Raw genomic sequence first — 103,629 nt, 5'->3', positions numbered from 1 at the left:
AAGAAACAAGAAGAATGTTAAAATAGTTTTAAGTCAAAGAGTACTAGGATAGTTTATCCAGGTCAAAGTGTTTTGGTGAGAGATTACAGGTCCAACAACAAATGGCTACAGGATACTGTACACAAGCAAATCAGTCCTGTTATTTATGAAATAGAGTTAGTTAAGTTCAGGCATTGTTACTAACGTCACATAGATCAGCTGATTGGTTTAAATAACAGTCCGCTGCACAGAGATACGCCGGATTTTGCTGAAAATATTGTACATAGAAACGTGGCAACCCCTACATCCGCTAGCTCAGACCCAGAGTTGGCAACGCCGCAATACCAGAGGCATTGTACTTCTTCCCCTGCCAAGGACGCACAATTTTTATTTCAGCTGCAGTTATTTTAATAAGAACAAAATGAGAGCATTCTATTGGCTGAGGGAACACCATTAGCGCAATGAAACGGTTTGAAGCCATCGGCCTTGGTGGTCTAGAAATAAAAATCGTGCGCCAAGGACGTAGTCAGCAAGCCGGTTGGCATGGCAACCACCCCAGCAAATGGTAGGAGGTCACTCCCCGCTTCACAAGCGCGGCGATCTACACCACCAGCCAGGAAGTCACTCCCCCCCTTCCTCCGGCCATAGTACTACGCCCGTATCCGCGTGCGTAAAATCAGCTGTGCGTAGTAGTGATAGTAGTAATAACACCTGTCAAAGTCCACCACGACGCAATCCTGAACGCGTTAGGAAACCTGTTTTACCAATTTGTATTTGTGTGTGTGTTTGCTGTTTACCATGAGTCTTGATGTTAAATACTATGTTATACCCAATGATTATTATACATTTTCTGATTGTTGATTAGGTTAAGCGTCAAGAAATATCACTCTACCACCAATGGACTATATATTCAAAGTTCACAGTTTTTTCTAGTGGGGCCTTGATCTGTCCAAGGTTATCGTTGTCCGCGTGTGTCGCTGTCCAACTTCGGCGCGGTTCCGTCCCGGATAAACTAAACACACTGTTCTCGCTGTCTGCCAACTTTTTTATTTACACTGTCAATAATCCAGCATACAACTTTCAATGGGTACCTAAAAAAATATGTTGATTACATTATTCACTGATAACTATAATTTGTAAGCATACACGAGTTGAAGTATGGGGTTATACTATTAACTTATTTGCATGTATGAGATCGTGAGACTATATTCATAATTAATTATGAATAAATAGTAGTACCCATGTATTTTTCTTCCATAATGAGAAGTACCATGTACAGTAGTTCTTAGCTTTTATTAGGAAAGTGATTGTGGATCACTTCAAAGCTTATATAATCAATGGGCATACACATGTAAGTAATAATCAATGGATACCTTTTGCCTCTTTGTGGTTATAGTCTGCTTGCTGCTCCACTGCCAGCAGTAGAAACGAAACAGCCCGTAGCTGATTTGAGCTGCACTAATGCCATCTATATAACAAAATATGCAATAATAATGCAATTGCATTGCAGTGCAAGTAAAGTAATGGCAGGCAATGTTTTGTATAGATTTGGTCTGGTTATACTTGTCAAGTTGGTCAACGCAGATTAAAACCGATCTTCTATTGTGTGATTGTTTATGATTGGATTCACATTATCAATTTTGAAGATAATTTTCTAAGTTTGTGTTTGAATTTTAAGTGATGTTTAGTTTTGATTGAAGAAAAGGCTTTAATACAATGTTAGGCTAGCTTAACTTAAATGGCTTTTCGAGTTTTTATGTGAATAAGTTAAATGCCGGTATCTTAATCACTATTAAGATAACGTCATGTGTGATATATGTGCTGATTTTTCTGAGCTCCTGAATAACTGTAAGTAAAAAAATTCATTTTATAAAAGTAGGGTAGCCTAAGTTAATATAACTTACTTAAGCTAGGGCCTGGCTATTTGTACAGTCCTACTTGAGTTACATTAATCTGTTTAAAGGCCTACACTATTTTTTTTATTCACTATCCCATTATATTCACATAAATTAGGCTTTATTGAGCAAGCTAGGTTCCCTTAAAATTTATTTAAGCTATCAAAACTAAGTTAAATAGGCCTAGATAAAGGTAATTAAGTAGGCCTAAGTTAGCCTAGTTTTAGCCTAAATGGTAGGCCCTACTGCCTGGCTATGCTATGGGTACAGTTTCTGAACTGGGCTATGCTAATATCGATTGAAACTAATATCGATTCGATTAGTAAACCTTCATGCGATTTTTTCACCATCAGCAAGTTTGGTTGGTTAGGTTAGGTTATGATAGTTTTATTTTATAATAAAAATATTTCAAAATATTGATTATTAATCAATATTTTCAATTCGATAGTTTCAATCAATATTAGCATAGCCCAGTTAAGAAACTGTACCCGCCCAAGAAGCTAACTTAGTAGGAAAGTGAAATTAGGCCTAGCCTAAGAGGGTTTAGGCTTTCCTTGTAAAGTTGGTAGGCTGACAAGGTGTATAAAAGAAGGTGTGTGCATAGCAAGGCGTAAATTTGTCCAGTTCGCGCATCTACGTCACATAAATAGTTATCACGGACGAGCTGAAATGTGTTTTATTTTACCAAATCATATGTTTTCTTGTAATTCCCTCAAGACTCGCATGAAATTTGTTACAAATTAGCATTGAATGGTAACACTGTTAGTGTTAACTTAAGTTATCTTACTAATATTATAAATGTGAAAGTTTGTCTGTTTGTTTGTTTGAAGTTCAATCACGCATTAACTACTGGACGGATTGGGCTGAAATTTGGCATAATGATAGCTTACATTCCCGATTAACATATAAGCATATATTCTTATCTCAAAAATCATTTCGAGCTCCACCCCAGTGGCTCTGTAGTTCCCCATGTTAACGTTACATGAGTATTCATATTTATAGAGAATAAAAGAATTTAGTCCACCAGGATTATTGAATTGTTCGGATTACAGAACATATTGTTGTTTTTACATAACAATTGCTAGGGAAAAGTGAAAAATGCTTTATAAAGTAAAACACAGTGTTTATTTAATACAGTAGTAAACATAGGGAATAAACTGTACGGTACATTACAGTAGAAACAATTACGGTGTCTATACCAATAAATACAATGAAGAACTACTGTTCTGTCTATAGAGTACATCAATGAGGGGTTCGGATTAGTGGACGTTCGGATTACGGGGGTTCGGATTAAAGAGGTTCTACTGTACTTATATATCCAATATAACTTAACTTAGTGTTGTGATTCAGTATTGAATATAGTCTTATACAATGGCTAGGCTACATTAGGCTAAAAGGCAGTAGTCTAGGACATTTTGATAAGTAGTAAGTACCTTTTAAGTTAACCAAAAAACAGTAGGTAAAGCAGTAAATACTGCAACTATGGCTGCCTAACAGGCAATACTCTAAGCTATGTATCATTATGTAAGCTACGAATCTCATGTATCATTGACTGTAAAAATGGTGTTTACCGTATAAATAAATAAATAAATAAATAAGCTATATTTTTTTAGGTAGGTACCGTAACCATATTCAAGTAGTTTTAATAGGCCTACCTTTTTGCAGCTCTTGGAAGAAAATAAATAGATACAAATAAATTGACAAGATTGTATAGGTGCCTACAACATGAAATGTATTTAACAAAACCAGCGCAAAACATCACTGACTACTAATTATGACTTAGTAGAGATTTTATAACACTTTAATGACATATGTACACTAAACCCAAGCACTAAACCAACATATAGAATGGCACGTGTGGCAGTGTCCAAATGTAGGGTGTGTCCAAAACACGTCTACCTACATGTATTTATTAAACGCCATATATATATCAGTCGTTGCGTCCATAATATCAGTCTGTGAATAGATACTTTTTCTGGGAGAAATCAATACAAAAGATCACATAACAACCTAAAACAATCCATTCTGTTCGTTGAATAGTGAGGTGCACGTTTAACCTTACAGGACACTTTGAGATACAAACTTCAAGTTATATTGTGTAATAAGTTAGCAGAGTAGGTACTCGTTCTTCGTACGGGGTTGGGGTATAAAATGTGTATTGCAGTTATATACTCGCGTTTTGTATTGCAATGGGGGAGGACACGGTTTGAGAAAATTTGGTTCTTTTAATATACAGTACCTATGCTATAGTACAACGCATAACTACCATAGTCATAATAATGTTCTACCACTGCATCTAAACAACAGAAAAAAGTAAATGACCAAATATTCGCACAATACCTAAGTTATTACAAATTATTTATAGATAAAAAACATAAGACTAACTGTAAACAATCCTATTTTGTCAGTTCCCATTGTGTACCACAGCTTTTTGTTGCTGCTTGGTTCACATTAGCTGTTGTCATATAAATAAAAAAAATAATAGGGTGCTGCACCCTATTGGTAAACCCTATAGTCTAACTTTTTAATGCTATCGAATATCATAGAACCAACTTGTGTATTTGAAACAGCTGGTAAAATTCTTTAATTCATTTTAAATATGAATACCGTACTCCTGATTAGGTTAACATGGGAATCTCCAGAGCCACTGGGGCAGAGCCTGAAAGGATCTTTGAGATAAGAGTACCGGTATGTCTATATGTTAATCGGAAACTTAAGCTATCATCTTACCAAATTTCAGCTCAATCCGGCCAGTGCGTGATTAAACTTCAAACAAATAAACAAACATACCAACTTTCATATTTATAATATTAGTAAGATTTAAGAAGCAGATTCTTGAGCTGCCTCAACAAATGTTAAGCCTACTGTGCGTTGTGTTTGCATGGTTTTACTTCCCTTTCTTAGCAGTTAATATGTTATTATTTTTTAAAGAGGTTAGGCCTAATAATTTTATAATTTAGGCCTAACTTCCTTTAAAGAATGAAGTATTTTACTAACTGAAAACGTAAAATTAAGAACTAACTTCTAGATGTCATTTAACAATGGGATTCTTCTGTTATAGCTTAAACACCACATATTTTCTGTTATATACACCACACCACACAGTGTAACATAAATAATAATGGTAGCCTACCTATATTAGGTCTAGTTATTAAAAAAGATTATGTCTGGCTTTTCGGAGATCACCAATACTTATAGAATTAATTTTATTCGATACTATGACAGACTTTTTTAATATGGCTTAGCTATGAACGTTTTTCAATGGATGTCACATGGTGAGTGGTGGAAAGGCCCTCCTTATATACTCCCACCACTGGATTATTTGTGAGGAATCGTCGGTGGACAAGAGTTTCCTGCGTAAACATATCTCTCAGCTGTAGCGCCTCGCACATTACGTCACAGTTTGGCTGATTGGAGGGGGAGGGGATGCACATGCACACACCTTCTTTTATAAGCCTTGGGCCTATGTTACTTGTAGACGAAGATAGCTTACTTTCATAGCTCAAAACCCACCCTAACTTATTTGATGTTTTCATTGTTGGAGTAGCTAGCCTAAATTAATGTGGGCCTAAGTCATGTGGAAATTATGAAATACCCCCGCCGCAGCAAACCCTGCCGACTAAGCGAATTTCCATTTGTCTGAATTGATTTTCAGTTAAATATATTTTAATAACATTAGGTGTAACGAGTACCTAGGTTTGCTGCTACAAGGAAACAAATAAAGTTTGTTTTTGAGTAAGATATTGATAGCTTAGTACAAAATAAATAAATTTGCCAAGTTTGTTACAACATTTGACAATATTCTCCATAAGAATAACATGGGAATTTTAAATTTAAATTTTTTTTAATTTTCTTCGTTACTAATAATCAAACAAAAATACTTTTATATACTAAATTATTTGTTTTTTAAGCTCTTTAAAAAGGTCTAAAGAGAAATTGGGAAATTTTGTGTTTTGAGGGTCAAAAGTGAGAAAAACCAATTTTTACCCCATAAAACCCCCCCTAAAGCCCCGTTCCCATGGTCCGATCGTGCTGGTTCGCGAACTCATTCAAGTTTATCCCGCTTTACACCTTTAAACCAAATTTCATCAAAATCGGACAAAAATTAATCAAGTTTTTATATGTCACGGACGTATATATATATATATATATATATATATATATATATATATATATATATATATATATATATATATTCATATATAAAAATTTGAACGAATGGCGTTTTTGGACTCTGGGGACATCAAAATGAAAAAGTAAATTGGTCCCGGGTCTAGGTCTTACCGTGCCACCTACGGTAATAGCTACTTCCCTATAGGGAAATTCGCTAAAACAATTAGGTAGGTACTTTCCTGTTAAAGGGAAAATTCATTATTATCGATGAATTTTTCTCTCGATATATCGATATTAACGAATTGAAACATATCAGCTGACAACTGTAACGATGAATAAATAATGTTCAGTAGGTACGATTAACAAACAATAATTTTAAAAAATATTGAAAAACTGTTCTAAACTAACCTAACATAACTAATCAAACTTGCTGTAACATTTAAAAATTCCGTTTAACTTCCCTTTTCTGTTATCAAACGGAATTTTTAAATGGCAGGCCCACAGCAAGTTTGGTTGGTTATGTTAGGTTAGCTTAGTATAGAACAGTTTCATTTCTTAATCCATGTAATAGACTATATTTGAGCCTAAACAAGATCAGTTGTCAATTCCTAATGGATCGCAAAGGAAAACAAAAATATCGATGTATAAAAAAAAAATTATCGATAATATTAAATGTTCCCTTTAACAGGAAAGTACCTCCGCAGTACTATCCTGATAATTAGCTAAAAGAATTAAAGAATTAGATAATTGGTAGAAGTAAAATACCAAAGCGATGGTTTCACTGATAAAAAATTTGGTGTTTGGGTCCAATTCTTTACATTTTTTGTCACGCTGAATCTTAGGAATGCAATCACTTTTTAATGGAAAAAGTTGTAACTTAGTGCCCGAGTAACAAAATCAAAGACTATTAATTTAAGGTTTTTGAGTGGTTTCCAATGTACCTAATGGTGGTTTTGGGCGAGTGAAAGTTCTACTTGCTAGGAAGGCAGCCTATACAGGGCTAGGCAAAAGTCTGGAACCCCCCAGTTAACTTTGCCATTGGCGAGTGCCTGTTTAAAGGTTTTCAGCAGCGAACGTGTTAAGAGCTGCACTTTCCAGCAACAACATTTTCATCGGGTCCTTCCATATTGAACTATAACCAACCAAGGGAGTAAGCGCATAGCATATTTTTGTGCCCCCTCATTCCAGCCAGTTACTCATCTAGTATTCAAGTAAGCTAGCCTACCATCCCAGTTATCTGCGCACAACTCTGCAGTGTTCATACTTTTAAATAGCTCTGCTACAAATCCAAATTGTAGAACAGAGTTAAAAAAAAAAAATAGCCTAGTGTAAATTTCATTAGGCCTACTGTAGCACTAGCCTACCCAGTTTCGAAGTGTATTAAGTTTTAAATTTAAATGACTGTATTTAGTCCAGGATCTGAAGGGGGTTTAGTATGCATGGAAAGCCTGACACAATTTTATTTCTGATTGTTGTTATAGACACTATAGTGATCATGAAAACGCATGTTGTCGCCCCCCAGCGTGGTGGACATCCCCAGGGGGTGGGGGAATATGGCGGGAGTTGCCGTTTACTAAAACTGATATCACTCGAGAACCATTTTAGATAGAAGATTGAAATAAATGCTTCAATAACCTTCAAAAAAGGTTATTATATTAAAATCTGTGGTAGGCCTACCATTATTTGGTTATTTATTTAGTAATAATATATTATTTTATACCTAATCTAGAATCTTCAATACACAGTTAAAAAAGCCCCAGAACGGCTTAATATTTTTTTTTAACCAACATAGATACGGTGGTACAATTGTGTAGCCTATCTAGATATTTATAATAAAAACCGGCCTTTTTAAACAATTTTTAATTTTCCTCTCCTCCAAGGGGACAGCCCACAAGAAGAAAATCTTTTACGTAAATTTGAACTCAAACGATCAACCGAGTCAAAAATGGCAGCCCTTATAGACTAAGTATATTTTGAATCTTCCATTTTGAATCTTTGAATGGGGGCTGCTATTTTTTACTCAGTTGTTATTTTGAGCTCAAATTTGTGGCATTCTATACTACTAATTAAGACCTTTAATTATGATTTTCTTCCGACTTCTAGCGGGCGCCTCCCTGAGGAGCTAGCTTATAGCGATGTGGTTTCAATGAATTTAGAATAGCTGTCATTTTTGGCTTGGTTGTCCGTTTGTGTTCAAATTTGCGGCATTGTATTTGACTAGTAAAGACGTTTAATGTGATTGGCATATCAATTTATGCTTACATTAAAGATTTTATTCTTACTCCTTGTGGACTGTCCCCCTGGAGGATAAGAAAATCGACAATTGCTTAAAAAAGTTGGTTTTAATTATACGTATCTAGATACAAAAATATGCTAACCTATCTATATTGGTTAAAAAAATATTAAGCCGTTCCGGGACTTTTAAAACACACGTTAATTTAAGATATTAGCTTCAGTATTATTTGAGTACCGTATAATATGTTAAAGTATTACAAAAAAACCAACCTAGATATAGATTTAAACATAGGCTAATAACCTTTTTTTAAGGTCATAATTTTATGAGTAAATCTGACATTTATTTCATAATCTAAAATGGTTCTTGAGTTATAAGCGTTATAGTGAACGGCGCCATATTCCTCCCCTCCCCTCGGGGATGTCGACCACGCTGGGTGACGACAACATGCATTTTCATGATCACCATAGTGCCTTTAACAACAATCAGAAATAAAATTGTGTCATGCATACTCAACCCGCTTCAGATCCTGGACTAATTGAGCTAAATCATAATATGCAAGTTATTGATTTTTTTAAAGGTTTTAAAACTGTATGTCTTAAATCATAGTTTCAGATGGGGACAAAGTCCATAAACTCGATGGGAGTGACCTACCTCTTCTTAAAAAACGGGAAATTGAACAAGTTTTTACATTCATACAAACATGGATTCAGAGGTAAGGAAATTGCACAGGCTTACTTAGTCAGAGAATGTTTTTTTTATCATTGTACATACTAGAACATAATTTTGTTTGAGTTGACAGAATAGTAATTTGTATAACTAGTGTGCGAAGTGGCACTTTGCTGCACAAGCCGCAGGCAAGTGTGGGAAGTTTCTCGAGTGCAGAAAAGGCACTTTGCACTCTTGTTACACATCTTTCAAACACTAAACAACACTTTTTAGGTTAGGTTAAATAAGGTAAGGTTGAGTGAAATGGGAAACACTGCACCATCTGATCGCAGTCGTAGTATCTTAAAGTGTCGCCAACTTATTTTCAAGCGTGCATGTATTACTTTACTCGATTTTGATTGGACACTCCAATTACAATCACCACTTACTTTTTTTTTTAAATTGATAAAATTGATTAAATTTAATAACACGTAAAATGCTGATCAAGAAGATACTGAAATATTCAATTTCTCTAAAATCCGTGATAGGTTTGTTGTTCAACTATTGGTTTTATTAAAACTTATTGAATTTTACTGTGATGTTTTCAGGCAATGTTTTTGCTGCTTCAGAGATCCTAAAAATTATGAGAAATTCCACTTAATAACACAAAGCATAATACTATTAGTTGTTAAGCAATTGAAAGCTTATAGAGGCAAGGATGTGATTGAATGCATTTCTCCACCAAATGATGACTCGCACAAAACTAACAAAGAGAACAAGAATGAAGTAAAGATCATTGATGTTACTGAAGAAAAAGAGCCTACAACAGGAATTGATAAAGAAGAAAGTAAAGATAACAACCCTCTGGAAACAGGAGCTGTTCATGAAGGTACAAAGTTATTAATATTTCAGCAAATTTAAGACAGTCCAGAGTCTATGTGGCTTACAACTTCAGCTTACACTTCCTTGCAGTAAATCTGAACTGTGTTTTCTATGATCACTAAATGTGCAGCATTAACACTGGGGGGAGGGGGGTATTGTCCAAGCATGCCATGTTGGCCCGGCTTTGGAGGAGCTATATAAACCTCCAGTGGTTAATGCGGCCGAGCAACTAGTGATAGAAGGTCAGGATTTATTCACACTTAAAGGTTATTGTTCTAATGAGCGGCATGGTTTGTTCCACGGTCAAAGAAGGGGTTTCCTTGGTGCCGTATACGGCTGATTTTTTTGACACCAGCTCTTCATACAAACTTGGGTCAGATACATCTGTTATCCTAGCTGCCTAATTTGGCAGAGGCTAATACAAAAATGTTTTTTCATTTCTTTGTACATTGGACCCTATTACATCCAAACAGTATTATATAATCCATGTCTGAATGTTATTATATGTTATAAACAACGGGTTTCGCTCTTTACGATAGCTACAAGATCATAGGACACCTAATTCAAACGCGGTTTTCCGCAACATTGAAATTTCACGTTTTTCAAGACAAAATGCGATATATCTTGAGAGCCACTAAAGGTATATTGTTGAAATTTTTAGTACTTATTCTAGACAATATTAGGAAAATATTTATGTAGAATTAGGTATCTAAGTTGATTAGGGAGTAAAAAATAATTATTTTTTTTAATCAATTATTTTTTTTAAGAACAATTTTATTTAATGTGTCACAGCAAAAAAAGTATCTGAGATATTATTAAGAATCTACCTAAATATTAAGTTTATATAACTGTCTTTAAAAAAACACAAAATTTATCAAAATCCATCAAGAACTCTCTTCAGAATATCGATTTTTAAAAACCCTTACAAATTGACTGAAAACCCTCTATTTTATTTTTTTACCACCTATAATTTATATTTAGAAGTAAACCAAAATTTTTCTATTTTTTGTTAAACTATACCCTACTAGAAAAAAAATAGATTGACGACTTTCCTCATTAAATAAAAAAATCACCCTTTTCAGTGGCGAATCCCCTTAACTTCTTGTAAAACTACATCCAAAAACACTAGATCATAGTGCATAATATTATACCTACTGTGACTTTTGTTTCAGTTAAAACATAATTTAAAAGTGTTCTTTTATTCATTGATTCAGCACATTGGTCATTTCTTCTTCTGGCTGCAGCCAAGGATAACACAACTACAGCAAATCAGTATTCAAACAAAATTTTTGTGTTTCAGCCTAGTACCTACTGATGTTATATTTTGTCATAATTGATCTTAACGATATCTCTAAAGAGATCAGAACACAATTTTAAGTTACAGATATACTATTTTCATTTAAAACTATTAATTATTATATTTCATCGTTGTAAAATGCTTTGTCTGTCCAACAGGAGAGAAGGATGTCTGGACGATCCAAGACATGGAAAAGCTGTTACATTTTCTCTCAAAAGTGTTTCTTCTCAACTTTCCACTATATGCAGCTTACAAACAAAGCTTACAGACCAAAATGGAAGAACTGACTCAACAAGAAGCTACAGTGCTGAGCAACTTTTGTGACGTTCATGATTTGGAAATACCAATACATCTCTTACGGAATGTTTGCTTATTTTGCAGGTAAAATTGTTGTTATGTAAACCACCTCCTACTTATTTCAATATATGCATTTCATCTATATTAATTTAGTGGTTTTTACTTGGTAAAATGACATATTACCGACACCACCTGATTTTTATCGGGTTATTCGGTAATAATTAGGGTTATGTTTTTAAAACTACCTACTTGTTTTTAGGCGAGGTATTATTCATTTGTGAAAATTTTGTGGCCTACACTCACCTTATTGACTTGTGGTACCCAGGACTGGTCATAAAAATTCAATTAATACACAAATTTTCACACATATACACGAATCACACACAATCGTCCTGGAAATCAAGTCCAGTTAGAGTTAGGTATTGAGTGCTAGTTTATCAGGTTATTAGGCAAGAGTTAGACTAAAAGCTAGCTTTGTAAAGGGGTACTTTTTCCTCTTTTTTAAATCAATCAAACAATTTATTTAACACAATAATTGCCAGTATATACATTCTATTCTTACAAACAAACATACCACAAAATGGTTTGTCTACACTCAAATATATTGTTATTTAGATAAATATACAGTTTTACCAATTTGAATTTAAAATCTTCCAGACTGCCATTAACTTCAAATTTAATGTGCTTTTGCTAAACCTACAGATTACAATTAATTGTTTTGTTTTAGGAGTGGTGGTGTACAAGCCATGACTTCATGTTTTGAGTACCAAACCTTCCCGTTGCCTGTTGCCCACGCAATAATATCTGTTGTCTGTAATTTAAAACTTTGGCTGAACTTCAGATCTATAATGCAATTATTTATTCCTCTACGCTCCAAAGTACTAAGATATATGTGCAACATGAATGACAAGGATCTGCGATCTCAAGGCATCAAAGCCATGGCAGGTAAGTTGATCAAATGATTGGTGCATTAGGGAATAATTATAAACAATCTTAAGATTTCAGAATAAATGATAATCTAACAATTTGTTCATGGCTCTAAAACCATGAAGGGAAATACACTCTGACTGATTGTGGCGGCCTTGTAGCCTACATTTTTCTCTATTTTTCACTAGATACTTCTTCTAAACCAAAAAGATTAATCGTTTGCCCTAAAAATCTACATCCGGGAAAAGTATGTATTCATGATAATTATAGATAATTTAAACTAAAAGATACTATTTCTATGCCCTTTGATTTTTTAGCTTATATCCTTACCATTTTCGAAGCATGTCATTAAGTAAATTTAAAAAATTAATTAAATAGCCTAAAAGTGTTTCTCAGGCCTGAAAAATGTCATAACATTGTTACAGTGTCTTTTTTCCATTTTTGTTTTGATCAATTGTCAATGGTTAAAATATGATTCCAGATTTCATGTGGAGTGCAGTGAAGGATCCAATGGACTCTCCAGTGCAGTTTGATCGTGACGGGCTGAATCTGGCTTTCAAGTATTTCACATCGTCAACACTGACGATGCGGCTCGCGGGCATCTCACAGATCAACTCTCACATCAACATGTTCAATGAGATGTGCAACAGTGAGAACATCATGGAGGTGGAGAGTGTGGGGCAGAATCTAGCTGCATGGCTCATAGACAACAACATCATATCTCATATCTTCGGCCCTAATCTGCATGTTGAGGTAGGTAACAGGTCATCACTGTGGCTTGTCCAGGTTTAATTTGAGGTCAATAATTATATTTAATATTTATTGATAGATGCTTTAAGTTTTGTTAGGTAGAATATCCAACTATTAATTCAGTTCACTGAATTAATTCAACCTGTTATTTCAGCCACCGTATAGAGTGTGGAGAAACTATGTATAGTATGATAATGATTAGGATATTTCATTCAAGAAGCAATATAACTAAGTAAATTAGGTTATCTAGAGAATATTGCAGACATTATTTTTATTACAATTAGTAAACCAATTTTTTCATGACCTTATGGGATCTGCAATCCTATTTGGTGTTTTACTTTGTTTAGTATTGTTTATTTTATCTGTGATGATTACTTAGAAACTGAAGAAAAAATGCTTCATTTTTAGGTGTTGTCTTCCGAATTACTTTTTAACAATATTATTCAAAAGGTTAAATACCTCTAGAATATAAATAAGCCTACCTTAGGCGGTTTCTAAGGAAAACCCTAAAGCTTTGATTACGTTTGGCAAAAAACGAAATGCATTAAATTTTAATGATTTTTAACATACAGTTGTTAAAACTATTTAGATCTTATATGAGTCCCTATGGTTGACTGTTTGTTTTACAGGTGATCAAACAGAGCCACATAATTCTGAGTTTCCTGGCGATGGAGTGCAAGATCACTAACGAGCACATAGACATCATCTGGCAGGCGGCACAGCTGAAGCACTGCAGCAAGCAGGTGCATGACTTGCTGCCACCTCTCATCAAGAACCTAGAGGCTGGGCCTGTGCTGCACCTGTACCACCTATTGTGTCGCCTGGAGCCCCGAGACCACACGGAACAGGTCAAGTCAAATTAATAGCTATTTACCTTACAAGTGTAGTAAGAGCGTTTTTACATCACGCAGGTGAATGTTGTGCAACAAGCGGAAGCGAGTTGCATAATTCACCTAAGTGATGTAAACATGCTCTTGCGTAACGTGTAACGTACAAGATTTTACCTGACCCGACAATATACAGGGGGTTACGTACAATATTTTTCATTATCCATGTCACTCATCTACTAACAGTAACATTCTTTTACAAACAAAAGCTAGGTTAGGACAATTCTTTAAAGCATAACAATAAAATTCAAGTGCACAGCTGATTTCTAGCGTTGAACGTCATTGGCTCCATAGAGGTATATTTTTTTAAGTTGAGCACTCAATGTTATTTAAATGGGTTCCATTACTTCACCGAGTGAGTAAAGAAGTTGTTTACATGACGCTTGGGATAGGGAAGTTTAACATGGCGGGTTGGGTAAATAATCTTAACACTGTTTCCTAACTTAATGACTTGTTTAAACACATAGTAACTCATACAAAGACCTATGAAGATTAACAATCTTGTGTAATTTTGTTTGCAGAGTTTGTACCTGGCCTCGGCCATTATCAAGTTCTTGTGGTCAAGCAATGGATCATACAGTGGGCTGGGAGAGCCTCCAGGCAGCTTCATGTGTCTCACTGGCTACCCGAAGACTTCTCAGAGGCAGATGAGCAGCTCGGAGAATAGCAACTCTGAGGTTAGAATATCAAATAATATATGTTTTACCTTGTTTAGTCAATAGTAAATGCTTATTTTACTTGCTCTGATATATTTGTTTGTATTTGAGTAGGTATGTGGTGACATGATGCTTAAATTGCTTATTTAAAACTTTAATGTATATCTATTTATTAAAAAATTGTAATGAATTTTAAACATCTACAATAAACCAAAAGTCCCTGTGGGCTGAAGCATAATTTTAATGAATCTGAGTAATCCTTATTTGAGACCAGACATTTTGCCTGAACTTGGCAAAGTACGAGGCAAATCAAATCAAACTATTTCCATGATTATAAATAAACCATTAAAAATCAAATCTTTACTCATCTTCTTGATTATTTTTTTACAACTTTCTTGGTTGAATAGATTATTGGGCTACTTAGGGCCTAAACTAGTGGTTACAGTGATCACTTAGAAACCAAAAGGTTGCTGGATCAATCATGAGAATATTCAGTAGCTTTTTGATGGTTCTAAACTGGACCCAGCTGTTACTGATCATTGGGCTTTCAATTAATTATCCTAACTAAAAATACAGCTGACCATAGTCAGTAACAAAGCTACACAGTACACAGATCAACACACCCCATTCTACACTCATCCTTCACTCATATTTGGGTTAAAATACACACCTAGGTGGCGTCCCCATCTCAATGATTGATATATCAGTTTTAAGTTGTTTCATGGTTGCTAGTTGAGTTTCCAACCCCTAATATCTCCCCTTCATTACAGGGAGATACATCTGAAGGCCACAAGAGTGACAGTGATGGTAGTGATGGACCGACACCTCGCAAGAGACAGAAGCAAAGGAAGCCAGCTGTAGAGGAGGACGACAGCAGTGATGGTAACTTAGCTGAAAATTAAACAGATATTTATGAAGTATCATTGACTGTTGGATACTGAATTACATGCCATCTATATAGATTAGCTGTAGACTATTTTTTATTTGTAAACATGATTCAATGAACCACTCACAGAGAGTGTTAAATTCTAAAATTATGTTATCCCAAAATTGTTTGCTACTAAGATAGTTTGTCTGACAAAAGATGCTATAGCTTTCTATAAGATGTCCTATCAGTTTGACCCAGTTAAAGTTGGTACATTCTATAAAAATCAGTAATTTGCATCAGCACACTTTGCAAGTCTGGCTAAGTCCATGTTGATTCTAAAACTGGTGGCATTGTTAACGTTGGGATAGGATACCTACCAAAAGTCAAAGTTTACCAAAAGTTTTATATATATCTATCAAAAGTCAAAGTGCTCAATACTGACTTGAGAAATTTAAAAGTTATGTTTTCTGTACTTGACAAAGATTTGTTGTTACAGTAGAGTCTCGGTTATCCGACCTTCCAAATTATTCTACCATCCTGGGTAGTCATAGGCCACGAAGTCATCTTGAACATCTCCCGCGATCCACAGCACCGTCGTCAATACCAACACGTCCAACGCTCGCGGCCCGATCGTCAACATATTCCGCAGTCACAGCACGGTCGTCAACTCATCCTGCAGTCATAGCGCCACCGTGAACATCTCCCGCGGTCACTGAAAAATCGTCAACATGTCCAACGTTTGCGGCACGATCGTCAACACATCCCGCAGTCACAGCACCAGGACGAACATTTCCCGCCATAACGGAACCATCGCCAACATGTCCAACACTTGTGGTGCGACCATCAATGCATCCCGCCGCCACAGCGCCAGCGCGAACATCTCCCGCGATCACGGAACTTTCGTCAACATCTTCAACGGTCACGGCGTGATCGTCAATTCATCCTGCGGTCACAGCTCCAGCACAAACGACACTTTTGTCATTTTCCGTGGTATCCGACCTTGCCGCAGCCGGTTTAGGTCGGATAATCGAGATTCTACTGTATTTATATTGTATTGGTTTCTCATCTAGCATTACCGTAAATCATCCTTGATTATCCATTTTTTTGTGAATAATACACTTTTGAGACCTCTTCTATTTGCATCTACCCACAGCATAATGTTTTACCATAAATGATAAGTATTTTTCTTTACTGTTCAGCCGATAGTGCAAAAATTGAAGATATAGAGGAAGAAGAAGCCACATGTGCCAAGGAAGGTGAAGTCAAAGCCTCTACTCCGGCCAACAGACGAGTCAACAAACGCAAACAGTTGCCTTTCTCACAGTAAGGAAACTTCATTCTAAAGAGGGTTGTGCAAGGGTAGTTGACTAACTTGTGTTTTGATTTGGTTTTTCCAAATCAAGAGGTTGTTTCTCTGACATGATGTACTGCTGTATCATTTACTTGAAGTTGACCGCTTAAAATGAGAATTAATTTTTGCTGCTTTGTTTAAATGAAGAGACTGTACTTTATTTTGCCTAGTTCTTTCAGTTTAGTAGGTTATTGAACATTTGAAATTGAATTTGGTTGGGTTTTAGCTGCCCTCGAAGCATTGCTACATATTGTAAAAGATGCATGTTTTATAATGTAGATTTTGTCTGATTATATGTTTAACACTAATACCGAAACCCTATCTAGGCTGACGTTAACCGAAACCCCCGATCTGTGAGACCCCATTTGAAAAATAATGGACTCCGCTTAGAAACATACAAACCGAAACCCTCGGCCTGTGAGACCGCGCTTTAAAATACACTAACGCTGGGTTTCTGAGACGGGCATGTTATGAACAGACAACCTGCCAAGGTCACGGCACCCATGCAAAATGAACAAACAATATATCAATTGGTAGGGGAGGAAAAGGGGGGAAGGTATTAGGGGAAAGGAATCTCCCAAGTGAACAGTGTTGAAAACATGCGTTTGTGAAAATTCCCGTGGGCCTGTCAGACCGGGGTTTCGGTATTAGTGTTAATTTAAGTTGATAAGTGTACAGATTGATACAATACCTTTTAGGAATATAACAGTAACATTTTCATCAAGAGAGTAAGCATGTTCAGATTGTGTTCATTATGTTTTAATGTTACGTATGTTATCAACTAGATAGATTTAACTTGTTATCTTTTCCCTACTAGGCCACCAAATTCAAACTCAAAATTGGCAAGACATAATCTGAGGCTGAACAAAGCTGACGTTGGACCTTCTAGTTCTGAACAAGAAAGACTTAAACTGCACAGAGAGCAAAAGGCAATGCGAGGTAGGGATCATTGTTTGTATGACAAAAATTCTCATGTTGATTTCTTTGTAGCTTACTTATTACAACATAAACTTATATTTAAAACCTGTATTATAAATTATAATAGTCAAAGATTCAAGCACATTGCATGAACGTGGTAAGAGCCGTCTCTATCTTTGTTTAGTTGAATTTGATATTTATTAAGGATTTTTTTGTGAGGATAGCAGTCTTACCTGAATGGGAAAAAGAGTCCAATCTGGCACAGGATACACAAAACCTTACACTGTATATACAAAATAAAATATTAAATTTAGAATATTTCACTGTCACTGACAGCATTTTCAGTGAGTTGTTGGGGCAGTGTTGCAGTGGTATGGATAAAAACCACGGTTTCACTTGATCTTATATACACTCTAAAGCCTATGAATAGTATGTATGTACTATGTAAGCCTGCTTGTTGGGTTGCTTATTGAAGGGGGTTGGATGAAAGGCCATATCCACATCCACAGGATAGGTAAAGATAGGACATCCACCCTAGAGGAGGTAAAGGTACAAGATGGCATTGTGTACAAGATGAAATAAAGGTAAATTAACCACTTATTTACACCATATTGGACCTAAAGAAAACTCTCTCTTCTTTATATGAAAATGCTGCCAGTGACAGTGAAATATTCTAAAATTTTTTGTATATAGTAGTATAAAGTGCTGTCTGTCTTGTACAAGTTTGGACTCTTTACGATTCAGGTAAGCCTGCTATCCTCACAAAAAATCCATAAAACCTAGGTCCTTGTGCCCTATGTTACATCCTTAACTCAATATTTACTAAGATAGATTTATGTAATAAATGTGTATAGAAATTGCATATTAAAGTTATAAGTTGTATATTTACGTGTATAATTGTATAAAAAAGACCTTGTTGATTTCACATTTCCTTGATAGTCAGAAATAATTTGAATATGAACCAGGGTGGTCACATTGCGAGAATCATATGTGAATTTTTAAATTTTACGAGGAAAACCTGATTTTAGTGCCATTTGCTTGTAGTATGGATTTTTAAGGGTCACGGCAAACTTGTGAATGTCTTTTGCGGTCATAGCAAAATCAAGATCATCTTCTGTGGTCACACCAATATTGTGAATACCTTCCATAGACACGGAAAAATCGAGAACATCTTCCTGAGTCACCGCGAAATCATCAACTCCCACGATTGCGGCAAAACCGTGAACGTAACCTGTGATTGCGTTGAAATCAGCAAGTTTTATTGTATCCTCACAAATGCTTTCAGCGAGTGCGAAAATAGCCGCTCGGCTTGCCTTTACTCAAGCTAAGCTCGATAGTCATTATTGACCCAAACTGACCCATCAGGCCAACTGTTGGTCTGACCCAACCTGAAAATATTGGGGACCTGCAGACCCATAGTAAAAGGTACACTTACTAACCAAGGTGCAAGATTTTGCAGCCTTGCTAATTTTCTTTTAAGAAATATCTATTACAGTATAGATGAGTTCTTAACTAATCAAGATGTGTAAAAACAAATTTGTTTTTAGCTAAATTTTTACTGTATAATTTCAGTTTATTTTAGTCTTTTGTAGCTCCTTAGTCTTTAAGGTATTTGTATTTTGACAATGTCACCTGTTTTATAGCATTGCCATATTATGTCAACGTTAAGTGGCAATAAAGATGTATTTATTTATTTAATTAAACCTTCATCACTATGATGAATCTTGAAAAAAATAGTAAGATAAATAAGTAAAGTTTAACAAATAATAAAAATTCCCTTTATGGAATAAACTTGTTTTCATGTTTTAGAGAAACTGAAAGCCAGTGAGCAGCAGAAAGATGAAAACAGCAATTCTGTGAAAATGGAAGAATGTTCTGACGAAGAGGAGGAAGAAGACGAGGATGAAGAGGAGGAGGAGAGTGAGAGTGAGGAGGAGGGAGTGATGCTGGCCGGACGTATCTCACTGGACCCGGACACTGTGATGGACCAGGAGGTGCCCAACTTAATGCTCAGGTATGTTGGTAGATCTTGGGTATGAAGTCATCCTAACCCAACTTCCGGACAAAGGTGGGTGAAGGAAAATGACAAGACAGGACAATTTAATTGCAATCACAGAAGATGTCATATGCGATACTTAATATGTGTTTCGATGTACATTCATAAAAATTTTTTTTACAAATACAGTACAGACGTTTCTACTAAAAAAAGTACCTACAATCCAAAGAAAGTTAGGAGACAAAATCATTCACCGTCTCAAAGTCAAAATTGTTGTCCTGCATATTTTTAAAATATATTACTTGTAGAATGGTTTACAAGTAGAAATGTGAATGTTGACAGGCAAGGTTCAGACTACATACAGCTTGTGAGCAGAGCGCTCCTCGCTGTCGACCTTTCATCACCTCCTCCTTCCAGCTTAACCCGCAATGAGTCGTAATCATTCTATGTTGACAGGCAAGGTTCAGACTACATACAGCTTGTGAGCAGAACCTCCCCTGACTGTGGACAGACAGCTGTGATGACAGAGCTGGCAAGTCTAGTACAGAACGCTCCTCACTGCCGACCTTTCATCACCTCCACCTTCCAGCTTAACCCGCAATGAGTCGTAATCATTCTATGTTGACAGGCAAGGTTCAGACTACATACAGCTTGTGAGCAGAACCTCCCCTGACTGTGGACAGACAGCTGTGATGACAGAGCTGGCAAGTCTAGTACAGAACGCTCCTCACTGCCGACCTTTCATCACCTCCACCTTCCAGCTTAACCCGCAATGAGTCGTAATCATTCTATGTTGACAGGCAAGGTTCAGACTACATACAGCTTGTGAGCAGAACCTCCCCTGACTGTGGACAGACAGCTGTGATGACAGAGCTGGCAAGTCTAGTACAGAACGCTCCTCACTGCCGACCTTTCATCACCTCTACCTTCCAGCCTAACCCTCAGTGAGTCCTGAGTCGTAATCTTTTAACTAATATTGTCAATTAACTTTCTCCTACTATGTTGCATATTCTCAGAAAATCAAATTCAAACTTAGACATTTAAAAATAAAAATTTGGAATACTATATATTTGCCTAACATTTGTTTTATTTTACAGTCATTAGTTTCACTGAAAAAATAACTTCTCTCTAATCAAAGTTCTGAACAACATTGATTTTTTTTCATTTTCCTTGTTTATTAGGAAAGTAAAACACAACTATTCTTGATTTATTTGTTAATACTTCAAAATCGTTGCAGTGAAATGATGGAAGAAATACTAAGTGTTGAAGATGGAGAAGGTGATGGAAGCTTATCTTCCAGAATGAGCAACAAATCAGAGAAGAACATGGCCGACTTTGATGGGGAAGAATCTGGCTGTGATGAGGAATTGGCTCAATTTGCTGCCAGAGCTCAGGTATAATTACTGTCTGTTGTATAACATCTGTTTATGTGTTAACAAATTTTAATTTATTTAATTCAAAATAAGCTACATTTTTTTGTGACTTAATTAGTGTTAGTAATAATGTAACCAATATGCTAAAGTGCATATCTAGTTGTGTTTGAGCTCAAGACTAAGTCTAAACTGAGGTAAACGAAGACCATCAATAAGCCAATCAGATGTAGGTATCAGTTTTGGAAGTGAGAATTGTCTACGGTAATCTTAAGAGGTCCAGGATGGCTGACTCCCTTTTAGATTAACTAGCCCAAGAAATCGGCTCGTATACGCTTCTGATCAGTGACTAGAACCGTGACAGGGACCACATTTACATTTCCCAAACTCTCTAGGTACTGCTGCTTGTTGGGTGCTAAACAGCATACAAACACCAGTGTGGTATCAGGGACGTTGCTGTGGCTTCGATTGAGACTAGCTGCTGCTCCTGATGGTCTTCTGTCCTCCAGATGGTATTCTCAATCAAACCTTACCCCTGTTGGGAAAGGGTTTCTCCACCCCCATGAGCAAACATTTTTTAACATTTTTTTCCCATTACTGTATGTGTTTGTGACAGTTGCAGGCTCATCTGACACCACAACAGCTGGGACAGATGGCGAGGCTACATGCCAACAAGGTCGCTCTGCACCACCTGGCTCCCATCCCTTCACAGTTCAACCTGGAGAATGTCTGCAAACCGGGGAACACACTGTTGTGGGACCTTCTACAGGACGATAAAATTGTTAGTACTTTGTGAAAATGAATGTGCCCTTGAGTTTTGTAAAATAGTAATTTAAAAGTATCGGCTTTTCTGTCCTAAAGTAGTTTCATCTTAGTTTCTAAAATCCAATAGTCTCAACAAATTTTTTTATGAAACAACAACGAGATCTATCCATCAGCTATCCTTGCTATTCTTTCTCGATTGGAGTTAGGAATATGAATATCAAATATAGAAACTAAGGGGACATGGCATTTTAAATAACATCTTTCTTGTGACCATCATCAGGTTATTTGCTTGATTTACAGTCAGTCACTCCCCGATAATCAAATGTTATGGACATGGGTCAAACCATAAATTAGCTAATGCTTAGTGGTGGCTTCCGTTTAGTTATGGCTTAGTGGACAGCCTTAAATAGACAAAAGTATTTCAAATTTCAACTGAGTAAAACATGAACAGGTCTCTTACTGCATTTTAGAATAGTGTCTTAATAGGTAGAAAAGATATCAAATGTTTTATCCTCAAGTCATATATATATACTTGAAACGTACCAACGTGGTTGTACTTCCTACAGATTACCATCATAATTAATTATTAATATTGCAATTAGTAAACAATAACAATATTTTTTACAGAATCAATTAGGGGAGGGTTTGGCGATGGAAGCTGAGAAAGTTCTATGCAACCTTTTGTGCTTCAGCAGTGATAAGGTGATAAGGATGAAGTTCATCGAGGGGTGTTTGGATAACCTAGCAAAAAACTGGTAAGCCCTCATTGAGGGACTTCATATTTTAATAAAAGTCAATCTGCTCACATTAAATTATTAACATTTTAGTTTAAAGAAAATTGGTGTGTTGGTGCTGGATCGTGAACAATTCTTGACCTAACGCTGACATCACTCTGATAGTAATGACACGTGCAATTTGCATTTGATCAAAGACACCAATTTGATAGAATTGGTAATATTAAATTATCTTGAGCCTAAATACTGGTGGTTTTAGGTACGGTAAACTATTATTTATATATAAACAGATTTTGTTACTTTTTTCTTTGTTCAACTATTTCATGTTTCAGTTTTACAGTATATGTTTATTCTCATGTTACATAGTTTTTTAGTTTATTGGTTGAAGCTTTGTTACTGTTTAGGAAGGGAAAACTAATAATATAGCTGACTCAACGTGATGCATTTAATAGGCACAAGCAAAATCAAGAAATGCCCTTTTAAAGCTTATCTAGCTTAGTTTTAAAATGCCCTTTGTCATTGTCTTTGTATGAAATAAATAAATAAAATACTAGCCTACTAAAGCCATATTTGGTCAAATGTTTCAATTAAAATACAGTAGAACTTCAATTGTGCAAACTCCAACCATTTGTATCCCCAATTAATTGTCCTAATCAATTTAAAAAGAATAAAAGAACTTCTAAAACCTAAAACCCCTTAAACAAGAATTGTAATTAAAGAAGGTAGAAGCCGTGATATTGGCAATATCCCCATCATCTCCCAACGTTGTATAGACATACATAATTATTGTGATCCGTGGTCACAGAAACATCATCATCATATTTCTGTGAATGCAGCAAAATCTTGAACATCTTTTGCTGTCTTGTAGAAATCATCCTCATCCTTTGCAATTGTGACAAGAGCGTGAATTTTTTACTATGAAATCTTTACAAATGCATTTGTCATCGCTATAGTAAAAACTCGGCTCAACTCCGCCTATTTTCTTTGAAGAAAGTTACACCAAATTTTATTAAAAAGCCAACTACCTGAAAGTTGTTTTGTTGAAATAAATTAAAGTTTGTTAAAGTGATATGAATGTACATTTACTGTATTTACATAATTTTTGCTCAATAGTAAGTGGTGTGTTTTGCCCAGGTCAGTGGTGGTGTCGCTTAGGCTGCTGCCCAAGCTGTTTGCATCATTCCAGCATTTCCGCGGTGGTGCTGTAGACACTCACCATGTCATGCTGTGGGCACTCAAGGAACATGCCATGATGGAACGGTTCTTTGACAACCTACGAGTGTGTACTACTGCCGGCCCTCTCCCTCTCACTCATGTGCAAGTCAGGCTACAGTTCCTCACACACATATACTCCCCTCTGGGCCTGCCTGAGTATATAAGGTGAGATTTTTTCTTTTTTTATTAGATAACATCATAACATTTATTTACAATTTGAAAATAAGATTTGTAACAAATTAATATATTACCTATATTGCACTACGCAAAATCCATTATATAGAAGAGCTTAGCTCTTAAAAGCTTGATTCAAGTTATACAAAATGTACGGTATAATATTACTAGGCTCAATTGAAAATATTAGGCTTGCACACCTCCACAATTCACCCTTATATAGGGTTACCCCCTTGTTTTGCTGGTTAGGTTGCACATACACAATGGGTAACACAATGGTAACAAGTAAACCCTCAACAGTAATCCATTTTTTTAATTTTTAAGTTCACTCCCTACTCACTCATTATCCTATTGTCCATTGTGTAGACTGAGTGTGGAGGAGCTGGACACCCTGTGGCAGTGTCTGGCAAGTGATCCAGAGTGTTCAGACGAACTGTTTAGCTGGCTGCTGCGGCAGACCAAGGCTCGTGAGCAACATGCACTAAGACCCGATACTCTGCGACACCTGTACACTCGCAAGCTGCCCACCTTGCCTCCTGAGACCATCTCCATGACAGCACTGGACCTGTACCAGCAACTGTGCAATATGGCTCGTACCTCCTGCGACTCCCCGGACATGGACCACCTGTGGAAGATAGCTCTCAGAGTCAACAACACTGGTAACACACAACATACTAACATGAGCTTACTATACGTTTCAGAATCTGGAATCTGATCTTGTTATGAGGTGAGACGGTATCCAGAACATAACAAGGTCAATTAAGCCACAGCAAATGGCAATTCCCTCAGGGATATGATCATGAAACACTGCTATGTCCCTGAAGTAGTAGCTACAGAATAGAATTTCCCTGGCGTGGAAAAAAACTAGTTTCAGCCTCTATATCCTTCCGTTGTACTAAGGATTGCAGTATTCTGTAAGCTACCATCAGGCTAAAAATCTGTGTTAATACTGTATTACATTCAGTACTAATTTGTACTATTTGATTTAAATTTTAATGACAATAATTAGTGGTAGTTTAAAGTCGTGTGACTTAAGTATTGTTTGTGTCTAGATGTGAGTATGGCTGCCATCCAGTATCTCAACAACTACTACATGGGTCGCCAGCTGGAGCAGGAGTCTGAGTTTGTGTCACAGTGTATGGCCAACTTGGCACAAGCCACTCAGGACCTACACAACCACGAGGAGGCCAGCCTTCTATGTATACAACGAGCCTTACTGCTGCTCAACACTCATCTTGACACTTTCAAACGCAGGTAAACCTAAGATCTAATATACCATGTATGTAGTCTTACATGTAAATTCATGTCACCCATTGATCCCACAGAACTTATACATGATCATGATGTAATTGTTTCACAGGTATGCTTACCATCTACGGCGCTGGACTATAGAGGGCCAAAGTCTAGGAAGCCATGTTATAGGAGAGAGGGAGAGGGGAGCTGTACTCAAGGTAAACATGTTCTTCGAGGAGTCTATTTTTATTGTTGTGTCAGTATTCCCTTATTAGTTAAATGTTGAATTGAGTAGGAAATTTGATAACCAATAACACTGTAAAACAGGGTGTCTACCTATCGGGAAATCCAAATCCGGGAATCGTACTTAATTTTGGACTGGCCATGAAATGTCCTTAAATGCCAGAGACTATGTCCTTAAATTTTTAATGGGCATTAATTTTATCAATCACTTGTTGGTTAGGAGCACATATATTCTGTATTTGCACCGACAAAGGTCCTTATATGTATGGGAATTGTCCATTCAAATTTTTTATTCAGAATGTAGTAGAGACCCTTTAATAGCAAACTTGCTGACTAATATCTCAAGTATTTGGGTATTGTATTTCCCATTTGGGTTATTGTAAAAAATTCACACTCATGTTAAAATTTGAAGACTTGGAAATTGAATTGTGTCAGGAGCAGCACAGTTTTTATGGAAATTGTGACTTCTTCTTGGGCTATTTATAAAAATAGCATTGTGCTTCATCAGTCATTGGATTTCCTGCAAGAATGTTTTTTTATCTATCGTGTATGTGTGTGTAGGTAGTGGTGCAGCCAGCAGGAGTTCAGGACAAAGTCAGCATAGAGATGTTGAGCACAGACTATGTGGCAGAGTTGAGAGCTGAAGTAACAGTCTGGTGGGAGACACTGAGTCACAAGCCTTCTACCGCTCTCAGCGACGGACCCATCCGCATCATCACCCAGGGCCAGGAACTCACCATTGAGTTTGACGAGAAAACACTCGGCGAGATTGGCTTCAAAGACAACCAGGTCTTTTTCCTATTCTAATATACATAAGAATAGGAAGAAACATTATATTGAATATTGCTTTCTTTGGGGATAAAATGTAGGTGTTCAAATGATCCACACTTGTTGGTATCCTTGGGGAAACAAATAATAATCCCCTTATTTTTTTCATTACTTCAAGTGAATACAGTTTAAAATTTTCTTTGCCTAATATAATTAACAATACATAATGAGAAATCTAAAATTAATACATGTTTATGGACGAAGTCATGATTTTAGTAGGTAAAGCCAATATTCTACAAGCACAGAACTTTTACTTTAGTTGTATAAAAAATAACTTTGAGTTAGCATTTGATTTTGAAATAATGAGATAAAAGTTAAATTTATTTTCTGGAATAGTTTTTTGTTGGGGACGGCAAATCCCTGGTGTTACTACTATCAATATTGATACATTTGGTCATTGTGTTCAGATGGTGTACATCTCAGTGGGTGCTTCAAGACAGAAGAAGCGAGGTGACTCAGGGGACACTCCGTCCATGTTGCCTCCTCCTCCTCGAGAGAGTCTGCCTACTGTGTTGCTGCTGCTGCCTAACTACTTTGAGCAACTGTTCACTCTGATGCAGACCCTCAGTGCCATGAAAACTCAAGTCAAGGGCGGAGTAAGTGATTCTAAACCTCCTGTGAACATAAACATTTGGCATGTAGTCTTAGTAAATCTTGTAAAATGAAGAATTAACCTTCCTTTTTTTCCACATTTGAATTAGTAAAACATGATCCATTTTGTGTGTGTATAAGTACTCACATTATATAAAACAATACAGTTATAGTAACAGTAACAATGGACTGCAGTATGGTATTGTATGGTTGGCACTGAACCAACTTAATCTTCAGAAAACAATTTATGCTTTCTTTTGTACAGTATTGTAATAAGTATTTTAATAGTGTTGTATACTGATAATAATACAATACAAACAGGGTGTTCATGTTACAGGAATCATGTGTAGTGTGGGAGTTATACGGAAACTTTGTTGAAAATTTGTATGTAGGATAATAATTAATGCAATGTTGAAACAATTAAATGTACAAGTCATAATAGGTAAATCAACACATTACATCAGGCCACTGGCGAGCATCTTGCTGATAAGAAATTATTGTACCGTTTCTGGTAACATGTATGTCGTTGCATTAGCTCAAACAGAGTCAGGCAACCATATTTATTGTCTTTTCAGCACAAAAATTGGTGCCAATAATCAATAATATAATCATAAGGTTTTTAATACATTAACTGTATTTGTGTTTTACACCAGTAAAAGCTTATACAAGTCTCTTCACATAAGTTAAGCAGCAGGAAATATCTGTTGGTAAAAATGCTTTAAGTACCTTCGGCAAAATACCAAAATTAAATGGGATTTTAAGGAGTCAGTTTTGTTGACACCATGTTGTTACCAGCCACTCTAACCATCAAAACAATCACAATCATAGCGCTATTCTGACAATACTGTAGTGACACACTTGTGGTTGTTGCAGCATCACATTCCCCACACCAAGGCGCAGGTGTTGTCTCGGAGAGTGTGGGACATCCTCATACTGCTGCCCACCAGCCCCACGCTGCTGGACGGCTTCCAGAAACTGGACTCTGAGTGCAAGCTACAACATCTGCTGGATCCAGCCAGTCCTCAGAAACTCATGTACTCACTGTACATCGTAGAGAGTCTCAACAGAAACTCCTCCCTGCATAAGAAGTCTGTAAGTTTAATAATGTACAAAAAGCTTCTTTTAAACCAAACAAATGGTATGTTCTGCACAGTAATCTAGCATTCATCAACAGTAGTGCTAGTGCATTGTGTGTTTGAAAGGGGATGTAACACAATTAACTATGTAAATTCTGTGTGACGAATAAACATTTAATTTAATTTAATTTTTTATATTGTAACAAACAACAACCTTAAAAAAATATTCAAGTAAATAAAATGCTTTCTCCATGAGCCATGTCTTAAGTGTTTTCTTAAATGTTGATATGCAAATAATTTCTTTTATTATTGAAGGCAGCTTATTAAAATTTTAGGTAAATTTTAGTTTTAGGTTTTATATTGCTCATGAAATGTAAGTGATTTTAAATTTTGTTAAAGAAATTACTACTAAGGTTAACAAGAGCTACAATTTTGAGTCTAACAGTTTTAATACTTCCATATTGTTTACAGATAAACACAGATGAAGAAAGTTCCTCTGAAAGTCCTTGGAGTGAAATGTTTGTACAAAATGGAGGACTTCGCCACTTGTTTGATATTTTTATGTCAGGTAAAGTTGATTATGTACACTACTTATGTTACTTTTTGAGTTGTTAGCTGGAGGTTGTTAGCCTGAGATTTTCTATCAAGCTGAGCTCACCTCGAGCAGTTTTATGTAATGAATTTGTCGTAATGCCATATAATAACTTCATGTTGTTTGACGTTTTTCTGAATCACTGTTATATAATATATATGAGGTTACTTAATCGCCAAGTGATCCATGTAAGTCCAAAGATTAGAATTACATGCGTTTTGACGTTAAAGCGTCATTGTCAAATCTTACAAAAACTTGTCTGAACCTAGCCACAGGTCACGTCACAGTCTTTCCAACACACACGTACAAAGCACATTACCGGTACAAAAATACATTTAAAAAAGGCCTTCTAACTAATTCCTGGTAAACGGTCGTCACATAGTACAGATCTGCTCGCATGCCGAGACTCGACTGATGGTATGCCGCTTCCTGGTTTATCAACTTGGACTTTGTCCTCTGCCACCTGTATCATCTAGCTGTGAGCTCTTTAGTTTTATGAGGGATTCAAACAATGCATTTGACTGGAAAAAACATTTGTCATTCGAATTTTGAGCCTGGTTCTTTGTAGCTTTATAAATCTGATAATTTTCCAATGCGGTTAATCTATGTCCTTTTCTGAAAATAAGAAATGTAGTGTATGCAAAATAACATGTGACGACTACGAGAAGTTCTACATCCAGCTCAAACAGGACGATCATTTGAAAAGAGGTTTAAAGAACATTTGCCTAAAGCCACCAGTGTACAGAAATCTAACTTCACAGCACATCTGACCAATAGCAACCACAACTATTCAAATATTAATACTAATTAGAAACCATTACACATTTGCTGTGACATCACACTTGGTGATTTAGGTAATGTAACCTCATATATACCATATAGTAAGTTAATTTGCAAAAATCTTTTTTTAAATTATAGATTATTGATCTCCTGTTAAATATAATGTTTAGGTACATAAAAGGATGATGAAACAAGGAACTTAATTTAAAATAAAATAATGTCACTTCACATTCTTTAAATGAAAAAGAATTTAGAAATTATTGCGATAATAGACTAAAGAGCACGGCTCAAGCTTAAGAGGCGGTCGGACAGAGATTCTCGGCTGCCGACACTGGCCGTCACTTTAACATGGGGCGCATATAAAAATTCCTCGTTTTCTGGTCTATCCGTGTTCCAAAAATTATTTCCCACACTCAAAACATTGTAAATGTATGTAGGATTAAGACTGTACAATATAAAAATCATGATGTTTAATTATAAGCCGGACATAAAATAAATAATTTCTTACATTTCCCATTAGGAATTGCAATACTTTCTGCTAAAATATAAAATGACTGGCACTATAAACAATTCTGGTTCAAACGCCATATTGAAGAGTATATATTCATTAGTGTATTGAGTGTGACAGATATTTATTTTTCGATGGTTAACATTAAGTTTTGTATTTTTTTGTAAAAGCTTGCAAAAAAGCCTTGCTTGCCGACTGAGTACTAGTTCGACGATGTCCCGGCCGATGGCAGCACAGTCGATTGTGGACTGCAGAGCACGTTTTCAAACCGCGCCAAATACAATTCATTTAAACTGGCCACAGATCTGTTTAAATAAATAAATAACGTTATGTCGTTACATCCCTGATGTATTATAATGCCAAGGAAATGATGATATTTAATTCACAGGAATCTAAGAATCTAATATTTTCGGACTATGTATTTACCGTTGTATTAAAATATTACTGTCATCAGAGATAAAAGTAGTTCTACAACACCCGGTTTGATACAAACTATTCATCAATATAAAACAAGTTCCGTTAGAATAAACGTCTCTTTTGGTCATACTTAGTACGTTAATTACGGACTTAGCTGTGTTAAGACAGCTGCTGCAATACACGGTTTGATACAAACTATTTCCCAGAATGAAAACAAGGTCCAGTGGAACAAAAGCATTTTCTGACATACGTGGTATATACGATTAAGGTCTTCCAGGAACCAAATCCACCCTCCGGACCAGCACTGCGTCGTAGCCAAGCCGGCTTCTGACTCATGGATTATCTTGGAATTGCGATGTCCCGTTTTAGGTCTATAATATTCGAGCTAAGATAAAACCCCAAGTGCCCATCCATAAAAACATGGCCCCACTTCCTTGAAAACAAAATAACAAACCATCAAAACCCCAATTTTGTTCGATTTTTGTCAAATTTTCTTCCAATGTTTACTATTAAATTTTATGAAGTAACGATCAGCTATTTGGATTAGTTCTCACTTCTAGCTATCACATATGATATGTTTACATTAAATACTGTTTACAAATACCGCAACCATTTCCGATCAAGTTTTGTAAGCATCCAAACCAAGTGGGATTAAAAACGTTGTGCCTTACTTAGCCGGTTTAATTAATCGCAAGTGCAACGATTGTTCTTGAGTTTTGATAACCGGGGAAAAGGCCGTGAATCAGTGTTGTATAGTGCTCAGTGCTGGGAATATACCGATCATCGTTTAGAGATTACGTAATCTTTCAAATAAGAACCCTTTGTTTGGATAAGGGTTATTCTTCAAACTGTCATTAATATGTTAACATTAAAAGCTGCTTACAAATAATGCTATTAATGGGAAATAACTTTGATTTTCGAAAAAAAAATCCAAAACCAAGGGGGATTAATAACTTCGATACTGTTTGAATAGATTTGAATAGGCGAAATATGTTGTGAGTTCTACTTACTACAATTGAACTGTTGACGTAAAGGTACGTACCTCATATTAGTCTAATTAAACAGTTCAGGGGCTACATCATGAATTTGAATTTTACTTCGATACTGATACCAAGATACCACATCAAGTGAAAGATTTTTTGGGCAAACCATAATGAATTTTTAAAGCTTTACGTTGTCAACGTATCAATGTTTTGTGGACTGTGTATTTATTTACTTATTTATATATTTGCCAACGGATTTACACCAATTTTACAGTTTGATTAGGATTAGGCCTAAATACGTTTATCATAAAATTTGATGACACTATAACAACTTTAAAATAAATAATTTTGTTTGTAATTTGCTTTGGTTAACGCGTAGCAAATCCCCTAATTCAATTCTGTATTTCTGTGAGTATGTCTGTTGATAACGCATTAATGTCCTTAATTCTCAGTGTTTCGTGGAAAAGAAGAGCACCTTTGTAAATGAAAATTTCAACCTGAATAAAGTGTGCAGTAGTGAGGTTGATGTAGTATTTTAACTATTTTAAACCAGTGTGAAAGGTAATTTCAATTACAGGCCTACGTTAGGGCTATGCCTGATAGATCTAAAAGAAATTCCTTCTATCATTAGATATAAAATATGGACTAAGACGATCGGGTAACATTATATTGCGAAGCATTCGTATATATTCAGTCTTTTGTAAACATGTTCAGTATTTTTCATAGGTATTTTATTGTACGGTAGTATAATTAGGGACAATATTTGTAGTTTTTTTTTATATATATATAGGTTTGAGCATATTTTTACGTGATTTAATGTTTGTAGTTTGTGTACATATACCATTTTATTTTTTACAGTCTACAAAACTGTGAATTTTCTCCGTAACCAATAATTGTACAAAAACACTTTGATACACTGAATTATTTGTTTTTTTTAAGCTCTTTATAAAGGCCTGGAGAGAAATTGGGAAATTTTGTGTTTATAGGGTCAAAAATTAGAAAAACCAATTTTTACCCCATAAAACCCCATCCCCATGGTCCGATCATGCTGGTTCGCAAACTCATTCAAGTTTATCCCGCCTCCCGCCTTACACCTTCAAAAAAAAAAATTTCATCAAAATCGGACAAAAATTACTCAAGTTATCGTGTTCATGGACACACATATATATAAAAATTTGAACGAATGGTGTTTTTGGCCTCTGGGGACATCAAAATGAAAAAGTAAATCGGTTCCGGGCGTAGGTCTTACCATGCCACTTACGGTAATAGCTACCTCATTACAGGGAAATTCGCTAAAATGTATGGGATAGGCCAAGTAGTTACATTATTGAGCCCAGTAGCACTAGTATATTATTTATAATTGTATACATTATCATGTATTTTTATATTTAAATTAAGTGTATAAATCGAAATGTCTTACTGAAAGTGCTATTTGTATCTCCAAAACATTTTTTGTGTGGAAAATTAGCATATTGTGCGGTGACGAACTGAGACCTGCTGACACGCAAAGGGTGGGTGAGCGAAGGTAGCAAACCAGTGAAAGTGAAACATGCGGTGGAACAATAGACCAGGGCTAGGACCCAGGCTGAGGGTAGTCGAGTTGATGCTTTCAAGTTTCTAGGTAACACAGGGTTGTCAACAATCTCAGATCCCGTTATGCGACAGCCACGAAACTGGTGGCCAAGGGTGGTACTATTACAAAAGTCTGTTTTGGGAGGACTGTGTTGTTGCTCGTGACGCCTGCAAAATATGGGATACGGGGCTCTATCCGACCGCCTCTTAATTATCTGACTTGGTGCTCGATCTCTCAAGCTTGTTGGCTAGGTTCGGTTTGGTTTAAAATCAAGCCGTTGCACACCTCTATTTTTAACATAGTTGTTTCCGAATGGTAAAACCCAAATATTATATCTCTGATTGGGTGCAAATATCTGTTCCTGTTTGGCTAACTCTTCACCAGATATTATACTAGTTCCAAATCAAAATATAGTTCATTGCAAAATATAGTTTTTACAATTAATCTCTTAATGAATGTGTAAATAAAGATTAATTGTCTTTTGTCTAATTGTCTATTGTCTAAATATAGTTCATTGCAAAATATAGTTTTTAAGATTCCCGTCATCATCATCCCCTGCAACGAGACTTTTCCTGCTTCATTTCTATTAAAGTATTAATAACTATTAGTTACTAAATACATAAATAATGATTAGATTGAAACATTTCTCTTTGGTTCTATATTTAAGCCCCAGGAGTATAAAGTGGTTTGATTGTGTGTGGCTCTACAGGGGTGCTACAAGTATCTGGTGGCAGTGAGTGGCAGCAGGACTGCCTAGCTTGTCTGCTCAAGTTGTTGTGTCAGCTGGGAATGACACACAACTGTGATGAAGTCTCCAGCCTTTCTACCAAGAACAAGAGAAAACGTTGTGCCAAATCTGATAAAATGGTCATACCAAAACTAAGTCAAGTATGTATTATCTTAGTTATATATTTATATTTTCGATCTCAGAAGTCTTACCAACTTCTTCTAAAACTTCTAATACTAGTCATGTAGCAATTAAAAGGCGTACATATAGTTTTATTCCTAACTGTAACCGATATTGCTCTGTTTTCTTACATCCTGTTATGTTTGTTGAGCAACAAACAACCTCACAGAATATAGCTGGACCCTTTTGTTGGTAATCTACCTTGCAAATAAAAGATGTAATACCTCTGGTACTGTCATGAAGAGGATTTGGAGTATTTTTAAACTCAAAACCCAGGTAGCTGACCTAAACCCGGATCACCGACAGCACTGCAAGTATTTAACCTTGTATTTGTAAAATACATGATCCAGAGGCTAAATATGTTATCAACCTTGACCTTGGATAGCCTAAATCGATAGTAATGTATGTTATCTTATCTACCAGGGGCAGGCTGAGACCATAAAGCACTTCACCCAAAAAGTCGATGTATTGCGCACCCCAGACAGTTGTTTTATTGATAGACCTTACAGGTTCAGGCATCCAATGAAAGCCTGTAGTCTTCCAATTAATTCCTCCTCGGAAAGGTATCTATCTCTTACCAAATATCCAAGTGTTATCCTTCTAGTCTCCTCTGACCTACCACAGTGCCTACAGATCAGTTCACCATCAAACAAACCCATTCCTTGTAAATGTTACCTGAATCGCCCATGGCCAGTTAGCAGTTCCACTGTTAATTAATGGTCTTACTTATAATTCTACTAATCTTACTTATTTCCTATAATCAATGGAAAAATCATAGACTAAATAAAATAACCTCCATAGTTCTATAGAATATTTTTATATCCATCCAGCTGTTAGTTCAAACAAATTATCTTTCTTTCAACCAACACAAAAACCATGAAAATCTGTCAAGTGGTTGATTCAAAATCCTGAAATAAAAAACTCTGTCACGTTTTAATATGATTGTTTGTTCCAGGCAATGGTTCACTTGATGGAAATAGAGACTGTTATTCCAAGACTGACTAGCATTCTGTATGAAGCCTCAATGCCACGAGATCCAAATCATTATAAGACTGGGTTTTGGGGGAGAGCTCAGGTAAATCTGCTGTATTTATAAGGGATGTCCACACTGTTAAACCTTATTACTGTATTTCTAAACAGCAGGCTGGTATCAAAGCATGCTGTACGACCCAGTATGTTTTACTAATTTTGCATGGTTCTCCACTTTTTCGATATTTTAAACTTAGTTTCTTGTTTCCATACTAAGAGAAGAGAAACCAAAACCACATACGTAATCAAGTCCCCACCATATAACGCTTCTTTTGTCATAGGCATATCTTTTGATTTTTGATTTTGTGTGTGTGTGTGTGTATTACATGGTGTTGTTTGTATATACAGGGTGGGGCAATGAGAACGCCACAATTTGTTTTAGCTGTCACATGTTAATTGTTGCAACAACGAATGATCAGCTGTGCTTAAAACATCAATTAAACTATGCCATTTTAGTAAATATTATGCCCGAGGCTATTAACACTGAGATTTTGATGTACAAACCTATTTTTAAAATAGTGGTTCTTGTGCAAAAACCCAGAGATTGTTTGGACCACATTCCATCCTTGGTCAACATGGCACTGTTCCAGATTGGAAAACAATGGTGAACTGGGTAAAACTATTTAGGATAAACACTTAAACCTCAAAAATAATCGGTGGGTGCCGCAAAACTCTTTGTACACCAGCAAATGTTGAAAGAGTGCTAGTCACAGTAACTCAAAGTCCAAAGAGATTTGCCAGGAAGCTGTTGTTGTTGAAAGCTTTACGTTGGCTCCTTATTTGGACAGGGGGGTTTCTAATAAGCTACTTGAAGTTCGAGGTTTTTCAAAGTCACCCCACAGATTTGCTTGAACCGAAGCTAAGAATTGTCCAAAAACTAAAGTGATTTCTGAAGAAATGCTGGAGGAGTATTTGATGGAGTTTTCAAGTGCCTAATGTCAAGTAGGACAAGGACGTCACTTGCAGGATTTCGTTCTCAAGAAATGGAAAAATGACTTTGTTAAGTTTAAATGGCAAAAGATAAGCTGTGTTTTGATGTGCTATTTATATCCATAGGGTGAATATTATTGAGTTTGTACTGCTTATAAATTGGGGCGCTTTCATTGCCCCACCCTGTATAAGGGAGCTTTTAAATGTTACAAGACATTATAATTAGTTTCCTAGTTTTATTTGTATCAAAATAACATTTGTCTGAAAATGTTGTCAACCCGGCAGACATTCTTATGACCATTTCTGTAAAGTGCTACAGGGTGTCCACCGACTGGGAATTCCGGGAAAACCGGGAATTATGCGTGATTTTTTTGAACCGGGAAAAAACCGGGAATTATGCGTGAATTTTGTATGTAACCGGGAATTTTTTGCCGCGACTGCGGGAAACGACGATGACGTTTCCGTGACCATGGGAGTCAACGATGAAATTTCCGTGACTGCGGGAGACGACGATGACGTTTTCGTGACCGCGGAATACGACGATGACGTTTCCATGACCGCGGGAGACGACGATGACGTTTCCGTGACCACGGGAAACAACGATGATATTTCCGTGACCGTGGGAGACGACGATGGCGTTTTCGTGACCGCGGGAGACGACGATGACGTTTTCGTGACCGCGGGAGACGACGATGACGTTTTCGTGACCGCGGGAGACGACGATGACGTTTTCGTGTCTTCAGGAGACGACGATGACGTTTCCGTGATCGTGCATGCGGACGATGACGTTTCCGTGACCGCGGGAGACGACGATGGCGTTTCTGTGAGCGCGGGAGACGACGATGACGTTTCCGTGACCGCGAAAGACGACGATGACATTTCCGTGACCGCGGGAGACGACGATGGCGTTTCCGTGACCGCGGGAGACGACGATGATATCTCCGTGACCGCGGGAGACGACGATGTCGTTTTCGTGACCGCGGGAGACAACGATGATGTCCAAAAATATTGCTTAAAATGATGACTGCGGGAAATTATTTGAATTAAGCTACGATTGAGGAAGATTATGATAACTTTACTGTGATCGCAGGAGACAATTATAATGTCTCCGTTACCACTGAACAATATCAGGATTTTTTCACGACCACGGAAGACAGTGGTGATGTTTCTGTTACTGAGTGAGATATTCAGGATTTTTCAGTTATCGCAGAAAACGATGATGGTGTCTCTACGACTGTGTTAGATGATTACAATATAACCTCGAGTTTGGCTTTACTGTACCAACAATTTCAAAATGGCATTCTTCTAGAAAGATTTTTTATATTTTTTTGTAATATCTTCATTTACCTTTAACTTGGTATTTATTTAATGGAAATGTGTTTAGAAGGGTTTAAAACATAAATTGGCTACGTGCAATTTTTGTAATTTCTGCATTATTATTTCTCTAGGCCACTTGGAAAAAACACATTACTCCAAAATTATACAATATTAAAGTACATAAAGCCAGGGGTTGGTGTAGTAATCCTTAAGAAAATTTGGTAAAATAGAAATGATCAACATTAAGAATCTATTTTTCAGGTGTTTGTACAGAGATTCGACAAATTTTGGTATCAACATAGGCTATCACTATTTTTAGGAAGTTATTAATAAATTGCAGGTTTAAGGATTAGTTTTTAATTTTTGGATTATTTAATCAGTAATATATAAAAATTGAATACTTGTGTTAGGCAATATTACAGCAATCATATTTCCCCCCCCCCCCCCTTAACTGAGAATGCTCTTTCCGATAACTAAAATAGCGAGCTGTGTTAGAGCGCTAAAACAGCATTGCGGGAGTTGGCGCAAAACACGTTGGAAATTTTAAGTTCCAACATCGTATAAAAAGTACGGCCTAAACTACCTGGAATTTTTTTTTTACTCATGAATTTTTTCTGGTTGGCCTGGTGGACACCCTGTGCTATTTTTATGATTAATTTGTTCTTCTCATGCAGATGATTATGTCTTGTTATTATTTGCTGTGTATTTGTATAGTATATTTTTGTGATAATAAAGCACTTTTTCATTTTATTTTGTTTCATCATCCTTTTATGAACTTAGACATTTATATTTAACTATACAAGTGTCACAATGCTAGGCTTGATATAAGCTCGAGGCTTGTAGAGCTTTTATCAAATCTTTAAGAAGTGATTGTTGTCCAGGTGGTGCAGTACGCCATGGCTCTGATTGTGTCCTGGGCCTACACTGTGCCAGGAGTGAGGGAGGCTCTTTATGCCGAGGAAGGTTTCCACACTTGGCTGAGAAGGCTGGTACTTGAGGAGCCTGAACCTTGTGTTCGTCGGGAAGTCTGCACGGCGCTGTACAGGTAAACTGATGGTCAAGTCTCAAGAACAACCATTGCTTGGATCAATTAATTTCTTTTATTTGATTTTGTACAGATATATTGTGTTAAATTGGTTAACCAAGGATGAATTCAATTTCTTTTCTTTTTGTAAATAATTGTAGCTTTTGTAATAACTCAACTAAAACTGCAGTGCAGTTCACTACTAAATGAAAATCATGCCAAATTAACACAAAAATTACACTCTAAAATAATTACTCTATTAAGAAAAGTTTAAATGCCAAATAATGGATTCATAATTAATTATTGTTACATGTTGTTACAATATTTGTTAGATATGATCCTCATTTAGTAAACAAACACATAGAATCTTTCCAATTGATAGTTTTTGGCACATATAAGATATTTGGCTTTTTTAGATCTACTTAAGCGTCCTAAACTTACAGTAGGCTTATTTAATTTATTAATTTAATTTTTTAAATGATCTGCTCCGAGATAAAACTGGCAGGATTACAAGTTCCTGTTAAAGGTCGATTCACACATATCAGTTCAGTCACAGTTCCGTTACAGTCCAGTAACAGTTCAGTCTCAGTTGCATTCGCAATTTCTCAGTCAATAGTCCGTCAGTTTGTTTCAGTCAGTCTTCCGTCTCTAAAATTCACAGTAATTTACAGTCAAAAGTTTTAAATTATAAACCTATATTCTATCAAGTTTTCATTGTCCATCTTGTTGATTGTTACAAACAGTACTCAAAATATAAACACAACCATTTAAACAACAATAACACTATTTTCTAACCTTAAACCGGTCCGTCAGTCGTCCGAACAATCCAAAAGTATCGGTGGAAAGAAATCTGAAATTATCTGACGGATGCCGGTAGAGCGACTGACGGGACTGCAACGGATAAGTGTAGATAGCGCAATAGAAAATCCATAAAAGAATATTTTTGTTAACTGTGACGTGCCTGAAGTGACTGGACTGTGACGTTCCGTAACTGATGTGTGTGAATCGACCTTTATGGTGCAGTTGGAGTACTGACAGTCTACTATCACAGTGATGGTTTTACATCAAGGAAGAAGGAACGGGTATACAACTAACTTTCCTAAGAAAATAGTTCCAGATTTTAAGTTATCTTTATGTATTCCTAGGATAATTTTATTTTAAATGGTTTCTAGGTTGGCTGCTCCTCCTCATGCACCGTCCATGCTCACCCATCTCCTGGTCTTGCTGGACAAAGCCGAGGTCATGAGGCCTGCCAAACAAGAGGTATTAATCTATCTAGGACTCATTTTACTCAATATTAAAAAGGTTTAGAATACCTGTTGTGTTATAAATAACGACAGCTTTTTCCTGCTGCTAAGAAGTTAAACACTATTCTGATTGATGTATTAGGTCGTCAGCAATTACATAAACTCTTCTTGGACACAAAAACACAAACACATAAGAATACAGCATTTATACAAAATACCCCTGCTGCAGCAAACCTGCCGACTAAGCAAATTTCCATTTGTCTGAAATTATTTTCAATTAATCCATTTAAATAAAATTAGATTTAACAAGTACCTAGGTTTGCTGCTACAAGGAAACTAATAAAATGTGTTTTTAAGTAAAATAATTATAGCTTAGTATAAAATCAATGAATTTGTCAAGTTTTTTAATACCAATTGCCAATAACCCTACAAAAACAATTTGATTTACTGAATTATTTGTTTTTTTAAGCTCTTAAAAAAGTTCTAGAGAGAAATTGGGAAATTTTCCGTCATCCTCTTACCGAAGAATTGAACGTATCAATGATCAGCATTACACATAGTATAAATAAGTCAACCCTTAGTATGTCTTTTCATTTTTATCCAAATGCTAAATTTGTGTCACAAACGCTGAATGTTTGTTAAAACACGCTCTTAACATAACAAAAGCTGTTATGTTAAGCAAATTATATCATACCAAAAGCTAGTTTAGAATGTCAGCGTCGGCTGCTAGACTTTTAAAAAATTTAAACTTAATTTCTAAAAAACTGGGACCCTAAACTAAAATTATGGCTTTGACATTCCCTAGTTCTCAAAATTATCTTTCTTTCAACACAAAAATCATGAAAATCCGTCAAGTGGTTGATTCAGAATCGTGGAATAAAAAAACCCTGTCACGTTTTAATATTATAGATGCAAAAGTAAAGAGCTTAGCATCATTATTAACATTTTATGGAAAATATAAGTTAATATTTCAAATACATGTTTGATTGTGTTAAGGTGATCTGTGAAAGGATAAAATCTAATCTTACAAATTGTTTTTATTTTATTCTTTAGATTAACAGCTTATTTTCCTACTTCTTGTAATCTATTAGACACCACATTAAATGAAAGTTAATATTCTTGTTATCCCAGGGTCTTCATCTTCAAGCTCTGCCAGAGGATGGTAAAGAACCCTATGGGCCAGCTTGCAGAGATTATTTTTGGTTGTTGAGCCGTTTGGTGGATAATCTAACACCTGATGATATCTCTAAAGGTAAGATAACAATTAATTTTGTAATCCTTAAAGTTATATACATGGTTCATAACTGAAATTTACAATAGCTCTATCAAGGGGGTTTTAAGGGGCTTATTGGAACACTGTTCTTTGTCTCTCTACAGAAGGTTTAAAATTAGTTTGTGGTTAAATTTTCAAATAAAAACTAACTTGCTAATTACCGAAGATCAATTACCAAAGATGGGGACTTAACTGGTCAAGTTTTTACACTAATATGAATGAAGGATGAGTGTAAGGGCAGGTATGCACATGTGACATTTGCCGATTACTGAACATTGTGAACAGTGTTGGATTTGCCTATTCTCAAGCATAGTTTGCTTATCATTTGTCATATTGTAGCAAGAAACTACAAGCACTGCCGTCCACCAAATGACAAGTAGATGAACACCATCTGTCAGGATCTGGGGAGTAACTGTTCGGTGGTGAATGCCTTATGTGCAGACCTGCCATAAAATGGAGTGGGATACCTTGAGTTGCTTTGTTACAGAGTAATAACAGCCGTTCTTTTATTATATATTTTCTAAGTTAGGACTTTCAATTAAAATCCCACTGATCGTAGACAGCTAGGCCTAGTTTCAAACAATACTGATTCTACTTTTTATTAATATACTTTTTATGGTGCTATTGAACAAAGTTGCATTGGGGTAAGGCGTTTGGAGGGACTGAGAGAAGGGTTCGTACCTCTCAACAGGTTTCAAGTATAATCACTCAAATTCTATAAATGAAGCGATCAATTTAGTAATTTAGTCTTACTTGGATTAGGTTTTTACCTTCCATAATTGTCAAAGAAGGTCTCTAATACTGAGTAGTCTAGCGTCAGAACAGAATCCAAGCCAAGTCTTTGTTTTGAATCCCCAGAATAATATTATTTGCATTGATTAATATTAATATGCTGTGTGAAATTAAGATAAACCAAGAACCAAGTAAACATAAACAGGTAGAAGTCAGTACAAACCTCTTAGGCAAACAATCTTTCTTGTTAAAATCCATGTTTTTTAGCTTCTGAGCCAAAACCACAATTAATGGTGAGTTTGGTTAGGTAACTAAAAACATCAATCCAGCTCAAACGTTGTGACTCTTAGTTACGGCCGTTTCGGCATCACAATGCCATCATCAGACAAATCTCGGCTGAAGCAGCGTCGTCGAAGTATGACATAACACACACAAACATTTACAATACGATTACAAATTTTACAAACTAAACTATACAACAAGCGTTGACAACATTTGAGCTGGATATACAAAGTTAAAGCCTACTTTTTGGTTTTTAATCTTTCTAGGGCTTCCTTTCCATCCTAAGAAAACTAGACATTCAGCTACCTGGTCACAGGGCTAAGGACAAGGTCAGATCATTTATATATAAGAGCCTTCCACCAAACAGTGGTATAGATTGCTGGACCATGTAATGTGTTGCAGAGGTAATAGATTTAGAGAGGCTGGCCAGCAGAGTATACCAGTCCATTGTGGGGAGAGAGTATCTGGAGACTAGACACAACACAGTGGAGGATGACGGCCTCATTGGACTGCTAAACCTCATGTGCAACATCCTCAAACACAACCCTGACTTCAAAACTGGCAATGACGGACAAGCTTTGCTAAATGAGGTAGTGTACTGTACAAATATAAGTTACAAAGTTCTTTGTTAACTTGAACCAGTAGTAAGTTGGAAAACAAGTTATTGAAGTATTTAAAGTAGGGATGTATCTATTCTTGATACTTATACTTGATCTTGATACCAAAGATTCTTGGATAATTGTATCGGTATCGAGAATCGATTGTCAAGAATCGTTGCCGATTTGGATACACCAACACTTCTGTAAAGATTGTGCGACCAAAAGATTCATGCTTTTGCCGCAATCGTGGATTAAATTTCTGTGACTGTGGGAGACAATGATGATGTCATAAAGGCTATAGGAAATGATCTGAATTTTGTCCCGATCGAGGAAGATAATAATTATTAAAAAGGTTTAAATACCTGCTATCAAGCAATCCATTTAATTGCAGTTGCAACTAGTTTCGACTCCTATGTGGAGTCATCATCAGGCGGTACAAGGACTTCTTCTTTCTTCATATGAAGAGCGTCATATTTAACACGTAAAAATAAATAAACATTTTTTGAAAAGTTTTAGTTTAATGTCCTTGTACTGAAAGGCTATTTTTGCTTGCTCAGCTGATAACTTCATTGTGGATGTAGCCTCCGGATTGCCGAATAATATTAAAAAGGTTTAAATACCTGCTGTTCTATTTCTAATACAAGAATATTAAACACACATCTTGTTTCAACAAACTCTATTTCCAACTAAACTAATGTTTACCAAAACATGTTTACAAAAATCATCTGTCAACAAAAGATACTTAAACACAAATAAATCATATGACTAAAAGAACATACTTAATACAACATCCCGCCTCAAGATGTCTACATCTTCATGAAGCTCGGTACCGCCTCGGTATCTTGATGGACCTTCCGTAATGGGTAACTGTGCCAGCGTCTGGACGATCACGTGAGTTAGATGGACAATTAAGGACCGTAGATGAACAGTTTGAAAGAATACAATCTTCTCCGTAGTATGGTGCAGGAACTAAGAACTTCTGGTTTCGTCGAATGGTTTTCTTGTCAATGTCCACAAGGTAGGAACGTGGTTCGTTCAATTTCCTGACTACTTTACCATGTCTACGTAGATCTGTGATCCATACCATGCTTCCCTCTTCTAATTCACTTAAACCCCTCGTTCCATGTCGTTTATCAAATTGCATCTTATACTTCGACTGGTACTTATTCTCCCTCTCAAAAAAGTCTTTATTTTCCACAGGATTTCCAACCAAAGTAGATGGAAGATTGTCTCTTATTTTCCCTCCAAACATAAGTTCTGGAATCAATGGTTCACTGTGATTAGTTGAGTTCTTAATACACACTGGACACGATTTGCTTTTTCTTTCTATTTCTTGAGAAATTCCAGGCCACCACATGGTTTCCAAAGCACGTTTCCTTGTTTTTGTGATTCCCAAGTGTCCACTGTGAAGCCTCTCAAGCATTTCCGCTCGTAGTTCATGAGGTATTATCATCCGAGTTCCTCGAAGCAATAACCCATCAATACAACTTAACTCATCTTTCACGTTAAAGTATTCTTGAATCTCATTAGGTAAACTTGATTTTCCAGGCCATTCGTCTAAAATTTTTAGCTTGAGTTGTGCACATATTGGATCCCTCATTTGTGAGTGAAGTACTTTTGTCACATTTTCATCTGTAGTGTTTATTCTAATCATACTGATTTCATGGACGAAGGCTTCCACTTCTTCTGTCAATTCGCCATCTTCATTAGCCGGAATAGGACATCTCGATAGCAGATCTGCTATGGCAAGGTCTTTTCTTGGGGTCCAGGTCATGCGATAATCGTATCTCATCATACGCATTCGGAATCGCTGTAGCCTCGGTGAGAGCTCGTCCAAATTTTGTCTTTTGAAAATTGAGACAAGCGGTTTGTGGTCGCTCTCAATTGTGTACATTTTACCCATCAGGAAACATTTTAAACGGTCACTTGCACAAGTGCACGCAAGCGCTTCTCTCTCAATGTTACTGTAGTTTTCTTCAACAGGCATTAGAGTCCGAGATATATATGCCACAGGTTTCTTGTTTTCTCCTTCAACTTGTAGTAAAACCGCTCCAAGACCTTTTTTTGAAGCATCACAAGAAAGAATCGAGGGCTTTTCCGGATCGTAAACAGTTAAACATGGCTCTGATGATAAAATCTGTTTCACTGTGACAAAAGCTTTTTCCTGAGTTGGTCCCCAAAAGAAATCGTTTTTAGTCTTTAACAAGCTCGTAATTGGCTCTAAAATCTCACTGCAGTTCGGAATAAATTTAGCCAGAAAAGTGATCATGCCCATGAATCTCTGGACTTCATTAGCATTACTTGGGGCTGGTAAGTCCACAACTGCTTGTACCTTGCTTGGATCAGGCTTGATTCCTTCCTTAGACAGCACAAACCCCAAAAATGTCACAGTCTTCTTGCAGAACTCAGACTTCTGCTTATTCAAAGTAATTCCATTAGCTTGCACTCTCTCTAGAACGGCTCTAAGACACTCGTCGTGTTCCTCTTTCGTTCTTCCCCATATCAAACAGTCATCAATGTGCACTAAACAGTTCTTTGCCCCTTCTAAAGCTTTTGACATACGGCACTGAAACTCTTCATGAGCAGATGTAATTCCAAAAGGTACCTTACAGAATTTATACCTCCCGAAAGGGGTGATAAATGTTGTGTAATCTTGAGACTCCTCTGCAAGGTTCAGTTGCCAGAAACCGGAATTCGCATCGATCTTGCTGAAGTACTTGGCTCCCGCGATCTGGGACAATGAAAGTTCAATCTTTGGAATAGGATAAAACCGACGTTTCACACTGTTGTTGAGTTTGGATAGGTCCACGCAGATCGTAACCCCACCTCTCTTTTTTGCGCAAACTACCATTGGTGCGCACCAATCAGTTGCGTGTTCAACTGGGACAATCACTCCTTTTTCAAGCATATTCTCTAACTGCTCTTTCACCTTGCTTTTTAAAGGTATTGGTACAACCCTGGGAGTAGATATAGCATAAGGAACTGCATTCTCCTTCATTTCTATCTTGTACTCTCCTTTCATATCTCCCAATCCTTGATATAAATTAGGGTACTCAGTAACCCAGTCAATATCTGATGAATCTACAGAAAAGATCCTCTTCACCAGGTTCAGCTCTTCACAGGAACGTCTGCTAAGAAGTGGAACAGTGATCTCCTCAGAAATATACGCATAATCATAAATTGATACACCCTTATGTTCAAGCTTCAGCCTTAAAGTTCCCAAAATATTGATTCGTTCTTTCTTCTTTGCACTGTACACAGGGGATTTGCACTTTCCTAGAGGCAGAGTCTTAATAAAATCACCAAGAACTCCTACTGGAATCATGGTTACATCAGCGGCTGTGTCAAGTTTAAATTTTATAAGCCCTAACACTTGGTTTCCTCAGCTTGCTTTTACCTCCTGGGCCCAGGCTCTGTCATTGTTTTCTATATTCCCGATGAAAATCTCAGGAACCTGTAGATCTCCACAGTCTGAAACTTGCTGTTCGATTTCTTTAACAATGTTTTTGTTTTTTCTCATCCACTTTTTGCGGTAGGGACAGCATCGAAAAAAATGTCCAATCTCGGAACATTTGTCACATTTGGCTTTCCTAGCAGGACATTCGGCCAGTGATCCGTGCCAATCATAACCACATTTCCTGCACTTCTTTGTATTTTCTGCATCCTCGATGTATTTCTGGTCACAAATTCCTTCTGTCCGATTCGGTTTACCGTTTTGAACTGACGTTTTATTTACCAAAAAAACATTAGTATTGGCAAGTTCACGTTTTTGGCGTTCTAGCTCCTCATGTTGGCGCAAAGTATTAATTGCTTTCTCCAGAGTCAATTGAGATTCCAGCTGGAGTCTATCACTCAGACCCTCATCTTGCATACCAATAATGAGGACGAGAAGCATCATCTCATCATTTAGTTCACCCCATGCACACGTTTTCGCAAGGCCATGCAAATCTGTTATAAATTTTTCAGATGGATCACTCCCTTGCTTGTGTCTCAAAAATTTTGATCTCTCATAAATTATATTCCGTCTTGGCACAAAGTATTCATCAAAGGCCCTAAGAGCCTCGTCATAAGTATTAGGTTTTGGTGAAAACGAATCGAAAATATCTTCACTTCTACTACCCATTACAAACAAAAGTACATCGATTTGCCGAGCGTCGGAAGTGCTATCCAGACCGCAACCCCGTCTGTACCTTTGAAAGCGATTCCTCCAGGAATGCCACTCATTCGGAGTAAAAGAGAACGTTTCTGGAGTTGGTAACGTGATATTGACCATCGGAGTAGGAGTATACATAGCTGCATCATTTTCTCGGTTCGTATGTCCCAATGCAAAACCTCGTGACTCATCTTTAGTCTTTCTAGAGTCCCTTTCTGAAACGTAGTTGAGTTCACTTTGGGTGTCGTCCTCACCGTTATCCTCATACCTTTGCCTCCGAGTATTTCGTTTTTTTCTGCCCTTACTTGACATTATGTGTGGTTTTAGACTTTCAGTTCGATAAAAATCCACTAAGCTGCCACCATGTTCTATTTCTAATACAAGAATATTAAACACACATCTTGTTTCAACAAACTCTATTTCCAACTAAACTAATGTTTACCAAAACATGTTTACAAAAATCATCTGTCAACAAAAGATACTTAAACACAAATAAATCATATGACTAAAAGAACATACTTAATACAACACCTGCTATCAAGCAATCCATTTAATTGTAGTTGCAACTAGTTTCGACTCCTATGTGGAGTCATCATCAGGCGGTACAAGGACTTCTTCTTTCTTCATATGAAGAGCGTCATATTTAACACGTAAAATTAAATAAACATTTTCATCCACAATGAAGTTATCAGCTGAGCAAGCAAAAATAGCCTTTCAATACAAGGACATTAAACTAAAACTTGCAAAAAATGTTTATTTATTTTTACGTGTTAAATATGACGCTCTTCATATGAAGAAAGAAGAAGTCCTTGTACCGCCTGATGATGACTCCACATAGGAGTCGAAACTAGTTGCAACTGCAATTAAATGGATTGCTTTATAGCAGGTATTTAAACCATTTTAATATTATTCGGCAATCCGGAGGCTACATCCATAATGAAAATAATAATTATGTCTACATGATTGAAGAAGTTGTCATGATTTTGTTTTGGTTGTGGACGACGATGATGATGATTCCATGACAGCAGGTGATTTGATGGGTTTTACTGTGATCTCCGAAGACAGTGATGATGTTTCTGTTTTTGAATTGGCTAGCAAGAATTTTTCATTGCTGCTTTAAATTTTAATTTATTTAAAAACACCCCATACTCAAAATTTGCAGTTGTGTAAGTACATAAAGACAGGGTTTGGTATAGTATTGTTACAAGTCAGGAGCCCCGCGCAACAATAGCCAGGTGTCGTCTCAAAAGGATTGTTTGTTTACACGGGTTCTCCGAACGCGCCAGTGATAGACAATAGACCCATGTCAACGGACTACCTCAATAGGGGCTCCAGAACCTTCTACACTTCCACGCCGGTTTGTAAACAACGGATACTCGAACTCTCCACTCTAGAATGTTCTACGGCAAGCTTATATAAGGGACCGTCTTCCGGCACACGGCAGTTGAGTTGAGTTGAGCCTTCCGAGAATCGTCGCAGCAAGTGCCCGTCGGTGTTAGTGACCAGTGCTAGTGCTAGTGGCAGTGACAGTGTAGTGACAGTGAGAGTAACAGTGTAGTGACTCTAGTGACAGTGTAGTGACAGTGTTGTAACAGAAGTGATAAATCCTGTAGAGGCTAGCTGTAAGTAGAAACATTGTAAATTAGAATAGGCTTTAGCTAGGTTTAGATAGGGTTAGTTAGGTGTTAGGTAATTGTGATATTTGTAAATAGATAATAATTAGTGTGAATAAATAGTTATTATAAAATCGCCAAGTTTTTATTGTAAAGAACCTATTAAGCCCGCAACAATTGGTGTCAGAAAGCGGCATTATTTTGGCGATTTTAATTGTAAAATATTAAGTTTTATTTTAGTTGTATTAGATATTAGTAAGATTCAGGGTCTTTGCTACATATTAGTAATTTGTGTTGTAAATTTGTTTACAAAGAAAAAAATCATTTATCGTAAAATTATTTTTTTAATTGTTTAGCACAAAAATGGCTTTCAAAGGTGTGAAACTTGATGAGTTAAAGGTAGCTGATCTTAGGAGAGAATTAGAAGAACAAGATCTTGATACTAGTGGAACTAAGTCAGCCCTTCAGGCACGCCTTAAACAAGCTTTAATTGATGCAGGTGAAGACCCAGATAACGTTTTATTTGAAACATCTGATATGAATAAAATGCTTAAGAACTTAGAGTCAAAAATTTCAAATCTAGAATCTAATATTGAATCGAAAATGTCAGAAAATAGCAAAACATTAGAGTCAATGTCAGAAAATAGCAAAGCATTAGAGTCAACAATGTCAAACCTGGAAGCAAATATTGAGTCAAAAATGTTAGAAAACAGCAAAGCATTAGAGTCAAAAATGTCAGAAAATAACAAAAACTTAGAAGCTAGCATCGAGACAAAAATGTCAAATGTAGAATCAAAAATGCTGAACAAATTAGGTGAATATTCTAGCAAAGTTGATAGTCTAGAAAGTAGAATAAATGAAATCGATGAGAAAGTTAACTGTATCGAAAAGAATCTAGAAGATAGGTTAGTTGATAAGCTTAGGCAGGAGATGGCTGCATCGGGGAGCTTCACACCTGCGTCATCGGCTAGCACTAGCGAACTTCAGCAGGATAACACCCTAGATACGATCTCCAAACCAGCGCCCACCATTACTGCCGTTGCCCCTCAGAACATCGTTCCTCACTTCGATGGCAAAACTCCCTGGGAGGACTACATGCTTCTCTTCGAGACAGCGGCTATGGTTCATGGGTGGACCGAGGAGACAAAGGCTTCAGCACTGTGCCTTGCACTACGGGGTGATGCACTAGCTGTTCTGCATGCTATGCCAATGGCGGAGCGGAAGAATTTCACAGAATTAGTAAGAAGATTGGACATGCGCTTTGGACATCGACATATGGACCAGCTCTACCGATCACAGCTGCGGAACCGGATCCAGAAGCCCAGCGAGTCACTTCAGGAGTTCGAAGCCGACATTGCTCGCCTGGTGAGAAACGCCTATCCATCGGTCACGGATGATGTCTACGAGAGTTTGGCGGTGGATAAATTCCTAGACGGTCTACGTGAACCTGAGACTCAACAGGCAGTGAAGCTCGCCAGACCAAAGACCCTGAGTGACGCACTGACACAGGCACTGGAGTTCGAGGCTGTGCGACAGTCGGTAAGGGGCCAGGCTCGAGTCCGCGTGGCAGACGCAGAACCTACAACCCCACTGGACATCGAGGAGCTAGTAAAGAGAGTGCTGGAGGCACTAAAAACTCGTCGCCGGCAGATACGCTGTTGGAGCTGCGGACAGATGGGACATCCCCGGAGTAAATGTCCTTCGACCACATCAGAACCGAAGCAGGAAAACTAAGGAGGGTTGATGGAAAGGGGCAACCGTCAGCCCACGATTTGAAAGCCCCGAGGAAAAGTGTTAAAGTTGCTTCACTGGGAAGTCAGTCGAGCAGTTTCTACGTCGACGGGAAGGTGAACGGGCGTCTCCAAAGCTGTCTTCTGGACACCGGGGCGACTATGACCATCCTGAATCCAAACACTGTGTCGACGGGAGATATTTCACCAACATCATGGTCTCTACGTACAGCTACAGGTCAGCTGGCTCAGGTCTATGGGCAGACGGTTGCCACCTTCCATATTGGCGGCTGCGTATTCCAACACTGCGCACTAGTTGCCGACATAGATGAGGACGTGATTCTGGGAACCGATATAATGGTGAAGTTCGGATTGAAGCTGGACATGTCAAGAGGATTGGTGACTCTCGGAGATGAAGATGTCATACTTCGGCGCGGAAAGGATATCTCTGCACGCGTCCTTCTATTGGAAAACACAACGCTACCAGCACGCAGCCAAGTCATCGTTCGCACTACTGTCGAAGGAGATTGGACTAGTGGGTAAAGTGTTCTTCTGGAGCCAGGAAGTGACAGTGAATCCCAGCTTGGACGTGGTGTCGTTGTCGCCAGATCCTTATTTAACTTAGGACACGAAAATCCGGTGCGACTGATGAACTTGAATGGTTTTCCTGTGACAATTAAAAGAGGAGTAACGATCGGAACGTGCGTGGCTGTTAATTCGGTGGTGCGTCAACTGAAATCATGTCCACCATCCCCAAATGGATTGCCAAAGGAGCTGGAAGATTTCGTGGAAAGCACCTGTAAGGAGCTGGCACGTCAACAAAGTGCAAAAATTAAGGACTTTATTACCAGATGGCAAGATGTCTTTGAGTACGGAAGTGGCCCTAGAGGAAGAACGAATATAGTACAACACAAGATAGACACTGGAGATGCAAAACCCATACGTCAGGCCCCTAGACGACTCCCACTGGCAAAACGTGACGAAGCCGAGGGAATCATTAAGGAGATGGAAGCGGATGGTGTCATCGAGCCTTCTAGCAGCCCTTGGGTGTCACCTGTAGTACTAGTGAAAAAGAAGGACGGTTCAACGAGATTTTGCGTAGACTACCGCCTCCTCAACAATGTCACCAAGAAAGACAGCTACCCTCTCCCCAGGATTGATGACACACTTGACACTCTGGGAGGATGTAGAATATTCTCAACTTTAGATCTCAGAAGTGGCTACTGGCAGGTCGGGCTCGCTCCTGAGGATAAGGAGAAGACAGCGTTCTCAATTGGGACAGGACTTTGGCAATTCACTGTGCTGCCTTTTGGACTTTGTAATGCCCCTGCTACTTTTGAAAGGCTTATGGAGAACGTCCTCAGGGGATTGTCATGGGAGACATGCCTGGTTTACTTGGATGACATTATCGTCCTAGGCAAATCCTTCGAAGACCACCTGAAGAACCTGGAAAATGTCTTCATGCGACTTCGGATGGCTAATCTCAAGTTGAATCCCAAGAAGTGCAACTTGTTCCGCAAACAGGTCAATTACCTCGGCCATGTTGTATCAGACAAAGGAGTATCTGTGGACCCGGAGAAGATCAGAGCTATCACTGATTGGCCAATACCTCAGGATAAACACCAAGTTAGGAGCTTCCTTGGGCTGTGCGCCTACTACAGGAAATTTGTTAAAGGATTTGCTAATATTGCCAAACCACTAACCAAGTTGACCGAAGACAAGAGGACCTTTGTTTGGGATAACGACTGCGAGAAGGCGTTTGAAGAGCTGAAGACCAAATTATGCAGCGCACCCATATTGAGCTATCCACGATCAGACGGAAAGTTCATACTTGACACGGATGCCAGTAATACAGCAATTGGGGGAGTCCTTTCTCAGCTTCAGGACGGAGAAGAACATGTGATCGGATACTTCAGTAAGGTCCTGTCAGCGCCTGAGCGTAATTACTGTGTCACCAGGAGGGAGCTTCTCGCAGTGGTTAAGTCCATAGAACACTTCCATAAGTACCTGTATGGAAGAAGGTTTCTCCTGAGAACCGACCATGCCGCACTGATGTGGTTGCTGAGATTCAAGTCTCCTGAAGGACAGGTTGCGAGATGGTTAGAAAGATTACAGGAGTATGACTTCGAATCAATCCATCGTGCGGGGCCAAGCCACAGGAATGCAGATGCACTATCTAGAAGACCATGCGGGGACAGCTGCGCGCACTGCACACGCAAGGAAGACAAAAGTGCATCGGTTCATCGTGTGACCGCCGTTGACGACGATTGGGATAGTAAGAGACTGTCAGAGGACCAGAAGGAAGACCCCGACCTAAGACACGTTATGCAATGGAAGATGGACAATAAAGGAAGACCATCGTGGCAGGATATTGCTCCTTTGTCTAAGAACGTGAAGACCTACTGGGCGCAGTGGAACTCGATTTTAATGGAAGAAGGAGTTTTGAAGCGAGTCGTCGAATCGGAGGAAGGAGGGCACTGCAAACTCCAGCTATTAATTCCAAAGAAGAGGGTTCCTGAAGTCCTAAGGGAAGTTCACGATGGAATTTCTGGAGGCCATCTAGGGGTACATCGTACACTGGTGAAAGTAAGGGAGCGCTTCTACTGGGCAAATCAGAGAGATGACGTTATAGACTGGTGCAGAAGGTGTGCGACCTGCGCAGCATCAAATGGCCCTCTCAACAAACGAAAAGCCCCAATGAGGAAATACAACGTAGGTGCCCCGTTTGAGCGCATCGCCATTGACGTAGCAGGACCATTCCCCATGTCCGATGCTGGAAATAGATTTATTTTGGTTGCAATGGATTACTTCAGCAAATGGGTAGAGGCCTATGCATTGCCTAACCAGGAAGCGGTAACAGTTGCAGATATATTAATCAAGGAATTGGTGAGCAGATTTGGAGTCCCGCTCGAACTTCATTCTGACCAAGGAAGAAATTTTGAGTCAGCAGTATTCTCCAGAATGTGTGAAGTTCTGGGTATCCGGAAGACTCGAACAACGCCTCTTCATCCACAGTCAGATGGCATGGTAGAGCGCATGAACAGGACGATGGGAAGATATCTGTCAAAAGTTGTCTCTGAACATCAGCGGGACTGGGACCAATACCTGCACCTGTTCCTACTTGCGTATAGGAGTTTTGTCAACGAAACCACCGGCCAGACTCCAGCCAACGTAGTTTTCGGCCGAGAGCTCCGTCTTCCATGCGACCTGCAGTACGGCTTGAAGCCAGATGAATGTGTGGTTGGCGAGGACTACGTATCTGATCTGCGGAAGAGGATGGACGAGATACATGAGAAAGTCCGTCGCAACATATCTGGAGCAAGCGACAGGATGAAGGAGAGGTACGACGTGAAGGCCGAGAAAGGAGGGTTCACACCTGGAGACCTCGTGTGGCTACACAATCCCCGAAGGCGTCGTGGATATTCGCCAAAACTCCAGAACTCGTGGGAAGGACCTTACGAAGTTATTTCCCGTCTAAATGACATCATCTACCGGATTAAGAAGCAACCAAATGGCAAACCCAAAATAGTCCATTTCAACAGGCTTGCACCCTACAAAGGAGATCACGGCCAGCAAGATGAACAACAAGTTCGCAACATCTCAACCGAACCAAGAGGCGTCGTGCCCGAGAAACGTGGAAAGGCGGAATTGAAACTGTTATATAAGGACCTTTTCACCTTGCCAGTGGATTATGCCTTGGCCCACTGCGTAGCAGAAGACCTGAGAGCGTCGCGAGGTATAGCCACAGTCTTCAGGAAAAAGTTCGGAGGGACTGAAGATCTTGAGCGTCAGAGACCCGCCATTGGCACAACCCTTTACCTGAAGCGCAATGGACAGCATTTGTTCTACCTCGTTACGAAGGAAGCGTCACTCCAGAAGTCCTCCTATGAATCGTTGAAGAAAAGCCTGCAAGACCTGCGAGACAAACTTCTTCGGATTGGAATCAAAAAGCTTGCTATTCCAAGGCTGGGATGTGGTTACGACGGACTGGAATGGAAGACTGTAAGAAATATGGTGCAGGAACTTTTCGAGAACACTGGCATCGACATTGTGGTCTGCGTATTCAACCCGTGGGGGACCGGAGACGTCGGTCCAGAAGATCTCAAGCTTCGAGAGAAATCTGTTCTGGGGCAGAACAGTCTTAAGGAGGGGGCAGTGTTACAAGTCAGGAGCCCCGCGCAACAATAGCCAGGCGTCGTCTCAAAAGGATTGTTTGTTTACACGGGTTCTCCGAACGCGCCAGTGATAGACAATAGACCCATGTCAACGGACTACCTCAATAGGGGCTCCAGAACCTTCTACACTTCCACGCCGGTTTGTAAACAACGGATACTCGAACTCTCCACTCTAGAATGTTCTACGGCAAGCTTATAAAAAAATCATTAAACAAAAATCATTAAACAAAAATCATCTGTCAACAAAAGATACTTAAACACAAATAAATCATATGACTAAAAGAACATACTTAATACAACACCTGCTATCAAGCAATCCATTTAATTGTAGTTGCAACTAGTTTCGACTCCTATGTGGAGTCATCATCAGGCGGTACAAGGACTTCTTCTTTCTTCATATGAAGAGCGTCATATTTAACACGTAAAATTAAATAAACATTTTCATCCACAATGAAGTTATCAGCTGAGCAAGCAAAAATAGCCTTTCAATACAAGGACATTAAACTAAAACTTGCAAAAAATGTTTATTTATTTTTACGTGTTAAATATGACGCTCTTCATATGAAGAAAGAAGAAGTCCTTGTACCGCCTGATGATGACTCCACATAGGAGTCGAAACTAGTTGCAACTGCAATTAAATGGATTGCTTTATAGCAGGTATTTAAACCATTTTAATATTATTCGGCAATCCGGAGGCTACATCCATAATGAAAATAATAATTATGTCTACATGATTGAAGAAGTTGTCATGATTTTGTTTTGGTTGTGGACGACGATGATGATGATTCCATGACAGCAGGTGATTTGATGGGTTTTACTGTGATCTCCGAAGACAGTGATGATGTTTCTGTTTTTGAATTGGCTAGCAAGAATTTTTCATTGCTGCTTTAAATTTTAATTTATTTAAAAACACCCCATACTCAAAATTTGCAGTTGTGTAAGTACATAAAGACAGGGTTTGGTATAGTATTGTTACAAGTCAGGAGCCCCGCGCAACAATAGCCAGGTGTCGTCTCAAAAGGATTGTTTGTTTACACGGGTTCTCCGAACGCGCCAGTGATAGACAATAGACCCATGTCAACGGACTACCTCAATAGGGGCTCCAGAACCTTCTACACTTCCACGCCGGTTTGTAAACAACGGATACTCGAACTCTCCACTCTAGAATGTTCTACGGCAAGCTTATATAAGGGACCGTCTTCCGGCACACGGCAGTTGAGTTGAGTTGAGCCTTCCGAGAATCGTCGCAGCAAGTGCCCGTCGGTGTTAGTGACCAGTGCTAGTGCTAGTGGCAGTGACAGTGTAGTGACAGTGAGAGTAACAGTGTAGTGACTCTAGTGACAGTGTAGTGACAGTGTTGTAACAGAAGTGATAAATCCTGTAGAGGCTAGCTGTAAGTAGAAACATTGTAAATTAGAATAGGCTTTAGCTAGGTTTAGATAGGGTTAGTTAGGTGTTAGGTAATTGTGATATTTGTAAATAGATAATAATTAGTGTGAATAAATAGTTATTATAAAATCGCCAAGTTTTTATTGTAAAGAACCTATTAAGCCCGCAACAGTATAACCAATCCATATAGAAAAAGTTGAAATTTTTTTTTATTAGTATTGAGAATTGAGAATAAGTTTTCAGGTATAAATATTGAGGATCAATATTTGTACCACTCCAATCATAAGGTTCTTTGTTTAATTTGAAAAGTTCAAACACTCAAGAACAGAACAAAAACTCTAGTTTAGAGAGGTTAGATAGACATATTCCACATTCTCCCACATTCTTAAGTCATTTTCAAGCCATCTCTTGATTGAGTGTTTAAATGATGCCCTGGATACCTGTTAATACCATAAATACTTCTTATTTTAATTTTGTTACCTGTACCTCTACATGTGAGCATTTCTGGTAAAACAGCTTTACAACTTTCCAAACCTTAAGCTCGTCTTCGTCTTAAAACTTTAAGGATGTGATACATGTCAAGTTCCATTATAGCTGCTTCCCTGCCACATAGATGCATCCTTATTCTCATTTAACTTTCATATTATTTACTGTTTGAGTCAGAGAGGTATAATTGGCCAATATTTCATATTTTAATAAACTTTTGCTTTCAATATCGTAAGTTTCTCTTTGTGAACACCTTACTTATAGAACCATTACCTAAATGAAAACTGAAAAGTATAGATTGAGTAAGGCTGGATGAGGTTAAGGATAAGAGGCTAGGTTAAGCTAAGTCTAGAACTGTAGTGACAATGCTGTGTTCCTTCATTTACAGGTATTTGACTTCCTCTTTGCACTGCCTGACCCGAGCAACAGACACTTCCCCAAGTGTAAGTCTCAGACTGCTCGCTCGGCTGCCTATGACTTGCTGGTGGAACTGGTCAACGGAGCCAAACAGAACTACAAGCAACTACATGAGAAGCTGCTCAACCAACACAAGCCTGGTAACTCAAAGCAACTTACAGTATGTAGGGATAGAGGATTGTTCTTTTCGGGATGGGGCTAGCTAATCGCAAATAGGTATTCAAGCAACTGAAATTTGAAAAACTATGTAGGGTTTTAAGGCCTGATATAGTTTTCAGCTGAAAATCAGAATTAGATTAAGCAATGCTAAATTTTGTAATGTGCTTCATCGCTTGGGGGGAGCGAGCTGGTCTAGTGGTTAGAGCGTGGGAATTTGGTTCCTGGGGTCTTGGGTTCAAGCCGACCAAATCACCAATGTATTTTATCGAAGTGATAATGCCATAACCCCTAGGTCTAGCCTAAAGTAACAAGTGAAAAAAATCCCGGGCTCATGCCTAGCATCCTAGGACAAAATAGCCCCGCCGCAGCAAACCTGCAGACTTAGCGAATTTCCATCTGCCTGATTGGATTTAAACTAAAATGTCTCCTTAAAAATATCACATTTATTCCCTATTTTAACAGAATTAGTTTAATGAGTACTTAGGTTTGCTGCAACAGGGAGGGTAAAAAAGTTTTTTTTAATGTAAAATATTAAAAGGCACTGTTTTTTAGTAAGAAATTAATGTATTTTCCAAATTTGATCAAAATATGTGCAAACAACAACAGTTGACTTATTCTCCATAAGAATAACATGGGAATTTTAAAATTACAATTTTTTGAATTTTCTCCGTAACAATTAGGCGCATAATAACGCTTCAATATACTAAATTATTTGTTTTTTTAAGCTCTACAAAATGGTTAGAAAATAAATTGTGAAATTTTGTGTTTTTAGGGTCAAAAATGGGAAAACCCTATTTTTACCCCATAAAACCCCCCGTAAACCCCCATTCCCATGGTCCGATCATGCTGGTTTGCGAACTCATTCAAGTTTATCCCGCCTTACACCTTCAAACCAAATTTGATCAAAATCGGACAAAAATTACTCAAGTTATCGTGCGGATGGACACACATATATATATCTCTATATATAGATATATAAAAATTTGAACGAATGGTGTTTTTGGCCTCTGGGGACATCAAAATGAAAAAGTAAATCGGTCCCGGGCTTAGGTCTTACCATGAGACCTACGGTAATAGCTACTTCCCTATAGGGAAATTCGCTAAAATACCCCCGCCGCAGCAAACCTGCAGACTAAGCAAATTTCCATTTCCCCGATTGGATTTACACTAATATGTCTACTTATATTTCGGTCGCTTAGAAACGACCTGCGCGCTAATGCTAAACCAATGCTGGAGGAGGTCGCTTTCTAAGCGGCCAAACTATAAAATATCACATTTATTCCCTATTTAAATAGCATTAGTTTAACAAGTACTAAGGTTTACTGTTTTTGTAAAATGTTAATAGTTTAGTAAGCTCTACATAGTGGTTTGGAAATAAATTGAAAAAAATTTTGTTTTTTGAGTCAAAAATGGGAAAAACCAATTTTAACCTCATAAACCGAATTGCCAATAAGTAAAGTCTAATAAAAATTAACACTTTACCTCTTGTCATCTAAAGATAGTTCGAGTGAGGTTTGAATATGTTCCTAGGTCCCCATTCTCCATATCCGTGGGACTACTGGCCCCATGAGGATGGTCGCTCAGAGTGTGGCTACGTGGGTCTTACCAACCTAGGAGCCACCTGCTATATGGCGTCTTGTATGCAGCATCTGTACATGATGCCTCAGGCACGAGCTGAGATATTGCAGGCAGATAGTGACAAAGCCACACCCAAACACCAACAAACCCTCAAAGAGCTGCAGCGCATGTTTGCTTATCTTCTGGTAAGCTTTCTGTGTAGGAACATTCCAACATTTATTTGTTAAATGATTGTGTATAGTAATCATAGTAGGCCTACTTGGATAACCATACAATTTCTTCATTTTTTATTTTGCAAAATAATATCTGCTCTATGTATCTGTTCTCTTTGTAATCTAAAGGTGCAAGTGATTAAGGGATTTTTTGTATTTTAGTAAAATAAATTAGTTTAATCTCTAATAGGACTGTTCTTTTGTTAAAACTAATTTTAAGTCATTAATTACTCTGAAATAAAATTGTTTTCTTTCCTGAACAAGTATTTTAAACTCTACAAAAGTCCTTCATCTCATTATGTCTGTATGAAAATTCCACCTAGCCTATAGCGAGAGTTTTTCCTTTCAATTTGAAAATAATTTATATGCAAGCTACTTCTTTAAATATGCTAGATAGTAAGAATTTAAATATATTATGCAATTGAAAATTGTTCATGTACAATTTGTTACAGGAAAGTGAGAGGAAAGCGTATAACCCTCGTAGTTTCTGTAAAGTTTACACAATGGACCATCAGCCTTTGAATACTGGAGAACAAAAAGATATGGCTGAGTTTTTCATCGACTTGGTCTCGAAGCTTGAAGAAATGACACCTGAGTTAAAAAAGCTAGTCAAAACTTTGTTTGGTGGTGTGATCAGCAACAATGTCGTCTCTTTGGTTTGTAATTTTATTTTATTTTAAATTAAACATGCAAATTTTATGTTTACTAACGCCTTGGTATCCTAAAACAAGACTCTCAAGGGATAGTGATTTTTTAATGCCTATAGCTGACTCAGTAAGGAGTTTGTTGCCTTTAATGCTTAAAAATAGTTTCTTTTAGTCTATACTACCTTTAAGGAATTAGTTTTAAATGGATAACCTCGATTTACCAGGGCTATATCAACCGGGAGGTAGATCAACCTTGGTCGATAGCTATATCTAAAATTATGTTGTATAACCTCACTATCCAAAAAAATACAAATAGAATTTTAAAATAGTAGTGTATAAAAATAGAATATACATTAATCTATTTGAAATTTAAAGATTATTGTATGCACAGGACTGTAATCATGTGAGTCGAACACTTGAGGAGTTCTACACGGTGAGATGTCAAGTAGCAGACATGCGCAACTTGTACGAGAGTCTGGACGAGGTCACAGTCAAGGACACACTGGAGGGAGACAACATGTATACCTGCTCTCAGTGTGGCAAGAAAGTCAGGGCGGAGAAAAGGTAAACCTTTAGTACCTAGTCAGTGCTACAAACTATATGCTGAGTAGGCATTACAAATTTTGATTAATATAAATCATGACAAAAAAAGATGTATGTTTGTGTGGTGGCTTTCAAGTATGGGGACATTTTCGATTCAAAGGTGATTTTCTTTGCTTAGTAGGCCTATCTTTTTTTCCTGGAGAGATGGACTGAGAGCCTAAAGTGGACCACAAACTACTGGGTGGGCGAGCAGTGATTTTTCAATTCGAGTCTAGTCGAGTCGAGTAATTTGAGTAAAAACTCGAGTATCGAGTCGAGTCGAGTAATTGCGCGTTAAGTAGCAGGATGTCCACATTCTGGAAAGTCAGGGATAGTCATGGAGAAAATCCTGGTCATTGAAAGTCATGGAAATAGGCCTAAAGTCATGGAAAGTCATAGGAATCCCCAATGATGGATGGATTTGAGGTGACCTTTCAATGCTCTAGTCAGCCATAACTCCGACTATTATTATAGCATTTTTCACAATTGGAGGACAATAAAATTTATTACAGTTGTATTAGTTTATGGGTTTTGAGTTTGTATTAGGCCTAGTTCATTGTTGTACCTATTGTACTCCATTGTCATCTGTTAATACATATTTCAGTATTTTTGTGAAATAACTTGTTTAGGCAGTATTATTCGTGTTTGTATGTTATATTACAATTTTCGAGTAATGTTTGTGAGTCATTGAAATCAATGGTAAATGTTTGGTCATGTATATAGAAATGGAAATTAATGACAAATTTTCTGTGGACACCCTGAATACTAGGTGACAAAAATAATAGTGTTATTTCACCTATTACCAAAATTAATACTAAAGAATGTTCCTGACTGTTACTGAAAAGTAACAGTATTTCCAATCTCTATTCTATGTATAATATCGCTATTAGAGTTCAAAGCTTAAACCAGGTTTGATAATTTTCCTAAACTATGTATGTAAACGCTTGAGCAGAGAGTCAAGCCACAAAAACAAGTTTTATGTAACGTACAAATGTTTATAATCAACAAAAACAGAATGGAGATCATAATTATCTTGAAGTAACTTAGAGATACATAAGAACATGGTGTGATTAAAATTACAAGTGATAAAAAAAAGCTCGAGGACACAAAATGAACGTTAATAAAAAAAAAAGCTGTATGGGAAGAATGTAGAAGGGGGACCAGGTTAAGCCTGTGGGCGCTTAGATTTGAGGTTGCTAGTTGTGCATATTCTCCTTTTTTTTCCTTTAGCTATTATTTCTGTACAGGTCTAGCTCGTTATCTATGCTTAAACTACAGCAGGCTACATTGTTACTAAATGTAATATAGCTTGAGGTCATGTAGACTTATGACACTTCTAAATCAACTTATGACACTTACAGTAGGTACACCTAAACAATGTTCAATAAATAATTTGTAACGAAATATATAAATTGGTATTGGTAAACTAAGCCTTTGTTAATGGAAGGTATTTTAAGCTTGGCAGTGGGTGAGAGATTGATATTTTCAGACTATTAAAACAAATTAAGTTTATTAACTAACTTATCTTCTATTTAACACAACTTATCTAATATTTATCTATTGAGAAAATTACCTTTTGTTTAGATACAAGAGTTCAGGGTCTTCTTCAGACTTGGGTGTTCTACGTAGTCTGTCTTTATTTTCAATCCTGTGATTTTCAATGTACATTGCCTTGATTGTTCAAACTTGCCTTTGTTGTTTTCACTTTTGATGGGACATCATCTAAAATGGCTTTTTGATTCAGTATCTTCTTTTTCTTCTGATATTCTTCTTTGTTTCTCTTTTGTTTTAATTGTTGAGGGAATTCCATGTATGGTATGCTTATCACGATCCAACCGTAGAGTCGCAGTTAATGGAACAGGTCATTTCATTTCTTCTTCTAGTCTTCAAAGTTGATGGGGGAATCCCTGTATGCATATCACGACCCTAGAGTCAGAGTCAAGGGGCACTAGAAGAGAAGTTGTCGCAGATCTACTCTAAACTTTGGGAGCCTATCATTCCTACTGTTTAAGGGAGTATTTCATAGGTTTTTATATCCGCACCCTAGAGGGATCAAACAGTAGAAGCGATGTGCAGACAATCTGGGCAGAACCTAAGACAGCCTACACACCCACCACTGCAGCGCTCAGTGGCCCTCTGTATACAGAAACCTCTACCATCTGAGGGACTGAGTCATTCTAGACTCCGAAATTCAGTGTTATCAGAGAATGTTTGCTGACATTGGGCCTTCCTCAAGCCGGGCGCCACTCCAGCAAGGATATCCCGGCACTAGTCAATGCAACAACAAACACCCCACTGATCAACAGCACCTGGCTACCACAGATTTTGAAGCGGAATCCAAAGAAAGGACACAGTCCTTGATAAATTGCCTACCCGATCTTTAATAGTTTCCCGTCTAAAAGCCTCCTAAGGTACCCTGACAAATTTGGAATTCGGGCCAAATTATGGGGTGACTGAGGAGTACTCTGCCACTTGAAATAATCATTCATATCACGGAAATGAAAAGTTTTGTCGTGTTTTTTATCTGTGTATCAAAAATGTTGATGATAAATCAAACCAATAACAATTTGGTTTTTAGTTAAAAAAAACCTACTCATCATAAAATAAATTACAATGGACCACTTTAAACTATATCCTGTAATACTTCACGGTTTAGTATTTCAAAGCACAAAGTTGTGTAAATAATGTAAAAAAATCCTGATTAAAATAGGTTTAAAATTTTCTTTTTTAATAAGATTTATCAAGTTAAATAATTTAGTATTTTTAGAGCTTTCTATTGAAACTTTACAGGAGGGCCTAAAAATAATGGTTGGTTTGCAGAAGTGAAGAGTATTGCTCTGATAATCTCTTCGTATCTTGATGGTTCAGCGACATCTACCTGTACAACAACCGTTTTGAGTGACAAAGTCCAACGGACTCTCACCCACTTGCCACATTTAGGTTACCAAACCAATATTAACCTTGAGTGCTTGAGTAATCCAAGCAATTAAAGCTCAGCACAGGGAAGGAATGTTATATTCTTCCTTGGTGGACCTCGTCAGTATATTATTTTTTACTCGGGACATAATTATTTACAAAGTGTTTAAATGCTAGAACTTAACTAATCTCTAAGTGTGTAAACCTTTAAAAATATTAAACTAGACTCACGTCCGGTACATCTTCTTTTGTTCAATTTTAAATTTCAACTTGTTTAAATTGTTTCCATGACAATTTAATTTGAATCATAGTTGAATTTTTACCTGTGTCATTCCTACTGAGTTGTAAACTTCATACTTTTGTTGCTATGGATTTTTTTTCTTACCTCTTAATAACAAAACAGAGAGGGCAATTAGCTTGGTCCCTATTCCCTAATGCTCAATAGTCTAGTTGGCCGTAACCCCGAATATTGTTACATTTTTCAGGATTTTTCATAAATGTTCAACAATTCAATTTATTACAGTTGTACAGTTGTGTTTTACAGTTGTTTGTTGTGTGTTGTTGTGTGTGTTTGTTCATTGTTGTACCTATTGTACTCCATTGTTATCTGTTAATGTTAATACATGTTTCAGTATTTTCTGCGAAATAACTTGTCTTGACAGTATTATTCGTGTGTGTATGTTATATTATAATTTTTGAGTGAAGTTCATGGAAATCGTGGTAAATGGTCATGGAAAGACATGGAAATTAATGACAAATTTTCTGTGGACACCCTGAGTAGGCCTACTGTGAGTAGTCCTAGGCCCAGGGTTTAAGCTGCGGTAGCATTTTTACCTCTTTGCTATTCCAAACTTTAAAATGCTACATTGTTTTTGCAGGCTATAGCAAATTTGCTAGAAATAGATTTGAATATGTAAGGTTCAAACATGTACCTAATATTATGGGATTTTTTAATGCTTAAAGAATAGTATTTTTGCTACAGTTGTCTGAGAGTTTGTAGCATTTTGTTGAAACAAATTTCATCCCCTGTCTAGGATGAACCCCTGCCTAGGCCTAAATAGGTATTTTAAATTAAGTAATTATTGGCTACACCATTTTTCTAAGTTATATGGTTACTAATGATTAGTACTTATTAGACCAATAAAAGATTTGGCCTAGCCTCCTACTGGTTGGCTGCAGCATTATTTTTTCTTACCTTTTCTTCCTTCTCACTAACATGATAATCTAGGTAACTAACTTAATAACTTTAAGAATAATTTCAATTCAATTAAGAAACAGAATTTATAAAGAGAAATTTATTCATAAACCAGATACCTAATATATAACTACTTTTAAAATTTTGTATTGTTGTTTAACTTAATTCTTAAGTTAAAAACATCTTTCTTTTTAGGCTTCAGCCACTTTCAATCCTCGTCCAGACACATTATGTGTCCAAAAGCCTAACAGCACGACTCCCTTCCCCATACCGCCCTGAGCGATAGGGATCATTGAGATTCGGTCTAACCTTTCAGCCCCTTCATGGGCAAGTTTTCATTCCTCTTCTTTCTTAGTTTTTGTTTGTTTCTTTTTTACTTTTACCAGTTAAAGTTCGTCGGCCTCCTCCTATTGGCCGTCCTGGTCGACGTCATATAGTCTCCATTATGTCGAAAGGATGTGTTGATTCTCGGACGATACACGGATATTGGTATCGCTAAACGATCATCAAATTTCTATGCCAATACCGAACTCGACACATTTGTGAAGATCAGACCTTGAGCACAAATGACGACGATGGCTTTTCCGTGACCGTGAGAGACAATGATGATGTTTACACGTCTGTGGGAGGTAATCAGAATTTTGGGGCGATCACAGGAAACGATGATGCAAAAACCTGAATACCCTCCCGCGATAATGGGAAGGTCATCATTGCCTTCCACAATTGTGACAAAATCATGGATATCTCCACCAGTTGTGTGGACATTATCATCTTCTTTGACGATTGCTGCAAATTTATGATCATCTCCCACAGTTGAGTAGACATTATCGTTGTCTTCAGCGATTGCGGAAAAATTCTAATCATCTCCTCTAGCCATGCAGCTGATTGTCTCCCGCGGTCACAGAAACGTCATCGTCGTCATCGCACAGTCGTGGCAATTTAACGATTGTGCGATCTTTGCAGATAAGTGTCGGGTATCCTTATTGACATAGACTTTTGACGATTATTTTTTTATACCAATACCAATGTCCAGGTATATTGGTGATATAGAGAATCAACACATCCCTAGTTTAACTTAAATTGCCTAGTTAGAATTTTTCATTGCTGCATACACTTTTTTCTACTTAACACCCCATTACTGCAAAATTAGTTTATGGGAGGACACAAAGACATAACAATAATATATAAACAATCCCATATTATAGAATGTTTAGTAAATTTGTATAGTTGTATCAGTATTGAGAATTGAGAATGAAATTCAAAGTATAGGTATCGGTATAGAGAATCGATAAATTTTGGGACCGACACATTACTACTTTCTAGTTATACATAGGCAGTGAATAGGCCTACTATTGAATACAGAGTAGCAGCTTACATCAATGAACTGAATTTTGCTGTACAAACAACATTACAAATATGTAAGGCTGAAAGTGTATTAATCTTGAGGCCACTTTGACTGTAGGGGTCAGTTGCATGGTGTCATTTTGGACTACCAGTCTTGAATAAAGATATGTGAAATAACAACACAAATGGAAATGACAAATTCAAAAGTTTTTTTATGTTGAATTGAAACTATTTTTTTCTTTTGTTTCAGAGCGTGTTTTAAGAAGTTACCAAATATTCTATGTTTCAACACAATGAGGTACACCTTTAATATGGTTACCATGCTAAAAGAAAAAGTCAACACACATTTCTCGTTTCCTCTGAGGCTGGACATGGCTGGTTATGTGGAAAAGCATCTGATGCCTCAACAGTATCAAGGTATGCCTACAGTTGATTGAATCATTGAATCAGGTGAAATGTAAAAATAAATTTACATTATTTCAGTGATAACAATAATTTTGACAGCGAGTTCATGTCGTATTGATTTTCAAACTTGGATGAAAAATGCACAGAAAATAAACTGATTTGGAACCAATGATATTGACAAATCACACTCCAAAATCAGGAAGGCACAACTTTATGGACAAAACGGTTCCCTAAAATAACAAAATTACCACCTGACTTGAGTTCATGAAATTGTTAACTAAAACTAAAAAAACAGATGGTATTGATACAGATTTCTACCAAATAAATATAGATGCAAATCTAAAAATTTAGAGCCCTAAAAATTAGCATGGTACAAACTTGATGGAAATAGATTTGTGAACAACTTGAGTAATTTTTGTCTGTTTCTTATGAAATTTGGCTTGAAGGTTTAGGGCGGGATTAACTTGAATGAGTTCACGAACCAGAATATTCGGACTATGGGAACGGGGTTTTATGGGGCAAAAATTGGTTTTTGTCATTTCTGATGATCAAAACAAAAAATTCCCAATTTCTCTTGGTACCATTTTTTGGAGCTTAAAAAAACAAATAATTCAGTATATTGAAGGGGTTTTTACGGTTATTAGTCAAGGAAAAAATTTAAAAATTGTAAATTTAAAATTACTATGCTATTCTTATGGAGAATAAATAAACTGTAGTTTGCTAGTTTACGAATATATTTTATCGATCAAACTTAGCAAATTAACTTATTGTTACCGGTATACCGTACTAAGCTATTGATATTCTACTAAAAAACCCACTTTATTACTCCCTGTAGCAGCAAACCTAGTTACTTGTTAAACTTAATGTTATTTAAATAAATTTAATTGAAAATCCAATCAGGCAAATGGAAATTTGCTAAGTCTGCAGGTTTGCTGCGGCAGGGGTATTTATTCATACTGTCACATTTTATTTAAAATCTATTTGATTTTGATTTAAAATATATTTGGAAGAAAATTAATGTTTGATTGCCCACAGTATAACAGTTAATATTATTTTTCTTACAAGATGTCATTGTGTTAAACATATGTGTTAACTATGTACAGTTGAAGTTATTTTGTCACAGAGGAAAAGGAACAAGAAAGTAAGGAGCAGGAGAAGGATGTGGAAGATGAGTCTCTTTCATACGAGTATGATCTGATAGGAGTGACAGTCCACACAGGCACGGCTGACGGAGGACATTACTACAGCTTCATCAGAGACAGGTCCAGGGACAAGTGGTTTCTGTTCAATGACGCGGAGGTCAAGCCATTCGATCCTAAACAGATAGCGGCTGAATGCTTTGGTGGGGAGATGATAGTAAGTTGCAGCAAGTCTGTGCTAACATTGTGTAACTTAGCCGTTACTGATTTAAATAATATGGCCCAATTTTAAAAGGTTTTATGTAATCATACGAATATATAATAATCGCTATGTATTCCATTTATCTTACAGCCATTCATGATACATCTAATGAATGAGTGAGTCAAACAGTGTTCAATGTGAGCACCAATCATCTTCGGGAAAAAATCATGATGAAGGGCAAGTTCCTCCAGATTCTGGATTAATTCCTACCCTTTATAAACTATGTTGCAATTACTTTCAATTCAGGAAGTTTAGTGAGTAAGGTAAGCACTCACACAAACCTTTATAGATGAAATCATAGATTTGTCACTAGACATTAGAGGTGCTTTACCAGAACTCGTATTGGCCTACCTATAAAATCAAGATGTTTGTTAACATTGGATTATTGTTTATGCCAGTGATGCTGAACCTTTTGATTGTGCAAAAAGCACAACTGTTTCAGTTACTGTTTCTTTGGTGTTTTTTATCACTGTGAACATAATGATGTGATACAAATTCTAAAATGTTGAAACCCCAATATTCCATTTAAACAGCCTGTACATTATAAAGATTTGAACAGAGACAGTTAGCAAATCATGAGGCCATGTTTGTAAAATTTAAACATTTTTGTAGAGTAAAACATATGACTCTGTGACGGACAAGTTCAGAGATCTGAGCTTTGAGAAGACCAACAGCGCGTACATGTTGTTCTACGAGCGCACGCCTTCAGGTGGCTGCGGCGAGGGGGGCTCCAAGGAAGAGGTGGCAGTCACTCAGTCCCTCACCACCTGTCCTCCAATCACCCTTTCTAAAGAGCTGGAGGATTGGATCTGGCAGGACAACATGCACTTCCTACGAGACAAGAATATATTCGAACACACCTATGTTCAGTGAGTCAAAGTTTATTTCAATCACTTTCTCTTCAAGGAATATCACAATGACAGAATTGGTGGACTTAAGCTAATCAGGGCCGTATTTCCCTAACGGCGGACATGGCGGTTGCCGGGGCCCTCGGCCTAGGAGGGGGCCTCAAATTTCTTGAGACGTTCATGATTCCGTCGCGGAAGGAGGAGACGAAGATGATGTCTCCGCGATCGCGCATGATGTTTACTATTTTGCCTTGAACGTAGAATATGTTCACGATCGCTCCGCGACCGTAACAGATGTCCATGATTTTACTGTGACCACAGAAGACCCTTACAGTTCGGCTGCGGTTACAGATTTTGTATTATCCAATTATAGTATATCAATTAAAATTAATATATTTGAAATAATTCGTTCAAAAACCACCCTATCTTGATCCGATGTCCAAAGGTCAACATTTTTTAATCAACCCGAAAGAAATTAAAAAGTTATTTTTAACTAATTATTTACTTTCTGGTTTACCTTTTTCTTTCTTTTGATGTTGTACATTTTGTCCATACAATAAATCCTTAAAATGTTAATTATATTGTTTTATCATAGGGGCTAGAAAGGATAGGATAAACAGGCTTATCCTAAGAGATGTAGGCATCCCACTTCATTCACTACAGAACACAGAAGAAATCACAAAAATAAATATTTGGAGGCCACTGGCCTCGAAATATCCAACCGCGTTTTATTTTGTGATTTCTTCTGTGTTCTGTAGTGAATTAAGTGGGATGCCTACATCTCTTAAGGTAAGCCTGCTTATCCTATCCTTTCTCTCCCCTATTCTCAGGCAATAAGCCCTTTCCCTTCAAAACATATTATTTTATTAATCATTGTAAATCACGACACCACTAACACAGACTTATTTATTACCTTAGTGTCCTAGGTTTTTTTGCCGATTGGATTTTTCATTTTTTTAATCAAAAGATCAATACATCTAGTTGATGCAAATGTATTTCTAAAGTTCCAACCTTCATAGAATCAGAATATAGAGGCGCCTCTCTGGTGAGAGCTGCCGGAGGCCTCATCGATTTTAAATACGTCCCTGTAGCTAGTATCTCTTGCTTACTAACAATTCTTTTAGCATAACGTTTAGTGTAGATTACATTTATTTGGCAAGGCCAAATACCACCTAGGGTATCCATGGCCATGGGAGTAAGAGTAAGTAACATTTGACAGTTGATACATGTGCAGAAAAATCTGTAAATTGTACATATTGTATTAGGCCTACTCATTTTTAAATGTTTTATTAACTAAAAAAATCGAATGTCTTGTAATAATTTAAAGCTTGAAAATCCAGAGTACAGTTTTCCAACCTACAGAGCAACAAACTGAGGGGTCATGCTTAATTTCATATAAAATGGTATTGTGTCTAGTTAACATTTTTTTAAATGAATATTTGCTCAAAATAGTACTACATTTCACAGCAATTTTCATTAAGTGATGGCAATGTTGAATGGAAATCAATTTTGTTTACAGGTTCATGTCACAAATATGTGGGAAAGTTCCCCAAACTCTAGATAATATCCAGGAAATGATAGAGATGGCAGCACAGTTGTCTACAACCTTCTTTATCGAAACCTTCATTCACGCCAAAGAAAAGGTACAAGAATATGGTTTATTTTTAGTGGTTAATGTACTAGAGTTGTCTGTTTCACATGATCCATTAAAGTGTTTAAAAGTGCGGCTGTTCTGGAACTTAGTAGTGATGTGTCAAAACCGAATCTTGTGTCTCAAAACGACCAAAACTTTGGATATGTTTCAAGATTCGAACAAGAAGTGTTGACTGGTTTGAGATTTAAAACTCATAACTGAAACTACCAATACTTTCTGGCTATAAATGATTTGATATGTACATAAATATTAACCAGTAAATAAAATGATTGGATTGATCATATTCATGTTATTATGCCAGTGACAAGGAAGTTGAATTCATTAGGCACGTCGCACACTGGGTCCGCTCAGTTCAGTCCTCTTATCTCAGCTCAGGTCAGTCAGCTCAGTTCCGGCAGTTTTTCCACACACTGCGTCAGTTCGGTCCGCTCAGTTAAGTCGTTTTTGAGTGCCGATTTATTTTTTTCTTCTGCATTATTTTTTTCATTACTTGAAAAACATCATATTATCGCTCTATAAATACTTGGACATAATAACCGGGGTTGGTGTGGTATAACAAAATTATTTAGAAAATATGGTAAAACTAACAAATTGTTATGTTATCGAGAATAGGTTTTTCAGGTATCAGTATCGAGAATCACTAAATTTTTTTATCGACACATCAGTAATTGTTGAAAACTAGTCTTGAAAAGTCTGGAATTAAGTCTTGAATTTTAAAATGCAAGTAAACTAGACACTGTACCCTGTAAAACTATTTAAAACATTTTAGTTCTTGGACACTATGCAACCAAAGAATATTTAGTTAAAGCTTACATTTGGTTTCGACATTGTGTTAATGGTAAAGGTCTGCAGGTCTATTTTTGGATCTGGTCGAGTCAACAGTTGGCCAGAGGGATCAGTTCGGCCAAACTTGGGCAGGTTGAGCCAAACCGAGCTTTTATTTTGGGGATCTAAATAAAGCTTTTACTTTTGAAAATTGTGACACCTGGACTTCATGCTCCAGCAAAATTAATGTAGGATTCAATGACATTAGAAAATTTAGCTTATTACTTTAGGTCTTGGTAACATTATACTTATAGGCTCATATTTGCAGCCTACTATGGTCCAGTGGGTGGAGTTGCTGACCAAGCAGTTCAGCACTTCACAATCTGCTTGTGAGTGGTTCTTGCGACACATGGCTCACAACAACTGGTGGCCAGTGCAGATCCTCATCAAGTGTCCCAACCAAATGGTTCGTCAAATGTTTCAGAGGTTGTGTCAGCATGTTATTCAACTGTTGAGGTAGGGTCATTTTTCTGTACTGTTTTATACATATGTCATTGTCATATTTGAAGTATTCTGTAAGGGAACAGGCCTAACCCTAGATTTGTTACTATCTAATCTAGAATGTCTGTTTCATCTCCTCATTAATTGATAGCCCAATAACTAATGGCATCTAGGTCCAGAATTGATCTCGCATAGAATCAAACCATCACCCTTCAGGTTTGAAGGAACCCACTGTTACCACTGTTTGACTCAATCAAAGGTACTAAAACCAAATTTAAATTTAATTCTTATTTTTTGTGAGTTGAATTTTTATCCAAAGAATTCATAATACCATGACAGATATTTATCTTAAACTTAAAAGGTATATTTCAAATTGACTTATATTTAAGAGAATTGAATAAATGTGGGCCAAACGGCAAGACTACCCAAAAACTGGCGTAGTTGAATTATTTACAACTATTCTACAACTTGATTATTCTCGAACAGTTTTCTCTTCATAAAAATATCTTATTAAAAGGATATATAAAATAGTTACTCAAGATGGACTCTGAGGATCATTGGTTGAACAATTGTAGATGATACAGATGTCACTATGTTCATTCGTAGTGTTAATTGTTGTGTGTTTTGTGTAGCAGGCCAGTTTTTGACCCTGCCAGTGCCCTACACACAACTAATAGTAGCGCCCCTTTGCAATATATATAAAAGAGAGTGTCAATCGACCGATAAAACCGGGATATCCGGGAACTATGCTATTTTTCAACCAGGAATTATGCATAAATTTTGTATTTCTAACAGGAATTTTAAATTTACTGCGATTGGGCATGACAACAGTGACATATCCGTGACCGCGGGAGACAATATGTCTACACACACACATGTCCGCGAGAGATGATCAGAAAATTGCTGCGATCTCGGAAGACAATGATAATTTCCACACGACTGCGGGAAATAGCATGTCCACATGACCACGGGAAAAGAGTTTTGCATTATTCGCGGAAGACGATGATCTCCACATGATTGCGGGATATGATTAATATTTTGCCGCAGTCGCGGGAAGCGATTACTATGTCCAAACGACCCTGGGGTCGATATAATGATGTCTTCATGGACATGAGGGTTGATCAGAATTTGACCAAGATAGCGCAAGACAATGATAATGACCACTCGACCATGGGAAAAGATACAAATTTTACCTCATTCGCAGTAGACGATGATAATCTCATCACGGGAGCGGGATATGTTCATATATTGCCGCGATCATGGAAGACGATAATTATGTCCACACGACTGCAGAAAATAGTCAGAGTTTTAATGCAATTGCGGTAGACGATTACGATGTCTAATGTCGCGGTCGCGAGGGATTATCAGAAATTTACTGGAATCGCATGCACATTTTTTTTATTTTCCAAATTTTTAGGGCCACCAAAAAACACAGCCAGCCAAAAAAGTTGCCTCTCGCCCTAGGCACGAACCTACCGTGCCTATTCGGTAAATCGGCCCAGTTGTGTCACTATGTTCATCCGTAGTGTTAACTGTTGTGTGTTTTGTGTAGGCCACATCATGCTCCTCTGTTCCTCAAGATGGACTCTGATGATGAGGGGTTGGAGGATGCAGACCCTGACAAGATTGGCTACCAGAGTTGTGTCAGTATGTTCATCCGTAGTGTTAACTGTTGTGTGTTTTGTGTAGGCCACATCATGCTCCTCTGTTCCTCAAGATGGACTCTGATGATGAGGGGTTGGAGGATGCAGACCCTGACAAGATTGGCTACCAGAGTTGTGCCACTATGTTCATCCGTAGTGTTAACTGTTGTGTGTTTTGTGTAGGCCACATCATGCTCCTCTGTTCCTCAAGATGGACTCTGATGATGAGGGGTTGGAGGATGCAGACCCTGACAAGATTGGCTACCAGAGTTGTGTCAGTATGTTCATCTGTAAGTGTTAACTGTTGTGTGTTTTGTGTAGGCCACATCATGCTCCTCTGTTCCTCAAGATGGACTCTGATGATGAGGGGTTGGAGGATGCAGACCCTGACAAGATTGGCTACCAGAGTTGTGTCAGTATGTGCATCTGTAAGTGTTAACTGTTGTGTGTTTTGTGTAGGCCACATCATGCTCCTCTGTTCCTCATGATGGACTCTGATGATGAGGGGTTGGAGGATGCAGACCCTGACAAGATTGGCTACCAGAGTTGTGTCACTATGTTCATCCGTAGTGTTAACTGTTGTGTGTTTTGTGTAGGCCACATCATGCTCCTCTGTTCCTCAAGATGGACTCTGATGATGAGGGGTTGGAGGATGCAGACCCTGACAAGATTGGCTACCAGAGTTGTGTCACTATGTTCATCCGTATGCTTCTTTCTCTGGTGGGATTTCATCTTTGATTTTAAAAATTATTGTTAACACATTACTTATTTTTATTTTAGTAAATTTGTTATAGTGTAAACAAATAATGTTATTATTATTATTAAATAGTAAGTGTAATATATTATAAACCTAAATTCCTCAATTTGGATGGGGGAAAAACCTCTGATAACATTGTGTAATCAGATCGCAACAGTTTTTTTGTAGTAGTTAGTTTAGAGGATATTTTTTTTGTATTTACTTTCCCCGAACACGTTTAGCAGACATTATTGATGAAAAGCCAAAATTAAAGCTGTATGTTAGCAAAAGAATAACAACCAAGGTGATTAATTAGAGCTATACTTATCAGAATGATACTTTATAAACTGTTGACCTTGACCTAAAATATAAACATTGCAAAAAACCAATTGTAATATAACATCTATGAGATTAGAGAGCAGGTCAGGAATAAATATTCATGAATTATTTAAATAAACAATAACAATAATGTTTCTTCCATATAGATGGAACATGGTGCTAAGCCTCATTTGAAACACCTCACTGAATATTTTGCTCTTCTCTACGAGTTTGCCAAAATGGGTGAAGAAGAAAGCCAATTTCTCATCTCAATCCATGCAATCTCGACCATGGTCAATTTTTACTTGGGACAAAAGAGTCATGATTACGTAAGTAATAACTATAAATTAATATTTACAGCACGTAATAGTTTGTTTAGTGAAATAGATTGCAACAAAATAGAGGACTATTTAATGCTTAACTTTATCAATTTTGTTCAAAATATGTATCAAATATGTATTGTATCTAAAATGGTTATTTGAACATAAGGGTAAGTAAGATTATATCCTTGATACTGACTAAGATTACCTAGTTATTTTTCCAGAAAGATTTATTAACATCAATGATCAAGAATACCTGGACCCAACTTTGTACATCGAAAAGCTACTGACTTCTTTAAGGAACAAATCGGAAAGAGGAATATTGTAACTCTCTGCCATTCAGCTATAGGCATAATACAGAGGGTCAATCTATACTCAAAACAGTTTTAGTTTGGAGTCATAGGAAATAAGGGAATGTGAATTTCTATGAAAAAGGAAATTGATTATTGCTAAATATATAGTGTAACAATAGTATTTTTGTCCTATATATTCATTTCTACAAATGTGTCTATTATTTGTTTCTTTCACCTTGGAGATTTCAGGTTATATCTAAAGATGTTTATGGCTTTATCAGGTGGAAGTAGTCAGCGAGGAGGAAGAGGAAGAAGAAGTAGTGCCACTACCTACAGATAAATACAAGCCCCAGTCACTAGACAAGATGATCATGTTGGTAGCACTGCTGGTGGAGAAGTCCAGAGGACCTGAACACACTCTCCGTCTCTCCGCTACTGACTACAACGTCATAGCAGGAAGCAAGGTAAACCTTCAGACCAAGTTGTAACCAAACATTCATCTCCAATCAAGGACAGCTTGGTGTTGTAAAACTTAAACTATGAATTTTATAAAGCTTTTTTTAAGATGAAGTTTTATAAAATAAATTTAAAATTTGTCCATCCATTCATATACTTATCCACCTATCTATATCTATACTTACTTAGTGAGGTAAATACCACTCTCTCCTGATCACTACATCCAAAACACTATAAACCATAACAACTCAGGAATTGGTACATATGTGCTATAACAAACATTTTTACAAAAATCCATTAAGGCACCATTAAAGTCCCCATGTTATCCTTATGGAGATAGATAATATTTATTTACATTTGAACATAAATATCTTTATAATTATTCTATTAAGGAAACATCCGTGTAAAGCGGCCCAATTGACAAATTCAAACTCTCTACGATTGCGGGGGACACTTTTGTGATCGCAGAAGATGTTTATGATGTCCATACGATTGCAGGAATTGTTCTATTTTTTTTCTGGGTCTGTAGAATACGATGATGATGTCTAAACACCAGCAGATATACTCATGATTTTGTCACGATCACAGGGGTTTATAATCACGATGTTTTCCGATATCTTATTAAAATATGGTTAACAACCTCAATAGATATTTCCCTGAATATAATTTTTTTTTTACCATTCCTCCTAAAATAAATATTTAAATAAAAATTTAAACTGTACATCTTGTACTTTTTAAATAATTTGGTTCATTGTAAAATATTTATATTTATTTCAATTGATATAATAACTTAAATGCTAGTAAAAGAAGTTAATTTCATGTCAAAAATTTAGTTTTAATAAATAAAAGATTTTTATTGACTTGAGCTTAGCTCGATCAAAAATCTGAAGCTCACACAACTCCATGCAAAATATAGTTATGTGTTTTATATTTCAGGGGTTTCCGTTCCTTTTTCAACAAATCAAGGACTCTATCAATCTTCATCAGACCAGAAACCTAATATTTTCTCTGTGCCGTTGGAATGACAGATTAGCTACACACATTGTAGCCATGATATTCTCTGCCATTCACAAATTTTCAGATGTAAGTAATCTAATTAGTTTGTTAATTTTGTGTTTTTAATTGTTGTAGCCTTTATTGGAATCAAATAAAAATGTTAAACTTTTTATACAAAAAGTGTAAATGTATTGCTTTTGATTGTATTTAAATGAACTATTTACTACAAATGAAAATTCTTGAACTTAACATTAGTAGGCTACTGTGAGGTGTTTAGTTCCGGTTAGGGTTACCTAGCCTAAACCTACCTCTGTTCCGGACACCTGTGCTCGGACAGCTCGAGACGTCCAGGGTTCTCACGCTAAACTGTCTCCGTCGCTCACTACTACTTTTCAGCCTTTGGAAGATGCTATTGCGTCGATCTACCAGTACACGAGTACACCACGGCACACCAACGCACCGAACACTGATCACCACTATGTCGCACTACAACACAATATCAGCACAGCGACGCACTGACAAAGAACAAGTTGATTCTAACTAAAATGCGAATACGAATGAAAATACGAATTGCAATGGGATCTAAAATATGGGGCCCGCACCTAGGCTTGGTGAAAAAAGTCACTTCCATAAACAACTAAAAAAAATAAATCCTTTCGTACTTAACGGAAAATAATGTAGTTAACCAAAAATAATTAAATAAACGAAATAAAATAAGTCTGAGCTTATATGCCAATGCACTTCTTGGCTTCGAGATAAATAAATAAAATCACTTTAGATAAATAAAATAAAAGGTGTAGGCTACTGCGACACTGCACTCGCAGCGTCGGCCGGTAAAATATTTTTAGTCTAAGTTCTTAACGATATAGTATGACCTAACAAATAATGTAATTTCACTTACCAAAGTGGATACAAATAGCAATAAAAACGTTAGGGGTGGACGAGAACTCGACTGTCGAGTAATTACTCGAGTAGTTGGCAATACTCGACAGTCGAGTCGAGTAGTTAAAGATACTCGTGACTCGAGTCGAGTAGTAGACGTTAAGCCGATTTCGTTATTTTCATTGATATTTGACAAATAAATAGTAAGAAAGGAAAATGTTTGTTTTATTTAATCCCTTACTTAACCCCTTTAAATATTGACATACTAGGCCTACTAATAATCGGCAACCTAGACATCGCTTGCGTCATCCATTTCACTGACAGCGACAGTGACAGCGCCGACAGCTGGGCTGACACTGGGTGATAGGCAGTGGTGTAGAGGTGTGCGAGTGCGATGCATCGAATCCCGATTCGATCCAGCATGCATCAAAATCCCGATGCATCGATTACGTCACGATACAGCTCTACTAGTAAAAAGGGATGATTCGATTATCGTCATCGATACCACCGATACTTGGGCATTGGTATCGGTACCAAGACTCGATTGTCAAAAGTCGATTCCAATGATACCGACATCCGACAGGGATAAATATTTTATTTTAACATTTATTTACTGTATAGCTACAGTATTAGTTTTGTCATCACGGTTAACAATTTTCATAGCCAACTTAGAAACTATCTAGTTCAAAACAGCGACGGTGCCGGTGACATTGTTTAGCTTCAGCATTGCACAACACAATCTACGAATCTACATTTCAAGATGTCAGACTCAACTCAAGAGACAACCGGCGCGCTAATATCCTGCCAACACGAAATTAATTACACTAAACAATGTCTGTATCAATAAGTCAGACATTTAGATGTATTATTTATTATTTTTATTTTTAGTACAAAATAAATAACCTAAACACATCGAAATTTTCAGTTTAATAATCCCTGCATTATACGCATCATTAGACAAATTATATTCAACCATTAAACTTTAACATCGTCATATGGTTAGGCTTGCTTTATATTGCGCCAAAAAGTAGATCCATATTTTGATCTGTACTATCTACCTGATTAAAGAGTTTAGTGAAGTTTTAAGTGCTACTATAACATAATGTATTTATTGAAAAATATTATAAGCCTTAGTCCGTGTCGATTTTGTAATGTTAAAACGATTGGTGAATGTTGACAATAAAAGTATGTAACAACAGTTCTCATTGGTCAGGAGGCGTCAGTGCACTACCATGTCAGCCAATGGACTTTCGTCTTTCAATGGAGCAAATGACGATTGCTTTGACATTGTTTTAATGTTTTATTGTGGGTGGAAAGGGTATCGATAAATATCGTGATTCGAGATCCGATATGTAGGACGTGTTTGTTTATAAATAATGAGTATTTAAGTATAAAAAACTAGGTTACAGACAGGTTCAAAACTTTGATTGTTCTGATCCATTGTTGACACCCCTACACGGAGGTTATAGTGACGTCGTGCATAAGGGCCAGGCAGGCCGGTTCACAGTGAATCCACTCTGCCGAACATAGTCAGGGAACATAGTCAAACACTTTTGTTACTAAATAAAACTATGAAATGTTTGTTAAAAGCACTCTTTTGGTCTTTTGGAGATTTTAGTCCCAAAACATAATCTTTATTAGTTTATTGTAGGCTAAAAGTAAAACCTATCTATTGCCATACTTTTCTCCACAGACGTCGACATAGGCTATTATGCAATGTCTTTAAAAAATACCAGGGTTTAAGTCAAAATACTTTTGTAAACATTGACAATGTGCTGTTTTAGCACAGTTCATTCCTTGACCACGATCGTTTTTACTCACTAGAGAAAAGACTCTCCTTACAAAATGTATTTGTAAATGTTTGTAATTTTTTTAATGTATAACTGCAATTGCTTTTAAAAAGAAAAACAAAAACTGACAAATGACTTAGATTAATACGGTACTTAAAAAGTTAAGCCTATTTATAAATTAGAGGAAACTTTATTAGATCTCATCATAGTCAAATTCAAACATTTACAGTACATATTTCAAAATAATTAACACTCTTGTGTTGTGTAATGGAAATCTGCAAGCGACTGAGGCCGAGGGTGAGGGAGGGCATGTGAACCAGGCTTTAGAACAAGGGCAAATTCTGCCAAACTTTCTCTTTTCCTCCCCCATGTCCCGTTAGACGGTGGGTGGGGCTTCACACAATAAACAGTTCATTCATTCACAGTAGAGAAGAGTTTTTGTGGCAGTGACGTATGTCTCTTGTCTGCTCTTCAAGTTCACACATCTGGACTTCTTTAAAACAATTATAAGTGATAATCTTTATTAAAAATAAATTAAAAACTGTTGACATTTTCAAGGGAAAAAAGTTGAGAAATAAAAGTGTTAAAAATGTTGTTTGATTAGTTATTCTGTATTTCAAAAATATCCTCATTTATGATTGATTATGTTTTCAGCTAAACTTGGTGACTTTTTCATAGTTAAACAAATTTTGAAGATATATAATTAGTGAGAAAATGTCATTATATACGAAGTTAATTTTTACTCACTTGAGGGAAAACCTTACAAAGAGTATTTGTAGACCAAGATGTAGGCTAGGTACGTAATTTAAAAAAAATTATAAACTAATGAGTTAACTAAGACAATTTCATGGAATTTCAAATAAATACAAAAACTGAGAAATGACTTAGATAAATACTTATAAGCCTATTTATAAATTAGAGGAAACTTTATTAGATCTCATGCTTTAGTCAAATTCAAACATTTACAGTAGGCCTATTTTAAAATAAACACTTAGTTCCATATTTTTGAAATTTTTTTGCAATTAATAATAAACCTTTAACACCAAAATATAAGTTTGATACACATACATATTGTGTTTTTTATATGGTATAAAAGTTTTTAACCAGGTCTATTTTTGGTGAATTGAGAAATGCTTTGTTCGTAAAAATGAAGATGGAATATATGTAAAATAAAATTGTTGATTTTCTCGTGAACTACTCGACTCGACTCGATACTCGAGTATTAGGGCTAATTACTCGACTCGACTCGACTCGACTCAAAAAAACACTACTCGCCCATCCCTAAAAAACGTATACGCTAGCTATAACAGTGTACTTACGTATCACAATATTTATCTACTCGATTTTTGAATAGAAGTTATGCGTGCCCCGGATACGTTTAGTGGATTCAACGCACAGCCCAGGGGTGATTGGTGTGCACGAAACTCCTGCTAGACGCCATCTGCCATAACACTTGTTCACTGTCCGGTCGGTCTCTGCTCTACCCCACCACCGCTACGTCAGCACTCTGAGGTGGCAGTGGCCGAGTCCCGAACTAAGACGCTGGACATATGTTTTACGCCGTTCATTGTTGTATCGTGACGTAACCGACACGCTCGGACCGTTCGTGGATAGGAATAACAAAAACGTACCTCCAACAAAAATTTGACCACACAGTACAACAGATGATAAAACCTTGTTTACCACATGGTCAACCAAAATCAAACACACAATACAGGATGGTAAGAACACCCAATAGAATATACAAACTAAAAAAAAAAAAAGTTTTGATCACTAAACGAGTTCTGAAAATCTAACAAGATTGAGATAAGTTTAAATTTATTGTTGTCACTAAACATTTTCAGTTTCGTGCAAAATGTTTAAAACTTGAATCCATTAAATTTATTTCAACAGTGGCAATAAATAACTTCTTTCGTAGCCTACCCAAATATTGACCTAGTAACTCATAGCAGCATATGGGGTGGGAAAAAAGCCCGGGACAGTTAAATATTTTAAAAATAATACAGATAGAGATACAAAACTTTGTACAAAGTCACTGGGCATTCAAATAATTGTACACATTATACAGTGATGCGCTACCTTAAGAAAATCTTAAATCTAAGCATCATAGGTTGATATGCAAACCAAATTAAAGGTTTTTGTTAGTAAAATACGATGCCGCAAATGCAAACTCAATTGGATAAATTTCAAAAATGGCAGTCTATTCAAAGATTACTTTAATTTTCAATTTTGATTCTTTGGATGGCTGCCATTTTTGACTGAGTAGTTCTTTTGTGCTTATATCTGCGGAATTATTTAATTTAATAAAGACCTTTAATTTGATATGCATGCCAACCATTGCTTAAATTTATAATAATTACCTTCCGGTTTCTAGCGGATAATTGGAGGGCTAGGGCCGTGAGGAGGTAGCGTATAATTGCAATACAAATTCAAGGAATCTTTAAACGGCTGCCATTTTTGACTGATTGTCCATTTTTGTTCGGGTTTGTGGCATATCAACCTATGCTTGCATTAAAGATTTTCTTCCGACCCCTAGTGCCCCCCCCCCCCCTGAAGAGGTAACGCTGAATAATGTTTTAAAATGATTTTTATACCCAGTGACTTTTTACCAAGTTTTGTATCTTAAGTTAAGTATCTTTATTATGTTTTTTTTAAATATTTAACTGTCCTGAGAATTTTTTTTTCCATTGTGTATGATTTTGTTGTAAAATTTAACTTGATTTAAGCTATTACGTTGAATTTAAGTTGAACAAAGTTTTGACTCTTAGTGATAATGCAAACCAAATTAAAGGTTGGTAAAATACAGTGCCGAAAATCTAAACTCAAATGGAAAATCAAGCCAAAAATTGGCAGCCGTTCATAGATTACCTTAATTTGAAATTTCGAATCTTTGGACCGCTACCATTTTTGACTCAGTCATTTGTGGCTGAGTTGATATGCATAACATTGACCTCACTTATTATTACTGTATATTATTATTATAACCATTCCAAATAAAATTTAAAATATTTTACCAAACTTTATTCCATTGAGAATAACATTTGTTAGCCTAAATTATTTCAGTGATTTGGAGGGTAAAAGTTACCCATTTACATTACAGCTTTGCCAGCCTTTCTTCAAGCTGCTGACCCAGTTGGTGGAGACTACAGCTGTAGGACCACAAGGACTGCCAAACTTTACCAACCTAGTGTTGGAGCGAGTGCTGGAGGTGATGGAGGTGACACCTCAGAGTGCGCTGGACTGGCTGGCCGTGCAGGTACCTCGCAACAAGGCAGCACACGACTGGGTCATGGGAGGCCTGGACAACTGGCTGCAGCACTACCTGCTGGCACACAACAACCAGCGAGTCCGATCAGGTAAAACATTAGTCCCATAACACATTAACTAACTGTCTACTTGAGGTTCTAAAGTATCGGTTCCGCCAGTTTTACCGCACAGCTTGGCCACACAACGAGGTGATGCTGCCTGCTGAGGCTCTCACGGTGCTACACCAGGTTTACATGAGGTTGTACTGTAATGACTCATGGTTGATGTTTGCAGCTGCTGCCTACCTGTTGGTGGCGTTGGTGCCCAGCACACAGTTCCGCCAGTGTTACCGCATAGCTCGGCCACACAAGGAGGTAATGTTGCCTGCTCAGGCTCTCACGGTGCTACACCAGGTTTACATGAGGTAATTGAGTTTGTACTGTAATGACTCATGGTTGAGGTTTGCAGCTGCTGCCTACCTGTTAGTGGCGTTGGTGCCCAGCACACAGTTCCGCCAGTGTTACCGCACAGCTCGGCCACACAACTAGATGATGCTGCCTGCTGAGGCTCTCAAGGTGCTACACCAGGTTTACATGAGGTTGTACTGTAATGACTCATGGTTGAGGTTTGCAGTGGCTGCCTACCTGTTGGTGGCGTTGGTGCCCAGCACACAGTTCCGCCAGTGTTACCGCACAGGTCGGCAACACAACGAGGTGATGCTGCCTGCTCAGGCTCTCAAGGTGCTACACCAGGTTTACATGAGGTTGTACTGTAATGACTCATGGTTGAGGTTTGCAGTGGCTGCCTACCTGTTGGTGGCGTTGGTGCCCAGCACACAGTTCCGCCAGTGTTACCGCACAGGTCGGCAACACAACGAGGTGATGCTGCCTGCTCAGGCTCTCAAGGTGCTACACCAGGTTTACATGAGGTTGTACTGTAATGACTCATGGTTGATGTTTGCAGCTGCTGCCTACCTGTTGGTGGCGTTGGTGCCCAGCACACAGTTCCGCCAGTGTTACCGCACAGCTCGGCAACACAACGAGGTGATGCTGCCTGCTCAGGCTCTCAAGGTGCTACACCAGGTTTACATGAGTTTGTACTGTAATGACTCATGGTTGATGTTTGCAGCTGCTGCCTACCTGTTGGTGGCGTTGGTGCCCAGCACACAGTTCCGCCAGTGTTACCGCACAGCTCGGCAACACAACGAGGTGATGCTGCCTGCTCAGGCTCTCAAGGTGCTACACCAGGTTTACATGAGTTTGTACTGTAATGACTCATGGTTGATGTTTGCAGCTGCTGCCTACCTGTTGGTGGCGTTGGTGCCCAGCACACAGTTCCGCCAGTGTTACCGCACAGCTCGGCAACACAACGAGGTGATGCTGCCTGCTCAGGCTCTCAAGGTGCTACACCAGGTTTACATGAGTTTGTACTGTAATGACTCATGGTTGATGTTTGCAGCTGCTGCCTACCTGTTGGTGGCGTTGGTGCCCAGCACACAGTTCCGCCAGTGTTACCGCACAGCTCGGCAACACAACGAGGTGATGCTGCCTGCTCAGGCTCTCAAGGTGCTACACCAGGTTTACATGAGTTTGTACTGTAATGACTCATGGTTGATGTTTGCAGCTGCTGCCTACCTGTTGGTGGCGTTGGTGCCCAGCACACAGTTCCGCCAGTGTTACCGCACAGCTCGGCAACACAACGAGGTGATGCTGCCTGCTCAGGCTCTCAAGGTGCTACACCAGGTTTACATGAGTTTGTACTGTAATGACTCATGGTTGATGTTTGCAGCTGCTGCCTACCTGTTGGTGGCGTTGGTGCCCAGCACACAGTTCCGCCAGTGTTACCGCACAGCTCGGCAACACAACGAGGTGATGCTGCCTGCTCAGGCTCTCAAGGTGCTACACCAGGTTTACATGAGTTTGTACTGTAATGACTCATGGTTGATGTTTGCAGCTGCTGCCTACCTGTTAGTGGCGTTGGTGCCCAGCACACAGTTCCGCCAGTGTTACCGCACAGCTCGGCCACACAACTAGATGATGCTGCCTGCTGAGGCTCTCAAGGTGCTACACCAGGTTTACATGAGTTTGTACTGTAATGACTCATGGTTGATGTTTGCAGCTGCTGCCTACCTGTTAGTGGCGTTGGTGCCCAGCACACAGTTCCGCCAGTGTTACCGCACAGCTCGGCCACACAACTAGATGATGCTGCCTGCTGAGGCTCTCAAGGTGCTACACCAGGTTTACATGAGTTTGTACTGTAATGACTCATGGTTGATGTTTGCAGCTGCTGCCTACCTGTTAGTGGCGTTGGTGCCCAGCACACAGTTCCGCCAGTGTTACCGCACAGCTCGGCCACACAATGAGGTGATGCTTCCTGCTGAGGCTCTCACGGTGCTACACCAGATCTATATGGTGCTGCTGCGACTGCTGAAGACTGCCCGTCTCTACACAGAGATAGCTCAGCACGGTTCTAGCAAGCTGTCTGCATACTTCACTCTGCTCAACTACTTCGCCATCTCACGCAAAGAAAAACTCATGGTAGCAATCAGAAATAGTAGTAATAGTCATAAGTAATGAATATAGTATATTCTTGCAATTTGTAATAATATTCTTTAGATGAAAATATACTGTTTGTAAGACATATTATGGATAAAAACTAGGTAAAAAGTAAATTTCACTCTACATATTTTTTTAGAATTCATTTCCTACTATTGGAACGTTAGTTATTAATAAATAATAATAATATTACCTTCTTCCGTTCCAAATGATTATAGTTATTTCGTTTCGTCAGCACAGTGACATCCTCAGGTATCCGCTATCGCTCCGTCTTGAATATATTAACAACTAGCTGTACCCGCGGGCTTCGCCCCGTTTAACTTCATAAGTATTCGCATGGCTCATTCACGTCCTGGTTGAAGTTCGTTCGCTACGCTCACTCACCTTTTGGTTGGAAATTAGCTGTTGTCATAAAAAAAAATAATAATAATAGTGCTGCACCCTGTTGGTAATCCTTGTAACTTTTATGCTATTGAACATCATAGAACATAACCAACTTGTTTAATTGAAACAGATGTTAAGATTCATTAATTACTTTTAAATATGAAAAATCATAAGATTAACGTGGGGAACTACAGAGCCACTGGGGCGGAGCCCGAAAGGGTTTTTGAGATAAGAATATGCTTTAATGTTAATCGGGAATGTGATCTATCATCATGCCAAATTTCAGCCCAATCCGTCCAGTAGTTTATGCGTGATTGAGCAACACACACACACACAAACATACACACAAACTTTCAGATTTATAATATTAGTAAGATAATGACTGTTTTATGTTAATATATTCAAGACAAAGCGATAGCGGATACCTGAGGATGTCACTGTGCTAACGAAACGCGTCGTAAATAACTATAATCATTTGGAACGGAAGAAGGTAATATTATTATTATTTATATTTTTTTGTTTTTAATTTTGCGCAACTGCAAATTAAATTTTTTTACATAGCCAAGCAGCCAATATTTTTCACCTCAGTACATTCCATTAGACTACTAAATTACCATTACATCTAATCCAACCAGTATTCTTCTAGAATTATACTTAAAAGTGAAGTGAAATAGTAAACAATCGCAATGCTCGTTAAATTTTAATGCCTTTAAAGTCTACACTATATATACATTTTTTTTACATTTTCTTATTTATTTGTTTTTTTTTTTTAATTTTATTCTTTCTCCTCGTGCTAACATCTTCAGACTTATGCCACTTCAGACTGAAACATGAACTAGGTTTACTCTAAAGGCATCGATTCACTTTATTTTAACATTTTTTTCAACTAGCATTGCAATTATTCACCCAAACAAAACCTGTAATACATTAATTAAATATACTCCAATTTATATTATTCCTGACGTACGTGCCCCCTGATCACAAAACACCAAATTCATTTACCCTAATTTTTAATTTAGCAAACATTTGAAATTGAAAATTTTATTTTAATTCATTTCTGCAAATTTTCACTAAGTTCCATTTTGGATTAATTGTAACTTGTAACTAAATTTGAATTTCAACTCCACCACGTGTTTGCCGATTACGATTTTACTGGTTGAATTCCGGCGTGTTGTCGCGTGTTGCCGGCTCACGTGTTCCTACGTGTATGATGAAGGAAAATGAACTTTTTGTTAAATTTTGAACTGGCTGCGATATAGATGCGGTTTTATGTTGCTCTGCTACCATTATTGAAGCGTATTACTATAGTTTATAGCAACGGTACTGGACTCATAAGGATCGTTAAGGCTCAATATAATCAATCTAGTGTTTCTAGCGACATTCTGAATTGAATAATAAAGATCTAAAATTAATTACTGAGCCAAACCACATCCATATCACAGCCATTTTGATGATCTAATAATTTCTAATGCAACTAATTAAATATAATAAGGAAAAGAACACTGAAAACTTCCACTCGTACCTTATGGGTACGAGTGTGCTCAAAGTATAATTTACATATTAAGCTGAAATAAAATTATAGTTCCCTAACCCCTTAATCCCCCCCTTTACTGAAAAGTTATAACATATTCTTGAATATCTTATACTAAGGAAAACTTATCTATTCGGCGATTCCAGCCTTGACCATTGAAGTCCGTCCACACGCCCTGGTATCCGCCACCCGACTCCGACGCCCTCCCCGCGCTTCATACCCCCCCCCCCCTAGTTCTCCAGCGATCAGCTGATGTACCGTGACGCGTCTCCGCTGTGACGCGAGCGTCACAAAAGTTAATATTAATTCTTCTTTGGAACTATCTATCAAGTACCATACCAAATTTTATACATTAATGCACTGTAAACAAATTTTCTGTTTGATTGTTTTTTTGGCTATACATCAAGTCAATTTCAGGGTCTGTTTACAGTTTGGACCTTACCTTCTCGACCTCTGGCAGCTGTTTCACCCTAAGCTGTCTGAGCCTGGGATACCCGTACATCACAACAAGCAGGCTTTACTCATGTTTTGGTACCATGTTTGTACCGACTGCCCAGAAAATGTACAGCTCATCCTGCAGAACGCTCACATCATAAAAAACATTGCCTTTAATTATATATTGTAAGTAAACTCCTCATGTTTTATTTTGACTTACATGATACTTCCTTAAGTCAAGACTATCATTTAAATACCAAACAAATAGTTGATGTCACATTTCCATTACAATATTTGCTTTATGAAGTGTTGGTAATGCCAGTTAAAAGCTATCATTATTTCTGAGCTTTTCTAAATATTATTAGATACATAGTGTGTCTACCGGTCACGGAAGTCACTGATTTTACTTAGGGGTCAAGGAAGTCTCTGAAAAGAAAGGGATTTTCATTTTAAGCTTCCAAAAGTCACGGAAAAGTCGGGCTAACTAAAACAAAGTTTCTCAAACCTGCCTTTTGTTTTGCACCTTGCTGCACACAATGATTAAATTCATAGTGCAGAATCAGAGAGATAATATGTTAAATTGTCAGTTTATTTTTAGTGGGAGGCATGGGGTAGTGAAAAGCCCAGATATATATTATGATAGTTTTCTCTTGACTTTCTTAAACTCATTTAATGAGGCTTTTCCAAAACATCTCAATTGCGAGGGAGTAAAGACAAAATAAAAAAATTGGATTACAAAAGGGATAAAAACTTCAGAAGAAATAAAAAACATCTTTCTAAATCTAAATTTAATAGAAATCCTAAATATTTAGAATATAATAATCTAATGAACCCCTCTCAATTTAAATTCCGGCCTAACCTTAACACCCAAAGAGCAGTAACCGACATGATCAACAATACTGCTGGGGCCTGGGATGGAGCATAGCAGACTGTCCGAGTGTTGTGTGACTTGTCCAAGGCCTTTGACTGTGGCCAATATTTCAGTATGTAGATGACAGCAATCATTTGCAAAGAGCAAAAAGGTGTCGACATTAATCACACTATCACCAGAAAGCTCCATTCTCTTGAGGACTGGTTTACTGTCAACTGCCTCTCCATGAATGTATCCAACACACAGCTGATACAATTCTCTGCGTCCAATATAAAAGACAAGATCACCCTAAATTCAAACTCAAATTTGATAGTTTCTCAAGATTCAGTTGATTATTTAGGAATAAAAATAGACTCGCATTTAAATTGGCAAACTCACATTAAAAATTTATCAAAAAGACTTAATTCAGCTATATTTGTGTTGCAAGTAATTAGAGATACAACAAATTATGACACACAAAATTGCAGTATATCATGCTTATTTCGCTTCAATTATGAATTACGGACTTATTTTATGGGGATCGTCTAGTTAAAGCAAAAAAGTGTTTATTCTTCAAAAAAGGGCGATTAGACATATAGCCAAGGTTCCTCCAGATACACTTTGCCAAGAATATTTCAGTCAATTCAAAATTCTCACTTTATACAGCTCTTATATTTATTATACCGGGTGTTTCAAAATGACTCACCCGGTTTCAACGCTTTATAACTTTTATACTATTAAACTTACCTCTATAAAATACACATCAAACGAAAAAGCAACTCAAAGAGTTTATGCCTACCAAAGACACATTATTTAATAAAATCGATCCAGCAGAACTGTAGATTTAATTGTACAAAGTTAAAAAGTAATCTCCAACTTTTTTTAACTCTAGAAATTTGGAGGTTACTTGACGTTTTTGCAAATAACTTTTAAATGGTGAGGAAATCGATCAAAGTGGAAGGTAATAAAATTCCCTACAACCTACTATTATTAATTTCTTGAAAATACTCAATAAATGTATTCTAAATTTGCCTTAAAATAAAAAAGTGTGAAATTTAATGTTTGCTTCGTCTGTTGTCTACATTGAAGACGGGGATTTTAATTTTTTTTTTCATTTTTAAGCAATTTTTGGTACCTTTCTTGAGTATTTTCAAAAAATGCATAATAGTAGATTGTAGGAAATTTTATTCTCTTTCGGAATATTACTTTCCACTTTCGTCGATTTCCTCACCATTTAAAAGTTATTTGCAAAAACGTCAAGTAACCTCCAAATTTCTAGCGCTAAAAAATGTTGGAGATAACTTTTTAACTTTGTACAATTAAATCTACAGTTCTGCTGGATCGATTTTATTAAATAATGTGTCTTTGGTAGGCATAATCTCTTTGAGTTGCTTTTTTGTTTGATATGTATTTTATAGCGGTAAGTTTAATAGTATAAAAGTTATAAAGCGTTAAAACCGGGTGAGTCATTTTGAAACACCCGGTATTTCTCTGATGGTCAAAAGTAACTTGGATACACTTATGGAGAGTCAGCCCTCTCACAACCTTGATACAAGATACAAAAAATTAATGAAACCAATGCAACATAGACTAAAATTATTTCATTTATCCCCACAATATATGGGACCGAAAATTATTTTTACTATTCCATATTATGATTGTTGTTTTGTTACAATAGATTTTAGTTTTATGACAAATCACCTGTCAATCATTGATGTAACACGATGATAGTAAAATATATATATATAATAAAAGGAAAAAAAAGAAATAATTAAAATATTTTCCAAGAGTTGTATTTAACCCAAATAAATAAAAGTTGTATAGGTACCAATAGTTCTTTCTTTGGTACAATCTTTGACTGTGTGTTCTGGTATGTTAGAGCAGACCATGAGGACCAGGAGGTGGTGCTGTTCAATCGTGCCATGTTGCCAGCCTACTACGGTCTGCTGCGGCTGTGTTGTCAGCAGTCACGGTCCTTCACCAGACAGCTGGCCAATCACCAGAACCTCACATGGGCATTCAAGAACATCACACCACACCCCACACAGTACGCCATGGTACGGGCAATCCATTCTTTGTTTCTTTCTAGTTTATTTTTTGTAATGGTAAATTTCTTTTATTTGGGGGACTTTCCATCACACATAATAAAAGAACATTACAATTTCATATTTATGGCCCCTGAACTATTTTGTTCAAGCAAAAACAGGTTGTACTTTTAATACTTCCGTCAATTACTTTACGATATTACATGGTATGGTATATTGGCCTACCAAGAAAAAATAATTCCAGGTAGTTGACAAAAAGTTTAAAATTTATTTTATATTTCAATCCTAATAGAGGACTTTTTCAGAAAGAAGTGTGTTTTTACTTCTTTTTTACTAATGTCCTACTTTTACATTTGAAGACGCTGGTCTCTAACTTGAATCTGTTTACACATTGCTTCAGGCTAGTCCTAGAGAGTCGCAACACTATCACATAGATAAACTCCAAATAGTAAATCACAAATGTTTGTGATTTACGGGATTTGAGCCCGGGACCTCAGGGACCAAAGCCCGGTGCTCTACCACTAGACCAGCTCGCTCTCTAGAAGGAAATAGTAAAAAGATTTGACCTAGTACTTTGAGAGTCAGGGAAATCAAATGAGAAATGCTGTGTAAACCCTGATTTATTTTCAGGCTGTGGATGAACTGTTCAAGTTGATGGCCCTGTTTGCTGCCAAGTACCCAGATAGCACAGAGCATGAAATCATGGAGATAAATGCTTTTCGCAAGCAGACTCTGCAGCTATATCTTCAGGTAGTTAATAGATTTACATTTTTATACGCCACTGCCTTTTAAATTTTTTTTTTAAATATTGGTTTGACAAGCATTTGTTCTCTTAAGATGCAAGTTAAAATTGTTTACCATCTCCTTTTACTAAAGAATGTTCTGTCTTTTTTAACAATGATAAATCAATGGTTGTATTTACTTTACTGTAAATCATTCTACCATTATAGTTGTTTGTTTTTAGCGAATTTCCCTTATAGGGAATAAGCTATTACCTCATGGTAAGACCTGGACCCGGGACCGATTTATTTTTTCGTTTTGAGGTCCCTAGAGGCCAAAAACACCATCCGTTCAAATTCATATATATGTATATATATATATGTGTCCGTCAGCACGATAACTCGAGCAAAAATGATCCGATTTTGATGAAATTTAGTACAAACGTGTAAACCTACATTTATTCGAACAAGTTCACGAACCAGCATGATCGGACTATGGGAAGGGGGGTTTATGGGGGGTTTTATGGGTTAAAAATAGGTTTTTCCCATTTTTGACCCTAAAAACACAAAATTTTACAATTTATTTCCAAACCATTTTGTAGAGCTTAAAAAAACAAATAATTTAGTACATTGAAGCGTTATTGTGCGCCTAATGGTTACAGAGAAAATTCCAAAAAATTGTTAATTTAAAATCCCTATGTTATTCTTATGGAGAATAAGTCAACTGTTGTAGTTTACTTGTTTATGAACATGTTTTGATCGAATTACATTCATTTCTTACTAAACTATTAACATAAAAAAACCACCTTTTTACCCTCCCTGTTGCAGCAAACCTAAGTACTCGTTAAACTAATTCTATTTAAATAGGGAATAAATATGATATTTTTAAGGAGGCATTTTAATGTGAAATCCTATCAGGCTAATGGAAATTCGCTTAGTCTGCAGGTTTGCTGCGGCGGGAGTATTTTTCCTTTTTACTATAAGTTCTATACAATTTTAGTGAATTTCTTTATAGGGAAGTAGCTATTACCGTAGGTGGCACGGTAAGACCTAGGCCCGGGACCGATTTACTTTTTAATTTTGATGTCCCTCGAGGCCAAAAAAAACATTTGTTCAAATTTTTATGTATGTATATATATAAAGTTGATCTAACAACAATCCAATTGTTGGTTTAACAATGGATAAACAAGGTGTCTCCGATTGTTTGTAGATCAACTTGTGAAACTCGCAATGTGATTTATCAACTATCGTGTAAACATTGTTCAAAAGAATACATTGGCCAGACTTCAAACTCTTTAAGAGTTCGAATGACAGGCCATCGTTTTGATATGGTATATGGAGACAAAAGAAAACCAATCTATAATCATGCCGCTCACCACAACAAAAATTTTGAAGGCTACTATACCCTTAAAGCCCTTCACAAAGTAAACACACATCAAAACCCTAAATGCAACCAACCGATCTTAAGAAATTCTTAATTGGCTCAACAGTTGGGCTACTTAAAACAAAGTTCCCCACTGGTTTAAATTTAAGATAGTAAAAAAGTGATTCAACTCAGCTGAATTTTAATTTTCTTTTAGGCTGATTTTATTTTTCTTTGATCTATACTCAATCATATTATGTTCTCAAAATTCAACTATTTGTAAACTGTTCATATTTATTTGTTTTGTTCATTTTAAAATTTTTCATTAATTTCTCTTAACTAGTCTTGAAAAATCCTGAAATTAGTCTTGAAAAGTCTGGAATTAGTCTTGAATTTTATAATGGAAATAAACTAGACACCCTGATACTATTATATTAAAAGACATTGTGTGATATGATAAAAATATTAAATATATATACAACTATTTTACAATATTAACAAGTTTTTTTAAGTTACTTTTAAAAGCCAGGACCCCCAGCTGTTTTAGGTCCAAGGGGAGATCATTGAGATAAACTTGAATGAGTTCCCGAACCAGCAGGATCGGACCATGTAAACTGGGTTTTATGAGGGGTTTTATGGGGTAAAAATTGGTTTTTCTTATTTTTTACACTCAAAACACAAAATTTCCCAATTTCTTTCTAGACCTTTATAAAGAGCTTAAAAAAATAAATAATTTAGTGTGTTAAAGTGTTTTTGTACGGTTATTGGTAACAGAGAAAATTAAACAAATTTAAATTTAAAATTCCCATGTTAAGAATAATATGGGAATTTTAAATTTACAATTTTCGAGAATATTGTAAAATGTTGTAGTTTGCTCGTTTATGGATATATTTTTATCAAACTTGGCAAATTTATTTATTTTATACTAAGCTATTAATATTTTACTAAAAACCACACTTAATTAGTCTCCTTGTAGCAGCAAACCTAGGTACTCATTAAACCAACGTTTTTTAAATCGATTTAATGAAAATCAATTCAGACAAATGGAAATTCGCTTAGTCGGCAGGTTTGCTGCGGCAGGGGTATTTTGATTATATTTTGTGAACTTCAATTAGCTACTTAACTATGTTTATCACCTTATTTTATTATTAAATCTTATGCCTATGACAATTATTTATTATATGCAATATAAATTAGCTACTGAGTCCAAAGTAGATCTTTCTCAGGATGTAACTGTTATGTTTGGAAGTGAGCTCTGTAACAACTGTGTTATTTAAGGATTGTATATTAATAGCCCGTTATTTTGTCTTATAGTTCCTTGATGGTCGTTCGTCATGGGCCACCCTTATTTCTGCATTTAGAATACTAGTAGAGAATGATGAAGATCGTCACTTTGTACTATATAATGGTGGCCTACAAATGTGCTTTGAGGTAAGTTAACAATATTTCTGCTATACATTTTCTGGCTGTAAGTTTTTTTTATTTATTAATCAGTAAGTTTGTAATACAACTGATCTAAACCTTCAATTTTTTTTAATATACAGTAACTTAGTTGGAGCAAATAATATTGGGAATAAAATAGAAAAGAGACATATGGTAAATTACACTTTTAACAATTAGGGTAACCAGTAATAGAAAAGGCCAACAACCTCAAATGCTAATTAATATACAGTATGTTCAGTAGAATTCAGATCTGTTGAACATTGTCATGTGTCTAAGACCCTGGGAGAGTAAACATGTCAGAACTGTGTAATTTGTTCCAGTCGTTCCATACATTGCACGTGATGTACCATGAGGCAACAGCATGTCATGTCACTGGGGACCTGCTAGAGCTGCTGACTATCCTGGTGGACCTCATCAAGTGTCTAAGATCCTTCTGAGAGAACAAACATGTCAGAACTATGTAATAATTTGTTCCAGTTGTTCCATACATTGCACGTGATGTACCATGAGGCAACAGCATGTCATATCACTCGACCTGCTAGAGCTACTGACTATCCTGGTGGACCTCGTCAAGTGTCTTAAGACCCTGAGAGAGCAAACATGTCAGAACTGTGTAATTTGTTCCAGTCGTTCCATACATTGCACGTGATGTACCATGAGGCAACAGCATGTCATATCACTGGGGACCTGCTAGAGCTGCTGACTATCCTGGTGGACCTCGTCAAGTGTCTAAGATCCTTCTGAGAGAACAAACATGTCAGAACTGTGTAATAATTTGTTCCAGTTGTTCCATACATTGCACGTGATGTACCATGAGGCAACAGCATGTCATGTCACTGGGGACCTGCTAGAGCTGCTGACTATCCTGGTGGACCTCGTCAAGTGTCTTAAGACCCTGAGAGAACAAACATGTCAGAACTGTGTAATAATTTGTTCCAGTCGTTCCATACATTGCACGTGATGTACCATGAGGCAACAGCATGTCATGTCACTGGGGACCTGCTAGAGCTGCTGACTATCCTGGTGGACCTCATCAAGTGTCTAAGATCCTTCTGAGAGAACAAACATGTCAGAACTGTGTAATAATTTGTTCCAGTTGTTCCATACATTGCACGTGATGTACCATGAGGCAACAGCATGTCATATCACTCGACCTGCTAGAGCTACTGACTATCCTGGTGGACCTCGTCAAGTGTCTTAAGACCCTGAGAGAGCAAACATGTCAGAACTGTGTAATTTGTTCCAGTCGTTCCATACATTGCACGTGATGTACCATGAGGCAACAGCATGTCATGTCACTGGGGACCTGCTAGAGCTGCTGACTATCCTGGTGGACCTCATCAAGTGTCTAAGATCCTTCTGAGAGAACAAACATGTCAGAACTGTGTAATAATTTGTTCCAGTTGTTCCATACATTGCACGTGATGTACCATGAGGCAACAGCATGTCATATCACTCGACCTGCTAGAGCTACTGACTATCCTGGTGGACCTCGTCAAGTGTCTTAAGACCCTGAGAGAGCAAACATGTCAGAACTGTGTAATTTGTTCCAGTCGTTCCATACATTGCACGTGATGTACCATGAGGCAACAGCATGTCATGTCACTGGGGACCTGCTAGAGCTGCTGACTATCCTGGTGGACCTCATCAAGTGTCTAAGATCCTTCTGAGAGAACAAACATGTCAGAACTGTGTAATAATTTGTTCCAGTTGTTCCATACATTGCACGTGATGTACCATGAGGCAACAGCATGTCATATCACTCGACCTGCTAGAGCTACTGACTATCCTGGTGGACCTCGTCAAGTGTCTTAAGACCCTGAGAGAGCAAACATGTCAGAACTGTGTAATTTGTTCCAGTCGTTCCATACATTGCACGTGATGTACCATGAGGCAACAGCATGTCATGTCACTGGGGACCTGCTAGAGCTGCTGACTATCCTGGTGGACCTCGTCAAGTGTCTAAGATCCTGTAGGGAAAGCAAAGATGTCAGAACTATATTCCTTGCATGTAAGGATTGGTCGGACATTCTTCGCAAACTGGTAACATTGCTCAACACTTACAACTCTCAGGATATGCGCAACCTATGCATAGGTAATCAATTATTCTGTAATATAATTTGACTTTCTGTAATTTATTACTAATGTAAAAAAATCTGATCTCTAAAGTTATAATGGTATAATAAACATTTACAGTGTAAAGAACAGCAGCAGTCTTATCTGTTATTCAACTGGCCTAAAGAGCTTGATGAAAGTAGATGTTTTGAGATTTGAACAATTTCTTTGAATCGTATAAACATAATGTAAAATTCTACCAAAAATAAAAAATCACTTGATTATAGGGAAATGTGAGATAACTAAGGATTCCAGTGTACTTAATACTTCAGGTACTGCTTCAGTTCAATTACCTGCAGATTAATTAAATATTGCTTCGTGGCCTCATTGGTCTCTTTTTTTGGCGAATTCACCCTTTAGGGAATAAGCTATAAACATTATCTCAGGGTAAGACCTAAGTATAGGCCTATTCAGGACCAATTTACTTTTTCCGTGCAAAGGGAAAACACCATCCGTTCAGATTCATTAATATGTCATTTCAGATATGGAATAATGCTAAGATGTTTTAGGAAATATTTCAGTGAAAATCGAAACAGGGAAATGGAAATTGGCTTAGTCTGCAGGTTGTGTGATGTTGTAGACCTACTGAAGGAGCTGGTGCTGCTGCTACCAACAGATGTGCTGGGCGTGCTGGTCCCTGTGCTGCTCCACTGCCATGCTGCGTTCCAAGACAACAACAATGCCATGCCCATGGGACCTTACTTCCCCCGCCGTGGACACAAACTGCCCTCCCTTAGTCTCAAAGGCAGCGCAAGACCTCTGCGGCCGATGGTGCAGATGGCCGTCCCTCACAATCAGATTGATGTCGCCAAGGTAAGTTGCCATTGCCATATTGGCAAATTATCAGATAGAATCAAGGACATCAGCTCTCCCAAACTTGAAACACAATATGTAAAGGATCAGGATGCTGAATTCAGCAGTTTGTTTATAGTAGTATAAGATGGAAACATAAATAGATTAACATACCTTACGTCTTCAATCCTAAAATTAGTCTATGGCGACTAGTTTCGAAACATCAAGGTTTCATTGTCGAGCCTCTTGCCTCTTAAAAATATTGGGACATCTTGTCATCGTGATTATAGTACATTTAACAGATAAACATGAACACGGACACAAACTATTTACAAAAATGAATGCACGGTGAAGATGTCCCAATATTTTTAAGAGGCAAGATGCTCGACAATGAAACCTTGATGTTTCGAAACAAGTTGCCATAGACTAATGTTACGATTGAAGACGTAAGGTATGTTAACCTAGTTATATAGTCAATAATCAATCCAGGAGGCAATGATGAATAAAAAGATACTTTTATTTTAGTCACATAACAAGATAAAGTTAAGTTTTTAATTTTTAAGAAAATGAAATCGTCACAGGCAGCAGCGACCTTGTAATCAGTTAAGTGGAAGACTGGACTCACTGATAAGTTACTGATAAGTTTCTTTGTACACTGGCCACATGTACTGGATAAAGTGGCCAGTTAATTTCCAAGCCAATTTTGTATCCATTGTGTGTTTTTATTGGAGGAAATAAATTCATTATTTCATTTCATTATTTCATAAATAAGATGGAAGCCATTTTGGAAGCTAACTTGTAAAAGTAAACAATTCACAAAATGTTACCATTATGAGGTAGTGTCAAGGATTACTATTATATTGTTAGTTCCCATTTGGCCTTAGAAGAATATTTCAGTTCCATATTGTACAGTTCCATATCTAAATACTATCACTACAAAATTTGTCTTTTTATTACATTTTAAAAGTAACATATTAAAATTATCCCACAGGTAGTTTAACCCATTGACGCCGGAATATATGTTTTTAAATTCTCGATTAATGATTTGTTAAGGTTAAATCCTTTTATTATCATATTTGTACCTATATCAACATGATATGTAGATTTTGAACCAAAATAAAAGCCAAAAGAAAAAAATCTGTTCTCTCCACCTCATTTATATTTATGTAAAAAATAAGGAAAACAGGTGTTGTGTGCAATCCTTATTAAACTTGTTAATGCTGTCAACTTCCACCTAAGTCAGACACAATTTATTTAAGGTGCAAGCCAAATAAAAGCAAGTTTGTTTAAGGTGGCAAGGACCTTCCACTCCAGCCACATTAGTAAGTTCAGTATGGATTGCACACATATGGGATTTGAACCCGTAGATTTAGAAAGACCTCAACGCTACTCTCGTCAGTGCAACACCTTAGCCAACTGTTGGTCCAACGGGTCAATCGCCACTGTAAGCACACGTCACTAGGTCTTCTTGGCTAGATTCTACGTACTACTTGAGAGCCAGTGGGTTAGCAGTACGATTATCCCGCAGCAAAATGCAGTGACAACTGACAAGCTGCATTAGTAAATCATCGTCAATGTATTTAAGGCCAAATGTGTCCTTTCTACCCACGCTCATTTACTTACCCTAGCTTTATTTTGCTAGTTAATTTTGATTATGATCCTGTAGCAAAAAGAGTCCAATTATAAAAAAACTTTGAACAGTGTAAAAGGTGTTTTGTGTGCAGGGTGTAGATCCGGAGTATGACCAAGCTCTTCACCAGTTCTATGCTCCTTACCACAACTTTGTGGACGTCATGTGTCGTCTGGCCATCAACAACAACTGCATGACTGAGAATCTAGTCAACCTCAGTGCAATGGTGGGTTTTGAGGCTGTACCATTGCATTTCACCTTCTTCCCCAAACTGTGGCTCGACATCCATCAAGCTCAGGTAAATTTACTCCTAAAAAAAAACTTAAATAATGCTATAAACTAAATTCTAGACCAAAACTCTAAACTCCCAGCGGGTTGTATTGTAAGCTATTTTAGTCATGTATGTTGAGTGTTTGTTTTATAAATATGTGTATAAGAACATGTAAAAACCTTCATATGAATGAAGTGATGTTCTAGTCCGGATGATGGTTACATATTAATTCAAACTTGTTTTTTATATAACCATATGTGATAACCAATAACACAGGTACCTAAACCACATATAGTAAAAAAAATTTGCTTGTTCTAAAAATGTTGATATTTTATCATTGTGGGTGAAACTCTATCCAAACATTATGTTTAATCCCTATGCTGGTGTCAGTATATTTTTGACCAAAAGTTAGAGGTGTAAGAGCGGCTTAATTTTGTGCTGAACTGAGCCTAGCTTATAAGAAAAAGCACTAAGTCAGAATTTCGTGCTTGGGCCAAGCTTTTACTGTCATAATGTTTTCCCGATCACAGAACGCCAAAATATTACATGTACAACTGTAATATTAATTTCATTTTGTAATGAATTTGACACTTTTCTTATTTTTAAAGCCCCCAATCAATTTCAATGAAGAGAAAAGTTTGTTGTATCCTGGTGCAACATAATATGATAAATGCCATTAAGAAATTCTTGGTGAAAAGACAATTCCCCTAATAGCGGCCCAATAGGCTTGTTCGCCGTATGTGACTGTATTTGTGTGTTTTCAGAATGTGGATCGGAAGTACATCAACATGTTGACCAACAGCAACTACTTTGCTGATTATGTAGAGTCTGTGCTGTTAGACGAACGCCTGTCACTAAACATCAACATTATATATGACTTCCTGGCTACATACTTCCCCAAGGTATGTTATTTATTATTGACACTTGTTGTTCTTGTTTTTTGGAGTTGTTTATGAATCACATATGCTTTAAATGTGTAGTACCTAGAGTGTTATGTAATAGTTTTACACAAATTTTGTAGCTTACGTAGACTGCAAAATTATTTTTCCCCAAATAATACCAATGCTTAATTTTCTTTAAAACATAGTGTACTCAAGTACCAATACAAGTATGCAAACGTACACATCTTTACTGTTTTTTTTATATATATGTTTGTATGCAGAATGTCTTCAATCTTAAAATGGCAAGAACAATTTTTATCAATAAAGTATTATTAATACTTATAAAAGGGAGTGTTGCACGACGTCCAATGATATAAGTCAGTGTCAAAACTTCCAAAATATAGTTTTTGAGCTGTCTCCCTACATTTAAATTTAATAAGTGACGTCGTAAGAGAGCTCAAAAATGATAATTTGGACGTCGTGACACTGACTTATACATTGGACGTCTTGGCCTTTGAACGTTGTGCAATGCATCCTTTTAAAAGGCAAATACCACTGACTGACTGATGATCTATATATCTAAAAAAGTATACGACCTAGGATTTTCAAATTTGGCAATTCATGTCATGCAAACTATTCTATTTATTATCTTCGCAATTATAAGTAAATAGAATTAGGATATATAATTTTGGTACAATATATCATCAAGGTGATGCTTCAAATAGCACTATGGCTAGTGGGCTCAATTAAGTGCTTATTCTAGTGTTATGTCTATATATATATATATAATACGTGAAGCTGTTTTTTGTTAACGCAGCTCCTCCCTTATTTGTAGACCATTTTCAACGTTTAAGGTGTCAACAGATTCGTCTCAATATGTAGATTTGCAATAGGTTTTAGAATTTTAAAATTCCCACCCTTAAGGGCGTGAGACCCTCTCAAAGGTCGGGTTTTCCCCATAAGAATTATACAGAACAAATTTAAAAACAAAAAACAGCTGTTTATAAAAAGAAACTCCTTAGCTTTTTGGGAGTAAATATTAATGTTTATAATATTGAGTAGGTTAAGACCACGTTAAACCGGTAATCAGTTTTGTAGGAAGAACAGAAAATGACTCAAGTTCAAAGAAGAAATATTTAAAACGTGAGTAGGAGACAATTAATAATAAGATATCTTATGCGTACGAGGAGAGTACAAAACGAGAGGCCTGGTCTAACAGACACCCATCCAGATACACATGCACTTGGTGATATGAATAATATTTGCCAGTTCTGCTATACATCGATGGTTCTGCTATGCAACTCACTTTGGAAGTGAAAAAATATACGAAGCACATAGTGTTGTCACGGTGGTAAAGTAAACTTGCCTAATGTCAGATCAAATGAATGCATGCAAGAAATGTTTACTTCTGACACAGACAAAACAAGATATTTCAAAACATTTAGTATAAACTATGTTAATGCCTTGACTATGATGAGTTCAAGTAGTAAGATTATACCAAATCTTGGCGGACCTTATGTTTTTATTGTAAACTTTTGTATTACTCGCTCTACTTCAATTGAGAAAAAACGCAAATGGATTGTTTACTTCTAGGTTATGTTGCCAGTTCCCCGGAAAAACTTATACAAGGTTTATTGACTGAATTTACCAACACAATCCAGACATTTAAACAGGGCCGGATTTCCCAATAGGCCCGGTAGGCCCGGGCCTATGGGCGCAAGGTCCCAGAGGGCGCACGGCCGAGAGGATTTTTTTTATATCTAAAAATAAAAATAAATAGTCATAGTTGATAAAAAAAACTCTGCCTAGTAAAACATTGTGATTCTGAAATTCATAAGAAGAAATAATTGTTAGGAAATTTAAACTATTTTTCAGAATTATGCATCAATTTCGTTACAAAATGGTAACGAACATTGGTTATACGGGAGTAGACTGTAAGGATTTTGACGTTGACGAGCGCCCAATGGGTACGCATCGCGTTGCCACTGCACTGGGCCACTATGCTGGCTCAGGCTCGGGCTCTCGGCACTGCACTACTGATCAGAGTGATTAGGGGCGCAAGGGTGCTAGACATTGTTACCACTCTCACCTCTCAAAACAAAAGTTATTAACTAATCTATCTGCAGGATCAAGTTAAAATATATATGTAATATGTTGTGTTGAATATTAAAACAACGATGAATTTACATTTAAAATTAACGAAAAAACATTAGGCCTGTATGCATCTCAGTTTGCATTAGATATTAGAAAAATTCAATACCCTTCAAAGCACCATTAGTAATTTTCGGGAAGGATCGGTATGGTTGGCTGGGATATAGCTCTGTTTTGCTTTGGAAATATAACCTAGATTGCAGTACGACCATAAATTAAATATAACCATAGATAAAACATAAACTCAAGTCGACTTCTTAATTATGACATTGTTCAAAATTTTTTCATGTATAGTTCATGTTGGTGACACTGGACGTTAGTTTTGACGTAATTTTGTTTCCTTATTTTAGGGTTAGTTCTATGGTGTGTATTTTAATTTCTTGTAATATAAACAGGAGACAAACTATTTTTTATGATTAGATCGTTTTATTTTGGATAGACTAGGTTTAAACATGGTTAAAATATACTCCTTAAATAACAAGAATTGTTTTCAGCTAATCCAAAATTATGACAAATCTATAAAGGAGTGTTTAATCTATGGTATCACGTATAGGCTACAGTATGGAGTTCATGTTTTTTGGGCCTGGAATTGGAATCAATGGCTATGTTTTTTTTTTGCAGGAATGCTCCGTGGTTTTAAGTTGTTTTGTATCAGTCCCACGGCCCCAAACGTGATCATTTATTAAAAGCACAAAATTGCTAAAAGTGTTTAAGATGGCATTTTGTTAAGGCTAAACGAGTCAATTATAAAAAAAAGAACTTGGATTGAATCTGACGAGGAGTTTTATTCAAGCACTTAACTTAGGCCTATGGGCATGATAGTTTTAAAGGTTTGAAGGAAAGTAACTGTGACCAGACTAGGGGGCGGAAAATTATTTGGGCCTAGGGGCGCAAAAATGCTAAATCCGGCCCTACATTTAAAGTCAAAAATAAGAAGTTTCAACAACTCATTTGCTATTGAAAGTTTTAGTGGCAATATTAGACCAAACATAAGTGAAGGAATCAGTGTTTATGTATTCAACGATCGAGTTGTTACGGTCAAGCTTATTTTTATGATTTAGGAAAGGCAAATAATATACGCTGTTCAAAAAGAGAATTCGAAAATTGCTATCCAAATCTTATAGCTACAAGAGCTATCCAACCTATTTCGACAAATGAATCCATATTTTCAAAACGTTGGGACAGGTATTTAGAGAAACTCCACTGAAAAACGTGAGACTGACAGACAACACGATAAAATACGTTAACCAACTTTCAATGGTGTTGGTTCTTTAATCTATTCAAAGCAGATTACGACAGTCCAGTTAACAATAAATGGAGCACATGAAATGGTTGATATCACCTCACTTTTCAGGGTATCCACGAAGAAAATTTGTTTGATTAGGGGGATGTCTCAAATCAAAGAAATAAAATGACCCAACTTAAATTACTAAACACAGGTTATCAGTAGGCCTAAGGCAACAGTTTTCTTCGATTCTCAATGCTTGAAAAACTTTGTTGCAACATGTTAACTCGAATTGAAGCAGATCGCAGATTTAGCATTCATTATAAGTTTTCAATTAAAACTGAGAGCAGAAATAATGTAGGTGAACCTTGACGCAAACAGAGATATTTAAAATTAGTTTCTAACAAGTGTTTAAACAACTCTAAGATGTAGCTACACAATTACTTGAATTTAAGCATAAAGTTTTCCTCGGCGTTATGTTTCATACTATGTGGCTCATTGAGCCGCATGTATATATATATTGTGTCTAGTATATATATATTGTGTGACTTTCTTTGAAAATGTACAAGTTGTTAAATACCCGAAATACTGCTTCTAAATTATACAGTTCGTAAAATGTTGAAACTTGAAAAGCCTGTAAGATGGTTTTACATGGACTTCTTAAGGGCACCTTGGCTATAATTATAATTGTCTAAGCCTGAGACATTTTTAAAGAAGGTATTAGAGGTACCCAAACACTTTACAAAACCGTCCAAACCCATCTGATTTGTGAGTGTGCCTGGAATAGAACCCGCGCCCCTCTTGCACTGAAGGCTAGGTACATACCCTCATGTCCTTGTGTCACAGGTAGCTCCACAAGTGCTGTCTGACCAGACGTGTCAGTTGATGGAGACTCTGGTACACACACTAGGCAAATCACTTGACACTGCCAACCTGACCACAGCTGCGTACAAGCTGCACGGAGACCTACGAGCGTTGTCTCTAGTCTACAGTGTGCAACTGCCTGTGGTACCTCCTCCGGATCTGCCTCCCATACTGGACAAACTACTGTCCAAGATCAAGGACAACTTGACAGGTATCAAATATACACACACAGTTTTTGAAAGATATTGAAGTTTATTTTATTTTAAGTTTGATTAAATTGTTGCATTTCATTCTCATTATTGTAAAACTACTTCAATGATCAATAGTGCAAAAAATACTGTGAAATGGAGGAAGCGATGTCGACATCATCAGTAGCACAGAAAACCATGCGGTTGGGTTATAGTAGTATGTTTTCTGTGTCAGTAGGTACAACATTGTGCAAACCTGCTTTAGGCCAATGCTGTTAGGAAAATTAGTACCAGTATGGCCATGAACCTTGAGGTTAATTTATTAAATTAATAACCTGTACTTTAAAATGTTTATTTTTCAGATGAATCTCCTAGTAAAAGACGAAAAACAAATGAAGAAGATCAAGCTAAAAAAGATAAAGAAGAGACGCCTGAGGAAAAGAGTTGTATCCCCAGTGAACCTAGCTGTAGTGGTGGGAGTGAAGCGAGTTGCTCAAAGGAGAAAGACAACATCGTAGAGGAGGGAGGTGGGAGTGGCTTACCTAGTGGGAGTGGGAGTGGGAGTGGGAGTGGGAGTGGGAGTGGAGAGGTGGACTGGCTAGAGCGACTACAAACTACAACAGTAGCACTTGTAGCAGCCTTGCAACAGAAAATAGCACACGAGGAGCCCACCTAGTGTACAAGCATTCATTTCTATGTGTGTAAATCAATCAATGTATTATAATTTTAGAAAATATTTGCTTTACATAATAACTTGAATTTAAGTTTGTGCTGAATTGGTGATATTTTAAAAACATATCAGTTTAGTGTTACCGTTAATGAGTTTTAAAGTTTTCTTTCTAGTTATGAAACTTGGTTTAATTTATTTATTGAAAGTTTATTTTATGAATTTTGTATTCAAATATCACCAGAGCTGTTGTATCAACAGTAGAGGGCCAAACACTTGACTCTGTATGATTTAAAAGTAAACGTTATTCTTGAAAAGTTTAATCTCTTATGTGTGTTTGGATGCACATACAATCTTCTGCTAGAACTACTGAAATACAAAAAAAAAAAGGTTACTGACCTATTGCCAATCCACCCCATGATTTCTCGTGGATGACTAGTTTCAAGGTTTCAACCCCATTTTCAAATCCTTTTCATCGTCAAACATAATCTTTCAGCACTTGTCGTTGTCAAAAAATACTTTATGCATAACAAACATACAAACAAAAAACA

General features: G+C 37.1%; 1 protein-coding gene across 1 annotated transcript; it reads left to right on the top strand.

Annotated features, from left to right (window-relative positions):
- The first annotated feature begins 1,514 nt into the window (after nt 1-1,514).
- On the top strand, nt 1,515-103,401 carry LOC129001589 (ubiquitin carboxyl-terminal hydrolase 34). Its single transcript, XM_054428945.1, has 67 exons — nt 1,515-1,827; nt 8,830-8,935; nt 9,477-9,757; nt 11,206-11,428; nt 12,072-12,289; nt 12,753-13,024; nt 13,651-13,869; nt 14,430-14,585; nt 15,335-15,446; nt 16,632-16,755; nt 17,601-17,722; nt 19,511-19,715; nt 20,154-20,294; nt 20,326-20,466; nt 20,498-20,641; nt 20,935-21,091; nt 21,684-21,848; nt 22,460-22,587; nt 23,701-23,946; nt 24,322-24,614; nt 25,008-25,209; nt 25,316-25,406; nt 25,993-26,220; nt 26,667-26,855; nt 27,724-27,942; nt 28,398-28,494; nt 33,489-33,667; nt 34,642-34,761; nt 37,844-38,007; nt 39,159-39,249; nt 40,365-40,485; nt 41,923-42,110; nt 56,054-56,222; nt 57,772-58,004; nt 58,484-58,687; nt 59,070-59,242; nt 64,966-65,132; nt 66,244-66,476; nt 67,134-67,390; nt 68,889-69,012; nt 70,117-70,304; nt 71,842-71,974; nt 72,007-72,206; nt 72,254-72,352; nt 72,392-72,490; nt 72,529-72,652; nt 73,154-73,315; nt 73,881-74,063; nt 74,992-75,138; nt 80,824-81,079; nt 81,933-82,973; nt 83,088-83,138; nt 83,253-83,506; nt 85,870-86,060; nt 88,604-88,781; nt 89,400-89,519; nt 92,166-92,282; nt 92,615-92,728; nt 93,079-93,216; nt 93,541-93,624; nt 93,848-93,931; nt 94,155-94,389; nt 94,990-95,222; nt 96,926-97,129; nt 97,867-98,004; nt 102,206-102,434; nt 102,774-103,401. The coding sequence occupies exons 1-67, from the start codon at nt 1,785-1,787 to the stop codon at nt 103,085-103,087; spliced, it is 12,261 nt and encodes a 4,086-aa protein (XP_054284920.1). The 5' UTR covers nt 1,515-1,784; the 3' UTR covers nt 103,088-103,401.
- Nucleotides 103,402-103,629: the final 228 nt, after the last annotated feature.

The sequence above is a fragment of the Macrosteles quadrilineatus genome, unplaced genomic scaffold (genome assembly GCF_028750875.1).
Source record: "Macrosteles quadrilineatus isolate MER2022 unplaced genomic scaffold, UCM_ALF_1.0 Scaffold_1__1_contigs__length_201487025, whole genome shotgun sequence".
Classification (NCBI taxonomy): Eukaryota; Metazoa; Arthropoda; class Insecta; order Hemiptera; family Cicadellidae; genus Macrosteles; species Macrosteles quadrilineatus.
This window is presented reverse-complemented; position numbering and strand designations above follow the sequence as displayed.

What these genes read in the sequence shown, in the direction of transcription:
- LOC129001589 (XM_054428945.1), top strand. Translation starts at nt 1,785, where the DNA reads ATGTGTGATATATGTGCTGATTTTTCTGAGCTCCTGAATAACT. An exon ending in AGGCATCAAAGCCATGGCAG is followed by an intron (nt 12,290 to 12,752) that starts GTAAGTTGATCA and finishes ATATGATTCCAG; the next exon opens with ATTTCATGTGGAGTGCAGTG. An exon ending in CAGCACACAGTTCCGCCAGT is followed by an intron (nt 83,139 to 83,252) that starts GTTACCGCACAG and finishes TGATGTTTGCAG; the next exon opens with CTGCTGCCTACCTGTTAGTG.